The sequence below is a fragment of the Musa acuminata genome, chromosome BXJ1-1, assembly GCF_036884655.1.
Source record: "Musa acuminata AAA Group cultivar baxijiao chromosome BXJ1-1, Cavendish_Baxijiao_AAA, whole genome shotgun sequence".
Classification (NCBI taxonomy): domain Eukaryota; kingdom Viridiplantae; phylum Streptophyta; class Magnoliopsida; order Zingiberales; family Musaceae; genus Musa; species Musa acuminata.
The window spans coordinates 40,352,045-40,496,223 of NC_088327.1; the positions used below are offsets into that span (position 1 = coordinate 40,352,045).

A 144,179-nucleotide genomic window follows, 5' to 3' on the forward strand; every position below is an offset into this window, starting at 1 on the left:
GAGCTCATGTTTCAGGAGTATGTACTGGATCTGATCTTAATATTGACGCAGCATGTTGATGGTTGTTCTGGCTATCTTCAGCAAGATAATCTTCTTCTATTGGAAACATTCTACTATATTTTTCTGGGCCGGGAACCAGAGCTGATAGCCAAAGTTTCTAAAAGAAGCTCTAAGGTCTATTCTGATCCTTCTCCTACTTGTATGTGATAATAAATTTATCTTAATGTAGATTTTTCAAAATTTTTCCACTTTATAGTTAGTTATACGTTGACCTTTATGATAAGAAAAGTCCTCTTATTTTCTTTGTCTTAGGCATTTTGAAAGCTTTGTCTCCTTTAAATATTTCTGTATACTCTGTTTTCTGTGACTGGAGGCATTACCTTTTACTGTTAGTTTCTGAGATGGATAATATGGAAGTCATATGTTGAAGTCTTCTTGTCCAAACAATTGTCTTGCTGAATTGTTTTCTGTTGATATTGCAAGTGTAGAACTTCTCCAGTTTTAGATGCTAAATATTTAGGAACAAATAATTTATTAAGCTGCTTTTTCCTTTCTATTTGAACTGGCAATTCCATGGTAAAGCTCATATGCGCAGGTCAAAGAAGATATCACAACTACTGTAGATTCTCTCAGGACAATTATGGATGAGGAAGAGGAAAAGAGAAGAATAATCCGGCTGAGGAACTTGGAACGACATTCACAATTCAGCGGAACATTTACTCGCCTTGGCGTGGTACAACTCTTTAACCAACTGCTGATACCATGAAATATTTTGGTAATATAGATTGATGGTTGATGAGTTTCTACTGCTGTTGTGATTATAGGATGGATCGAAAACCCTATTTAAACGTAACCCAACTTCTGCTTCTGAAAATGGCATGGTAAGAGTTCATAATGTTCAACGTGGTCCATTAAAGAGGATTGCTTGGGACCATGACAACTTGCCTCCAGCAAAGGAAAACATCACGGAATTGCTGTATGAATTCTTGAACCAGTTTTTGTCAGGAGGTTATAATGGTAGGCTTCATTAATAATTTAGATTCGTTGTTCCTTTTTCATGTTTTTCATCCTTTCCAAGTCTTGTTGGTCTGATATGGCACATACTATAATCTGGCCTACTGCTCAGTTTTGATGCAGTCCATTCACGATGATATCAGTAAGGAATGCCAGTCCATTCAAAAAACTGATGTTATGATGTTTTTTGGAGTTGCTAAATTTGTTCTAGCCTTCCAGCACCAGAAGATCCTAATCTCAAAGGTGAGAAAAAGAATTGAGGGTTGCAGTCATTCTTGTCCAAAATGTTCTGGGCATAACTTGGTTTATCTATTGTGGTGCTTATGTTCATGCATTGATACTTGGAGCTTCTTGCAATGTTTTCGATCTTGCACCATACCAGATACCATTTTTGAAGGTATTTAAATGAAACATACAATTTAATTTTGATTTTTGTAAAGGACAAAAGAAAAAAGCTAATTTAGGATAGTGTTTGTAGATGTCTTTTAAATGCATGTGTGATGGAAGAAGGTGCTCAAAGATGATTTGTTAGTTGGCTTCTGCATCCTGGTTCTTTTGGTATCATGATATTTAGTTTTTCTCATTTCAGATGCTTGTGGCTGAGCACAACTGAAAACATGTTATTATTAATCGGCTTAGATTAAAAGTGGTCTGAAGCCTTCATAGAAATGGAAAGAGGGTGACGGCTAATGTTTCTACTTCGGAGGTGGACTTGTATATGCATGCAGACTTGTATATGCATGCAAAATCCTCAGGAGGGTTTAGGGTTAACACATTAACATGTATCTTTCATATAAGTTAATGCTTTATGCCTTTTCCATAACCCTGTCCTATTTCAGTTTATTACACCCCAAACCCCAAGAAATATTGAATATTTTATTTCTGTTACCTTTATTCATTTGTACCACTTCATGTTTGTGAAAGTTGTGGAAGTGAATTGTAAGCTTTTCAGTAGAACTTTTCCAACTTTGGTGCAATTTTCATTTTATATTTTAATCTACAGTACTCTCCCATTATCACAACCTCCCAAAAATCTTCTGATTTTTTATTGGGTTATGCATTTTTGGTTCATAAATCATTACTATCATTCTAATTTGTTTAATCTTCTATAGACTTCTTAATTATTAAAGCCAAAGCCAGAATGAATAAGATGGTTTGGATAGATTATTGGAGGGAGCCAAAGGGGAAACCAATGATTTTTATGCATGGTGCCATCAGGGGAATGTCTGCTGATGTGGAGTGTATATAGTTTGCCAAAAAGGTACTGGCATACTCCCATCATAAAAATGGGAATCCTTGATTCTAACCATGTTTAAATATTTGCGTCCAAGCTTGACTGTGCTTTTGAGAAAGCATATTAAGTTGAAAAAAAAGGATGCCACTTTGCCAAATGGAGTCCTTTTTTTAGGATTCACAGTAAGAAGTGCAGTAATGTACTAATGTGAAACAAGATATGGAAGGAATATAAGACAGAAAGTTCTTTAAAGGAATCAAATTTTGATATAAAAAAAAAGTTTAGATGTTTCCTTCTCTTCTCTGTGGACATTTAAAGTGGATGTTTACATGAGAATCCATAGGGCCTAATATTGGTCAAAGATTTCCTCTTAAATCTAACATGCCTTTTTGGCATACTCATGTTGATCTTCACTCTGTATTCTCATTGTTTATTATCATAGAGTAAAACTGACTGCAGGTAGTACCCAATTATTCATGGACCATCAAAGTTTTTCTGAGTGTGTTCTCACTGTTACAAGTTGTAGGATTGATCAGCACTTATGAACCTTTCTTCCTTAAGTAGGCTTCGGAATGAATCTCTGATTGACAATGTTTTCAAGCACCACCTCTTAATTTTTCTAGTGGTCTTACGGCTCTTTGTTTATAGTAAGACTGTTTACTAGCATGATATGCAACAGGTACTAAGTCTAGATCAGTTATCTATATTTAATTTAGCAAGTGCTTTTGTTACTTTGATTTGACGTTCTCTTTTTGTCAGGAACCTAACATGGAGGAACCCATTTCTGATCCTTCACATGAAGATGAATTTGTCAATAACTTATCATTCCATGGGAATATATGTGGACCAGTTGCGGAGACCATAAATGAAGCCATGTTTAATTTAGTCATATCTAAATGGCTTCAGGCTTTTGATAGCTTGAAAGAAACTAATGACTACAAATCCCTATCAGCAGCTGGTTCTTTGTTTAAGAATATGGTCAGTGTACATGCTTTTTCTATGTTGGTAATTTGGTTGCATGTAATAGATCAATGAACTAGCACCATATTTCAGCATTGCATTTAAAGTTCTGCTCTGGCTTGTTTAAACCACAAGTAAAGAAGTTCAATCTTGTGGATAATGAACTGTGTCAACTGTTGTTTTCTAAGGTTGGAGTGGATTTACAATATCATAATCTGATAATAATTAGGTTGTTGAGTACATTACAGTAGTTAATACTTATTACTTGGTTATGTGCTATCCATCTATGTTTTGGAAAGTGGAATTAATCTTTTTATTAGCCTGTCATTAAAATAACATAGAAGTTGGCATATGTGCATTCATCCAGATATCATCATCAAGTTGACCTGTCTTGGATTTTCTGGACCAATACTTCAAATGTAGAGAACAAGAGTAGACCTATAGTAACTTGCAAATCTCTAGCAATATGCTATCAATAATCTCTTCATTTTTCTAAAACAATTTATAATCTTCCATTGAACAGATAACATATGCATTCAGCATAATTGTCCATTGAGGATTTATTGGAACACTAGTCAAATTTTGTTGTCTACAATTCATGATTGATAAATGGATTTCTATGGTCATATCCCTTTATTTTTTTGAAATTTCTTTCTACAAATCTTGTAGTCTTTTGAATTGTTTAACATCCAATGCATAAAACAAATTCTGAACATGATTTCACATCCTATCTTTTTCTTTTGGTATCAGACTGATATCTGTAAAATGTATTACAAACTGTCTTACATGTTTAAAATTGTTTCCAAACAAGAGTTCTTGAAAGAAAGAAGCACTTTCAAAGAGAACAAGAGTGGTGGAGATAAATCATCTAACATTGTTAATGCTAGAAATAAGAGAAAATGTCTTGTATCAAGGCCTCATTGAGCTACAGCGTATCATGTATATGTAGGCTAATGGTGCCAAGTGGCCAACTCTAGCATTGAATATTGTCAATTGTAACTGATCTATCCTTTAAAATCCTGTAGTATACCTTGCTGCAAAGCCTGACCAAACACATCTTTTGAGGGTTTTGGGTGCCCAACCGCCCTACGGGCTTGCTGGCCTCTAGTCCGAGCTGGACAGGGTTCAACTTGAAATAGGATTAATTTCTCTATAACTTGATGTAGGAAACCAATTCAATCGCCAAGATCTTCTTCCTAGTTGCCCTTCCTAGTCTATTATGATACTTTATACAGTGTCACATGAATATCATATAACTGCTCGAGGCCTCTCAAGTGGCTGCCCTTCTTGGGCTGGCCTTAAAATGCCATTAACATGGCAGGTGAACTTCATGCTTGCCTGCCTAGTACATGCTGATGTTGGGTCCAATGTCTGAGTTCATGAGTGAGTGTAAGCATTGGCCACAACTTGTCCATGTCCACCTTTTTATGAACTGTCTTCTTTCTAGATGCAGTAATCATTAACAATAACTTCTAATGCTTATTTGAATTATTATATAACTAAAATGCAGTAATTATGCCATTCGTTATGTTTGACTTGTTCATTACAATCTGATATAGAACATAGAAGATATAGTCTTGGTTGTTTGCATCAGATAAGCTTTTGAACCACAATGTACTTGTAGTGTATCAATTGATGCTTGAAAGTTGGAGATCTATATAACAATAACAACAATCCGTAATGTCTCAACTATCTAGGGGTGGCTACATTGATCTTTTGTTGTCATTGAGGAGTTGGAGTTATCACTTAATTTAATGCTCATTATTTCTTCTAAAATCCAAATAAAATATTTTGGCATTAGATATTCATTTTTGCAGTTTGAGTAAACCATAAAGTGCCTTTTATTTTTGCAAATGATGATTTAGACCATTTAATTCTGAGTGTTGTATATCAATTGCATGTGTTAGTAAGCCTATCAAGTGCTTTATTGACTTCACCATGCAATGTATTTGATTGTCTATAATGGATTTGCTCTTTACTGCATGCCAAAAGTGTGACTTGCAAAGTTTTTTTATGTTTTCTGTTTAATTTTTTGTTCTTTATGCAGATTCGCATGTTAGATTTGGTGCTAAGAATGTTGCCTGAAGATTCAAAGGAAACTCAAACTGCTCGTGTTCTACTATATAAGCTGTTCTATGATCAGACAGATCAGGGGCTGACTCATTTTCTCCAAAATATGTTCAGATCTTTCAACACCCATAAACAACCTAAAAGGTTCATGTTATATAAGCTTCATGATTTTTGAAGGTTTAGTTTATGATGTCTGTTTCTTATGTATGTTATATAAGCTTCATGCTTAATGGAAATACCATGTATCAGGTTCATAGTAGGATATGTAAATTATAGATGGCCAAGATGATTTTATTTTTATAACTATACTAATTGTTTGTGCTTTTGTGTTACACAAGCCTATGCTTTTATCATGACCAGAAATAAGATCTGAAGGAGAATTGAATGCTTCACATGCAGTGTTATGTTCTGGCATGCTAGAGTCGTATCTATATGTTTATCAATGGAAAACAGTTTCAAATATGAGCTGCTTTGGACTAAAACTCTTACAGATGCTAGAGTCTTAATATATACTATTTTGTCAATTTATTGTCTTTATATTTATATGCTTATTGTTAGTAGCATAATGTGGTACTTATGTTTTCAACTGCTGCGGATTCTGTCTGTATCAATTGGTGCAAAAAGCACATGTGTGTTTTCTTGTTCTTGTGGTTTATTGTGTGAAAGAGTCATGTTGGCCTAGTTAGCAGTGCTATAACAAGCCTACTTATCTTACTGAATCCTGTTGAACTACAAGATAATCTTCCTCTTTTGTAGTTGTCTCCAATATCTTGTCTTTCCTATTGCACACTCTTAGGTCATAAACTTATTGCTACAACAAGTCTACAATGAACTGACTTGAGTAGACCCTAAGCCCAAACTAAAACCCAAGTTACCTCTCCTATTTTCACTGTAAAATTTCCTCTGTGCATTGTGTATATTCTTTCTTATTTGAAGCACTATTAAATATACTGGTTAGAATTCATTGTTGAAATTTACAGTTTCTTCATCAGTGATCTTGCAGATTTGTTGGAAATAATGCATGTAGTGTTACGACTTATGGAAAAGCTTCAAGCACGTGGTACACTAAGGGTATGTTCTATTCATACCTGGAAGTTTTGAAATTGGGCTTTGCCTATAGGCATTTCAATGATTCCTTGCGCATGGTACTGGTCTCATGCATTCCATACAAAAGCTAGATCCTGATGCTTATACTTGGATTTTATTTGCATCCCAAGCTACCAGAGTTTGTTTCAGTCGTTGTTAATTTGTTAACAAAGTCTAAGTTATCTTTTCAATTTGTCCTTACAAGTTATATCAGGTTACAGATCATAGAGTAACCTTTTTAATAAAATGAAAGACATAGAGTTGCCCTGGTAAATTACTTGCTAAATCTTGTTTGTTACTATGTGAGCTTTAGGTTGCTAGAAAATCAAGGAAAGGCAGAAAAAAGAAGACAAATACAGAGGCCAATAATTTGGGAGAACATGTGAATCCCAAACATATTGTTGCTCAAACAGAGGAGACTGGTGGGCATTCAAATAATCTGTCAAAAGAGCAATTAAGAGAGCTAAGTTTAGCTGATAAAGTAGGAGATAACCAAGAAAGCACTTTTATGTCTAATGATGCTGCAGTGCCTGATGCGTCTGTGCACAACATAAGACACAGTGGAGATGACATGGTAGCTTTAGGTGGTGATGTGGTGAATACTAATTTCATTGATCCAGTACATGAACCAACAGACTCTTCCAGCGATGATCAGCTGCCTGAGACAAATGAAGTGGACTTCAATATATCCAAATTGGTCGCTACTTTTGCAAACAATTATGTTGTGCACAATTTATGCTGGTTGCTGAAGTATTATAAAAGCAATTCTGTGAGTACAAACCACCACATCATCACCATGCTGCAACGAATTTGTGATGATCTGGATATTTCCCCAATGCTCTACCAGGTAGAATCTGAGTTGACACATGCCTATCTCATCCTAATATTGATGGTTTATTTGTTCGTTCTAAATAATCTGTCTACTCATGCAGTTATCGGTCCTCAGGGTATTCTATAACATACTAGCTGACCAAAAATCATCAGCATCCAAGGAATATGCTAGTATTGTAAATTTTCTCACTAAGTTTACAAGGAAAATGCTGAAGTTATTTAAAGACCGACCGTTGCTTTTTGTTGAAATGCTCTTCTGGAAGACACGGAAAGAATGTCATTGCATCAGTGCAGATGTTCTAATGTCTGGCCTAGCCAAAAGAGATTCACATACTGATGAAGTTGTTTTGACAAATGATATAGGATACAAACAGAAAAACATAGCAGATTCTCTTGGTGATGATGAATTCATGATACCGAATGATCTCAATAACCAGAGGCAAGTTACAAGTGAGGAATTTGTATCTCATCATATATGCTAACTATGTCTTACAAAGGATTATTCTCTTTTATTGTTCTAAATCAAATTCCAGTACTAGTTCTATTGCTAAGTTGATCAGCTCTGTGACTGTGCAGGGATGAAAATCCATTTGATGTGTTTCATGAAGATGATTTGTACAAAACTAAGCAACATGTTAGTGAAAAGAATGTCATGAGATCCATCTCTAATGATGATGATGAGATGGATGTAAGGTTAGCAATCATCAAAATATTCAATGAATTTTTTTTTCTTTTGAGCAGATTTTCATTTGACTTGTAAGTGATGCAGCAAAGGAACATCATCTAGATTTCAGAGGACAAAAGATTTCAAATGGCAGAAAAGTTATATATTTGACCAAAAACAAGAGACCATGATAAAACATTTATATGATAAGTAAGTGTTTTGAGTATTTTTATTGTTCTCAAAGTAGCAGGCTTATTTGGTTTGGGCATTTTAAATTTTCCAGATACAAGGATGATAAAAAGTGCAGTCGTCTTATAGCAGAAGCTTTAGACCCTGAAGGAAAAATAACTGCAGTTCAGATCTACTGTAAGCTTAAACAGCTTGGTCTACAAACCACGAGGAGTAAAAAGCTGGCATGTGTTGATGTGCCTTTGCCAGCTGGAGATGATCCCACTGAAGAAGCTGGTACTGCATTTACCATCACTCCAAAAGGACATGAGAATGACTCTTATCTGAAAACATCTATGTAAGCTCTGTTCAATTATATAGCAAGTCTTATGAATATCATCTCCAAGACATACTTTGAGTTTAGAGAAAACTAGATCTTGCGTGAAATGATGTGCTAACTTTTGTAGCAAACCCTAACCTGAAGTTTCATACTCATCTAAAACACCATTTTATGGTATGAAATAGCTATCAGCCAAAGTCTATTAGAGTTAGATAACTTATCTGTTTCCTAAGAGTTTGATTGAGATCTGCAACAGATTGCATGTATCCATCTGGAATACTCTCTGTCAACACTTGTGTAAGTAATCTTATTTATTTATTTCTTTGGATTTATCATGACCCCGTTCTAAAATGTTCACACTAAGGGTGCAGTCTGGATGATGTGTTGCAAAGGTCCAAAAGTATCACTAAATGCTCCAAACCATATTGTATTAGGACCTTTCTTTGGGGTGCACCATTACTGGGTCACTCTTCCAGTTTATATTTATTTTTGTGATTGTCACGGATGATTAGCAGTTTCAAATTTTGCCCTTTTTTTTTTTGTCCAGCCGCAGAGGAAAGAGAGTACAAGCATTCAGCAAAGATCAGGAGCTTGAGATCAAAATCCTCTTTGAGAGGTTGATGCTGATTATGTTCTGTCCATTTTGCTTACCATTGGCTAACTTTTCATTTACAATAATTCGTCAAATCTGTTGGATTGGTGTCTGGGCATGAAACAGCTGTTGAGCTTGGTAGATCCTGCAAGTGTACTTTACCATGGAATTTTCTTACAATAACCCTTTGTTCTTTGTTGATGTTTGCATGTGCTATACAGGTTTAAGGATCATAAGAATTGCAGTCATATGATAGCCAAAGCTTTGGATGCTGATAAGACTTACACTGCTGCCCAAGTTTCCTGGAAACTCAAGCAACTAGGTCTGCTTGCTCCTAAAAAATTGACCTCACCTGAAATTGAGAAGCACTCGAGAGATGATGAAAACAAAGAGAAAGGAGTGCAGTTAGAAGAGACATTGTTAGCAATGAAAAAAAGGTACATGCTTTTCTTTTCTGTCACTCAAGCGCACTTGGATGCCATGCTGGAGGTTCTTGGTTTTTGGTGATGTGGTAGCCTGATGGTTCTTTGTGTGATGATTAGTCCAAAATCCAAATATCATCTTAGTCATGCTACTAATGCTTCTGTAGGTTTTTATCAGATATCCTGACCATTGTCAGTTGATTCTTAAATCAGATCTGTTACCAAGTTCTTTATGTCAGGCTAAAGCTTTTTATTTGTTCATTCGTTCGAAAGCCACAGAAAGAGGAAATCCTTGACAAAGGAGGATGAATCAAGTAGCCCACCCCAGAATATAGAGCAGCCAGTGGAAGATGATTCTGGAGTTCTGAGAACCACGTCAAAGTGTGTATCTGATGTATCTAATAACAAAAATCTTGTACTTCTTGTAGACAGTTAGGACCCATCTACTTTCTTCGTCTGTCAGTTTAGTCTGGCTAATCTATGAACTTAAATGTTTATGTCAGAAATCGAAGAAAGAGGAGGAATAAGCCACCAGTAAAGGAGGCTACACAGGAGATAATTTCTCGGCATGATTCGGACGAGGAGGTTCTTGCAACTTTGTTCAAGTAAGTATTTTTGGTATTATTACCTACCAAGAAACACTTCAGCTATATACGAGCACCTGTCTCGTTAGGTGGTGTACTTTGTAGCCAATCCTTGCAAGAGCTACTAAATGCTTTGTTTCTTTTTTTCCTGGCGGAAGAAGAACGGAACGGCAACCTGACCAACAATCTGCGGATCATGAAACGGACGGTGTTGGTTTGGATAATGACATGGACGCGGAACAGCAATCCCACGAAGATGAAATTGGCGCCACCACGGCCACCTTCACCGCTGGTTTTGATGACAATATGGATGAGCCCAGCAAGGCGGGGGATGGAGCTACAGAAGCTGAGCTGATGGATTACTTCGACTCGGAGGGTGAAACGAATGCTACTGCGCCCCCAAGTAGGATAGGTCATAAAAGGAATCTTAAGCTGGTTATGGATGAAGACGAGGAGTAAAACAAAGATTGCCATGGTGCTTGCTACTTGTAAAGAGGGACGGGCTAGAAGAATCAGCTTAGTACCTTTCTTTTTAATACCTTCTCTTTTGGCATTGGATAGTTAAATTAAATTCTACAAGCATTCAATCAAAGAATGAAGCTTTGAATGAAGCCCCATTCGTGAGAAGATCGACCGTCTACCCGTTCCATCCATCACATCGGTTGAGTCGGTCCAATTCGTTATTAACTAAAGGTATTGGACGTTCAGTGGCACTGGATGCTCCGGATCAGGGTCGGGTGAATTAGAGAATAGACAGCTATCTTTAAAATCTCTTCATCCTTGAAAGATATTTACGGTAGTTAGTTCGTCGTATTCAGATATTCATGACCAAAAGGTACTGGATTCTCTTTCGGATAAGTCCTGAAAGGAGAAGGATGAAGAGATGTGTTTTACGTAGGGAGATCGTATATCTTTGAAATCTTGTAAATTTGTGGGAGAGGATGAAGGAGGTCAACTATCCTCCTCTTTAGCGGTGATCCACACGACAGTGGTTGCAAAGACGTTCCTTAAATCACTGTTTAAATCTTCATATGCTCCAAATATGGGTTGTTGGCTGAGGAGGAGAAGGGGAGAGGAGAATAGGAGGTGACAGTCAAAAGGGCATAGTTTATGGTTATTTGGTTTCCACCTATTTATAGAGGTTTTTTATCAACTTAACCATAATGGATCCTGCCCTATTGGGTATTAGATCTCCATCCAATTACTCAAGCCTCTTAGATTAGTGGGTCTCTATCCAATAATCTCTCATTGGCTCTTATTGGATCTCATCCATAGGATCCAATAATTCAAGGGCTTATTGGATATCTAATAAGATATAGGCTCTAGTGTATATCTCATATCCGAACCTCTACTCGTCGCAATACCTACCATATGTGTGTGACCCTCCAGGCCCAATATTAAGTTAGCCGTGAGTCATACTTATCAGAACTTATTCTGGTTGACTCATCGACTACAGATGTATTAGGCCACTAAGCCGCAGTCTCTAATCGATATAGGGGAATCTAATTCTTTGGACATATCTATCCTCAGTTACCGTATATCTATAGTCTGTCATCCATCTAATACCCAAGAGACTGTATATCGGGTATGGTGCTGTCAGACCCATATTATTTCTACCCGAGTCTCGTTCTAATCGAATTCTCCTAGAGAACTATTTCTCTCTCAATTCAAATTACCATGGCTAGGGATTTGCTTGAGCAAGAATATATGAGATATTTCTCTCGTGACACCGAGAGTAGATGATCCTTTATCTACACTCTATAGCTCTCGTAAGGTTGGCTGCCACTCCCGATGATCGATCGTGCTAGATCTGGAACTTCCAAGTTTATAAGTTCGATATCAAAGAATGAAGCACTCATACAGGACATCCTTAGCATATTAAGTCTGAGTAGATACACTATTGGGATGACGGAATCATTGTCTAACAATGAGGTATCATCAACCATCTAGCATTTCGTGAGTAAATTAATCACTAAACTAATTCTCCAATGAGCACTTGTATGATATCCCTAGTGTCCCCACATGAGCAGCTATGAGACTAGCCACCTCCATCATATAGATTTGTGTACAACACACCAGTTTACCCGGTCATCTCAAGTGACTTATGATTGTGATTATTTAGGGTCTGTATTTAAATGTGAATCAGTCTCAATCTCATCATGATTATATTCTCATTACGCAGATCTACAGACATCACAATATATGCAACATATAAAATTAAGTGATAAAATATTAAATAATATAATAAGAAAAAAAATGCATATCATGTCACACGTGCCATCACTCACATGATTGGCTTACAAAGCATCTATGATTGGCAATAACTACTATGAATCAATTCTGAACATTCATCATTGATTCATAGTTACATACACCTATTTGAGACATAAAATAAACATGCTTATGAACTTGAAGCGACTTGTTAAGAATATTCATAACTTATTCATCCATTCCACAATACTTGCTATCGCTCCACTTGCTATAATTTCCCGAATGAAATGATAGCATATATCTATATGCTTCGTTCTTTCATGAAATATTAAATTTTTCATCATTGAAATTATGACTTTATTATACAAAATATTTATGTTGCTTCTTCTTGTTCTTGATGAAGATCTTCAAGAAGTATTCTAAGTCATATTGCTTGACAGGCTACTGATGTTGTAACTACATATTTTACTTTTGGTATCGATAACATAGTTGTTGCTTACTTTTTTGAACTCTAAGATGTAACTCCTGATTCGAGGCTAAAAATATTGCTTAAAATACACTCTCTATCATTTAAAACTCCTACCCAATCAGTGAAATCATATAATTTATATTTAAAATTATGAGAGTACTAAATGCCATAATATGTAGTTTTAGCAATATAATATAGAATTATTGTAACAGCTCCGAGATGATGTTTGCTTGGGCTATGCATAAACTTGGATATTACACTAACAAAGAAGATAATATCTGGTCGAGTATGAGTTAGATAAATCAAACCTTCAACCAAACTTCTGTAGTATTTTATATTTGTCAAACATATACCATCTTCAAGTTTTAATTTCTTATTTACATTTATCGGTGTTGTTATAGTTTTACAATTAATCATATTAGATTTTTTGAATAGATACATTACATACTTTCTTTGTGAAATAAAAATTTTATCTAATCCTTACTTTACTTTCAACCTAAGAAAATAGTGTAGCAGACTTAGATATGACATTTCAAACTTATTTGTCATATATCTTTTAAATTCTATCATAAAAGAGTTAGATGAACCCATATATATAATATCATCAATATAAAGATAAACCATAAGAATATTATCTTCACATTCCTTCTTTAGATAAATAATAGGTTCATTATTGCTCCTCTTAAATCCATTTTGATGAAAATAATAATCAATTTTATTATACAATGCCCTTGGAGATTGTTTAAGCCCATAAAGAGTTTTTTTTAACTTATACACATTTTCTTCATGTCCTTTAACTAAAAAACCTTTAGGTTGAGTAACAAAAATCTCTTCTTATAAATCTTCATTTAAAAACATAGATTTCACATCAAATTGATAAATAAGCTAACTCAAGTGAGTAGTTAAAGCCAAAAAAATTCTCACGATTTCAAATCTAGCAACTAAAGAAAAAGTATCATCAAAATTAATACATTGTTGTTGTGATATCCTTTTGTTACAAGCCGAGCCTTATGTTTTTGGACACTTCTATCTATATTGTATTTTGTTTTGAATACTCATTTCAATCCAATAGCTTTCTTTTCTTTTGGTAAATCTACTAGTTTCCAAGTTTCATTTTTTTTAATTGACTTGATTTCCTTTTTCCTTCATTGCATTTCGCCATTCCTCTTTTTCAACTGTTTCCTCAAAACTTATAGGATCCGAAATAAACAAAGCAAATGTTGAATCATAAATTCCTGTTAGTGATTTGAATTTTCTTGAAGAGGTTTCATTTGAGGAATCATTTGATGAATTTGAACGGCTACTAGGTGAAGTTGAAGATGAACTTGTTGGAGCAAGATCTATCACTTGATTTTGTGGAGTGTCTAATTCTACTAGAATATGAATTTGTATTTCACTTTCATTGGTCTCCCAATTCCAACTTGTCCTTGTTGGGAAATCATGGGGGGCGACATCATATGCGCAGCGGAAGAACAAGAAAACAAAAATCCCCGATTCCCAAAAAGATGTTCATCGTCGTGCGAAGATTGGTGTGCAAAAATCCGCAAAACACAAAACTGCGTATAGAGATTGTGTTACCTAGGGAGATCGTATATCCCTGTTTCCTTGCAGATCCTTAGGAGAGAGTGAAGGAGGTCAAGCGTCCTCCTCTCTAGCGGTGATTCACACAGCAGGGTTGCGACGACGCTCCTCAAAACTCCAGGCCTACTCTGAGGTGGAGAGGGAGAGGAGAATAGGAAAGGCAAGCAAAGACTCTAGCCTATGAGGCTGTGAATCCCTCCTATTTATAGAGATCTCGTGTCAAACCCTAATGGGTCCTTCCCTAGTGGGTATTGGATCTGCATCCAATAAGACAAGGGCTCCGTCGGATATCTCATATCCGAACCTCTACTCATCGCAATGCCTACCATATGTGTGTGACCCTCTAGGCCCAATATCGAGCTGGCCGTGAGTCATACCTGTCAGAACTCCTTCTAACTCAGTGAATTATTATCTCTGTAATAATTCACTCGACTCATCGACTACGGACGTACTAGGCCACTACGCCGTAGTCCCCAAACGATACAGGGGAATCCAATCCATTGGACCTGTCTGTCCTCAGTTACCATGTACCTATAGTCCCTCATCCATCTAATATCCCAGAGACCGTATATCGAGCATGGTGTTGTCAGACCCATACGGTTTCTACTCGAGTCTCGCTCTAATCGGATTCTCCCGGAGAACTCTTTCTCTCTCAACCCGAATGACCCTGGCCAGGGATTTGTCTGAGCAAGAACACATGGGATATTCCTCTCATGACGCCGAGAGTGGATGATCCTCTATCGACACTCAATAGCCCTTGTAAGGTCGACTACCACTCCCAATGACCAGCTGTACTAGATCTGGGACAGCCAAACCTATAAGTCTGGTATCAAAGAGTGGAGCACTCATACAGGACATCCTTGGTGTCTCAAGTCTAAGGACCAGATACACCACTAGGACTACGGAATCGCTGTCTGACAATAAGGCATCATCAACCATCCAACATTCCGTAAGCGGATCAATCAGTGAACTCATTCTCCAATGAGCACCTGTACTGTATCCCTAGTGTCCCTACACGAGCAGCTATGAGACTAGCTGCATCCATCATATGGATAGGTATACAGCACACCAGTCTATCCGGTTATCACGATATCCCTCTCGAGTAACTTATGACCGGGATTATTTAGGATATGTGTTTAAAGGTGAATCGATCTCATTATCGTGATCTCATCACGATCTGATTCCCATTGCACAAATCCAAGGACATCACAATATATATATGCATTTATGCAATAGTTATAAAGTGATATACGCCAAAATATAATAAGCAAAAAGATTCTGTATCAAGTCACACGTGCCATCACTCACGTGATTGGCTTGTTGGGCACCTATGACTAGCAGTCCTTTCATCAAACATGATATTTTTATTAATAATAACTTTGCTACTAATAAGATTATATAATCGATATGTTTTGGATTGTAAGGAATAACCAATTAGGATACATTTTTCAGATTTTTCATCAAGCTTGTGATAGTTTTCTAAATTTACCAAGCATAAACAATACAAAAAAAAATTCTTAGATGGCTTACACTTGGCTTTATACCATACCAAGCTTTAAAAAGAGTTCAATTTATAACAATCTTTATTGGTGAAATATTCAATAAATAAACTACTAATATAACTACTTCTGCCTAAAACTAATTTGGAAGATTTTTTCCTTTAAGCAAACTTCTTGCCATTTCAACTACAATTCAATTTTTACATTCAGCTATACCATTTTGCTCTAGTGTATATAGTGCTGTCAATTTCTTATGAATACCATTTTCTTCACAAAAAGAATTAAACTCATAAGATAAAAATTCACTACCTCTATATATTCGAAGCGTCTTTATGTATATATCACTTTGCCTTTCTACAAGTGCATTGAATTTTTAAAAATTATTAAATTTTTAAAATTTCAGTTCTAGAAAATATATCGTAGTTATAATCATCAGTAAATAATAAAAAATATCGATTTTTACTAAATGATTTTGTATTTATATGTTCACATAAATCAACATGAATTAATTCAAGACAATTAGATGCTCTCCATGCTTTTTTAACAAGAAATTATTTTTTTTACTTTGTTTATCATAAATATGTATCATTTATATATATTAAGTATATTAATTTTAGGCAATCCAAAAATTAGTATTATTTATTTAACAATCTTAAATCCTTAATGTTAAAGTGTCTATATCTTAAATTTCATAAATTAGACTCATTCTTTTGAGTTACAATAAGAGCATGCTTTTTAATATTTAAAACATTAAGTGAAAATATATTGTTTTACGTTATGTAAATATTTACTGTAATTAAATTATATATTTTTATTTTTAATAGTGTATGAACTATTATCAAATATAATTGAATATTCATCATTTATTAATTATCTAATACTTAACAAGTTATTTGATAAATTAGGAATAAAGAAAACATTATCAAGGTGTTTTCCGTTCTCTTGACTTGCCTTCACCGCAATTGTTCTTTTTCTTTCCGGTTGGATTTGCTTATTATATCAAAATCTAACCTGTAACTTATGAGTTTCATCAATATTTTTAAATATTAATCTTATGCCTGACATATGATTAGAATATCCACTATTCGAAAACTAAATATTATTCGAGATATCATTAACTTATGAATGAGTCATAAACAACTTACTGCTTTCTTTTTTTTCTTTCACATAGCTTGTTTTCTTTTTTTCTTTCTAGTAATCTATCTTTATGTGACCAAACTTTTTACAATAGTGATATTGAATTTCACTTTTATAGTTTTTTTTTTTCATAATTTGATTGCTTTTGTTCATCATGCCCATTAAAGTGTCCTCTTCCTCTTCTATTTATTTACCATGAAATCCTTCATTGCCACGTCCTCTTCTTGTTGATTTTTGTCTTCCTTTGAAGCAGAAGACTCTCTCTTAACCTGAAATGCTTTTTCTTTACTTTTTTTCAAGTGACTTGTTCAACCTTACTTTATGTGTTTATACGGAACCTATTAGTTTATGAAATTAAAATATACATAAATATTTTGACTTCTCAATTATAACAATAAAATGATCAAATTTCGGAGTTAAACTTTTTAAAACTTTTGTAACAATTATATGATCATGAAGATATTAACTATAAGATTTCATTTGACTAATAATTTTAGTCACTCGAGAAAGAAAATCTTGCACTGATTCATTCTTGAGAAGATTATCTCATATATAATTTATTGAATGAAGAACAATACCTTTGAGTCATTCTTTCTATTCTCCCTCATCCTGGTTTCTTTATCTAGATTTGCATATCCATTCTTTATTAAGTTCCAAAGATCTTAAAACTTAAATAGAGTCTTCATCTTGATACTTCAAAATTCATAGCATTTGCTTGAAAAGATGAGAATAAGGGGTTGAGACATTGAATTATCATTGAAAGCCATAATGCTCAGTTCATATTGAAACTTAGCTTTGATACTATAAATGTTGGGATGGAGAAGAAAGGAAAAAAAAAGAAAAAAGAATACTACGATGCAATTAAAAGATAATGCTTTCAATCAAAAAAATCGATGTGGTATTAAATAAGAGGTAAGACATAGAACTCTTATAAGACATTCCCAAGTGTACACACTCTATCTCACTTCATGAACTATGGTTCTATTTATAGAACCTAGTGGTAACTATCTCACTCTATCATATCATTAATGATTGAGTTAGGTGTAGAAACTATCATATAACTTCTAGATCATAGGTCACTATTTAGAACATGCATATAACTACCTAGAATATGACAACTACCTAGAACATAACAATTACCTAGATAACTACTATGAATTAATTCTCAACATGATACCTTTCTCGTAGGATTATAATACGTTACCGTAGAAAATCATCTTATAACATATTTTCTCTATAGTTTTCTCTACAAGGCCACTAGTTATCGTTCAAATTAGCTTATTAAGTATGTACTGATGGACTTAAACATCATCCCTTCATCGGTCCAAAGATTTATTATCACATTAATGAGGTATAAGTCTTTATAGTAGCATTAATGAGAACTAACTTCAAAATATTTAAATACATATATAATGTTACCACATATCGCTATAAATATATGCATCTTCACATGCAATAATTTATTACTAAAATAAAAATTTTCTGCTTGACTTCTCATATAAGTATCAAATTAATGAAATTTATGGACCAAGAATGTTGATCGGGTTGGATCCGCTCCAAACTTCATGGATCGTAATAGGGAGCATCATTATGTATCTCATGAAAAGAATAGAAGATAAGAACAATTAAAGCTTTATTGAAGAAGTGAAGAAACTTTATTGAAGAAATAAAAATGCTTCAATACATTAACATGTTCCCTCTCCTATTTATACAGATTAGGAGAAATGATTTCCCTCAACAGAATAGAGGATTTTCCTCAATAGAGAGATTTCCTCATATAGCTGGGGAAATCTTATCTTCTATCATGCCACTGCAAGATGGTACTCCTGATAAGGATACCAATCTTGAATCGATGTAAAGAATGGTTTACAAGTGAGAGACTTTGTGAGTGGGGCAAGAGCAGATCGCTGCTATTGTTGCGATTGTTGTTGCTGTGAGGGCACAGGCGTTCCCTTCGTTATTCTTAAGTCCGCCTTTCGTTCTCCTTAAGTCCACTGGCTGTTGGCAGATCAGCAAAGGCAGCGAAGGCTACCGCGGTGAGGAAGATGAAGGTTGGCCGTGGAGCCTCTTAGGAATGTGGCTGTAGCGGCGTTGGTCGCTGGCCGAAGACAAGGGCGAAGCTTCGCTTTTCTCAACGACGTTGGTCGTTGGCCAAAGGCAAGAGCAGCAAAACTTCGCTTTTCTCACTGCTCTGATACCATGATGAAAATAATAGAAGATAAGATTTTTCCAACTAAGTAGGAACATATTAATGTATTGAAGCATTTTTTATTTCTTCAATAAAGCTTCTTCACTTCTTCAATAATTGTTCTTTATCTTCTATTCTTTTCATCATGGTATCAGAGCAGTGAGAAAAGCGAAGTTTTGCTGCTCTTGCCTTTGGCCAACGACCAACGTCGTTGAGAAAAGCGAAGCTTCGCCCTTGTCTTCGACCAGCGACCAACGCCGCTACAGCCACATTCCTAAGAGGCTCCATGGCCAATCCTCATCTTCCTCACCACGGTAGCCTTCGCTGCCTTTGCTGATCTGCCAACAGTCGGTGGATTTAAGGAGAACGAAGGGTAGACTTAAGGAGAACGAAGGGAATGCTTGTAAACCATTCTTTGTATCGATTCAAGATTGGTATCTTTATCAGGAGCACCATCTTGCGCTCTATTCTGTTAAGGAAAATCCCTGTTGAGGGAAATCCTTTCTCCTAATCGGTATAAATAGGAGAGGGAACATATTGAAGTATTTTTCATTTCTTCAGTAAAGCTTCTTCACTTCTTCAATAAAGTTTCTCTCGAAATCGACAACCCATCTTAGAAGGGAAGGAAGAGAAAAAGGGTGTGAACATCATAAAAGCACAAAGAAGAACAAAGAACATAACCTACGAAGGAGACCCATGCAACGGTGAGACTGCTTTAAACCAAGAGGTCAACTATCTCTCGATTGAGCAGAAGAGGAGAAAACAAGAGGCGCCCACTAGAGGAGAGATCTCTCTCGGTGGCAGAAGATGAGTAAAAGGAGAAGGGGGTTGCCACCCTTGTCACCATCGAGTGCTGCTATCCTCATCCTTTATTGTGATGGTTGTAAGTGTTCTTCCAAGACAAGATGCACGAGAGCAAAGGAGAGGAAGTAGTTGTGGAGAGATCTTGTAATCATATGTCTATTCTTTAATCTCAAAGGACATATACATCAAACTAAAAATTAATAATGTTTATAAATAATGATAATAAATTATTATCATTAGTATTCCTTGAGAAAAAAATCATGAGTCAACTGGGCTTAATTAGATGCTAATCGAATGAATCCTACATGATTGATTTAGTTAAACTTAGATAAGGTAAAGTAATATTAATCTTGATTTGAACAACTGAAACCATCTCAATTCACATTAATGCTACACTACCATATTAACACTCACTAAAACATTTTTTTTTTCTATTTATAGAGAATTTTAAGATTATTATTTCTTGAATTTGGCATGATTTTAGATGAATTATATAATTGAGTGCATTTAACATCATTTTTTTCTATAATGAGATTAAGCTTTTATCAAACCACATAAAACTTTCACATAAGTTGTCAAATAGGATACTAACACCTTTTCAATTATTCTTTCCATTTTTAGAGGATTATATGGAATTTGGCACATTTCCAAGTGGATCATGCTATTGAATGTGTTTCAATTCATTTTCCAACTATATAGGATTATTATTTCTCCATTTTGATAAACTTAAAGAAAAATCATGTTGTTGTTGATAAAAATGTGATAAGGAGTGACAAATGATGAAAAGAAAAATAAAAAGGAAAGAGAAAGAAGATGGTGCTAGTGTTACTAGGCATGATAGATTAATTGGCCCATCAATTTTATTTGACCATTGGTCAAAATATAAGCTAAAGTTAATAATAGTTATGAGTCACTTCATCCATTAGTAGCTCTTTTTTTTTTTCTTTTACTATACTCAAATACTATATTAATTTTAATACTAAATGTTATGACCCAACCCTAATGGGTTAATTGACTCATTAATTTTATTTGACCTAAACTATTGATCAAAATAACTAAATTAAAATTAATAATAATATACTCATTAGACTCTTAGAGGATCAATTTTAGTTTTATTATGTAGGATTAATTAGGGTGTTTTAGTTAGGTCGGAGAGTTAGGGCTGAAGGGGCACTAGAGGAGAAGGGGTGGTAGAGGAGGAAAAGGAGAAAGAAAAAGAGATTTAGAGGAGACCAAGAAAAAAAGAAATGTAACAAAGGAGAAGAAGAAAGAAAAAGGATGAGGGCTAGAGAAGGAGAAGAGAAGAAAAACAGAAGGGCCAAAGGAGAGACGGTGATGGAAGAAGAGGGATAGTATTATTTGCGATGGAGGAGAAGGGTGAAAGAAGAAAAAGGGACAAGATAGAATTAAACCAAACTGATTCAATTTGATTTAATTTATTCTTTCGATTTGATAGAATTTATGGTAATAAACCTTAAAGATCAAGACATATTTGTTTATTTATAAAAAAGGATGTCTTTAGGTAAATTCTCTATGTAATCCGAAAAAAATAAAACAGTAAAGGTTTTTCTTAGAGCATGAGCCTTCTAGAATGCTAAGATTGCTTTTTTGAGACTTAGATACATGAGTCACGAGAATAACTTATTAAAATAATTTTTTTAAATATTTGAAAACTTCACTTTATATAGTGATCCTCCCTAAATCTCATATTAGTGAGAGTCTTAAAGATTTTTATTTAATTTAATAAAAGTTCAAATGATGATAATAACTTTGAACTCCTCGTAATAAAATTTAAAACGAATATTCACAACCGAAGAAGATGTTTATACAAGACGAGGGACAAATCAAATGCTTGTGACTCACCCAAAATATCTATATTTTATAATAAATTACTTAATGCATTCAATGATTTGTATGATAAATTTAAATTAGTTAGTAAAAAATATAAATTACTAAAAAAATTATGTTTTTTTTTCTAGTAAATTTTAAAAAAATTACATTATAACAGTAAACTTTAAAAAATTTAAAATTGATAATAAATCATTAAACATGATTCTTAATAATAAAAAAAGGAAATCAACAGGATAACATTCAATAAAAGTCAACTACTTTTGTTAAAAGACGCACGTTACATGTTACCCCTAAGATTAAGTATATTTTTTAAGATTCCTAAAGGAATCATAAATAACTTAATATTAAAAGATAAGATAGATAAATTTAACCATAAGGAACCCAAAATCAATTAGATACCTAAGATAGATAATGAATGTTCAAAGCATATGATTGAAGATCCAAAACAAATTACAAAACTTACTAGCCAAAATAATTATAATAAAAAAATCATTAAAATTATAATTATTAATAAGTTTTTTAATTAAAAATAATTTATTACTTAACATGTAACCAAAAATAATATCTCGATAACGAATGCCTATGGTTGAAGTTCCAAATCACTTCACAAAACTTTTTAATTATAAATTTTATTCATAAATTTTTTAGTACTAATAAATATAATAAACTTTATGATTTTTATGAATAATTTATTACTAAGAATCATGTTTAATAATTATAAATTTTATTCATATATTTTTTAATACTAATAAATATCATAAACTTTATGATTTTTATGAATAATTTATTACTAAGAATGATGTTTAATAATTATAAATTTTATTCATAAAATTTTTAATTAAAAATATTTTATTAATAATATAATTATTAATAAAATTTTCAATCTTTATCTTATCGAGTTTTCATCGCAGAAATCCTTAACGACAAATCTATTTATATTATTTATGAATCTCTTAAACTACAAAAACGATTTTAATGATTTAACAAATTAAATTTGAATACATTTTATCTTTAAGATTTATTTGATACTTTAAATTTATTATTTGCAAAAAGACCGAAATTCATCTAAATTAGTTTGTGTTTTAGCGATTAACCGTTTTTTGGTTAAATAACATCAAGTCATCAAACAATTATTAAAAATTTACAACAAAAACAAGAACAATTTTATAATTTTAAAACAGTGAGGACACTCTTCAGACATTTGTGGTTTTTCTTCAGAAATCGATTAAAAATTTAAAAAAACTACTAATAACAAAACAAGAAAAGAGACACTACATGAGGTTTATTACAGGAGTCTGTTGAAGCGTGCAAATATCCAATGCTATGATTCTATATACACATACAACACAATCGGCCCTGAATAAAAACTGCTGATTATTGGATCGAAGCAGACGGATTGCAGTTTTAACGTCAGAGATCATCGCAGCCGCCTGAAGCAGTAATCACTGGTAGACTCTAGGGATGCTGGAGAACGTTTACATTTGTCGAGCGAGGAATTCGTGATAATAAAAAGAATGTTCCAATATGTGATTCAGATGACATCACAGAAATTTTCAAAAAGTCACACAGGTAAAATTCGATCATATAAAGCACCACGTATTTAATCAAAGATAAAATCCAAAAGATTACAGTTCATTGATGATTTACATCATTTTATAACTCAATAAGAACGGTCAATCCATTTAAACAACAAGAAGAAAAAAAGAAGTCAAGAGTAAAGATAAAAACTCTAATTTAAGGCAAAATATGTTTAGGTCATCAGATAGGAGCGAAAGACGTTCATACTAATCATACCCTCAAAGGGGTGATCATTTGAACTATGCAACCGATCATCGCGCGACCATTTCAGCCCATTAATCATATTACATCAAAACAAAAGAACCAACATTACTAAATCCAAAATCAAAAAGCATGCAGATGGAAGCCTCAGAAGGAAGGCAGTAGTAAAGATGTAATCACAGTATCTCAGACAAAATACAAGTATCACAATCCTCGTCATGGGCTCCATCAGAAAAAGCAACCACCATGAAACTTATCAAATCAAGAGAATTAAACGCCCCCCATTAATCTCCTGACGATAAATCCAGAAATTTCAAAAATAAAACGAAAAAATAAAAATAAATCGATAGGGTGGCCTCATAGAGAAGATTAGATCTATTCCACACAGATAAGCTTCAGACATATGCTTGTCATTATTATCAGCTTAATCATCGGCCAACAAGAGATCAAAAAAAAAAAAAAAACACAATACAAAGAGCAAACCTTTGTGGCTAAAAGATTGGATGTAAAAGAAAAAGCAGAGGGAGAGAGTGGGACTCAGAATATGGGTGGTGATATATCAGGATGGTCGGCAAGGCGGTGGTGCCGCCATTACGACGAACGAGACCTTTAATCAACGCATTCGTCATCGTCCCTCTTCCACGAACGATGCCATGTTTCATGGCGAGTAGCAATAGCAAAAACACGAAAACCCTAAAGGAAGCCAACCTGATCCAAGGAGAAGAGGCGGGCAGAAACTGAGAGGGGCGGAAGGCTGTTCTTGGAGATGCGGCAGACCTCGTGGCTTTAAATAGGTGAGGAAAGAAATTAGGGTTTCGGGACTCGATGAGGGTTTCGATGACAATCGCATTCCGACCGTCCGCTAGCGAGGAGGTTCGAGATCCAACGGACCTCAAGATTTGGCTTGTTACCTCACGTATTTAAACCGGCTCAGCCGTCGTCCCGGTCTAATCATCCAAACATGAGTCGACTTGTACGGTGTTATCTCATCTGTTCAAAGAAACCGGCTCGGACAGCGGTCCGGTCTAATTATCCAAGCATAAGAAGAGGACTACAGTGTTATCTGACCTAGTTGAACCGCCTCCACAATTGGCCCGGTCTAGTCATCCAAGATGACCATCACGAGTGAACAACATAAACTCTACTCCCACTTTTTAACGCGATTTGCTCGGTAATTATCTCCCGATGAGACAACCAACACATTTATTTGTTTATTCAAATCACTAACTCAAAATATTTAAATTTAAATTAAAGATTATAGATTAGCTATCGTTTTACAAGTTTATTAAGTCTTCTTCCACTTGCTAGTAACATGATCTCTTTCATTTAAGAGATTAATAATCTTGTTCATGATAAATGATAGGGCATATTTTGGCTCCAATCACCATCGACATCATATGCCACCAGCCACGAATCTGACGCCATACGCCATCAGAACCCCGGGGTGCACGCCATATTGGGTTCCGTACCGATATACTGTGCGACATGACTACCCCGAGAGCTCGGGACGGTGCCGTCTGACGCCATTTAGGCACCCCCAAAGATGCCAACTCATTAGAGAAGTCACTCTACCCCTATGAAAGTCAGTGGCCACGTCGAATCAAGGCGGAACCAATCCTCGCATAATGGTATAAAAACTCCTGTCCGACACTCGGCCAAGGGGAGAAAAAAGAGAGGTAAAAAAAATAACACTCGACCGAATTGCTCGTCGGAGGGGCCAAAGTCGGGAAGCACCCGACAAAGGCCATTTTTGCATGGAAGCGGCCACTCCGGAGCAACGAGCGTCTCCACCTGGGAAATACCATTTGGTGCGTAGAAGGAGGCCAGCCTGTCGGCCTGGATCCCGACCAATGCCAACTAGCACCTCTTCCCGAGGGCGCGGCCACGTCGCGAAGACGAGCTGTCAACCACCACGAGTACGGAGGACGTGACCCACATCCACTCACGAGGGCCCAACCGACCCCGCCGATCCGACTTTCACCCGAGACATTCAAGAGGCACAGCCACCTCATCATCCTATTCAATCCACTAGAAGTTCCTAACATCGGTGCTAGTCATAGGTGCCCAGGAAGCTAATCACGTGAGTGATGACACGTGTGACTTGATACAGAATCTTTTTGCTTATTATATTTTGGCATATATCACTTTATAACTATTGCATATATGCACATATATATTGTAATGTTCTTCGATTTGTGCAATGTGAATCGGATCGTGATGAGATCACGAAAATTAGATCGATTCACCTTTAAACACATATCCTAAATAATCCCGGTCATAGGTTACTCGAGAGGGACATCGTGATAACCGGACAAACTAATGTGTGGTATATCCGTCCATATGATGGATGCAGCTGGTCTCATAGCTGCTCGTGTAGGGACACTCGGGATACAGTATAGGTGCTCATTGGAGAATGAGTTCACTGATTGATTCACTTACGGAATGCTGAATGGTTGATGATGCCTTATTGTCAGATAACCATTCCGTAGTCCTAGTGGTATATCTGGTTCTTAGACTTGAGACACCAAGGATGTCTTGTATGAATGCTCCACTCTTTGATACCAGACTTATAGGTTTGGGTGTCCTAGATCTAGTACAACTAGTCATTGGGAGTGGTAGTTGACCTTACGAGGGCTATTGAGTGTCAATAGAGGATCATCCACTCTTGGCGTCATGAGAGGAATATCCCATGTGTTCTTGCTCAGACAAATCCCTGGCCATGGTCATTCGGGTTGAGAGAAAAAGAGTTCTCCGGGAGAATCCGATTAGAGCGAGACTCGAGTAGAAACCGTATGGGTCTGACAACACCATGCTCGATATACGATCTCTGGGATATTAGATGGATGAGGGACTATAAGTACACGGTAACTGAGGACAGACATGTCCAATGGATTGGATTTCCTTGTATCGTTTAGGGACTATGGCATAGTGGCCTAGTACGTTTGTAGTCGATAAGTCGAGTGAATTATTATAGAGATAATAATTTATTAAGTTAGAAGGAGTTCTGACAGGTATGACTCACGGCCAGCTCGATATTGGGCCTAGAGGATCACACACATATGGTAGGCATTGCGATGAGTAGAGGTTCAGATATGAGATATCCGATAGAGCCCTTGTTTTATTGGATATCCAATAAGCCCCTGAATTATTGGATCCCATGGACGAGATCCAATAAGAGCCCATGAGAGATTATTGGATAGAGATCCACTAATCTAAAAGGCTTGGGTTATTGGATGCATATCCAATACCCACTAGGGGAGGATCCATTAGGGTTTGACAGAGGATCTCTATAAATAGGAGAGATTTAGAGCCTCAAAGGCTATTGCCTTTGCTTGCCACTCTTATTCTCCTTCCCCTCTCCACCTCATAGTATGTTTTGAGTTTTGAGGAGCATCATCACAGCCCTGCTATGTGGATCACCGCTAGAGAGGAGGACGCTTGACCTCATTCACCCTCTCCTAAAAATCTGTAAGGAAATAGGGATATACGATCTCCCTAGGTAACATAATATACTCTATATGCTGTTTTTTAGTTTCGCGGATTATGCGCACCAATCTTCGCACGACGATGAACATCTCTTTGGGAATCGGAGATTTTGTTTTCTTATTCTTTCGCTGCGCATCTGATGTCACCCCCAAGATTTCCCAAAAGTGGTATCAGAGCCAGGTTGTTCATGCGAATTATTAGTTTTGAACTGCGTGTGTTGTGTTTAGGAAAAATTTTGACGTCAAAATCATTGACGTAAAAACAAGGAAGGGCAGCAACATTTGCTGCCCTCGATCTGCGTGCCTGCAACCACCTACAACGACAGCCATACCCAGGCAACACAGCGTCGGCGCATGCGCAAGCGCTGTGCCTGCAGCAGGCTTGCGACCGACGGGGCAGAGGTACCGCAGGGCAACGGGGCCTGCGGCCACTGCTCACGCGGGGTGACGCGCTGGAGGGCAGCGGCGCTTATGGCCGCTGCTCCTGCGGGCAAAAACCTCGGCGAGGCAGCACCGCCTACGGGCGCTGCCTCGTGGGCAGAACCGCCCACGGAAGGGGCGACGCCCACAGGGACGCCCGCCTGCGGGGGCAACGCTACCCATGGGGGCGCCCACTTATAGGGGCGGCGCCCCGGCCCCGTTGCACCTGCCGTCGCCGACAGGGTGGCGGCGGCAGCAGCAGCAACGAAAAGGCAGAGGGGGCTTAGGGTTTTTGGGCAAAAAAGATAGTTTTACCCCTGTGAATTTCAGAAATTCCAGTTTCTGTCTTTTGTCCAAATTACAAAAATACCCCTATGAATTTAGAAATTTCCTATATGTCCCTGATTTCATAAAATACTAATTAATTAAGTTTAGTTGATTATTATTTTTATCATTATCTAGTAGTCCTATATGATGATGATTATTTATACATGTGATATATGATGTGTGGACAGATGATCATGGATCGTGTGATGTATGTACTTGTTATTATTATTATTGGGGTCTGCGAGCCTTCATTATATTTCTCGTTTATTATAACGTTGGTTCTGAAAATTCTTCGTATGTTGAAAATTGATTCCAGAAATATGCTTAGATTGAAAGTGTACGGAAGAGCGTAGCAAGTAACGAGAAGGCAATTTGCAGTTTAAAGTAAATTGCTCAAAGTAAAGGCAAACCAGATTTTTATAGTGGTTCGGTCGTCGTGACCTACATCCACTCCATCGATTCCTCTTATGTCGAGGCTACCGGCATCCACTATCGATCTTCGTTCTCCTTTTACCGGGTTTAGGAGATAACCCTTACACCCCCACTTGCTCATCTCTTAACCTATTCTAATACTTAGAACTTTGATAGGAGTTTCACACACAATTACAATAGAGTTTTCTTTCCTTTTTTCTCTAAGTTATGTGTGGTTTAACTAGGGATGAGAGGGGTATTTATATGCCTCAAGTTGATTCAAACTTGGAGCCTAAAAATATCTCATCCCGGGTTTCCTAGGTTCGGGCGATACCACCGCTAGTGTCAGTCTGACACTAACATTGCACTGGGCAGTACCACCACCTAGTCTAGCGGTACCACCACCTGCCTCCCTACCACTGAGAGGTACCACCTTCCAGACTGGCTGTACCATCGCTTAGCACCCTACCAGGGGTGGTTCCACCACCCAGACTAGTGGTACCACCGCTTGACATAGTCTCGAAGATTGTGCCACGATGGTGCCACTTCTTGGGTCATTGTTTGGATCTTTCATTGGGCCCAACACAGTCCTTACATGGGCCCAACTGACCCTTAATTTGGTTGGCCCAATTCCAATCCCAATTACGTGCTAACTATGAAATTTAAGATATTTCCTAAGCTAAACAAGTCCATAAGTCTAGGTTTCTTCCAACAGCTTCCGACGATCTTCCGAAGATCTCTCGGCAATGTTCTAGCAGACTCCCGGCAAGCTCCTGGACTTCACGACAATCTTCTTGGCGAATTCCGATGAGCTTCTTTGGTAAGCTCCTAGACTTCTCGGTTGGTTCCGGTAGAACTTCCAATGAATGTCCGAACTTTTGACGAACTCTCAAACTCCCAACGAAATCACGTTCTTGACTCCGGGAATTCATTTTGCTTTATGTCTTACTATCATAATTAATCCTGCACATGTAAAAATACACTTCGATCTAGACAATTATTACTAAGCTTGAATCATATTGTTTGGCATGTCATTGGTCCATCGACGCTTCGTCCGATTTTTCGACGCATCGTCCTCTCTTGTAGCCTATTGCCCAATCGGTCAATTGACTCCGTAATTCCGATATCCTTAGTATAATATCCGCTCTTCTTGGTTCGATGCTCGAATCCATGTCCTGAAGCCTTCTATCGATACGTCGACCGATCTTCCAACTCGACGTCCAATCTTCTGACATGTTCCATCGGCCCAACATGATTCTTCCTGCTTTAATTGTCTTATCCTGATCGAAGTATCGTGCGTCACTAAAAACGCAGATCAAATCATAAATAATTATCAATTGGTTTTATCATCAAAATACGAGATTCAACAAATAGGAGATTAGAATGTTATATATATCAAGATGTATAGTTACCGTCTTTAGATAATTTGAAGGGGATCAGTACTGTAGCATTGATGGTGATAAGGCCTATAGATTAAGAAGTGATATGGTTTCCTGTAAGGACAATAACTGGGGTGTCAGTGATGAATTTGTTGTCATATTAGATTCACTAAGAAGTTGGCTATTGGAAGTTCTCCTGTTGTGACTATGGGAGTTCTCGGACCGTAAGATCGGGGATAGAGATAGTAGTGTCGAAGATGGAGGTAGCAACGAGAAGAAAGGTGGGAAGTGGTGCTGTCTAGACATGGGTTGCTATTGTAATGGGCAGCCGGACGGTGCGGATACGATGGCATCGTTCGATTGTGAAATCTGTTAGATATAGGTTATGATAATGGGGAAGAGGAAGGCACGATAGATGACACTAGGTAGCAAGTGCTGAAGCTGGGTGCTATAGAAAGAGCGAAAGACTATAGGTAGGAGCATCAATTACTAGAGTAGTGACACCTGGATGATGCACCTAAATGTGCTTTGGTGTGGCCTAGAGGAGTAGTTTCGGAAGACTTGACAACCCAAGCAATTCTCTAGAACTAGGTGAGGGAGTTGATAGAGAGGCTGAAATCTATGAACTCTTTCATCCTCTTCGTGTGTTGGGAAAAACCAGTTAAAAGCAAAATAATTTTTTTTACCTCTTTATGTATCAAAATGGGTTTCTCATCGAAATACCAACTTGATATCAAAATGAAAATATCAACTAGAAGAACATAAACAGTAGAGCAATAAATCAATCATATAGTGAGACCAAATCTTTTAACGTGGAAAACTCAATGTGGAAAAAACCACATGACCATAGTTCACCTCAAACTTCCACTATCAATAGTAATGATAACAGGTTTATAGTAAAACTTCTATAGAATAACCAGAGGATCATAATAACATCAAGAACATAAATCTTAGCTTAAGAATAACATATCATCATCATCACATAGGATGGATCTCATCAAAAGAGATTTCTAGGTCTCACAAAATAGGTATAGCAGAAAAGTACCTCGGAGAGAGTAAACTTCAAATCAACATCATTATGATTGTAGAGCTTGCTGCAAGGATTCTCTGCATAAAATTTGGGTCAAAACTGATAATGTTTGGCTACTGATCATCAAGTAGAAAACTCAAGATCCTAATCTTTCTCTCTCCTTTTCTCTGTTCTTTTCTCTTTCTCTACGCCATCGCTCGCTCCATGCGTTCACTACGTGCTCTGATCTCTCTCCCTCACCTTTGCTTCCCTATATCTCTTTTGTCTTTTCACTAATGATTTGAGCTCAATAGGCCCAATTGTCCAAGCTCACATATGGGCTGGACCCAACAATTCTCCTCCTCCAGCTTATATGGTGGGCTATACTAAGCCCGCTCTTTGCCTATATACTTCAAGCTTCCCCTTAGGAAAAAACTTTTGTTAACATATCTGAACCATTCTCATCGGTATGTACTTTTTCCAATTGTAATTCTTTCATCTCAAGCACATCATGAATCCAAGGATATCTCACATCAATACGCTTGGATGTAGAATGGTATGCTGAATTCTTAGAGAGGTGAATGACGCTCTGATTATCACAGTAAACAGTATATCCTTCATTTTTCAAGCTCAATTCCTGTAGAAACTTTTTGATCCATAATGGTATTATGCTTCTATGATTGATAGAGTAACAAAATTCTGTAACTTTGATTGCCAAGAGACTACTCCCCCTGCAAATGTCATCAAGAACCCTGAAATGGGCTTCCTGAAATCAGTATCACCTATCATGTTTGCATCTGTGTATCCTTCTAACGTGGGTTCATCACTGCCAAAACATAAACACAACCTGAAAATATATATTAGATATCTTAATATCCATTTCGCTATATCCCAATGTTCCTTTCTAGGATTAAAGAGAAATCGATTGACAACTCCAACTACATGAGCTATATCTGGCCTAGTACAAACCATAGCATACATCAAACTGCCTATTGTAGATGAGTAAGACACTATGGACATTTCTTAATTTTCTTTCTCGCTTGTAGGACATTGTTTCGAATTAAGTTTAAAATGACCTACAAGTGGAGAACAAACTGTTTTGGCTTTACTCATGTTGAATCTTTCAAGAACCTTTTCAATGTAAGTCTCCTGAGATAGTTAAATCATCCTTCTCTTTCTATCACGAAGAATCTTCATGCCAAGTATTTGTTTCACCGATCCTAAGTCTTTCATGGCAAAAGACTTACTTAGCTCTCTTTTAGGCTTTTCAATTTTACTAACATCATGACTAACAATTAGCATATCATCCATATATAGCAGGAGAATAATGAAATCATAATCTGAAAATTTCTTCATAAACATATAATGATCAGATGTGGTTCTATCAAACCCTTGGCTCATCATAAAGGAATCAAACTTCTTGTACCACTATCTAGGTGTCTATTTGAGTCCATATAAGATATTCTTTTCTCTTGATTTTGAAACCTTCTGGTTGCTTCATGTATATCTCTTCTTCTAAGTCACCATCAAGAAATGTTGTTTTCACATCAAGTTACTCAACTTCTAAATTCAAGCGGGCAGCCAAACCAAGAACAACTCGGATAGAGGACATTTTCACAACTAGAGAAAATATTTCTTCAAAGTCAATACCTTTCTTCTGACTGAATCCTTTCACAACTAGTCGTATCTTATATCTTAGTTGTGAGCTATTATTTTCGGTCTTCAATTTGTAAACCCATTTATTAATGAGAGCTTTCATCTCTTTAGGCAACTTTACTAAGTCATAGGTGTGGTTCTCAAGCAAGGATCTCATCTCTTCTTGCATGGCTTTAACCCACTCATTCTTATGCTCATGTAAAATAGCTTATTGGTAAGTTTCTAGCTCTCCCCTGTCAGTAAGCATAACATACTCATATAGAGGATATCTAGTAGATGGATGTCGCTCTCTAGTGGATCTTCTTAATGGAATCTCAACTGGTGGTGGAGGTGCTTGTTCAATTGGTTCAACGTCATCAACTGTAGGAGTATTATCACTGGCATTCTCACCATAATCTTCTTGTTCATCTCTCCCATGATCATCATGAAATACAGGTGAAGGAACTGGACCCAAACTCCAAGGAATATAAATAAAGGTTTCTGGCTTCTCAACATTATCACCAAAATCAAATAATTAGTCTTCTAGAAATACAATATCTCAACTTCTAATAATCTTCTTATTCACCGGATCCCATAATCTGTGCTCAAACTCTTCATGATCATATCCTAAGAAGATACATGCTTTTGTCTTATTATCAAGCTTGGACCTCTCATCTTTGGGAATATGAACAAATGCTTTACACCTAAAGACTCTCGAGTGATTATAAGATATATCTTTTCTTTTTCAAACCCTCTTTGGAACATCACCTTTTAGAGGAACTTATGGAGAAAGATTTATCAAGTCAACTGAAGTTCTCGTTGACTCCCCCAAAATGACTTCGGTAACTTAGCATGAGAAAGTATACACCTAATCCTTTCTTTAATGGTTCTGTTTATCCTTTCTGCCACACCGTTCTATTGAGGAGTTTTAGGAACTGTTTTCTCAAGCTTGATTCCATGGAACCTACAATAATTCTCAAAAGGACCTCTATACTCGCCACCATTATCTGATCAAACACACTTTAGCTTTCTGTCAGTTTCTCTTTCAACACTGAAATGAAACTCCTTGATAACATCGAGTACCTAGTCTTTAGATTTCAAAGCAAAAGCCCACACTTTTATAGAATGATCATCAATAAAAGAAACAAAATAAAAAGCATCTCCAAGAGTTCTAGTTTGCATAGTACAAACATCAATATAAAATAAATCAATAGCATCCGATCTTTTAGATGATGGATATGTATGAAATATAACTCTATGTGTTTTTCCAACTAAGCAATGATCATAAGATTTAAGAGATATACCTTGCAACTCTGGTAAGAACTGCTTTCTAGCAAGAGTTTGAAGTCCCTTCTCGCTGATATGACCAAGCCTCTTGTGTCAAAGATCTATATTTTTACCTTTTTGAATTGCATTAATCTCTCCTTTGTGTAGCTTAGCTTCCATGACATAAATAGAGTTAAGCTTCTTTCCTCTTGCTACAATTAGAGAACCTTTAGTGAGTTTCCATTTGCTTTTACCAAAATAATATGCAAAGCCCTCATCATCAAATCTGCCTATATTAATTTACTTCTAATATTAGTCTCTAAGCAAATATCTCCAATACCCACAATATTAGATGTGCCACTTTTTCCCATTCTGACATTACCAAAATCACCAGCTGTGTAAGATCTAAAGAAATCAACATGAGAAGTAACATGAAATGAAACACCAGAGTCAATTACCCGGTTACTGTCCTAAGTTACAAGACAGACATAATTGTTATTATAAACAATAGTGATATTACCTTCAATAACAACTATATTAGTCTCTTTCTCATTTTTCTTTATTTTATTATGTTCTCGCTTCCAAAACCTACACTCTTTCTTCATGTGACCTGATCTATTATAGTGGAAACATTTGATATCTCTTCTTGGATCTTCCTCTATAGCCACGTTGATTTCTACTATGATTTCTTTCACGTCTTTTTTGTTTTTCAGTAATAAATGTCTCGGAAGAAGATTCACCAAGCATCTTCATTTAACAAACTATCCTTGCATCTCATCATCTATATTCATTTTCGTAGCAACCAACTTATTTGTAAAACTCTGAAATAGGCTAATATGCTCAATAATATTATCACAATGTTTATACTTTAAATTTAAGTCTTTTGAGGAGAGAAATTCTATTTTTCTATCTTTTTCGCCGTTCATCTTCTAATATAGGCAATAGGCAATAGCTTTTCTATATTGAACTTCTCATTTTTCATCGTCCATAGTAGAAGGTTTATCTTTAACTTTGATGGACTTATATAAATTTTTATAATAAAGTAGATCTTCCATCATACGTCTTCAAGTAGAATAATTTGATGAATTCAATTTAATCATGTCATTTGATTGTTCCATTTCAATCACACAAGAAAAACTAGCAACAAATAACCTGTTGCTCTGATACCACTTGGGAAAAACCTGTTAAAGTGGAATAATTTTTTTCCCTCTTTATGTATCAAAATGGGTTCCTTGTCAAAATATCAACTTGATATCAAAATGAAAATATCAACCAGAACAACATAAACACATAGTAAAACTAAATCTTTTAACGTGAAAAACTCTTTGAAAAAAACTAATGATCGTAATCCAAACTTTCATCATCATAACATGTTTACAGTTAACCTTCTCCTTCTCTCTCTCTCTCCCTCGCCTGTAAAACTTCTCCTTCTCTCTCGTTGCTTTTTTCTCTCTCTCTCTCTCTCTCCCTCACGCTCGCCCTACAACTCTTTTACTTTTTAATTAATGATTTGAGTTTAATAGGTCAAATTGTCCGGTCCACGAGCTGAACGCAAGAGGAGTATACCCACATCATGGAGGAGTACAGCAGCAGGACAATGGATATACAAAACGGTAACACTAGATCCGATGCTCAGGCAATGGTAGCTTCTTCTTGGTCGGCCCAGCTAATCATGACAACTGTCGAAATGCACTATGTTGATGTCCAGCCTTTGTTTGTACCTTTTTTTTGTATCACGGAGTGATTGAGTCTCAATCGCCTGCTGGAGTGCTGCCACAATTGTGTTTGCTTGGCATGGATGTCTGTAGAGGGTAGCAGAGCGGTGAGGATGAGCATATTGTGGCCTACGACCAGAGAATTGCAGCCACTAGAGGAAGAGAAGCAATAATAGATCTCAACCGAGATCTGTTGACGAAGAGCTCTTCACTGGTGAGGAGGGGAGGCGATCAACCGCTTGTTGCAGATTAGGTGATGGCGGTCAGCGAGGGAGAAGGGGGAGCAGTGCCGGTGAGCACAGCACTAGAGGCATCGCAACGGGAGAGAACGAACGCTGGTGCAGAGCGACAGCGGGAGAGGACAATTATCGTTCGCCGAGGAAAGCTTTGATCTGATCAACATCACCAAAGGTGGCAGATCATCGTCTCCCAGGCAATTCTGACATAACAAGGAGGGTGATGCAACATCTTCTTGTAGTCGGTCACCACGAACTGCACCTCTCCGACGAATGGACGAGCGATCAAGAAGAGGAGAACGAGCAGGTCGCTGAAGTCATGGAGGAGGTTACCGGCTTGTTCGCCAGTGGAGAACACGATGGTCGGAGCATCATGGTTGATGGTGCATGGAGGGGCCTCACTGCCCTGTTCTCTCACACCTTTGAAGCAAGCCTCGTCCCCTTTTGCGAGGATAAGGATGAATCTGCCATAGTTCTTTTACCTTTGTTTTCGATGCTCCCACGAATGTGATAGATGAGGAGTTCACGGGTATGGCTAAGTTCGACTTCATAGATTTCTCATTGAATGACAGCAAAGTTGGTGAAGGTTTCGGAGACCACGCTACTAGTACGGGCCCTAGCAATGATCTGATCTGGAGACTACTCTGGAGAGAGAGCTGCAGCAGTGCGGTGTTGTTTGTAGTGGTGGAGAGAGTTGCTTTGCAGTGCTGAAGAGAGCTACAACAGTGTGGCACTGTTTGTAATGCAATAGAGAAGCTGTTTGCAATGATCTACAACAGTGAGAAAAAGAAAAGAGAGAGGGGTCTGTCGGGCTGATGGCCATATTCAGCCCACATTATTTCTTAATCTAACCCTAATTAAGATTAGGGGGTGTGGTGACTGTATTTTAGAGGCAGATTAAAGTTATAAAAAGGTAGCAACGAGGCATATCTTTGGAGCCACGAGATTCCAAAGAGAAAAAGGAGAACAAGACAGAAAAGGAAGAGAAAGAAAGGGAAGAAGACAAGGACAACACAGAGAGACTGTTCTCAATCATCTAGTAGTGTTCTCATCTCAGGTTAGATCAAATCTACAGTAGGCTCTTGCTGTGATTACTTGGGAGGTTTTAGTTATTGTGGGCAGTGACGTGATCCTTGTATCCCAGTTATTCTCTTGTGGTTGTTGCTAGGGTTTTGGGCAAGAGATTGAGATTTGTACATTCATTATTCTCATAGTGGATTATCTCTAGTTTGCCCCGTGGTTTTTACCCTTCACATAGAAGGGGTTTTCCACGTATATCTTGGTGTACTGTTTGATTGTGTTTCCATTTTATTCCGCTACGTATTTTGGTCTTATAGTATTTGTTCCTATACAAAGGTTATTCCTATTTATATCCCCATCAACTGGTATCAGAGCGGGGTTTTGGTGATTTAATTTTTGTATTTAAACATGGAGGCCAGTAATATTTCTCGCATGATTAGTTTGAATGGAAATAATTGGATGATATGGAAACCAAGAATGGAAGATCTCTTGTATTGCAAAGATTTGTATGAACCTTTGCAAGGGGATAGTGCAAAACCTACAACTATGACAGATGATGAGTGGAAGAGGTTAGATCGAAAAACAATTGGGTTTATTAGACAGTGGCTTGATGATAGTGTCTTTCACCATGTTTTTACTGAAATTTTTGCATATTCTCTTTGGAAAAAATTGGAAAGTCTTTATGAAAGAAAAATAGCTGGCAACAAAGCTTTTTTGATCAGAAAACTTGTGAACCTAAAATATAGAGAGGGTGCTTCTATTGCTGAGCATTTGAATGAAATGCAGAGTATTACTAACCAGTTATCCTCTATGAAAATGTCTCTTGATGATGAGTTGCAGGCATTGTTACTTCTCAGTTCATTACCAGAAAGTTGGGAGACACTGGTGGTTTCCCTCAGTAATTCTGCACCAGATGGTATTGTCACTATGAGTCAAGTAACAAGCAGTTTGTTGAATGAGGAGTTGAGAAGAAAGAGTTCAGCAACATCTCAGAATGATTCACAAGCACTTATCTCAGAGAATAGAGGAAGGTCAAAGTCTAGAAGCAGTTCACGTATGGGTATGAGCAAGTCAATATCAAGAAAAGATATTATTTGTTATAACTGTGGTGAGAAAGGACATTACAAGAACCAATATAAGCAACCTAAGAAGAACAAGAAAAATGGAAAAGAAGTGGAGTCTACAGAGTCAAAGGATAATACTACAACTATAGTCCAGGGTGGTGATTATTTGATTTTGTCTCCTTTTGATGATATTTTTTCTTGTGTGTGTTAGGATCTTGAGTGGGTGATTGACACAAGTGCTTCTTATCATGCTACACCTCGGAGAGAGTTTTTTGCTACATACAGGTCTGGAAACTTTGGTGTTGTCAAGATGGGCAACTATGGCACAGCAGACATCATTGGCATGGGTGATATCCATTTAAAGACCAACCTTGGCTGCAAGTTGGTACTTAAGGATGTGAGGCATGTGGTTGACTTGAGGCTGAATTTAATTTCAGTTAAAAGACTAGATGATGAAGAGTATGAAAGCAGATTTCACAAAGGGCAATGGAAGCTCAGTAAGGGTTCTCTTGTTATAGTTAATGGAAAGAAATGTCATACTTTGTACAGGTTGCAGGCTAAAGCTTATGGTGAGCAGTTAAATGCTACAGAGATAGACTTCAGTATGGAGTTGTGGCATAGGCGATTGGGACACATGAGCGAGAAGGGGCTGCAAGCTCTTTCCAAGAGAGAGGTATTACCAGATCTCAGAGGTATACATCTGAACCCTTGTATTGATTGTTTGGCTGGTAAACAACATAGAGTTTCATTTGCTAGTGTTGCTTTGTCTAGAAAAATGCATGCCTTAGACCGTGTTTATACAGATGTATGTGGTCCTTTGAGGACAAAAACTCCTAGTGGATCTGTTGATGTTCTTGGTATAAGTGGTGCATTTTATTTTGTCACTTTTATAGATGATTTTTTCAGGAAAGTTTGGGCATATGCTTTGAAGACCAAAGATCAGGTTATTAATGTCTTCAAAAAGTTTCATGCCAGGGTTGAAAGTGAGACAGAAAGGAAATTGAAATGCATAAGATCAGATAATGGTGGTGAGTATACGGGATTGTTTAATGACTATTGCAGGTCACATGAGATCCAACATGAGATGACAGTTCCTAGTACACCTCAGCATAATGCAATTGCAGAGAGGATGAACCGCACCATCATAGAAAAGATCAGATGTATGCTTTCACAGGCCAAGCTACCCAAAAGGTTTTGGGATGAGGCTTTGAGGACTGCAGTTGATGTGATCAACTTATCACCATGTACAGCCCTAGATGGTGATGTTGCAGAGCATGTATGGTCAGAGAAAGATGTTTCCTACAGGCATTTGAGAGTATTTGGTTGTCGTGCATTTGCACATGTTCCAGATAATGAGAGGTCCAAGCTGGATGGTAAGTCTAAAGAATGTATTTTTCTTGGTTACTCACATGATCAGTTTGGTTACAGGCTTTGGGATCCAGAAAAGCAGAAGGTGTTTAGGAGCAGAGATGTGGTCTTCTTTGAGGATCAAACCTTTGAGGATTTAAAGAAGAAGGCACCAGCCAAGACTTCTGCAGAAGGATTAGCAGATTGTGACCCAGTTATTCCTCCAGTATATCAGGGTGATGGGGGAGATGTGCAGGAAAATAGTGTAGAACCTGATGTTGATTTACCTGCAGACATGTTGACGAAGACCTTACCAAAAGAAAGACAGGAGATATGCCGACAGTTGGTCGGTATGGCTTCACATTAAGGAGTCATGGGACAGCCTCCCTTATGGGCTGAAGGGGGAGGTTGTTGGGCTGATGGCCCATATTCAGCCCATGTGGGCTTTATCAGCCCACACCCCCTCTTAACCTAACCCTAATTAAGATTAGGGGGGTGTGGTGGCTGCGTTTTAGAGGCAGATTAAAGCTATAAAAAGGCAGCAACGAGGCAGATCTTTGGAGCTACGAGATTCCAAAGAGAAGAAGGAGAACAAGGCAGAAAAGGAAGAGAAAGAAAGGGAAGAAGACAAGGACAACGCAGAGAGACTGTTCTCAATCATCTAGCAGTGTTCTCATCTCAGGTTAGATCAAATCTACAGTAGACTCTTGCTGTGATTACTTGGGAGGTTTTAGATATTGTGGGCAGTGACATGATCCTTGTATCCCAGTTATTCTCTTGTGGTTGTTGCTAGGGTTTTGGGCAAGAGATTGAGATTTGTACATTCATTATTCTCATAGTGGATTATCTCTAGTTTGCCCCGTGGTTTTTACCCTTCACATAGAAGGGGTTTTCCACGTATATCTTGGTGTTCTGTTTGATTGTGTTTCCATTTTATTCCGCTGCGTATTTTGGTCTTCTAGTATTTGTTCCTATACAAAGGTTATTCCTGTTTATATCCCCATCAGGGTCTAGACCAATTGATCGTAGCTGCTGGAAGAGAGGGTGCAGATCTGCTGGAGAGGGACTTTTCGTCGGTGAAGAAGCGGGGCAGCTGCTTATACGGATCAGACGACGATGAGAAGAAGAGAGCGTCATCTGCACTCGCACTTGGACTTTCGACAGGGAGTGCAATGCTAGCCATTGGAGCAACAGAGGATGCCGATTCGAAACCTTCTGAGCTCCGACCAGAGTGGTGGCGTTGTTGCTCGAGGATTTTGCAATTGTCGTGGTAGCAGCGGCATATTGCATCCGTGGGGAATGCTTGCAACAAAGAACATAGCTTCTCGTCGATGAAAAGAGACTAGAATAAAATGTAATTACAAAATACACTTGAATTAGTTAAGTATAATGGTTATTTATATATGTTGGAGGAGAGAATTTTCTTAATAGAATAAAATATAATTATAAAATACATTTAAATTAGTTAAGTATAATGGCTATTTATATATGTTGGAAGAGAGGATTTTTCTGAACTGATCATATGATTTTTTCGTATAGTTGAGAAAATCTTATCTATTATTACCGCACAATTTTGATGTGATGGAGATTGACCTTTTGGATATCGTATCCATCTTTATTTCAATATATTCTTACGTTCTTATAAAGTAAAGGAGTCTTGATCTTTTGAGATGTTCCCTATAACCTTACCTGCTTTGTAGTATCATTGCTAATTCACCGTGGTATATTTCGATAAATAGGAATGATTTGTGTTTTGCAACCTTCGTGCCAAAGCCTCAACTATTCGTATAAAGGTCGTTTATGCTATCAATGACTTATTCCTTCATGAAAATACTGTTAAGGGGACGACTAGTAATATTAATTCAAACTTTTTCTCACTGCCTCAAAACTTTAACTATAATATTCATTGTGATAGATCTTTAAAATGTAATTTGGGCTTGCAAATATGGCCTCACCCTCACAACAGAGTCATATGGAAGAATGATAGTTATTACTAGAGCTTGCTAGTCCTTTGCAACCATAGAGACTTTCATTCCCAAAGGCATTCTTAAAGTCTACTCCAAAATATTATGATATGCTCATAATAAAAAATATGTATAAATTATATCAATAGTAAAAACTTGATACCTTAAGTCACAATTCTTTTATATCTAGTAGTGTTGGGTTGGCAGTTCACAAATTCAATCTATAGTGGGTTTGGGCAGCTCATAGCCCATATCTCCTCTTAACTTAACCCTAATTAACATTAGGGGAGTGTGGTGCCTACGTTTTGAAGGCAGAAAAAGATATAAATAGGGCAGCAACGTGGAAAAGAAAAAGCCACAGGATTCCAAAGAAAATGAGGAAAACAAAGATAGAAAAGGAAGAGAAAAAAAGGGAAGAAGATAATGACAACACAGAGAGGTTGTTCTCAATCATTTAGCAGCGTTTTCATCTCAGGTTAGATCAAATCTACAGTAGACTCTTGTTGTGATTACTTAGGGAGGTTTTAGATATCGTGGACAGTGACGTGATCTTTGTATCCCAATTGTTCTCTTTTGATTGTTGCTAGGGTTTAGGGCAAGAGATTGAGATTTGTATATTCATTATTTTCATAGTGGATTATCTCTAATTTGCCCCGTGGTTTTTACCCTTTACATTGGAGGGGTTTTCCATGTATATCTTGGTGTTCTATTTGATTGTGATTTCATTTAATTCCGCTACATATTATGGCCTGCTAGTATTTGTTCATATACAAAAATTATTCCGCTTTATATCCCCATCATCTAGTACCTAATATGGTTCAAAATGAGACCATAGTATGGTGCATATAAGATTATACCTATTAATGGTTTTATATCTTTGTCAAAAACTTATATGATTCAAAATAAGACTCTAGTACGGTGCATACAAGATTGTAGCTAATGATCGCTTCATATCACAATGTGACAATGGCTCTATTCCTTATCTATCTAAATTGCTATCTATATAGTGTTAGGTCGACTTTAAATACATTTGAATCCATGGATAAGTCATTGTTATCGGAATTCCTATAATTAATCTTATTGATGTTCACTCACTATTCTAAAATGTTTGTCTACATTAATAACATGTCCCAATAAACTAATTGTTTTCATTAAACTTAATTGTGGTGATAGATAAAAAGGACCGGACCAACTTCTTCCGTGTTTCACTCAAATTTTTATTACTTATCTCTGTGACGTAATATATGAACACATCTTTTTCTCATTTTATATTACGTCACGTCATGTGATCATGAAACAATGCAGAACTAGATTCGATGAATTACATCGAATACGTTACATTGAATGTGAAACTCTTCTCATCAAACTTGAATTTGATTTGCGTTTTGCATGAGATATCACTTTTTCACATTTTAATGCAATTAATAGGCTCTTGGAATTCGGACAGATTTATGTACCAACACTTATTCCCCCGCACTCAATGGTGGAAATGCGACGCTTCGTATGCTGTGTTACATTTGCTTGAAGACAACCTTTTCTTTCTCTCTCTCTCCCTATAAAAAGGCCACGCTCCTACTCTCTCTCTCTCTCCATCTCTTGTTGGGGCTTCTTCTTCCGCTGCTCCACTGCGGTAGAACTATTAGTACAAGCAAGGAGAGGTACATTGTGTTTTGCGGTGGTGTGGATGAAGATGGGCGAGAGTGGTGATGCCAATCATTACAATCATGTAGCCTTGACACCAGCTGAGGCGTCCTTAGAATTTAGGCTGCAACATAAAGCCTCGGAATGCTTCGATGACGATGGCCGGCTCAAGAGAACTGGTAAAGGAAACCTGTTTGTGTTTCGTCTTGGTTTACCCTCTCTGTTATCCATGTGCTTCTCACGCTGTCTGCATGCAGGGAACGTATGGACTGCAAGCGCACACATCATAACAGCGGTGATCGGTTCCGGGGTGCTGTCCCTAGCTTGGGCGATGTGTCAGCTCGGATGGGTCGCCGGCCCTGCTGTCATGCTCCTCTTCTCCTTTGTGACATACTACACATCTGCGCTTCTCGCCGACTGCTACCGCTCTGGTGATCCCCTCACGGGCAAGCGTAACTACACCTACATGGACGCGGTCCAGGCTAATCTCAGTAAGTTCCCTCTCGCATTTTGTTCCTTCCTTCTTCCAAACAAGCGAACAGATCTAGCAACTTGTGTTTTCTTTTGATAAACAGATGGGATTAAGGTCAAGATATGTGGCTACCTCCAGTACCTCAATATTGTTGGAGTCGCCATTGGATACACAATCGCGGCTTCCATTAGCATGGTGTAAGTTGGGAAAGAACTTGCAGTCATGTTCTTCACTCGTTTAGTAGATTTCTTTTGTGTAGTTTGGTCATTTGGATTTCTTGGAGCAGGGCTATAAAGAGGTCGAATTGCTTCCACAAGATTGGGGACGACGGACTCTGCCCAGTAAACAGCAATCCTTACATGATCATGTTCGGCGTTGCGGAGGTTTTCTTGTCTCAGATCCCTGAGTTCGACCAGCTTTGGTGGCTCTCCATCGTGGCCGCCATCATGTCCTTTACGTACTCCTCCATCGGTCTGGCTCTTGGCATCGTCCAAGTGATCCGTAAGCCAATTTACCGTCGCTTTTGCACCGCCCGAGTTCAGCTCATGCCGACTCCGTTTTTTACTTTTGAGCTCCTGTTAACAGAGAATGGAGGATTTAGAGGCCGCCTCACGGGTATTAGCATCGGCACCGTGAGCCAGATGGACAAGATCTGGCGGATCTTGCAAGCTTTAGGCAACATCGCCTTCGCTTACTCTTATTCCATTATACTTATTGAGATCCAGGTATTAATTCCCTACTCTCGATTCAATCCAACAGTAAAGTTCAGCCGTATCCTTCACTCGCATCGTCGTGCTGGTGTGCGCTCAGGACACGATAAAGGCTCCGCCACCATCGGAAGCAAAGGTGATGAAGAAGGCGACCCTTGTTAGCGTGGCGGTGACCACCATCTTCTACATGCTCTGCGGGTTCATGGGCTACGCCGCGTTCGGAGACTTGGCTCCCGGCAACCTCCTCACCGGATTCGGATTCTACGAACCCTACTGGCTCCTCGACATCGCTAACACCGCCATCGTCATCCACCTCGTCGGCGCCTACCAGGTCTTCTGCCAGCCGCTCTTCGCATTCGTCGAGAAATGGGCTGCCCGGGCGTGGCCGAACTCGGAATTCGTCACCAAAGAGATCCAGGTGCCCATCGCCTCCGGCACATCTTACAAGCTTAACCTCTTCAGACTAACATGGCGCGCCGTGTTCGTGATCGTGACCACCGTCATCTCGATGCTCCTGCCTTTCTTCAACGACGTGGTCGGCTTCCTTGGCGCGATCGGCTTCTGGCCGCTGACCGTGTACTTCCCCATAGAGATGTACATTGTGCAGACGAAGGTCCCGAAGTGGAGCACGAGATGGGTGTGCCTACAACTGCTGAGCTTCGCGTGCCTTATCATCACTATCGCCTCAGCCGCCGGCTCCATCGCCGGAGTAGTAAGCGATCTCAAGGTTTACAGGCCATTCAATTAACGTCTCACGGTCCACACAGAATATGTTGGATTGTTATGATCTACCATTGTTGCTGTTGCTTCTGCTGTTCCGTTTGTGTTGTAATTTGATAGTGATACATACAAACTGTTGGGCTTCCTGCGTAACTGTTTAATATGTCGTCTTGTAGCCGTTACATACTCCGTCTCAGAATTTAGAGAGCAATATATTCTTATTTTTTAGTTGTCAATGAAATTGATGATAAGAATATAACTTAATATTTGTTATATTCAGTTGGTTGTTATAAGAATATAACCCATGATAAAAATATTTATTTTTTTAGTTGCTAAGGTTGAGCATAAATCCTTGTGTGTTCTATCATCTGTATAATTAATTCAATCCTATTAGTATAAAAATATAATTTAAAAAAATTTTATCTACTCATAACAAATGTCATAATTAAAAATTTCCTTGATATATCTAAGATCTCTTTTAATTGTTCCAAAATAATACTTGCTAAGGTCTATGAATAAACCTGGACAACAAAGTAATTATAAATTATAACATGAATATATGAGATAGTTTAGCTTTCCAATTTAGCATATGTTTTGCTTCTCGTCTATTTTTTCAATTTCATCATCTAATATAAATTTATTATTTGTATTCTTACAAATTTTTAATAAATCTCTTAACATATTTTTCTTGGCACAAAACAAATTCATTTGCATCTTGAATAATTTTTATTACTTGGACTTTTATATATATAATTAGTTTATTTAAATTTTTCTTTGTAAAATTATGTTTAAGAAAGTAATTGTCGATTCTACTATACCATAGCCTAATGGGGATATAAACAGGAATAACCTTTGTATATGAACAAATACTAGAAGACCATAATACGTAGCGGAATTAAATGGAACCACAATCAAATAGAACACCAAGATATACGTGGAAAACTCCTTCAATGTGAAGGATAAAAACCACGGGACAAACTAGAGATAATCCACTATGAGAATAATGAATATACAAATCTCAATCTCTTGCCATAAACCCTAGCAACAATCACAAGAGAATAACTGGGATATAAGGATCACGTTACTGCTTACAATATCTAAAACCTCCCCAAGTAATCACAGCAAGAGTCTACCGTAGATTTGATCTAACATGAGATGATAACACTGCTAGATGATTGAGAACAGTCTCTCTGCGTTGTCCTTGTCTTCTTCCCTTTTTTTATCTTCCTTTTCTGTCTTGTTTTCCTCATTTTCTTTAGAATTTCGTGGCTGTTTGCTTCTCCCACATTGCTATCATATTTATACCTTTTTCTGCCTCCAAAAAATACAACCATCACACCTTTCAATGTTAATTAGGGTTAGATTAAGAGGGGATGAGCTGTGGGATGCCTAAGCCCACTATAGGCTGAATATGTGGGCTACCAGCCCAACATAGCCTCAATACTTGTTTCAAGTACAATGCTTTCCCAGACCTTTTATCTTTCTACCTTTTGATTTCAACACCTTCTGCCTACTTGAAATAAACTTTCCCTTGCAACTTTTCATTCACTAAAATTGATTTAATATTAAATTGATAAACCTACTATCGTTTCTAGGTTGCCTAAGCTAAGACTATTTTAATTGTATCAATTCTAGCAATTGGAGTCAAGATTTTTGAAATATCATTATCTAAAATTTGAGCATACACCCTTTGATAACTAAATAAGCTTCATATTTTTACAGTGAGCCATCAATATAAAATTTTGACTTGTACACCCAATCGAGTTCAATTTCTTCTTTCTTTCTAAGGGCAATTTTACTAGCTTCCAAGTCTCTTTTTTTTTTTCAATAGCTTATAGTTTATCATTCATTGCTTATACTCATTTCTTTTTTTTAGCTACGACATCAAAATAAGTAGGTTCTAAAGCAACACTTGCAATCACTAAATTGATATATTTACAAAAAAACTATGAAATTTCCTTGGAGTTGTTTTATTATCACTAGAGCCACTATAATTAGAATCACTCAAAATACAAGATTTAATTAAGGTATTAATAATAGACAATGTATCATATGCCTTTTAGACTTCTTATTCTCCTACAACTATTGAAATTTTAATTATATTAGAATTTTAGACTTCTTCTTCATTAAAAATAACATTACATTTTTTTAGTTGTAGGATCATAAAGTCTACAGCCTTTTGTTTTATTACTATGGCCCCACAAATATATATTTAATACTTTATCATCAAGTTTACTTCTTTTTTAATAAGAATATGAGAGTAAACAACATAACTAAATATTTTTAATTTACTCACTTCAAGCTTATTATCAAACCATGTTTCATGGGTGTTTTACCTCGAAACTCCCCTGGTGGGAAAGCAATTCAATAAATTTGACTTTGCATGTAGCTTCTACCCAAAACACTTTTGGTACTACTCTATCTTTTGATCATACACCTAATTGTCTCGACTACTCTATTTTGTTAGGGGTGTAATTTATAGTCAATTCTCTATGAATGTTTATCTTTTTATAAAAAATAAAAAAAATAAAAAAGAATGAATTCACCTCCTCTATCATTATATAGAGTTTTAATAAAATAACCATGTTGCTTTTCAATATAAGTTTTGAAATTTTAAAAAACAAAAAAGGCTCAGCTTTTTATGTATAATATGCAATTATTCCTTGGCTCTCCAAGGATTTTTTGTACTATTTTTTAAAAATATAAAATTCACAAATAGCATGTTTATTATAATTTTTTAGTAAATCAACTATCGTATTCTTTTAATTTAACAGTTCTAATCCACTATAATTTAGATCTACATCAGACATTAGCAACCTAACTCTCAAGCCTTGAATCCAAAATCTCGGATTTGCCCACTAATCTATCACCTCAGTAAGATTGTGAGGAAATCAAAAAATTCTTTAAATTATGGTGTCTCTATTAGACCTCTTGCCAATTATGTCAAGAGGTCTAAATGTATTAGAACATGGAAACGGGGCATGCCATTCTCAATTGATATCCATTTTGAACCTTCACATGTAAGAAGCAACATAGTTTCTATTTATTAAAAAAAAATTCTCTTTTATGAATTTTAGCGGCTATCAGCTCATCATTTCTGCAACTACGGAATGTAAATCAAAGATATATAAGCCATTTAATGGATTTCTACATGCAGATTGAGAGCCCTTTTAATAAAGAAAACGAGGCAAATATATTTTTTTATTAAAAAAATTATATATGGACTATTTACAATATTTTTATTTTGACTCTCACAAGCATCATTTTTTCATGATGATTTATGCATTTTTTATTTTTCATACTATATATATATATATATATATATATATATTAGGGCTAATTACATATTAGTTAGTTATCTTTAGTATCTTAATCCTTATATTTTAAAAAATTATATTAATTTTTTTAAATTATGAAAGCGAAACATCTATATCCATTTATCTTAACGTTGTTGGTTTTACCAACAAAAATATGGAAATAAATGATAAAAACTAAAATTTAGCATTCTAATTGATGATGACGGATGATAATATCGTTGAAGGCCATGAATGGTTGTTGTGTATGAGGAGAGCAACAATGAGAGATGAGGGCCGCTTGACAACTGCATTAATATCGACGTAGTTGTTGAGCGATAAAATGGCTACCAATGTAAATGTCTAGTAATTCTTTCGTTGCTTGAAAACTATATCAATACCGACATAAATGTTAAGCGACGAAACGATTACTCGGCAACTACATCGATATCGATGCAGATGTAAAGTGATCATCACATCTCGTCGTCGCTCTTCTCATCCACAACAACCACCCATGGCTTACAACATCATCGTTGTCCCAACTACCAACGTCATCCGTTATCATTAACTATAATGTTAAAATTAATTTTTTATTTTTATTTTCCTATTTTCGTTGATAAAAATCGATAGCGTTACGATAAATAAACTTAGATATTTAATTTTTATAATTAAAAAAAATTAATATTTTTTTTTAAAAAATATATAGATCAAAATACTAAAAGTAATTAATAAGATAATCCGTAAATAATCCTATGCTTTATCACTTAATGTGGGGGGGAGAGTCCAAATATGATCGAATTTAAAATAAGGAGACGGCTTGAAACGACGGCGTATCTTTGTCCGATTAAGACCTTGACATTGGGACAATACCGCGCCTTCCCTCGCGAGCCAAAGCGATCGGTCCGATCGATCTCTCCCCCCATACTTCTAACCCTAAAAGGCTCTCATCTTCTTTGCATTAGGATCCCCACCCACCATGGACGACCAGAAAGGGGCCCACGTTAGGGCCTCCTTATCCCTCTCCTCTGTCTCAGCTTCGTCTTCCGCTGCCGCCGCGCCACCGAAGGAGGAGCTGCTGCCTCCCGCAGGCGGCGGCCAGAGGGTGCGGTTCTCGGTGGATCTCAAGCCCGGGGAGACCACCATCGTTTCCTGGAAGCGGCTGCTTAAGGAGTCCAGTAAAGGGTGCGGGGGTGGATTCCCTCCCAATGCTTCAGCGGCTGACCCACTTCTTGATTCCCTCGCCCAAGCTGGTGGTCCGGTAGGGTTTCCCTGCCTTCGAGAATTTATTATTATTATTGGCTTCTTGTTTGTTTGTTCCTGCAAATTCTAGGGTTTTGCTGATTTAAAAGTTGCTTCCTCCTCTGCCATTTGAGTGTGTAAAACATTTGTTGATTAGGTTATAGTCATGCTCAAAGTGTTTGTAATGTGCTACCTGACATCGATGGCATACACTTTATTTTCTGACTGGTCAATACGCTCAATTGCTATATGCATTTCTTTGTTCTTCAGCTTCTAGATGCTCAATTACTAGTGAATGTCACATTGTTAACATATTAATTAGTTGTTATCGGCTCTTGAATATGACAATGATTGCACTAGTTCACTGCTAAAAGAAGAATGGCCGAATAGATGACTATACCGATAGTAATTAAGTTTCAGCAAAACACCAATACCTGTAGTTGAATGTTTGATGCTGTTATTATGAGCATTCCAGTGTTGACACTCATATTGCAATTAACTAATGTATCTGAATTATCTAAAGTCATCTGTTACCTATTCGGTTTAGTTCTTGTTTTCAGTTTTTTAATATGTAAATCTTGTGTCCATGCACATTGAAGAATTTAATTGTCTTAGGAGAGTTATGGTTTTTTTTTTTTGCGGGCAGAACTACTTATGTGCAACCATGCAAAAGCCATGTTTCTTCATTGAGCTTTTTATATCTCCCTATTACATTTCCTCTTATCTATATGCATGAACATAGACATAGCAATGTACCAAATGTGAGAAAATTGATGACCCATGTTTTATAATGTTATTGTGTATTTGCTATCATCCTTGAGAATTCTTTTTAAATTTGTCTAATTGTTGAGTTCAGCCTGCAGCAAAAGAATTAGAAGATGCAGTTCCACCTACAAATCGTTTTAGTGCAGTTATTGAGAAGATTGAACGCCTGTACGTGGTATGAACTATGAAGTGCTTTTTTGGTCAAATGGTTTATGAAAAGATTATTGTTATTTTGAATATAAATCTTGTTGGCTTGTGATTTGGTGATTTAGCTAATCTTGAAAGTTCTTTGATACAGGAGCTAATCTTGAAAGTTCTTTGATTCAGGGCAAACAAAGCAGTGATGAAGAACTTGATGATATCCCATGTGACGATCAATATGACACCGAGGATTCTTTTATAGATGATACTGAGTTGGTTAGTGCTGTTTACCTACGTATAAATATTATTGGCATATGGTCAGATTCTATAAGCTATTGATTGCTGAAACTCCTGACTTATTTTTTAAATCCAATGATCTTTGAACCATTGCTATATTACACTAATGAACTTTTTTATTTGCTGTTTTCTAATGAAAGTGCTTGCTAAATTTTTGGAAAAAAAGCAGTATCTTATGAATGCTTTGAATAATTAATCTTTTTCAAGTTTAACTTAAATGCTATTGAAGCTGGGACTGTGAGGAGTGACAAGGATAAAGAGGCTTCAAATTACCTGGATAGGTTTCTTTTTGTGGCTATGATCTCTCTACACTAGAGTAGCTGGAAAGTCAAATATATCAGATTTGTTCTTCACTATGCTGAATCTGTCCTATCAAGAAGCACCTCTACTCTGGACATAGAAAAGAGAAATTTGCTTCTCCAATGTTTCTAAAATTTTCTTGAGTAACTTGAAAATTAAAAAAATGTTGTGAAAATTCTGATTCTTCTGGTAAGTTATGTACATTTTCATTGTTTAGCAGGTTAGTTCTGTTTGGAGGTTGTATGTTTTAAGAGATTCTGAGATCAGTTCCACATGTATCTTCATGGAAACACTTTCTCTTGTGGCCTGATCTCTCTATTCCAATTTTGGTAGTTTAGAGCTGAGTTTCAAAGTTTTCTTTCGATAGTGTGAGAAACTGCAATGAAGGAGGGGAAGAGGGAGGAGGGAAGAGAAGGGAGAATGCAATGGTGAAGGAAGTGCTCGCTGGAGAAAGATGCTGCCGCTGCTACCGCCATTCACAACCATGGTTCGCCGAAGAAAACACTGGATTTCCTGGATAAGAAGACATGCTGCGATTAGGGCTCGGGTGCGTTGGAGGGGGGGGGGGGGGAGGGGGGCATGGTGTTGACACTATTTCATATAGTTCAATCGAACCAGATGACTCACAATTGACTCGACCTAGCTTGATTTGAATCAAGAGGGTGCCTGGCCCGCCCATCACTTGGGCCTAGGCGAGCACCTAGGTTGTGCTCAGTCAAAGTCGCTTGCCTGACCCATCTATCGGGCGCTCGGGCCTCACCTTGCATCGCTTGGGCACCTAGACAAGCGTCCAGGTGATTGGTGACTTCACCAAATGGATCTAATATAGCAAAACAACTGTGAATGAACAATTTATTGTTTATTATGGATCACATGACTTAATTTTTTATTTTTGCCACCTTTACTTGTTTAACATTTAATTTTATGGGTAATACTATTTTGCAGGATGAATATTTTCAAGTGGACAAAATGTCAACCAAGCACAATGGGTATTTTGTCAACAAAGGAAAGTTAGAGCAGATGTAAGTTTTCTCCACATGGTTCAGTTTTACGATCGCCTTCATATTTCTCTAAGCCAATCACTCTTTTGGTTAGTTGATTAATGCAAAGCTTTTTATTTGTTTTCTACTTTTAGATCAATCTTTCTATTGGTAGGTTTTCTTGTGTTTGTATATGCTTTTTTTTTCCTTTTTTTCACTAGAATGTTGTCTTCATATTTTCATAGCCATTTTTCTCAACTCTGTTTTATAGCAAGGATAACAATGCTGATTGACAAAGTTAGAATGTGCCATGCTAAAAATTATGGAATTTGCCACGTTGACTAGTTTCATTCATTGTTTCATTTTATTTCTTTTTTCATTGACATTGACATTGTCTTTGACGATAATTTAAGGATAATGTATAATCCATAACAACACTTAGAGTTTGATGAGGGGAATGGTATGATTTACTCCTTTTTTATGGGTTCTTTTTTTCCAAAGTAGTTCCTAACCAAAAGTCTCTTGCTAAAGCTTTATGTCTTTCATTTCTTAATTGATTTGCTATTGACATAGACATGAGCTAACTGAATTTGGGTATTGGAGGTGCCTATTAACACAGCCTTGGTTTTTGGTAAGTTTGGCCTTTTATGATTTAGGTAAGCTAGGTTCCAGTTAAAAAAATGTGCCTTTTTCTTGCAAGGGCTGTTGGATTGTGCACATCATAATATTTAATTTTAGCCTACCTCTGTTGGATTGGTATGTAGTTCCATACTTGGTGATATGTTGATTTGCACCAGCTGATATATTTGAAATTATAATAAAAACTGAATACCCAAGCCATATGATCCAATGTTGATACATGATCAAACAGGTAAACCAGTCAGTACATAACAGTCTGAACTCTGCTTGAACCTTGCATTGGCAACAGCCTTGTTCATTGAGCTATTCTTTCTAGAGAATGAATTTAAGTAGCATGCAATAGTTTTGCATATTGGGAGTGCTCCATTGATGGTGGTTGCGGATATTCCAAAATGTGATCTATGATGTTATATCACCATATTTCTTTGGGTTATGTAGCTTGACTGACTGCAGTGATTGCATATATGGTCTACCTAGACATGTATATGTAGCTATGTTCACAACCATGAATAGTCATGTGGTTGCATGTGCAGTTCTCATAAGCAAGAAATATGTTATTGTCTACTGTTATATTGTTTTGATAACATTTAATAATTTGATTATATACGCCTTTGCACATATATTATATCTTTTCACTTGATCTCTTTGCAGTGTTTTTCTTACATTTGATTGTATATATAACTTTTTGATATTTTAATATTTACTTCATGTGTACCAATTGCCCACATATACATCTGTATTATGTATGTTTTGCCTTGATCTTCTGCATATTGAGGACATTTTAGTAAATTGGTGGTTTGGTTTAAAACAATTTGTAGATGGTAAATTTTATCTAATATGGAAACATCAATTACTGGAGCAGAGTTTCTCTTCTATTTTCTTTGTCTTCTCTTGGAATTACTTTTTCTTGGTAGTACACGACTAGTGATTGTGCTGGGAGAAGCATCAATTATACTTCATTCTGTTGGTACCATTGGTTGGATATCATGTGCAAACATGTGAGGGAGGCTGCCCTAAGAAAGTGTGGTACTTGGACATCAAGAAAGTCCAATGTATTTAATATAGTTGTATTCTTGCCAAGATATTCTGGTTTGTTTGATTTTTTCTAGCTTCAGTGGCCATTAGCTTTTTTGTTTTATCTCTCTGTATTGTTTTAAAATAGAAATTCACGTTAACCATGTGTTTAGTTGTGGTCTCACCTATGAGTTTTTTTTTTTTTTCCTTCAGACAAGATTTTAGAACTGCATGTACTTTTTGACCGTTCACTCTGTCCCTGTGACAGTATCATATAGTGCAATTTTGTTTGTAAACAATCAAACAACAATTCTAAGTGTTCTATTTGATCTTCCTTGTAATAGTGAGCCTAGCACGTCACTTAAGGAGGCACCAAGCAAAAGAAGAAGAAACGACTCCACAAAACTGCATGGTGATGGTAATGTCCTTGTTCCCAGTGGCCCTGTAAATGTTGACAATATGCACATCAAGGATGCTGCTAGGAATGCACCAGAGGTAGGAAGGAAACCAAAGCCTGGAAAAATTTATGCAACATATGGTGTTGGTGAACATTACAGTGAAGAAGGCAGACATATAAAATATAAATCAAAAGGCACTACAACAGCCTACAAAAGTAAATCTTCTGATTTCACCATCAAATCAGAAAAACAATCAACCAAGGTATCTGATTCCTTGCAATCAATCATGAGAGTGCCGTATAAGGATGGTTTTTTGCAACCTTTGGAACTAAAGTGTCTTGATAAGCATAAAGATGTAGTACTTGCTTTAAAAAATACTGGCCACAGGTCAAGAGCAAGTGAGTCATTTGGTCCGTTGTACCAAGTATCCTGCAATGAAGGTCACATGGAATTTCAGTCAAAAAAATTGCTACATAGTGATGCTGGAGAAGTATATGCTACAATTCGAAGTAAGGAGAGATATGGCTCCAGTGATTTTCTTGCTATGAATTCTCCTGGGAGTGCCCATCCTATGCATGAAGCAGTGAGTTTTCTTCTTTACAAGTACTTTTGAGTTGTTACGTATTATGTTTGTTATACACTTTATGTTAAGAAATTACTTCTTTTAAACTTGCTTTGTATTAGTTTTAAGTGTTTTAATTTTTTATTAGTTAAGGAACTCTATTCGGTGTCAATCTGAAATTTTAAATTCTAGTTAAACTGATCTGTTGTCTATAAAATACGTCATATGTGATAATATCTTTATAATATCAATTTTACAATCCTGTTAATTGCTGATAGCTGCAGATATTATAGATGTACATGAAGTAAATGACCTCACAGTAATTCTAAACTAGTAATATTATTATATGTTATGATTATCTTTCTACATATATATGGCTGTGAACAGATGTTTTGAGTCTTTTGACAACTAAAAAATTACTAAAATCAGTATCCGTAGTAATGGTACAAATCCACAATGGATGGTTTGAAATGAAAATTCCTATTTCTTCCTTTTGTTTGAAGTTGTTGATAGGATCATGAAATAAACTGAAACAAATAGATAAATTTGCAGCCTTTAGGTTACTCATCTGCCTTCACTGTGACCTGCTTCTTTGTATAAAGAGCTAATCCTCCTATCTACATTTTCTTCCATTTTCCTCTTTTCACAAAGAAAATAATAACTCTTGAATCTAATAATGTATGTATTTAAAGAGGCATGTTTTGGTACCTGCATATCTCCACTCAAGATCATGCACATGAAGAAAACTGCTCTTGGAAGGATTGCTGTGGTTCTTTGAATGCCATTTTCTTTCTTTACAAGACCAATGAAGTCCTATCTCTAGTCTTATACTTGTGTTATGTGCTCTTCTTAGCTTTGATCTGACTAGTCAACATTGACCGTGAAGTAGTTATAAATTGAATGACTATTTATTGTTCTCTTGTCAGAATATATTTATTACTGGAGCAAGAATTCTACAATGTGCCTGTTTGCTGTAACTTATAGTGAGTCAGTCAGTTAGGGGAAGAATTATGGATCTTATTAATATCTTAATGGGCTAAATCTATCATGTTTCCCCCCCAAAAGGGTAAGAATTTGAAAGGAACTAATATAAGATGTTGGCATGCTTGTAGCTGCTGCTAAAAGTTGACCCATATATTATTCTATGTCTTCAGGGACATTTATCTTTATCAACATGGGCAACCTGTAATGACAACCCCCTCCCCCCAATAGAATTCCTGAAAGATTAATATTTTGCACACACTAGCAACTGTGATAAATTATGATGCTCCTATTAGCTCTTTGGATCTGTCCTTTGGAACAAGTGAATTAGTTCTTACATGACTACCTATGTAGTTATCTTCTATCATTGTTTGGGTACAGTTTGGAACTTTGGATGGAGGCTGGAGCAATTTATTAATATGATAAATAGAAGCAAGTGGTTTCTTTTGTTTCTTGACCCTTCAGTTGGATATAGTTCCTGTTATTCATCATCTGAGAATGACAATGTTCTTCTCTATGTGCTATGTTCAACGATTTTATGTTGCTATTTGATCTTATCTACTGCAGCAGCATCTGTCCACAAGGGCGAAAGGAAGTTCCTCTGTCAGGCCTAAAGGGACCACACTTGAACGAGCCATCTGTGACCTTGAAAAGATAGTGGCTGAGTGTTATGTCTCTGAGAATATCATTTTGCTTTTTTGTTAACAAGAATCTTCCTTATTTGTAATTAGTTATTAATTTGAAATTATCTTTATAGGTAGACCACCAAGTCTTGATGTTCAGGAGGTGGATCTGGCATTTCAAGGCACTAAGAGGAGACTTCCGAAGGAAGTAAAGCAGAAGCTTGCTAAAGTTGCAAGATTATCGGTATTACTGAGTAACCCTTATTTTTTATTGCTGCTTAGTGATTGACCTAATGATCTGCACAGCTATCATCGGGCTGTGTACTCAAAACCTATGACTTTATGTTTCTTACTTTGATGCCTACACTTACTACTGAAATATTTTCCAACAGTTTGATATACTTCAGTCTTCTGCAAGGCACCTGGAGTTAGTAGCCTTTACTTTAGAATAACAGGACTTTCTAAGAAATCTTTGCGTTGAACTTGAAAAGCATAATTCATGTTATGACTTAAGAGTAGTTTATCAAATGGGAATGCAAAACCAGTCGTAGTAGTCGGTACGGTTCAATTGGTATCTATCATTCCGACTGCCAACCGAGATGCAGTCCGCCACCATTTCAGGCAGTCTGGTTCAAATTATGCTAGAACTCCTACCCAATCCTGGTGCACCAGTTGAAATGTGGTTATCACTATAGATGATTCGTTGGATTGACTCAATACGCTACCACTACTGCTACCACTGCCATACTGTGAGTCCCCCCGACTGATGTCTCATCGCTTCCTCATTTGTGTTGGTACTCCAAGGAAGCCTGTATGAGAGCTGTGAGGTCTGGGTCAACATCATTGTTGTGACCTTGTACTCATCATAGACTTGTGGCTTTGTAGAACACTTACCAAATTCCTCCAGTTGGCCTTCCCCTGCAGCTGCAATGCTTTTCAGGTATCAAAGTTCTTCTTGGAGGGCCCTTCTTATCTTTTGAGAAACTTATATGCATTTTGCAACATTGGGAGATCCATCGGCCACATGTTGCTTCAAATGGATTAATCCTCCACTCCTATTGATATAATTGTAATGGATGCATTGCCAATGATGGCATTTCCCCAAGTGACAAGCATGCTACCATGCCAGATTGTGAGATAATTGCTTTGGGGCTATTTTCCTATGAAGAAGTTGTCAAATTATAACCAGATCCCCAAATTCATAATCCTACCAAAATGAGGACTTGATCCACACAGATCCAGGCTTGATTCACAAAGATCGTACTGGCCATACTGTACCGAACTGGCCGAATTCGCATTCCATGGGTAAAAGTAGTCAAATAAGACTGGCTTACATTTGTTCATTGAGGTTCAGTTGAGTTATTAAAGTAGAAGCTTTCAACTATTATTGATCCATCTGAAGAAAAGCAATTCAAGTATAATAAAAAATGTTATATAGTTGATGGAGAAACTAAGAAGTGAAAATTAAGTTTATGAGGCTATGAAAATGGCACCAGAATGCTCTTGGATCTTACCCATAAATATATAAGAAATAAAGATTTAAGATGTAATTGCATCAATTTCTAGTTCTCACATTGCAAGATCTCCAAATCTGCTCTATACCACACTTTTGTTTCTCACTAGGTTTTTCCTGCTTTTTCGTCATTGTCCTTGACTTCCCTTATAATGAAATTGAGAATAATTTCAGGCATTCTTGCATAAATTTTTGAGAGATTTATAAGAAATAAATAGTCAAAATACGATTACAATCTTTGGCGATTTGATGATGGTTTTTAGGCACAACCGACCTAATTGCATCCTTCTATTTTTATGTTATGTTTTTTGCAAGGTCTGCATCTTCACTTGTGGCGGTCCCCAAGTCCATGTTCGGACTAGTATCGGGACATGTCGTGAACCTTTGGGGGAGGTTGAGGGAAGGAAGAAGAACTAGGAAAAGAGGAAGAAGGAAGAAGAGGAACGTGGAAGAAGGAAGAGGAGGATGGTTGAAGATGAGGATGAGGGGAAGGAAGAAGGAAAAAAAACAAGACAACGAGAGGAGGGATGGTGAGCCACGAGTGGCGAGCGTTTGCCATGCGAGCGATGGTTGTACGAGTAACGAGTTGCGGTTATGAGAGTGACAAGCAATGGCCATGCAACTCGTGTGGCTCATGAGCACGAGGAGTTGTGGAACTATAACTAAAAGGGGGTAAAACTGTTTATATATATATATATATATTTATTTATATATAAATAATATTTGAACCATTAGATTTCTCAGTTTGGGCTGGTTTGTGTACAGATTGGCGGTCAGATTGTTACTTTTGCGTGTTCGTCTGCAAAGGGTCAGACTCCCGAAAACCTCTTATGGTTCTTTAAGGACCTATAAAAGAGAAGACGAGTTAAAGAAAGCATTTAACTCGAGATTCACAAGTAACCATTTCATCAAACATTTGATAGACAATGCAAATTACAAACATAGACTTCGCAAGCTCTGAACGGTTGTGAGACAAAGGGTCTAAGGTGGTTCGCCAAAGCCTAAAGTCCCCGTAAGTTCTCACATGACACTATTGTAGAACAACACAGCGAACTAGCCCTAGACACTATCCCAAAGGCCCATCCAGTCATGTGCCACTTGAGTAGCTCTTGGGTGCTATATTGGCTAACACTCCGCACCACTTTACGGAGCTAGAAAACCCTCAAAATGACTGTCTAGATGGTTTGTTTCTAGGTAGTTTTACCTTTGCATGATGACTGCACACAACCTACGTTTACAAGCCTGAAACGACTATAAAAGCCAACCAAACATGAACAAAACCGAAAGATATGGGCATACATGAGTATTACATCAAACACTCTATTTATAATTTTATCCGTGACATTCTCCCCAACTTATTCCTTCGACATCCTCGTTAAAGCCTTTGCGGATGCTGCATCTTCTCGCTACACTCTACTGTTGTTGATGAGTAGTTGAACTTTGATCCGCTACACTGCTTAAACTTTCCAATGCTTTGACTCTGGTGTGGGGTCGGCTGAGTTGTGCTGATCCTTGTTGGTTCTTGCGGATCCTTTAGATAAAGTAAATGACTTTTCTTGTTATGCGTCAATATCTCAAACGTTTCATGTTGCTTGAACTAGGTGAATGCTTTTTAGAGCTCTAATGAGCATTGCCTCGCAAACTTTGGAGTTTTTGGGGTCTTTCCTCCATAAAATTTGCCCATCGAATCTTCTTCTGTTTAGTTATCGCCTCAAAGTAGGTTTGCACCACTTCTGCTTTCGATTGACATTCTGTTGGGAAATGAAGCGGACAATCTACTTTCGATAGAACCGATCACTATTGATGAGGATTTAACAACTGTTGTTTTCTATTAAGTTTTTTGAAGGGTTTTTGAACCTGTGTAGAGCTTCTCTACTGGGTAAATAAGAGAACTAGGTTACTCGGTTTCGCCCATTCTCTCAAGAGTTGAGAAGGCAAAGGTTACTCGACTTTGCTCGCCTCCTAGAGGGTTGTATTCTATGCATTGAGTTGGTTACTAGCCTTCGTCTACTTTTTTCTTGCACTTCTGAAGCACTCGAAGTGTTTGCACTCCTTGTGTTGAGTTAGCTACTACGATTTGCCTTCTCATTGCCATCGAACTTCTGGAATGCAAGAAGTTTTGCTCGAAAAGAGCAAAATTTCACCCCAACTTGGAGCAAGTCTCTAATAGTTTTGGTCGCATCTAGGATTATACCATCATCTTCATTATTTTTGTCGCCTACTCTTTTGAGTATAAAAGATACAACACCGTGTACTGCTTACTTCATCCTTTAGTCAAGCATTCCTGCGTCGACCTAAAGTCCTTCATTTTCGAGTATTTTGATGAGAAGCCTGTTGACATTGGTCTTACGAAGTTCCCAGGCCTCCATCCTTCAGCCTTGCTTCGGTGCTTGGAGTTTGCATCTACATTCTTTACCTCCTCGGTCCCTTTTGTGACCAAACACTCTCCCTTCATATGAGCAAGGGATCAATGACTCCACGAAAGTCCCACCTTTGTGGTACCATGGCACTATAATGCCCATGGCTCTACTATCCGTTGCCTCGCACCTGTGTTCTTTTCTTCGCGATTGGTAGATCTGCCTTTATGACATCGTGACACTCTTCCGAGTTCATCTCTATTCTAGCTAACGTTCAGTTTTGAGTAGCTGAGTCCCTCTGGACTCGTCGTCGCTTTCTCGCCCTTTTCAACCACTTGCTTCAACACATTTGTGTTCTTCCAGCAGTTTCTCTTGGTTGATGGAAAGATAGATTGCAACTCCTATCATCCTATGCATGGTTTCAGCCATTATGTTGCAGGGCTCGCGTCGATTCTGTTCTCCCTAGCTTTATTGGTAGCAATGTTTGTTTACTTGTCTTTGTCCTTTGACTTGCCGGGCTTCCTTAAGCGAATATGAGCCTTGGAGTAGTCTAACTCTCTAACCGCTTTAATCATACCTTTGTATGATTAAGCCCCCCCATGGGACTCACTAGAACTTGCACTCGAAATTCTCCCTCGATGGTGTATAGCCCCCATATGCTGATGACCAAGGTTTTCATCCGATGCAAAATTCGATCCACGCACGGAAGAACCGCCTCTACAGTATCATGACATTCACTCCTTGAATCCATAGCCCTTCTTGTCGTCATGTTGTTCACCGAAGTGGAGCTCCCAATAGCTTCCAATCATTCTTTCGTATGACCAAATCCCTCACGGGACTTCTCTTGTGTGTCTCGTATTGTCTCGAACTGTTCCACCACGATTCGCTACACTATGTGTTGCCTCTTGGTGACATCTCCATTATATATGATCTTTGTGGGATGAATTCAGACTGCAATCTCTCTATGTGTAGCCTCTGCCAGCACATTGTAGGGCCTCCGTCATCTCTGATTGTATTCGCTCCTTTAGCAACGAACCTTCGTCCACCCGCTCTTGGGTCACACTCGGACGAAGCATAGCTCTAGGATAGTCCGTCACCCAACAGCTCTCGAAGTCCACCGACTTCGTTGAAATTTGTGCGCTATTGTCTGGATCCTAGGCCTCTGTCCCCATAGCATACTCTCCGCTGTGCATTGTTTCCATCACGACAACTCGAATGGTAGCACTGTGGCATATTCTTCAAAAGTATCCGCCTTTGCGTCCTCTTGCCTCGTGCCAAGGCCTTCTGACCCCAACTTTGCCTCTGCAAGTTGAGCTGCCTTAGTTCCTTCGTCAAATGCTTTGTCGAGATGAGGTGCATGTGTCTCGAAGCTCCTTTCATCTTTGGCACCATGAAGGATGAGTCCACTCCATTAGAATGAGGGACCTATGGAACGACATGATCCTGCTCTTGCCTCTGTAAGAGTTGATGTCCTTGACCTTTGGCCAAGGAAAGCTTTGTGCCTATGTTCCATGTTCCGTCTTCTATGTCGACTCCCTTCGTGCGACTTTGGCACTTCACCAAGTGCCACCGAAGTTGCTCCGTCCCTTGGTTTGCATTGAGTTGATGGTGGCTCTCCCATGCATTATTATACGGGTTAGCTCTCCATTGAGTTCGATTTCCACATTGGCTCCAAGTGTGTCTTCGTTTGGTGTTGCCTTGGGTCGGTGCCCCACTTGATCTCATAATGCATCCACCAACGCATTACCTCATGCGAGATTATGCGATGACTCATTGTCACTTGCTCAATTCGTTAAGCTTTGTGGAGTTACTGTCTTGAGGTACTCCTCAACATGTGCGATCCGTTGCACATGATTCTCCCTCTGGAGAACCGAGATTTATCTCTCCTGGATATATGTCCCGTTGAAATAACTTTCCTCTTCGCATTATTTCCTCTAGAAGTTTCAAAGACCGCCATCCCCTTAAACTACTTCGTTTTGCTGAACAAGTTGTTTATTGTTCTACCCCTGTGAACGCACTTGCTAAATTACGACTCTCCGCCAATACAACCTCCGCTGCAACCCTCAATGCCTAGCAACATGCTGAACTTGTTGCACACTTCAGCCTCCTACGGACGTATCCTTCCCATGCCGAAGAGAGTTTCAATGCTCCATAGCGTCGAGTTTCGGTCGCCTTGGGATGGCTATGGATAATCTATTGTCCGCATACAAGCCCTTGCATGAGTACTAAAATTTTCAAGTTAGCAATTCCCTCACCTTTGTGAGTTTTGCACAATTCTTTCGGTCATTGATCAACCCATCCCACCTTACACAGTCTCATCCTTTGCCAAGCACCCCGCTTGCCTTGAGCACCGTCAAGTTTAGTTGCTAACGTCGAGCCATAGCTCGAACTCAGCCATCCCAACCTTTGTGTGCTACGCGCTCTTTCTAGCTTGATTGTCCTCGTGGTGTCTCTCACGCGAAAGGTTGGTCATTCCTCTGAATGCCAATCTCGAATGTCGGCTCCTCTGAGCGACTCCTTTTCTTACACCTCAACGCTCATTTCCCCTAAATGATCGCACATACTAGTTGCCCTTAATGTAGCCTCGTTAGGTCTCCCATGTTTGCATGCCAAGTGTTTCTAAGTGTGCTTGTCCTACTCTGATACCATCTATCATGAACTTAGCTAGTTTTACTTAAGTCGTGCAATAGTGATTTAAAAAGCGCTAGACACCATGGTCTCAAAATGCTCGAGGCGTTAGGTGCTTGCATAGACGCTTGCTCGAGCGAAGCGAGGCACTCTAAAATATTAAAATATAAAAAATATATAATATAATTAAAAATATAATTATTTAAATAAAAATTATTAAATTAAAAATATACTATTAACAGTATATTACTTAAGTTAGAGGGAAAAAAATTCTCTAAAATATTAAAATATAAAAATATATAATATAATTAAAAATATAATTATTTAAATTAAAATATGATATTAAATTAAAAATATACTGTTAACAGTATATTACTTAAAGTTAGAGGGGAAAAAAAAATAATAATAACAAAGGGAGATAGCAGCAACGGCGGGGGATTAGTTTAAGATAGTTACGATAGCGTTGTGAACAACAGCAACAGCGATAGCAACGATGGAAGCTGTGGACAGTAGCAGCGGCAGCGAGGGAAGCTGCAGACAGTAGCAGTGACAGCGTCGAAAGCTGTGGACAGTAGTAGCAACTACGGCGAAAGTTGCGGACAACAGCGACGGCAACAGCGGAAGTTGCAGACAATAGCAACGCAAGCGATAAAAGCTTCATACGACATCTGTTAGTGGTGGAGGAACCTGCGGTCCTCTCCCTCGACAGTGGAAGGAAGTGAAAGCGGAAGGAAGCTACTGGGGCCGTCAAACTCGTTCGTCGACAATAGAGGAAGGCTTGGTCCGCTATGTCTGCGGCGGAGGTAGAAGCAACGCTAGGGTTCCTCGGGGTCGCACGAGCATGATGCATGGCTTTTGAGGTAAGAAACTACGAATTGAACCAACCTTAAACCGATTTGGTTTGCTTAATTGAATTGGGTGCACTCAAAGTGCCCAATGCCTATGTGCGGGTGAGCGCCCAGGCGGCGCCTCATTTAAGCGCGTTGCCTGGTGCGCACATGAGGCGCTTGGGCCTCGCCTCGCCTCGCCCAAGCGCTTAGGCAAGCGCCCGCGCGTTAATTTAAATCACTGTCGTGTAGCATCTTTGCGTGTCCGTCCACAAGGGGTCAGCATCCTTGAAATCTCTTATGGTCCCTTGAGGATCTGCAAAAGGGAAGATGGGTTAGAGAAAGCATTTAACTCGGGATATACAAGCAACCATTTCAGCAAACACCTGATAGACAATGCAAATTACAAATATGGACTTCACAAGCTCTGAACGGTCGTGCGACAAAGGGTCCAAGGTGGTCCGCCGCGGCCCAAAGTCTGCGCAAGTGCCCACATGACACTGTTGCAGAACAACGCAGCGAACCAGCCCTATACACTACCCCAAAGGCTCATCCAGCCATGTGCCACCAGGATACCTATTGGGTGCTGTACTGACTGACACTCTGTACCACTCTACGGAGCTAGAAACCCAAAATGGCTTCCTGGATGTTTTGTTTCTGGGCAGTTTTGCCTTTGCACGATGATTGCACATAAGCTACATTTACAAACTTGAAACAACCATAAAAGCTAACCAAACTGGGGCTGCCAAGCCTACTGCAAGCCAACTACATGCTATGCAAAGTATGAACAAAACCGAAAGATACAGACATACATGAGCAGTACATCAAACACCTGTTTACAGCTTTGTCCGTGACAGAACGGGTAAATATAACTTATTAGTCAAACCTCTTACTTTTTAGTGTATCAATTATAATGCTGTAGAACACTGACCTGCATTCGAATACTTGATTTTTTTGCTCTTCCCTTGTGCACTCCCCATAAAGTATGTTTTGGATTGTACCTTCAATCTGTACAAAAATAGCTTCTACCAAATGTATTTTGGCCAGGATTTAGAGATTTCTTGTCTCCTAGTTATGATTTGACAAACACTTAGCTTTGCCTATTGAATTTTTGGCAACATAAAAGCAAATAACGCCCATTGTTATTGCAGGCAAGCCAAGGTAAAATTTCTGAAGATGAGCTGGTTGATCGGCTTATGGGTATTCTAGGTCACCTAGTACAGCGCAGGACATTAAAGGTAACATTTTAGAAAATCTAAGCCTTGTTTTTGACTGTTTATCAGGAGCTAAAGTTTGCTCATCTATTATATCTAGATTATGCTAGTCATGAAACTTCATCTTGCATTTTCTGTGCGATAATATGGCATCATTTAATAGGTTTCCCATACAGTGGACATACAAAGATCTATGCTGATAATATTATTGATATTTATTCAAACATTTGGGTAGTTATTCTTTCAAGAAGCAACTGAATTTTGTTTGGTTGTTTTATACTCACAATGATCTCTTTCCTCATTAATTCATAGCCAGATGAATGGGTTTGCCAATTAGGGGTGCCTCACATGGTACAGTTGAATTAGTAACTTCCGTAGCCCACTTTGCCCTCTTTTCCTTTAAGATCACTCGAGTAATGAAGGCTTACATTATTGCTGTCACTTTGGCCAATATAGAGATCATTTTTTTGAGAAAAGTTGGTCTTGATAGTTTGACAAGCAAATCCACTTCTGTCATTGAAGTTCTAATTCCTAAGGGATAAAATTGGTTGAAAAAAAATGCTATTTTTCATCTTCAAGAATTTTTTTAGACTCTTTTTACATGGATAAAATAAGTTACAAAATTGAAAATTGCTTTATCAAAATTTCCGTGTTGGACTAATTATCATTCCCTGAACTCAAAGGATAAGCTGGATGTTTACAAAGGATTTTTCTCCTTAACATAATGCTAGGCCTTTAGTGTACACATAAGAGAAGACACCTAACCTCAACACTAACATAGAAGAAACATATTTGTAGCCTTGATTAATATTACCTTAATATATATTGTCTTGGATGTGGGAAAAGTTCTGTTCTACAAATTACTTCTCTACTGTGTCATGTAGGTTCAAGTGAACTATCACAAATGACTAACGCATGCTTATTAGAAACATCTTGAAGATAGTAAAGCTTTCAGCATGGAACAATCATGAATTGACTGATGTGAAACATGAATGTGATCTAACAGTAGTCACTCATGATATTGGAATGTTTCTGTCATACTTGGATTAGGAAAAAGTCTCCTTACTGCATCTGAAAACAACATGTGCCAATAAAATTTTACTTGGAAGTCCTTTTGTTTGCTTTAAAAGCTAAAAAATTGAAAATGCTGCGATGATTTTCTACTGCAAGAAAAGATTTGCTAAGGGAATTATGACAGTGGTTGTATATGATATCATTTGAATACCATAGAATGTGTAAATTGGTACTCCAAATTTTCAACATTCCTTTGTTTACGAGCCTGTGGATAATTAGAATTACTGCCGCAAACTAATAGATACAAGGAACTAAATACTGTTGGATCGTTCTATACGACCGGTATTTTCTGGTCTGACCAAGGACCAGTACTGGTTGGTATTAAATTTTTTATTTTTATTTTTCTTGTGATACTGGATGACATCCTGTATTGTACTGGTCAGTTTCCCAAATCAGTATCCGAGATAGATTTAATTCTTTTAGCAAAAACTTCTGCATTTATCAATGAAATAGCAAAACATTTGTCACATGGGACAAACAAAAGCTAATAATGCATTGCTGTTGGCATGTCGTTGTACAATTATTAGAAATGAAATCTTAGTCAAAATAGAAATTAATAACTCAATGTTTTTGGTCACTTTACGTTTTATTTTATGATTTTACTGTTAGCAGTCCACTTTATTTAGTTAAAGGCTTCAAAATACTTCTAATATACATTGTGATCTTACAAAGTGCATAAAGAGTTTTGGTCAAAATCTATTTGGCAACTTATTTTGTAGATCTAGTTAATATGGTTGCAATGCTGTTGATAGTAATAATTGATAAAAGATAAAATAGGTACTTTTGTTTTTTAAAAAATAATCATGTTGATGAGATAATTTATGGAGTTTTTCTTTTATATTTTTGTTATGTGCCATCACAAAGATTTAGCTGGAGATGGTGCTGGCTTTTTCTTTGTTGTTGATGGATATTATATGGTTGTATGCATGGTCTGATGTATGGCCCGAAATGGTCCGAAGTGAGTGGAATGCTCTTGTTATTAGTGAAATATACTAATCATATATTGTTATTAGTATGTACAATAGCCTAGATAATTTTTCATCCTTATAACCTAAACTTCTTTTTCATTTATGTCTTAGATATACTTTTTTATTATCTAAATATACTTTATATATGGAGAATTTAGGAGAAAAAGACTCTTAAGGTGAATTTAGGAGAAAAGAACATCGGTGCATACTGTTCCACCTATATTTGCACGAGACAACATGCCTTGATTGTATGTAGTATTTTGGTTTACTTCTAAGGTTTCTGCCATTTCTGTTTCCTACAGTCTAATAGTTGATATTTCTTGCTGTAGAGAAATATGAGAGTGATGGTTGAATTAGGTCTTTCAGCAAAACAGCAGAAAGCTGATAGATTCCATCAAGTAAAAGGGGCAGCCACTGAGATGATCAGAGCACGTGTTTCTCAGTTGAAGTCCAAGGTATGCTTATCATGTTAATGGAACCATATTTCATTGACTGGTTGACAAGCTAATTGAATCTGGTTTATTTTTAGAAGTCCACTTCAGCTATTGCCTTTTCATTTCTTATGATGTCTTTCTGTGACAGTTACCTGAGCTACAAGATGGTTCAGCTGATAATTTTCAGAAAATTAATAACGATGAAAAAAGAGTTTTGAAAGGAAGATATAGTATGGATTCTGCTCTAGAAGACAAGATCTGTGATCTCTATGATCTTTATGTTGAGGTACCAAATGTAACTAATATCTCAAGGATATTTTGTATCAAGATGAAATCTGGAAACCTATTTTCCAATGGGAAGAGAGGATTTTGGTTGAGGAGAGCATTTTGAGATGATATATTCTCTAGAACTGGATCTTCTTAAGGCATTGTTAGAAACAATTGGCTTTTAATTTTGGAGTCTCGTCTTATACTTTATCATTTTCTTTTGCGGATCAGAAGTTAAATGCTGACAGTCCAATATAGTCTAGGCATCTTATGTTGATGTATTTGGTAAATGTCTTTATCTATGTTCTCTGTTTCAGGGAATGGATGAAGACAAAGGCCCTCAAAGCAGGAAGCTCTATGTAGAGGTAGTGTTACTAGTTCAAGGCTTCTCTTGATTTGATGTTTTATTATACTTTTTGTTTCTTGATATATTTTTAGTAAAAGTCTACTTTTAGAAACTTTGTAGCTTTCAATAAAATTTGTTTCGTATGTTTAAGAATTTTCTGTTTAATCAGAATTTTGATTTTACTGGAAAAGTTTCTCTTGATACAGATTATCAGTCTCTCTTTGTACTCAGGAGTTTGATTTTCTTCCTGTATGCATTTGTTTTCGGTTGGTTACTGTCAATGAGACCCAGCTAGTTTATCATTTATTTTGCCTATAGGTCAAATCATCAATTGAAAGTAAAGTTTAATAATGTCATTTTCTTTTTTGCTTATTTTCATCTTTAAGCTACTTTATTTTTATTTTTTTTATTTACATGTTTATTCCTACATTCCAGCTTGCAGAACTGTGGCCCAGTGGTTACATGGTTGATGTTGGAATTAAAGATGCCATTCAGAGATCAAAGGAAAGGAAAAGAGCAATTTATAGTCACAATAAGGTCTTGATATCCCTATTGTATCTATGTGACTTTATGCATCTAGTTCTTTTATTGAGCTAAACTTTGTGTTATTTAATTAGCATGTTCTCTGTGTAAGCTTCTTTATATGTAATGATTTGCACATCTCTCTCATCTAGATTCTGGATTCCATTTAATTTTCAATCTTTGACATTCTTATTTAGTTTTACTAAAATGTTGTCACAGTAAAATCTTAAATGTCAACATTTTTGTCTTGTGTAATTAGCATTTAACACTAACTCATGCTTTAAATTGTTATGGAAGTTGCGAGTGAGATCATATATCTGAAATTTTGGTCTTGATAAAATTAATGATATTTATGTTTTGAGAACGATAAATGTTGTCAGTAATGCCAACTAAAACTTGATTGATCATCTGATAGTCTTGAAACAGCCTGGGCTTCTTTTCACATGGATAATTTCTTCTTTTGGGTTCTATCCTTAAAGCCTTGATAAATACGATGGAATATGAAAATTGATATCTTTGGTATTTAGGTCCAGGTATATTGTAAACTTCTGGTTTCTCATTTTGCTTGTGTATTCCACTTGGTGCTCCCACTAGTGCCGGGCAATTCCATTCCCCGGGAAAGTGTTACATCACTTTCCTGATTCCTTTTGCTTGGAAACAGCAGCATGCACTAAATTGAACATATACCTTTTCTTGCTAAATACTGGTCAAAGTAATGGATAATAATCTTTTTGTCGAGCTATTATAGATGTGATTATAATTTCAGAAGGTGCTAGCAAATAGAGCTGCCAATCTCATTCTTGACTAGCGATTGTGTGATAAAGATTTTGTTAATTGCTAATGAATTTTACAACTTGTAGATTCCTTTCCATATGATTAGTTAATTGTGTAATCTGATACAAGAAATTGGGTTTTTTTTATGGTGTCAAACATATGTACCACGTTAATCACCAATTTTTTTGAACTAATCTGTGAACATTTTTGCTGGGGCGCTGCACAATTGTAATCTTATTTTCAGAAGTCACATTTAAAAATGAAAAGTTACAATTAGCAATGTAAAGTTACAAGTAATGAAAACTCTCTTTCCTAAGCCTGGGATATTATAGTAATTAGCAATGTTATTCTGACATCTAATTTATTTCAGTTCCAGAGGTTTCCAATTTGTTACGAGGATTGACACAAAGCAGGGTCTTTCTTGTAGCTCTACTTTCGTTGATGCTTATGTTTATCCTGATTTTGTTACAATTGTGGTTTCGATGCTTTGGAATATGCATGTAATATATCATTCTCATTTACTTTGCTTAGGTTCACAATGAAGAGAGGATCAAGAGGAGAAAGTTGGCTTCCACAGTGAGAGTGGCTGAGACTAATCCAGTTGCTCAATTACAAGCCAGACAAGAGAAGCCAGTTCCAATCGTTGATTCCACTGCTCAGTTTCTTGCTCCCTTGGAGAAGCTAGGTTGCAATCGAACTGCTGCTACAACAGGCCGATCAATGGATTGTATCCCACCTACCAATTCTGGACACCATGTAACAAAAAAGCCCAACAAGGTTAGAGCTGTTAAAGTGAGCACAAACTCTGAGGACACAAGCAAAGCTTCCATGAAGAAATTGAAAAAGTTAGAACCTGAGTTGGCTGAAACTCAGGTTCATTCCCAGAGAGTTCCTATTCAGCTTGTCACTGAGAAACAAAATTTCCCAAGCTTCTGGATGACACAAGCCTGAGTCACCAGCCTGAACTGGTGTTGAACTATTAAGTGCTTCAGGTTCTGACGAGCCAAGCTGATTTGTTGCAGCTTACACTTACAAAAGTAATATGCTAGTTTAGGTTTTAGTTGATTTCTTCTGTTTCTTTATTGTATGACCTTAAATCTGAATCCTAGTCTTCTTAATCTTTCCCACCAACCAATCCCTTTGTGTATTACAATTTGATCGTCTTTTGATAGATGCGCCATCCTTTTCCTCCATTTAACAGTTATTCAACAAGTAGCTACCCCCTCATAAGCATTTGCTTTCATGAGCTGCAACATGTACATGTTCTTATATCTCTCTATGGGAGCTGGTTTTCCTGTGTAACTGTCAGCAAATTGTCATATCTAACTTAAAAGGGGTCGTGGTGTTGTAATTAAAGTGTTGATATTTGGCATTGCAGTAATGAAAATTCCCTTTAGTTATCTACATCCGTTTTATTGTATTACTTTAAGTAATGTTTTATTGTATCTACATCCATTTTATTTGTATTTCTTTGTTTTGTAACATTTATTTTGCCAAGTCTCTTTGTTTTATTCTTTTATTGCGGTAAAAGGTCCTGATTTATATAAAATAAAATGAAAGATCATGATTTATTTGGATAATTTTTTTAGTAATTAATAAAAAAAGATTATATGAGAATAAATAGCAAAGGGTCTTTAATTATATATTATTAAAATTCATGAGTCATCTTTATACATTTAAGAGTAATTTGAGATATGAGTCATTTTGAAGAGTATCATATATTTAAGAGTAATTTGAGAAAAAAAAGGTAGTATTTGTGTAAATATATTTTAGTGAAAAATGAGTTTGAACACTTTTGAATTATCTACAATAATTAACTTTTAAGAATGTGCATTTATATATACTTCAATTCATTGGGTAAGGTTTTTTTGGAAGTAGATATATCCAAGTTGCTTTCGGAAAAAGAATCATCATTCAAATTTAATTTATTAAATTTAAAATAATTATTAAAATTATTCAATGATTAATAAAAAATAACATAAATAGATTATTCAATGATTATGGATCTATTATTGAAAACTTGATAAGCTTTAGAGATAAAGGAGTATTCAAGAAAAATAAATTTATCGGATTTTACATTAAATTTTTTAAGATATTCTTGTCATTTAAAATAAAATATTTATAACCAAAAATTTTAAAATATGAGATATTAGGTATGTTATTGTTGTTAGGATCGTAATGACACTAAGAGGGGGGGGGGGTGTGTTCAATTAGTGTTATAGTAATTTTATACGATTTTAAGGTTAGATCGATAAATCTGTATCAGAAATACATTTAATCAAAAGTGCGAGTGAGGGTAGTGAGTGAAATAAATCAATAAGCAATAATAAAACAAAGGAAAGAGAAGAGATGCAAATATATTTATAATGGTTTGGTCTTTCTGACCTATGTCTACTCCCGATCCATTTCCTTCGAGGCCATTGATTTTCACTATCGATCTTCTTTCCAATGGGTGAAGATCAACTATCAATGTTACAACTTTTTTGCTTTTAACTGGCTTAGGAGAGAACATTCACACTCTCTTTTTTATAAGATCTCTCACCTCCTATAACTTAGAATCATCTCTAAACTCAAGAAGGAGAAAGAGACTCAAACATTTCTCAAAGAGAGAGTTTAAAACAACACTTTAAACTCAAGAAGGAGAAAAAGACTCAAACATTTCTCAAAGAGAGAGTTTAAAACAACACTTTTGTACTCAAGAATTCATGCTCCATTAAGCAAGTATGAGTGGGGTATTTATAGACTCCAAAAAACTTCAAGAATAAAGCAAAAATTCAAATCCTCAAAATTTTGGGTATTGGCGGTACTACCATCGGCACTGGGTAGTACTACCACTGTAACGGGGCCATAAATCAACGCTCTCATGGTACTATCACTAGCTTAGGTGGTATTATCATCGCCTTGGGTGGTACTACCATCGCCCTGGGTGGTATTATCATCGAAATCGTCGAAAAAGCATAAATAGTACTTTTCGACTGACTTATGTAGTACTACCACTTGGGCCTAGCGGTACCACCGCCCAAGCTTACTTTAGGTCACAAATTTAGCCTTCTAATAGGCCTAATTCGGTCCTAGTTCAAGCCCAATAGGTTTCTCGATAAGTTGGTATGGTTTCGACCCAATACCAACTCAATTTGAGCCAAAAAGACCTTGATCACGACTTTAACAATCCAATTATATATCTGACACAATTATGAAGCTTTCAACACATTGTACGCCATTCCGGCATGTCATCTGATCTTTTGGTACTTCGTCCAAACCTCTGGCATATCATCATTTCCTTCGGCATATCGCTTGATCTATTGGCATATCGAATTTCTCATGACATCTGACCTTTTAGTGTAATACCCGATCTTTCTGGCACGATGCTCGAACTAATAGCACGAAGTCCAATCTTTGGCACATCAACTAATCCTCTGACTTGACGTCCAATTTCTAACATGACACTTTTCTCGGCACAACATCTAATTTTCTTACTTTGATAATTTACTCTTTGATGGTTCGAGTCCGTGATCGAAGTATTTCCTACATCACTTATCTCAAAATCATATTAATCCATAAACTCACTAATTGATTTCATTATCAAAATATGAGATTCAATAATTATTTCACAATTCATAAGGAGTTTTAGATAAATAAGATCCTATAAAAATCCTATTCTTGACAAAACATGTTGTGTTAACGGTTTCGGTCCAAAAGTATATATTAAGCATAGTCCTTGTCATCTCTTGTAAGTTCATATTCTTTCTCTCAACAACTCCATTTCGTTAGGGATTTCTTGGAGTGGAGAAATTATGGTCATACCTATTCAAATTATAAAATTATTAAAAAAATAATTTTTAAATTCACCACTATAAATAGAAGAAATCTTAAAATATTTTATTTTAAACTTGTTTATAAAATTTGATAAAATATTTGAAATAATCATTTTTATGTGCCGAGAAGTATGTTCAAGTATATCAATAATCATAAAAGTATATTTGCTACTTCATAGACTTATGATATCAATAGGTCCAAATAAATCCATATGAATTAGTTGTAATGGTCTAGAGATACTTCATTTTTGGGTTTGAAGCTACTCCTTATATATGTTCCTAGTTGGCATGCATCATAAATTTTATCTTTGATAAATTTAATTTTAAGTATTTCTCTTACAAGTTTTTTTAGTTCCAATTTATGAAATTAATTTCATTAGCATGTCTTAGTCTCTTATGCCCAAGCCATGCATCATCATTTAAAATCGAAAAATAAATTGCATTACAAAAATCATCCAGATCAATAATATAAACATTATCACTTGTTAAAGCTATCATGTATTTATTCTTATTTGGTATTTATATGATGTAAGCATGAAATTCAAATTTAACATTATATCTCTCATCACAAAGTTGGCTATTGCTTATTAATTTATATTTCTAACCATCTACCAAAAATACGTTCTTAATTAAAAGATTTAATTTGTTACTAATATTTCTAATACCAATGAATTTTCCTTTATTATTGTCTCCGTAGGTAACATATTTTTCATCTCCACTAATGAGCTTTGAGAAGTTTGTGGGATATCTAATCATGTGCCTTGAGTATCTACTATCAATATATCATCTTTTGCTCTTAGCTCTTGTTTAGAGACGTACCTTCAAGAATAAGAGGTTTGTTCTAGGTATTCATTTAACTTTGTTTCTTTTATGGTTAGATTTATCTTTTGGCTTCAAATTATTTATGGTTTCTTTATGAACCCAAACTAATTTGAGATGAGTATATTTCTTAAGAGAGCATGTGTAAGTATAATGATCAAACTTTTCATAAAAGTTGCATTTAACTTTAGGAGAAATATGTAGTGTAGGTCATTCTATAAATTTAGTTGGCTTTTGATATGTGCTATGACTTGTGAAATCAGTACATTCTTTTCTAAATACACATCCTTGTTTAGTAAGAATTATATCAAGTGACTTATATCCAATTTTAAAATTCTTTAATGTTTGTCGTAAAAATATGTTTTCCTTTTAAAATGATTCTAGTAGATCATTACTATTTTAATTTTTCAAAATTACTCCATTTAAAATATGCATCCTTTTAAAATGACTCCTTTAAGCAATATTTTAATTTTTCATTCATGACAAGTCATTCTTTATATTTTTCATAGCAGGCAATTCTAGTGATTTTTGAATTAACTTACTTTTAAGTTCAAGATTAGATAATTCTAAATTTTCACATTTAGTATAAGAAGTACAAGATATTGACATATAATTATCATATTTATTTTTTAATATATCAAATTCATTAGCGAGTGATACATGATCACTTTTTAAGAAACTATATTTTTTACTAATCTTTTTAAGTTTACCATATAATAGTGAAATGCTTTAAGTAATTCATCTTAGGATCTAAAAGTTTCTAGAGAGCCAAATACCTTATTGTTGAAAATTATTAAGGCATAATTTGCCACTTCTTCTTCATCATGTTCTTTGTATGTAATTTCATATATAATTAAAGATCCTATAAATTCTTCAAGAGGAAGATTATTCAATTCTTTAGCTTCTTGGATTGCCATTATCTTTGGATTCCAACATTTTGAAAGAGACCTTAAAATCTTACTCACCAATTCAAGATTAGTATAGTTTTTATTAAGAGCTTTTAATCCATTGACAACATATATAAAATGGGTTTAATGTCACTAATAGATTCGCTTAGCTTTATTTTAAATAACTCAAAACTATAAATAAGAAGATTGATTTTAGATTCTTTTACTCTATTGTTCTTTCATATGTGACTTCAAGGATATGTCATATAGCATATGCAGGTCACAAGTAGAAACTCGATTAAATTTATTTTTATCTAAAACATAAAATAAACTACTTATAGCTTTAGTATTTAAAGAAAATCAAACTTGACAATATTTCATAAATTAAAATCCATAGAAAATAAGAAAATCCTCATTTGTATTTTCCTAATCTGTCTTATTGAATATGGGAGGACACGTGATGAAGTGTCCCTCTTAATTGTTTAAAAATATCATTTATTTTTTCTTAGGTATTAAATCAAATGAGAGAATCTTACTTTAATACCAATTGTTAGGATCTTAATAGCACTAAGATGGGGGTAAATTAGTATAATAATATTTTTAACCAATTTTTAAACTTAATCATTAAATCAACATATTTTAAAATTTTGATTGATTAAGTTAAAATTGTAAGTAAATAAAATACAATAAAGGGAAGTAAAGAAAGACAAACCAATAGGCTATTGGCTTTCACTATCGATCTTCTTTCCAATGGATAAAGATTGAGTATCCTTTTTTTTCAAAATTGTAACTTTCTTTTTTTTCAAAATAACCTTCATGTTCTCTTTTTACACAAGATCTCTTACCTCCTACAATTTAGAACTATAACCAAATCAAAAGGAGAAGGAAACTTAAACTATACTCAAAATGAGAGTTTATAATACTTTTATTTCTTAGAAATAGATTCTTCATCAATCTAAGCCTAAGTAGGGTATTTATAGGCCCCAAAAGGCTTCAAGAATGGAGTTAAAAATTTAAATCTTTAAAATTTTTCGGGGTATGAGCGATATTATCACTAGCACTAGGTGGTGCTACCACTATAACTAGGTGGCTCTTGTGGTACGATTGATGGCCTAAGTGGTACTACTATCGAACTAGGTGGTACTTCCATCGGTATAGATAGTACCACAACATCAAAAAAAGCATAAATAGTGATTTTCAATTGGCTCAAGTGGTATTATGACTTGGGCTTGGTGGCACCACTACCTAGGCCTAATTTAGGTCAATGATTTGGCCTTTTAATAGGCCCAATTTAGAGCTGGTTCAAGCCCAATGCTTCCTCGACAAGTTGCATGATTTCGACCCGATACCAATTCAAATTGATTCATAATGACCTCAATCAAGACTTTCATAGATCAACCATACATATGACATATTAACAAAACTTTCGGCACATTGTATACTATTCTAGCATGTCATCCGTTCTTCTGGAACTTTGTTGAACCTTTGGTATATCATTCTTTTCATCGGCATATCGCCCATTCCATTGACATGTTGATTTTCCCACGGCATACAATCTTCTAGCACATTATTTGATCCTTCCGGCATGATACCCAAACCTATAGCACAAAGTCCAATCTTTGACACGTCAATCAATCCTTTGGCTCAACGTCTAATTTTTGGCACAATAATTTTTTAACATAACATCTGACTCTCTTTTTCGATAGTTAGCCCTTTAGTGATCCAAGTCCGTGATCGAAATATTTTCGACATCACTTATCTCAAAAATATATTTAGTCCAATAAACTCATCAATGAGTTTTATCATCAAAATCTAAAATTTAATATATACAACTTATCAACTTCCTTGGGAATAATGCCGAGATATTTGCCTAGTCATTGAGGGACATGCTAGGCAATGATTCGGATGTCGCCCAACATCACTTGAACATCTCCAGCAAAGCCTGACCTATGAAGTAGAGGCATCATAGGTTCGCTTTCGAGCACCAATATGCAATTAGTGATGAGGTTAACAGGCTTTTAGGAGTGAGATTCATTACTAAATTCTAGTACCCTAAGTAGCTTTCTAATGTTATATTAGTAAAAAAATCTAATGGAAACTAGAGAATATACATTGATTATATTGTGTTGAATCTCAGATTTTGATAATGAAGTCAATTATAATTTATTTGATCTAATCTATATGTTGAAAAAAGTGTGTAGGATTAACCATGATGGTAGTAAGACATAAAGCAGGTGTTGTGCTAGAGTCAAGATCGAGATTTCATTGGGAGTTCGAGAGTTCGACGGAAGTCCGGACGTTCGTCAGAAGTTCTACGAGAACCAACCGAGAAGTCCAGGAGCTTACCATAGAAGCTCGTCGGAACTCACCAAGAAGATCGTCGCAAAGTATAGGAGCTTACCGGGAGTCCGTCGGAACATTGCCGAGAGTTTGTCGGATGTTCGTCGGAAGTACGCCGAAAGCTCACTGGAAGAGCAATTGATGCACCGGAATATGAAGTGTAGTAATCATATCTTATTTATCATAGTTAGAGCATAAATTAAGTTAGGATTTGGAGGTAATCCCACTAACTTAATTTGGGGTCAATTGGGCCCTAAGTTGGGCTAGTTTGGGCCAGATTCAAGACCCAACCAGGACCTTGAATTCTCGGTCGACGGTGGCACTGCTTGGGAGACTCGGTCTCTCAAGAATTCTGGGCGATGGTACTGCCCCTGTCAGGTGGTGGCACCACCGGAAGTTATTGCTGCCAGCGGTGGTACCGCTAGAGCTCGGTCTCCGAGCTTTGTCAGATAGTGGTATCGCCCAAACTGAGTGATGGTACCACCCAGACTGAGTAGTGGTACCGTCCAGTGTCAGGTATCAAGCGGTAGTACCGCCCAGTAATGGTGGTGGTACCGCCAGGACCTCGAAAACCTAGGATTAGACACTTTTTGGCTCCATTTTTGAAGCCATTAGGGCTTATAAAAACCCCACCCTTTTTTGCATGAAAGGGCACAAAACCTATTGGCTTAATCTTGAATTCTTGAGTCTTAAATTATTGTAAAAGTTAGAGTTCTCCTCCTTTATCTCTTAGCCTTGTAACCATCCAAGAAAGAGGAGTGAGACTTGTAAGGGTTCATCTCCTAAACCCAGGAATAGGAGAAAGTGCTATAAAGAGGTGTTCGGTCTTCACCTATCGAAGGAAGGCCTTTAGTGGACGCCGGTGACCTCGTCGGAGGAGGAATCCGAAAGTGGATGTAGGTCACATTGATCGAACCATTCTAAAACTCGGTATACATTTACTTTGAGCAACTTTCTTTTATAGCAAACTGCCTCTCCCCCTTACTGTGCTTTAACTACATTTACATATGCTTTCAAGTAAACACCTTCTGAGATTAGCTTTAATCGTACGAAGACTTTGCGAAACCGACGCTTTTCATTTGTGCAATTTACATTACTACAAATCACCTTAATCTTCTCTTGCACTTTTACGAAGGCTTTCAAGTTTAAATTCTTTCCGAAATAGATTGAATCAAAACCATTCTTGTTGGAATTAGTTTTAATCGAAACAAGTTTTTTGAAATAATGAAAGTTTTCTGCTGCACTAATTCACCCCCCTCTTAGTGTCGCTCTTGATTCTAACAATTGGTATCAGAGTAAGGTTCACTCTCATTTGGTTTTAAACCCAAGAGAGATGACATTTGCCGACAATCTAGAGGGTCATTCAATTACACGTCCGCACATGTTCAATGGGATAGATTATGCATATTGGAAGACTAGACTAAGGATCTTCCTAATTTGAATGAGTTTTGAGCTTTGGAACATTATCGAAAATGGTCTTCAAAAGTCTTCTCTTCCAATGAACAATTGGAATGAGTTGGAGAAGAAGACTTTTACTTTAAATGCTAAGGCTATGAATGCTTTGTTTTGTGCATTAGATAAAAATGAGTTTAATCGAGTATCGATTTGTGAAACGACTTTTGACATTTGGCACATACTCGAAGTGACTCATGAAGGCATTAGTAGAGTGAAGGAGTTAAAAATTAATCTTTTAGTGTATTCTTATGAGTTATTTCGAATGAAACCGAGTGAGACCATTAGAGATATGTACACCCGATTTATAGATGTCGTCAATGGTCTAAAAGGACTTGGTAAAATTTTCTCCGATTTTGAACTCGTTAATAAGATTTTAAGACCCCTTCCAAAAAGTTGGGATCCTAAAGCAACGACCATTCAAGAGGCCAAAGATCTAAATAATTTTCATCTTGAAGAACTAATTAGGTCACTAATGACCTATGAAATGACTTGTAAAGCTCATGAAGAGCTTGAGGACACCCTTCCAAAGAATAGGAAGGACATAGCACTAAGAACACAAGAGACCACTTGAAAGAAAACTCAAGTAATGAGGACTTTGATGATAACTTGACACTCTTAACAAAGAAGTTCAAAAGATTCATAAAAGAAATAAATTTAAAAATGATACTAAAAATAAATTTGAACCTAAAAAAGAATAAGTGATATGTTATGAATGTAAGAAGCTAGGACACTTCAAGAGTGAATGCCTTCAAGCAAAGAGGAGGCAACCAAAGAAGAAGGCGCTCAAAGCTACATGGGATGACTCAAGTGCTTCCGAAGAAGAGGAGCCAACCAACACCGAGCAAGTTGCTCACTATGCTCTAATGGCTACTGGAGATAAGGTAACAAGTTCATTAGATGCAAATTTAACTTTCGATGAGCTTTCAAGTGCTTTTCATGAATTATTTGATGAATATAGAATTTTGAGTAAAAAGTATAATTTTTTTAAAAAGGAACATGCTTATCTTATTAGCAATTTTGATAGAGTCAAGATTGAGAATGAAAATAGTTTAGCTCCCTGCACAAAATGCCATGATTGAGAAATACTTCAAAAGGAAAACTTGCTACTCAAAGATACCTCGAAGAAATTTTAGGTTGGTAGCAAGTCCTTGAGTATGATCCTTTCCAACAAGGGTCACGTTCATAGGAAATGCGAAATCGGATTTGTAAGTAGTTCTCACCAAAATCCAACCACCTTTGTTAAAGGCCCTATCTTGCATATTTCACCCCAAAACAAATGCAACTTTTGTTACAAACTTGGACATATAACTTATCATTGTCCATTTAAGAAGTGCAGTCCACATAAGTTGATTTGGGTTCCTAAAGGAACTGTAAAGAATTCTATGCAAAATGTTAAATTAAGCTGATCGATTTTTGAGGCACCCAAGGTCAAATGGTTACCTAAACATTATCATCTTTTGTAAAAATGTGTGCCATCATAAGCTAGGAGCAAGAGATGATATTTTGATTTTGGATGTTCAAGACTTATGACCAAAGATCCAAAATAACTCATAAAACTCTCTAGCCAAAATAATAAAAAGGGGATCATAAGAATTAAAACTATTAGTTATAAAATAATACTTATAAGATCATGATGTAATAATTATTTGAAATCTTGTGTGATAAACACTTGATCTTGATCTCTTAAACTTGAAAAATCTTATGCATAAGTTCCCTTTCTAACTTCTTCCGGATTTCTAAATTTCTAGGATACAATCCTTCCTAATTTTTTTTTTTGGATCGAATTCTGTCTAACAAGATCATGAATGTGTTAAATTTTCACTTTCAGACTTTCTTGATCACTCACCTGAATCATAATCTTATAGTGTGCGGAATGAGCTATATGCATTTTTCCATACGAGTTTTTACAATATTTGGATACAAATGATGAATCATGAACTTATAGTATATATTTTTATGAGTTTTGATGAGTTGATATGAATCATATGTATTTATGAGTTCTATATGAGGTTTAGATATGAATCGTTATGATGAATCGTTGCTTCAATATGAATCGTGCATGTGTGGTATGCATTTGTGTGTTGACATGAATCCACTCTCCTTATGTTACATTTTGATATGAATGCGAATGAGTAAAATTTGTGAGCAGTACTCATTGCCTGTAGGCGGTGGCACCGCCCCACTTGGCGGTAGCATCGCCCAGCTGGAACTTGTTGTAGGCGGTGGCACCGCCCCACTTGGCGATAGCACCGCCCAGCTGGAACCTGTTGTAGGCGGTAGCACCGCCTAGCCAGCGGTGCCATCGCTCGCAACCTGCCTCTTTATAAATCCAAGCTAGGGCCGGTGGTAGAACTGACCCCAACTCATTCTCCACTCCCCCAAATAGCTCCAAACCCCCTTTGAACACCATTCTCTCCCTCTAGCTGCCCAAAAAAAAAAAAAATCATATTTCCTACTAGATCAAGGATCAATCTCCTACATCCTCTTGAAGATCACAACTAAGGTATTCTCTAAATGACATTGATTTCTCTTTTGTATTATCTACTTTTGCTTATTATCTATCTTCATATAGCAATCTTTATGGGTTCTAGAAGATCCTCTACAAAGGGAAGAGAAGATTAGAAGAAAATTAGGACTCCCTACTTTTCGATTCTAATCAACATGCCCTAAAATTTTCATCTATAGAATCTAGACATGTTCATAAGGGAAAATATGTTGATTTAGATGAATTAAGTGATTTAGAACCTATTCAATGGTTTATAAATCTAGACATTCTCTTAATTCTTCAAATAAGTGAACCTATCTACCATAGACTTGTTAAGTTATTTTACAACAATTTACATGTAGATGAAGAAGAAAGGGTATCTACCTATATATTAGGACATCATATATCCATTACGGATAGATTAATTTGTGACATCATAGGAATCCCGGTAAAAGAAAAGGGTGTTATTTTAGAGGACAATGGGATGATGAAACAGTTGGAACCACTTACGTTGATGCCTTAGGAACAATTTTTGACAATATTAACTTAATGATACTTCCAAAAAGTTATGAACATTTACTACATTTAAGCACCAAAATACCTTATCACATCCTAACAAGTATTGTTCTCCTAAAGCAATATCATCATGATGAAGTAAACCAAATGGAACTAGGTACCATGTATTGGATTATGAAGGGACATAACAATTATTTTGGTTACCTAATTCAACAAAACATGATTAAAATATCAAAAAGGGACATGATGCTTCCATATGATGGCTTAATCACAAAACTACTCCATGCCTATGATATTGTCATTCCACCCGACGAAGAAATTATAAAACTAGACAGATTTAGTATAATAAATAAAAATCTACTTTGATGGATGAGATGTACATTCAGAAATAGTACATGGACTAGAATGCCTAGAAGGACTGATCCCCTCCAACCAGAACCAGAACCCAAAATACCAATATTTAGGGGTAATCAATCTCCTCCAGCTGGTCTCTTTGAGGAATCACCACTAGTAGAGCAAGCACCTCCCTTATCTATCTACGACATAGGGACTCAGATGGATCGTTTTGAACAATAACAAGATTGACTTGAACAACGCCAAGATCAAATCTTAACTGAGTTGCAGTACATTCATCAACAGTTTAATACTTTGTTTAGACATTTTGACTTTCCACCACCTGAATAAGCTGTGTATGTATTTGGAGAGAAGTGGACACAATTCCTCTTTGTTATGTTGTAATCCTATGTTGTTTACCTTAATGTTGTAAACTTAAAATGCTACTTACTTTGATGATCGCAATGCTGTGCTTTGATGCTTAAAATGATACTTACTTTGATAGTAAAATTCTGCGCTAACTACCTTGATGGTTAAATTCTGAGCTTATTTTAATGAATATATCACTCTAAGAATTAGACTTGATATATCTTTTGAATGGATAAATTCCTTAATACATTTAACTGTTGGTATCTATGACTTGATGTATTATGATCATTTGCGGAGTTAGGAATGTTAATTTATCCGAATGCATGAATTTGATATATATCTTTTCTAGACTATCTTTCACTTAATGTATTTCTTGAATGAAACTTTCATGAACCTATTTCATTTTTATCTTCCTTAGTATCAAGTTTACTTCATACCCTTGCTCTATCACTTAATTATTTTTTATACATGGAATTAATTGACAAATGCATCTCTCACGGATTTATCTCTTGTGAATTTTTAATGAGAAATGGATTTGATGTGATGCTCCTCTCATTATAAAGGTTTATTCATGAAATTTCTTTTGTCCTTCATATGATGATTTTTTCACATGAATTCTTTCTTAATAAAGGAAGAATTTTTATAGTTTTTTTTTGTATGAGATGAACGCTTGCAAGCTTGCTATTTTATAATTGATATCTTGCCATAGAATGATGATATCTTTGTCATCTTTCATATTTAAAATATCAAAATGGATGTCATGCCTTGACATCATTTTGAGAATGTTAGATCATGATAGGAATCATGATGTGTGTATTGATAAGTTTAAATGAACTTAACTTATCAATATGTCTCTTGAATTTAAAGGCCTTGAATTCAAGAATGTCTTTTCTCAAGTATGACATATAGATATGGGGAGTTAAGGTTAACTCCGTCATCAATTGATTGTCATTATCAAAAAGGGAGAGATTGTTAAATCTTGGATTTTGATGATGAAGTCAATTATAATTTGTTTGATATAATCTATATGTTGAGAAAAATGCACAGGATTAACTACGATGGCAGGAAGACACAAAGTAGGTCGGAGTCAAGATCGAGATTTTATTGGGAGTTTGAGAGTTCGATGAAAGTCCGGATGTTCGTCGGAAGTTCTACGGGAACCAACCGAGAAGTCCAGGAGCTTACCATAGAAGTTCACGGAACTCGCCAAGAAGATCGTCATAAAGTTCAGGAGCTTGCCAGGAGTCCACCGGAGTATTGCCGAGAGTTCGTCGGATGTTCGTCGGATGTTCGTCGGAAGTACGCCAGAAGCTCACTGGAAGAGCAATTGACGCACTGGAACATGAAGTGCAGTAATCATGTCTTAATTATCGTAGTTAGAGCATAAATTAATTTAGGATTATGAGGTAATCCCACTAACTTAATTTGGGCCAACTGGTCCTAAGTTGTGCTGGTTTGGGCTGGATTCAAGGCCCAATCATGACTCTGAATTCTCGGTTGGCGGTGGCACCGCTTGGGAGACTCAATCTCCCAGGAATTCTGGGTGGTGGTACCGCCCCTGTCAGGCAGTGGTACTACCAATAGTTATTGCTGCCAGCGGTGGTATCGCCCTTGTCTAGCGGTGGTACCGCTAGAGCTCGGTCTCCGAGCTCTGTCAGGCGGTGGTACCACCCAGACTGAGCGGTAGTACCGCCCAGTGTTAGGTGTCGGGTGGTAGTACCGCCTAGTAATGCCAGTGGTACCGCTAGGACCCCGGAAATCCGGGATTAGACACTTTTTGGCTCCATTTTTGAAACCATTGGGGCCTATAAAAATCCCACCGTTTTCTGCATGAAAGGGCACAAAACCTATTGGCTTAATCTTGAATTCTTGAGTCTTAAAGTGTTGTAAAAATTAGAGTTCTCCTCCTTCATCTCTTAGCCTTGTAACTATCCAAGAAAGATGAGTGAGACATGTAAGGGTTCATCTTCTAAACTCGGGAAAAGGTGAAAGTGCTGTAAAGAGGTGTTCGGTCTTCACCTATTGAAGGAAGGCCTTTAGTGGACATCGGTGACCTCATCGAAGGAGGAATCCGAAAGTGGATGTAGGTCACATTGATTGAACCACTCTAAAACTCGGTTTATATTTACTTTGAGTAACTTTCTTTTATAGCAAACTGCCTCTCCTCTTTACTGTGCTTTAACTATGTTTACATATACTTTCAAGTAAACACCTTTCGAGATCGGCTTTAATCGTATGAAGACTTTATGAAATTGACACTTTTCATTTGTGTAATTTACATTACTGCAAATCACCTTAGTCTTCTCTTGCACTTTCATGAAAGCTTTCAAGTTTAAATTCTTTCTGAAACGGATTGAATCGAAACAATTTTCATCAGAATCAGTTTTAATCGAAATAAGTTTTTTGAAATAGTAAAAGTTTTTCACTGTACTAATTCACCCCCCCTCTTAGTGCCGCCCTTGATCCTAACATATTGATCTCAACAAAGCTTATCCAAAGGATACCTATTCTCTCTCTCGAATCAGTTAACTGGTGGATGCCACCTTTGGTCACAAACTCCTTACTTTTATGGATGTATTCTTGAGCCTCCGCCTTCGTTGTGTCTAGCGCCTCCTTTGCCGATTGGGCCTCCATCTTCACTGTGTCTAGTGCCTCCTTTACTTCCTGGGCCTTTGTCTTCGTCAAGTCTAGCTCCCAAGTAATTCACAACATCTCATCCTCCATCATCCGGTTGTTCTCCCGGACTTCCTTCAACTGCTTAGCAAAGCTAGCCATGTGTCATTCTGCATCTTCCAACTAACTTGCCAACTCTGTCACCAGAGCCTTCACCTTAGTGGCAGCAACATGGGTCAATCCCTTCTTCAAATTCTTAACCTTAGCCTAGAGGTCATCAATCATTAAAGACTGTTGGTCATCAATCGGTTGATGAAAGCCAGCACATAGTGATGATGCTACAAACTAAGAATGAGTTAGCATAAGGAGAAAGTTAAGGGAGCCAGGCATGAGATGACTCACCACCACTTCATTACTAAAGAATGTGTTAACCAAGACTTTTGAGGGAGAGCAGTAGATCTGCTTCGCCATCCTCGGGTATAGCGATCTACGACAATATTGTTTCGTAGCCATACCCTTGCCCCATACCTTCTACACACACTTGAGGCCCTCGTAATGGGGCTTTAATGAAGTGTTGAGAGGCATCAGAAAGATCACCCATTTGTAATGCCATGAATGACAAGGATTTCCCTCTGCATAAGTCTCGCATCGATCATAGTCTCCCCGACCACATATGGGCGCTGTTGGGGAGCCTCCCGGCCCTCGAGCTGAACTCTTAAATATAGGACCTCAGTCACCTATAGGTGCCATAGGAGAGTAGTCTGATCCCAAGCATAACCTTCAAACATATTCACTTTTTTAGAGTGTAGGATCTTTATGTGAGGGTCTTGTATTTCTTCTTGGGCCGCTTGGCCCTATCGTCGGGACCTAATCGAGATGGCTCAATAGCCTTGCCCGGTCACCTTTGGGACTGTGCAAGGCTCAGTAACACCTAACGTCAAAAGAACTATTTCTCTTGTGAATCAAGAGAATACCTTATGATTAAAAATCTTTATGGCTAAGTATAGGGTGGTTCAATCTTGGTTTAAAGATCAACTTGGACTCACGTAATCAAATCAAATCACTAAGTTAGATCATAGATGTACTTAGATCTGTGATAGATCTGCTAACATTTGGAAATCATAGATATACTATTATTTGGAAAGAAATCTGGATTGACAATATACTAACTTCTTACTTGGCCTACATACATTAACATGACTGAAATTAGGAATTTTGACATTGAGGCTGATTTAATTGGGGATCAACATTGGAACGTACATGTCATTAATATATTTTTTCACCCTGAATTAGTGCGCTAGATTTTAGAATCCACATTTCTCTGGAGCCCAACGAGGATAAATAGATTTGGAACCTTTCCCTGGCCAGTTCTAAGAATGCCTATAACATGATTAGTAGATAAAACTTTTCTAAGGAGGAATCTTGGACGGGTTGGAAGGCAGTGTGGAAGTTAAATATGATAACAGAGAGATTTTCACTATGTATGACAAAGAAATATCCTCTTTCACTATGTATAAATAGACTTTACATGATACTACTTGAAGTGTGCCTTTTTGCTTTATCCTTATAATTTCATTCTTCATTCTCTCATTCTATCATGGTATCAGTCTACTCTGATGGTGGAGGTGAATTTCAAGCCCTCACATCCTACCTCTCAACTTGTGGCATCCAACACCTTAAGTCACCCCCACACACTCCTCAACTAGTTGGCTCTGTTGAATGTAAACATCAACATATCGTAGAAACCGGTCTCACACTTCTACATCAAGCCTCCATGCCACCAACTTTTTGGTCTGCCGCCTTTCAAACTGTTGTCTACCTTATTAATCATTTGCTCACTCCAGTTCTTCAATACCAGTCTCCATTTAAAAAACTATTTTCCAAATTCCCAAACATTCAAAAACTCAGAATATTTGGTTGTTTATGTTATCCATGGCTACGTCCCTATGCCCCACACAAGTTAGCGCCAAGATCTAAAGCTTGCATCTTCATAGGATATTCTCTTGAGCATAATGCCTTTCGGTGCTACGAACCACAATCTCAAAAAGTCTTTATTTCACGGCATGTTGTTTTTGTTGAATTTGCCTTTCCATTTCAAAACCATGAATCTCCTACCATTCATACCACTCCGACAAATATTCATTCCTGGAGTTGATTTTACAGAGACTTTTAGTCCTGTAGTTAAACCCACAACAATTCGGCTTATTCTAAGTTTGGCCATCTCCAGAGGTTGGAACTTACGACAACTGGACGTTAACAATGCCTTTTTACAGGGGACTCTAACTGAAGATGTCTTTATGCAGCAACCCCCTGGCTTTGTTCATCACCGGTATCCGAGACATGTTTGCAAATTACAAAAAGCCATTTATGGTCTCCGTCAAGCTCCCAGAGCTTGGTATACTGAACTTGGATCGTTTCTGATATCAATTGGCTTCATCAACTCCAAGTCTGACACCTCTTTATTCCTCCGACAACATCATGGCAATATAATATATCTTCTAGTTTATGTAGATGATATTATTGTTACAGGCAATGATCCCTTGGAGGTTCAGACATTTTTAAATCAATTGGCTGATCGATTCTCCCTCAAAGACTTAGGACCATTGAGCTACTTTCTGGGAATGGAAGCAACATTTACATCCTCCGGTCTCTTCCTCTCTCAAAGAAAGTATATTCAAGATTTATTATCAAAGACAAATATGCAGGATGCGAAAGTAGTTGCTACTCCTCTCTCTACTAGTGAATCACTCAAATTATGTGATGGCAGCCCTACCACGGACTCAACTCAATACCGGCAAGTACTTGGCTCCTTACAATATTTGGCTCTCACCCGTCCAGATATCTCATTTGCAGTCAATAAATTGTCTCAATACATGCACCAACCTTCTGCTATACATTGGTCTACGGTTAAACGAATTTTGCGATATCTTAAAGGGACCCTTAATCATGGTCTCTTTCTCCATAAAACCACTCAGCTTCATCTCCATGCCTTTGCTGATGCTGATTGGGCAGGAAACTTTGATGATAAAACCTCCACGTCAGCGTATGTCATCTTTCTTGGGTCTAATCCAATCAGCTGGAGTTCTAAGAAGCAAAAGACAGTGGCCCGGTCTACAACTGAAGCTGAATATCGTGCTATTGCTACCACTGCTGCTGAACTCAACTGGATCACAAATCTCCTCAAGGAACTCAAAGTTAGCTTTACTCATACTCCCACAATATATTGTGACAATGTTGGAGCTACCTACTTATGTGTCAATCCAGTGTTCCACTCGCGCATGAAACACATCGCCATCGACTTTCACTTCGTGCGAGATCAAGTTGTCAGACATCAACTTCGTGTCTCTCATGTCCATACGGCTGATCAACTTGCAGACTCACTTACGAAGCCTCTAGCCCGCAAACTATTTTTGTTTCATCGATCCAAGATCGGTATCCTTGATAGGAGCTCGATCTTGCGGGGGCATGATAACAGAGAGATTTTCTCTGATAAAATAGAGATATTCTCAACTGCATAGCAGATGAGATTTCCTCGACTGCACGAGGAAATCTCTCTGCTCAGTTAAAGAAATATCCTCTTTCACTATGTATAAATAGACTTCACATGATACTACTTGAAGTGTGTCTTTTTGCTTTATCCTTATAATTTCATTCTTCATTCTTTCGTTCTATCAAAATACCCCTAAATTTAAAATATTTCTTTGAAAATTGATATGGAGAAGGCTTCCCACCTGATTGGTTTGCTAAGTTTAATCATGCTCAACCTATTATTCTTTGTCCAGTTTGTCACCTCCATAATGACTCTTTAAAATATGTCTTTTCTGAATGCTATTTTGCAATGGATTTTTTTTAAACAATCAGTTGTACTTAACTTGCTTTTTTTATTTTTTAATACTTGTTGAGAAGGAGATTGATTGGCTTGTCAATTAAGGTGTCTTGTTGCTCAATCTTCAGAACAACTCCCATTTTCGTAACCACTATCAAGATTTTCTTATTTAGATTAAAGTTATGATTGTGAGGAGCAATTTGGATGTTCTGCTATTGACAGAATTAAAGGATTAGTCCTTTAATGTGATGGGTCTTTTACTCGACATATATTATAAGAGGGATGAAAGAGGGAAAATTATAGCTGCGGTGCCCTCTCTCCGCAGAGCTACTGAAGCAAAGCAAGCTGCACTAGTGCTACCATAGAAGGCCAGAAGAGAGTGCATCATGAGCGATTGGAGGATGTGAAGAATCCTCTTTGATGCCAAGGAGGCTTTGGACTTTGTCACTAGATTTAGGACATTAGAACACTACCTGCAAGGGTTAATGCGATTTAGGACATTAGAACACTACTATAGTAGGAGATATCGATCAGTTTTTGCTGAAGCTCTTAATATTTTGTATTCGAGTTATTTAGATCCTATTTAATGGATCTTCCATGAAGTTTGGGACGATTTCCTAGAAAGGTCCTTATTAAAATAACAAAAGTACATAAAACAATTCTTTAAGATATATATATATATATATTTTTACCTATATGAATCATTAAATTATATAAATTTAACCTTTTAAGGACTAAAATCAGTAAAAAACTATTTAAAAAGCTAAAAGTAAAAATTGATGGTCATATAAACATTTCAAATTTATTTTGAAGATTTTTAAATATTTAAAAATATTAGAATTTTAATATTATTTTAAATATATAAATATTATTATTATTATATTGTTTTAGGTTATGTTTAATAAAGGATTTTTTGGAAAATTCGTCCTTTATCTTATATATATATATATATATATATATATATACCACCGAAAGGCTCGAGTATTTTGATCCGCTCCATTCGGGGAAGAGAAGAGTCATGGAGTCGCCGGAGTGCCCGGTTTGTCTGGAGCCGTACGACGAGAGGTCCACGGTGCCCCGTGTCCTCGCCTGCGGCCACTCCGTCTGTGAGCAGTGCATCGCCGCCCTACCCACGCCGCTCTCCGCTCTCCCCGACGCCGTCCGCTGCCCCGCCTGCAACCAGGTCGTCCCCTTCCCCCGTTCCCTCGGCTACGATGCCCTTCCCAAAAACATCGACCTTCTCCGCCTCATCTCTTCCTCCTCTTCTCACCCTCTGTTCCCTTCTTCCGCGTCCGATGCCAAATCCAAACCGTCTCCTGCTCTGGAGTTTTCCCCCCTGTCCGGGGACCAACGCCTCCTCTACTCTACCTGGAAATATACAATCTTGCCTCCGGACGCCATCTCTCCCGTTCCCGCTGAAGGTACAACGGCCGAGCTTTTGGTGGCAACCATGTCCTCGCCTCTCGGCGGTCCCTGGTTCTCGTCCACGAATCAGCTCGTGAGTCTTCTGCCAATCGTTACGGCCTCGTCTTCGTCTAAAGAACCTGGATGGTTTCGTCTCAGTTACACGGCGAGCGTGGTGGAGGCTATGCACGAATTGGGAGATCGGGTGAGAGACGAACTGCGTTTTCTTGCGGAGGCCACCTGGAAGGAAAGACGGGGCCTTTGTAGGGTTTACGGGTTCTGGATGAACCCGGAAAAAGAAAGATCTAATCTTTACTTGGTTTCTGAAAGCTTTGATCGAACCCTTTTAGATGTTTTGAAAAAGAAGAGGAAGCTTATTTTATCTGGAGGGAGTGTTGAGAACTTTCTTGCATTTGGGAAGACGAGTTTGGACCTATGTGAAGCAGTGATGGGTTTGCACTCGCAGGGCATCATCTGTGGTTGCTTGATGCCTTCCTGCATCTGTTTCGATGAGTCTGGACATTGCCTTATTGATTTAAACAAAGTTTTGCTAACAGGAAGGCAAATTTGGCAAGCTGTCAGTTCTTGTGCACCCAATGGAGGAGGGGATAACTATGGCGAGGCCGAGAACCAAGCGTTTATAAGCCCTGAAGTACTTCTTCAGGTGTATGATGAGGATGCCAGCAATTGTGGATTTAAAGGTGCTCTTGGATATGGCTCGGATGTGTGGTCATTGGCCTGCATCTTAGTCATACTTGTTACTGGTGATGAGTTGCCTGCAACACAGGTACTCAACGGTTGGTTTTGTGTCTTTGATAAAGGGAAACACGAGAATTTTGTTGAATCATATGATGCATGGAAGGTGATAGTGGTCTCTAAGTTGGAAATGTTTTTGCTGGGCACTCAATTCGAACCGTTGCTTCATATTCTCACATCATGTTTGAGTTATGAGGTGCAAAACCGACCTCAAGTATATGATATTTGGCACTGCATTCAGCATCCTTTTGTAGAAAATTTTCTTTATGATCTTCATCCTTGGGATGGACTTGTAGCAAAAGATACTTTCTTATGCTGCTTAGTTCTTGGGAATTTGTTTTCCTTACATAAAAATTCCCCAAATGTTTCCCCAAGGGAAGTGAACTCAAGTGTTTCTAAGAATGTTTCAGATGTTGCAATGATAGGGAGCAATGTTTCCAATGGGGAGCATTTGCAGCAGGAGAAAATTGATGGAGACTTTGTCAAAGGGCTGTATGGAGGTCACTTGAAATCTGTGTCTCTTCAGGGCCACAAGGATTGTGTAACTGGGTTGGCTATTGGAGGTACAAACAAAATTTTCTACTGTTAAAAGTTCGATATTGTACTGGTTTTATGTTTGTTTTCTTTTGTTACACCATATGCTTCTTACTCAGTATATATAATGTACCCTCTTCTTGTTATAAACTCTATTTTTCTGCTTGAGATTTGAGGTAATCTTTTTCTAGTCATGTTTTGCTAGTTTTCTATGATACTGAAGCTTAAAATTTATCTAATACATATCTTCCTTTTGAAGGGGGCTTTCTGTTTAGTTCTTCATTTGACAAGACAATCAATGTGTTGTCCTTGCAGGTAACTCCTTGCATGGCACATTTTCTACAGGCTGCTCAACCTATGATAGCATTATTGTATATTTACGTGATAGTCAATTGTTATCTGATAGAAATGCATTATTCCTTTATTGGAAGCCACGATTAGCTTCTCTATAATCTGTGCTAAATTCTTGTTGTTGTTCCTCTGATGCAATTATTAGTTGACAAATAACAGCATAATCATTCCACTGTAGAATGAGTTTAAAATGAATGCTGATCCTACTGCTAAACTTTCTCTCTTCTATATTTTTCTGATTTTTTCATTGAATTTTAGCAGCTTAGGAAATATACTTTGTTTCATCAGATCTAGGTTTTCAGTCAGATATCTCACAAAAATATGTTTTGGTTAGGATTTATTGCCAGGTTTAAGGATTGACATCAGGCTGATAGTCAATTGCGGAATTTCTCATCTTAGAAGAAACCTTCTTGATCTCCATAGTTCTTAGAACTGACCCTATGATGATTTTTTTGATATGAAAAATAGTTGGAAGCAACTCTGAATTTGAAAATCCGTTAGTTTGCTCCTTGTCTAGAAAAGAAATAGTGAAATTGTTCTCGATAAAGTGGAAGAAAGCATGCTAATTTGCTTATTCTTTTTTACCTTTTCTATTTTTTATATTAATAAACAATATGGAAGCACATTGTAGACCTTAGTTCAGACTAAGGAAACATAATTTAAAGCACTAACTAAAGGAATTGCGTTTCATTGAGTCCTTGTACCATTCTGAATTTATTGTTGGCTTTGAACTTTTAAAGACCCACAAGGATTTTAAATATGAGGCAAAAAAGTTAAATTGTCTTCTTATTGGAAGGGTCACTAAGTTATGATAAATGAGTATATGTAGCTTGTATGAACGAAAAAAGTTTCCTCAAGGGAACGAGTGAATATTTAGGTAATTTAGGACCTTTGATGAATTAAAAGATCTCATTCTTGATTCTGGTAGGATCTGGATGCTTAGAATCATGAAGAGATGTAGGTAAATAATTAAAATATGTTAATGTGTTAATAAATAAATATATGCCTAATTGAAAATCCAGCACAAATTTGTTAAGGTTTGACATTAAAGATGAGGAGAGGAACATCAAAGGTTGTGTGAATATAGTGTGTTTCCTAGATTTAAGGAAAATAAATAAAGAATTTCAATCTCACCCATGCTATATAGATCGATCAGTTGAGCATTTAGGAAATATGTATAAATAGTTATTATAGTTGAGATGAATTTTTGTGGTTACTAAAAAATATAGTAAAAAATATTTTTCTTTTAAGAACAATTAATTGTAGTTTTGGACCTTTTGGTAGGGGATAAAAGAAGGAAATTTTTTAATATGGTATGAAAGCTACAAAAGACATATCGATGCCCTCATTAGACGATGGAGTCAATTAGGGTTAGTGGTGCAAGGGGAGAGAGGAAGATCTAAGATAACCTTTTTAGAAATAATAAAAGAGACTGCTCTTATTTTAACTAGCAATGTCCTTTATAAAGCTCAATTGCAGGAACACATCAATGTAGCTTACCCCAATAGTTGGGACATTATAACATGTTCTTCTTAATACCATGATTATATACTTGATTTTCTGGGATCCTGGATAATCCATGTACAGATATCAGGGAATACGAGCTCAAGTATACATGTTATAAATGGAATATTTCTCTACAAATATTTGTTATATATTCAAATGTAACATGTTAAATCTTAACATCATATTATCTATTTCCCCATTCTTGGTTTTAGGTCTATTTTCCAAGTCTTACAGGTCTTTCAACAATATGTTTTTCAACTTATTGACATATATATAGTATGGACATCATATGCATTGTTTGTTTCTTGTTCAATCAATTAATAACTCTGATGCTGAAGAAAATGGACACCCTTGTAATTCTTCTCTCCTTTATCTGTTATACTTTGTTGGTATTGTCAATTTTCCTTAAGGAGAATATGTTATCAATCTTCTTTATTTAAAATTTTTTGTTTGTGTCATGTAGGACTTTTCTCATTTTCAATCTTTAAAAGGCCACGAACACAGAGTGATGGCTTTACTTGTTTCGGATGATGGAAACAAGCCATTTTGCATAAGTGGTGACAGTGGAAGTGGTATTTTCCTTTGGAGCATTGGTCCATCTCTCGGTCAAGAGCCATGGAAGAAATGGTATGAGCATAATGATTGGCGTTATAGTGGCATTCACTGTTTGGCTGTTTCAGGAACAGGATACCTCTATAGTGGTAGTGGAGACAAGTCTATAAAAGCTTGGTCCATGCAGGTTTTATGCTTAGATCTACATTCTGATAAAGTTAATGTTAATCTTCATTTAGAACTTTAGTTATCTTCATCTTCTTCCAAAAAGCAACCTTTTGCATGCTAGATGTGTACCACTATAATTGGAAAGTAACCTTTGTATCTTACCCCTCTTCTTTCCAGGATTACTCCCTTTCATTCACCATGGTTGGCCATAAATCAACGGTATCTTCTTTGGCAGTTGCTAATGGTTTTCTTTATAGTGGAAGTTGGGATGGTACCATCAGATTATGGTGGCTCCATGACCACAGCCCCCTGGCAGTTTTAGGGGATGAGGCACCAGGAAATTCAACCCCTATTTTATCGCTTTCAGTCAAGAGCAATTTGCTTATTTCATCCCATGAAAATGGAGTTCTAAAGGTCAGTGCTGCTTACGTGTTCATTTAATTTTCCATTTCCTTTTAGTGAAAAATTGATACTATAATTTGGAACTTCTACTGTTCTAGTATATTCTAATAAAGTTGAACAGTGAATACTGTGATGTTGCCAAAACTCTGCCTTCATATAACTGTAACAATTGGAAAATTATTATTGCTTCACGTGATGATTTCTGCTGTGACTCCAATTGACTCTTGGAAAATCGACTATTTCACTTGTTATGGGAGTTCATGATACATTTACACCTATATTATCATTTCCTAAACGAACAAAAAAGATTACTTCTGAAATGAATAGATTGTGGATTTCCATGTGCTAAGCACAATCATTTGCAGTGGGCTGTCCTGCATTTATTGTCAACTCTCCTAGTTCAGATCTTAAGATTAAAATGGTTCACAAGACATCATTTTTGCTGTTTCATTTTTCAATTTCATGAATCTGCATGTTAAAAATTTATGTCCTTATGGCATATATGAGAAATCTGAGGAGAAATAGTGTGCTTGAAGAACAACAAACTTCCAACTCAAGCAAAAAATTAAACAAATCTGTTTAGCTATAAAGTTTGAGGTGGTTCACTCAATTTACAATGAACACAATTAGAAAATAAGCCTGCCTCATGTTGGTTGTTAGGATTTTGCAGTTAATTTGTAGATAGACAGTGGACAATGACAGTTTTGTTTAATTTTTTTCTTGAGTTGGAAGTCTGTTGTTCTTCAAGTACACTATTGCTTTTCAGATTTCTCATACATGTCATAAGGACACAAATTTTTAGCATGCAGGTTCATGAAATTGACAAATGGAACAGCAAAAATGATGTATTGTGAACCATTTTAATTTTAAGATCGGAACTAGTAGAACTTTTATGTTTCCTTTATGTGCTTTGTCATCACATTGTCATATGGCCATACCATTTTGGTCATTCTTCCTTATCGTCTGTGTGAAGGTAAATGAAAAGATTGTGTTGACTCATGAGGTATTTAGTTCTCATGAAAGTTTTGCTTGTTTCTTATTCATCTTGTACTTCTTAGGAGTTACTGATATTTTCTCTGCTCCTTATTGGAAACTGGACTGCTGCTCTTTAACATTGTCCACCATAGAATTATGCTTTTTGTCCATGCACTTGCATGCCTGTCTTTGTGCTTATTTATAGTTCTTTGTGCTCATTTTCAATTGGTCGTAATCATTAAGGATTAGGCATTCTAGTAACTTATGTCATCAGGTGTGGAGTAATGATGTGCTTGTAAAATCGGAGCAAATTCAGGGTGGTGCAATTTTTGCACTTTACATTGACAGAGGTTCAATTTTCGCTGGAGGATGGGATAAAACCATCCACATACAGGTCTGTGTTTTGTCACTTGATGTTACTTGTATAGAAATTTTGGATAAAATCTCTCTTTTAACTAATGAATTAATGAGTATATGCAATAGTTATGAATTTGTGTATTAAAAGTTCTATAGCAGTAAAATCTCTGTTTTAAACTGAGAATGAATCAATCAGTGTATGTCATAGTTCCTGAATTTGTTTATTGAAAGTATTGTTGCAATACATACAGGAGTTGTCAGAAAATGAACTAGAAGCAGACATTGGTACTATTGCTTCCATCAATTGTGATTCAGTTATAACTTCTCTTTTGTACTGGCACGGGAGACTTTTTGCAGGATTCTCCAATAAGGAAATCAAGGTATATATCATTTTTTATTTAGTTTTATTTTCTTGCTGTTTGTGTTTCTTCTTTTGAACATTTCACAAACTGATTTATCTTATCACCTGAAAATTGATTAATCAATTTGCTTTCTTTAATTTCTCTAGAATTCACAAATCGTTTCTTTGTAAAGTTTAGAAGAGTGAAAATATGAGAAAGAGAATATGAGAAAAAATGAGTTTGAGGTAGTTTAATAGAGTGTGAGAGTGAAATGAAGTGAAATAAGGGGGAGGATGATTTTAAAAACCCATGAGAAAGGGCTCCAACGGTCAATTTGATCGTTGGAGCACTGTTGCAGGTCGGTAACGATCGAAATTTTGACCATCACTATCCGATACAACCCCGTATTGTCTGATATGGGGCTATATCAAGCGTTCCGCCCGATAGGAGTGGTCTGCATACCGGTCTGCTGGCGGACCGGTGCGTACCGTCTGGTACAGGCAGTATCATTCGAAATTTAGAACCTTGGTTTAATGTATTATGCTGATGATCCCACCAATAGGAACTAATGATGCATAGTCCTGCATCAAAGATGTCCAATGAGATGAATTGTTATATATGACCATGGATACTTTTAATGTTTTGAGTTTAAATAATTTTGGTTTATAGAACATTGTGGGTTATTGAATCAGCAGCTACTTGGTGAAAACCAATGGTGTTAGAGTAACCATGCTGCCATTTAAGTTAGCTAACATTGTCCAAGATGCAGGTTATCTCAATTCACTGAGATGGAACCAACATAGGAAGGATACAACTGGATTTTGAATTATTAGACAAAGACATTATACCTTTTGTGAAGAAGATTGCAACACACGATAAATCCACATATGTCAATGTTAGGTTGAATTGGTATTAGGAAAAGAAAAAGCATGTGTGATGCAAAAAAATAATAATATAACTTTGGATATAAATAAAACATAAATCATCAGTAAAGAGGCAATTAATAATAATAAGGTTTTTAATTTCGGGTACTGGACCCATGCTTGTCTATGGTTGAATCGATATGGGTCTAGTCCATTCTGTTGTACTGATACATGGTATGATAGAATATACCAAGGTATTGTTGGAGGAGGTCGAGGGGGGACAAGGAAGAGGGAGGAGATTTATTAGCGCAAGCTTTCACAAACCTAGTTGGTTTTACCAAGCCCCGTACTAACTTATGTGGTATCCGGTTATCTACCCTCAAATGGTTAACCTTCCTATAACCTTGTGCAGTCCATAGAGACTTACAAGGAAAAGATGATTTAGTGGGGCCAATTTTTAAATAAACACCTTATAGGCACTATAAAATATAAAGATGGACTTCGTCATACAAATATGGACTTCGTAAACTTTGAACGGTTGGGTGACAACGGTCCAAAGAAGTCTACCATGCACAAAGTTCAAGGCATTTAAGGCTTGCCTCCATAGTTCAAGTTTATAATTTACTCCACTTAAGCTCTTATCAACTAAAGACAATATCATCACCAAATAATATACACTATGAAGGTCTATCATATAAGTGACTAGTAAATTGATCCATTATCAATGTAAAAAGATAGAGACTTAATGTAGATCCTTAATGTAATTCTATGCTAATAGGAAACTCACTAGACACTCCCTATAAGCTTAACACTCGTAGCTACATTATTATATATTTCTTTAATAGCATTAATATAATTAATGGATACACCTTTATTTTCTAAAACCTACCATGATAAATATCTGGGAACCCTATCATAGGTTTTCTCTAAGTCAATAAAAATCGTATGCAAATCTTTATTTTTCTTCCTATGCTTTTTCATTAATTATATTAATAAATAAATAGCTTTTATGGTTGATCTTCCGGGCATAAAATCAAATTGATTTTCAACGATATTTGTTTCAAGCCTTATTTTATTTTCGATAACTTTTCCTCAAAATTTCATAGTATGACTAATGATTTTAATTCCTCTATAATTTGAATAATTTTATATGTTACCCTTATTTTTGTAAATTGGCACCAAATTTTTTTTCTCCCACTATTTTAAAAAATATGATTATTAAATCTACCACTAATATTAAATCTATGATTTAATATAATATCATAGATTTATTAAATCTATTAAATCTACCACTAATATCAATTGGAGGGGCCCTTTAAATCTATGATTATTAAATCTACCACTAATATTTATCATTAAATATAATAACTATGTGGAATATTTATTAAATAATTTATAAAAATAACTTTTTCATCTTTCTTTAATCTTGTTATCATTAAAAAGTATTCTTTGATCTTTGCCTTTAATGCATCTAATATTACCTAAATCTTTACACTTTCTTTCTCTAGCTTTAACACGATCCACAAATATCTAAAAACTTGATTTTCCAAACTTTCGCTAGGTATAACTTTACAATTCTTACATATAACTTTATCCAACTTTTTAGTGAAAAAAGTCTATTTCACTATAGTTGTGACCACTATTATAGGTACTTAAATATTTATCTCTTTTCTTGAAGTAAGTATTTACATTCTAAGATTATATAAGGTGGCAAAATCCAAAATTATACGACCCTCTTTATCTCTCTCCATAACCAATGCCCCATGCACCCCTTTAAATTTATCATAGGTTTTTCCTGTATGACCATTCAAATCTCCTCTACTCGTAAGTTTTTGTTTATAGGTATTCCTTAAATGATATCATCAAAATTTTCTTAAAGTTCTCTTTTGGTTTGGTTATCTAGTCCAACTTGAGAGGCAAAAATACTTATAACATTCAAAACCTCTTCTCCTAAGACAAATTTTATAATTATAATTATATCTCTAACGTTGTTCTTAAGATCCTTAAGAATATCAATTCTTATACCATTTTTGTGTAACTTTTCCTCTATACCAAATTTTAAATATGCACTATCAATATAGCTAGATTTTCTCCTACCCACTTAGTTTCTTCTTAATAAATAATATTTATTTTCTTTTAGTCATAGTTTCTAACAAGTCTAGTTCGTTAAAGTGTTAAAGTGTTTCTGTATTCGAAGTTGTTAACCTAATCCTTTGTTCGTGGATAAACTTCTTTACTTGCATTGGTTCAAAAGAATGAGAGAATTCTTACTTTGCATATTTGGATGCTGATATGATGTTTTGCTTTTGGGCATCCTAGCCCACCGTTTGCAATTCAGGACACCTAGGTGGTGAAGATACATCACGTCACATATAAGTGACCACATAGTCCTATATTGAAATCGATTAAGATCATATTCCTGAAATTTGACTTTTACGCATGCTCTCAGTGACTTCATGCAATCCTCCAACTTTTTCATCTGTTCTTAGGAGTGACATTGATGGTGTTGAAAACCAATGTAGAATAATCAAAAAAATAATTAAATATTTGCTGAAAATAATATTAAGATAGATGTCAAAACCACTGTTTTCTCTGTCCTGCTGCTTTGCACCTCTCTCTAGCCTTTGCTGAACCACATGGTGGGTCCTATAGGGTTGACAATTCCTGTGTTGGCTGGATAAAGCTGTCTTTGGATCTGGCTGAAACTGAGCAAGTTGGACTGGATTGTTAATGCCCAAATAAAGTCCGCAGACCCCAATCCTAACCTGTTTAGGACTTGACAGTCCCCAATTCAGATGTTCCAGCCCTTTTTACCATCTCGACTAAAGGAATTGATTTTGTAGTTGACTGAGTCCTCAATCCATTACAATTTAGAGCGGCTGCTAGTGTTTAACACCTATTGTACGTTAGATTTCGTTTTGTAACAGGGAGTTACCTCCAATCCCTTCCAAAACATCACAGCTGCTGTCCCATCCATATTCAACCTGATTATGTGCATCCTGAGGTGTTGTCTTCACTCGCTTGGGCCCCAGATCGGACCAAATTATCTTGTGACAATACTGAGGCTGCCATTACATCCAGATAGGGTCCTATCAGCTATTTATTGAGGCTGAATATGGCCAGAGGTCGGTGGCCTAACATTGAGTCTGTTTTGGGCCTGTAGCAGCTCGGTATTGCTTTGAGTTTAGCTGAAAGTGACCATTGAACAATCCCATTTTGTTGATATTATTCTACCTTGCTAGGATAGATGACAAGCTCCTAGAGGTGATGAAAACTATCTTTGAAATACAGTAACCAAAAGAACTAGGTCTAGTATCCCTTTTATTTATGCATTATTGATAAGATCGTTGGGCAATTTACCGAAAAAAGCCCCTAGTGATGGGCTTTTACCAGATGATGCCCCCATATCTGGCTTTTACCAAGGGCATCTCTTTTTTGTGCTTTGACCAAAATACCCTCAATGAAATTATAAAAAGATAGTGATTGTCCTTTGACTAGGTTTGACTTGGTTTGACTTGGTTTTTTAGGACTGAACCAGTTTTATTGAGATGAACCAAACCATACTAGTTCAACTAAACTCTAACTATTCAATTTGATTTAATTAAGCCCTAGATTATCTCTTGATTTTCCCAAACTACCCCCCACCTCCGCCACCTCCTCCTTCTCCCACTCCACCTCCTCACCCTCTCCCCCTTGGCTTCCTCCTCCCCCGCCTCCCACTCCACCAATGCCTCCTCCTACCCCACCTCTACTGTCACCTTCTCCCACTCCGTCACCTTCTCCCCATCCCCCCTAGATTCCTCCACCTTTGCCGCCTTTCACTCCCCCTCCCTTATCCACCTCCCTCACCCCCCTCCTCTTTTTCCTTTTACTCCTCTTCCACTACTCCCTCCCCTCCTCTTCACAATTTATCTAGAAAAATCATTATGCTCGAGTTATACTCATTTACAGAACATATTAAAAAAAAATATTTTTTATATAAAATCATCCTAAATTTATCGTAAAACTAAAAAACTCGAGTTATTCTAAAAATATATTAATTTTTATATAAATTATTCTAAACGACCAAGAAAAGCCATTATGCTCTTAAGTTACACTCATTCAGAGAACATACTAAAAAATATATTAGTTTCTATATAAAATTACTCTAAATTAATCATAAAACTAAAAACTCAAGTTATCCTCAAAATATATTAATTTTTATATACAATTGTCCTAAATTATCGAAAAAAGCCATTACACTCATTCACATAGCATGTTAAAAAAGATGTTAATTTCTATATAAAATCATCCTAAATCCATCGTAAAACTAGTCATAAAATCCTACATTTCCTATTTCCTATATTGATTTAGTTACACTCGAAATTGAAATAGTTAAACTCGATTACCTAACCTATTTTAAAATTAATAATTTTTTATTTTTGGAAAATTTTAGGATAATTAATTATTAAAACTTTAAGAACTCTACTAGAATATGATTCTAACAAAAAATATAATATATATTTTTATTTATGATTAATTTAAAATAAGTTTGTATAAAAATTAATATATTTTTAATAGGTTCTATGAACGAGTGTAACTTGATTGTAACATGAGTGCAACTTGAATATAAGGGATCCGACCTGACTCGATCCGAAGTGATCCAACCTGAATCAATCTAATCCGGACTGAGCTGGCTTGTGGATTTGTTAGGCTTGAAATAACTTGGTTCAAGGGCATTATTGGGATTTTTGAAAAAGGGGCACCCCCTTGTTAAAACCAAATATGGGAGCACCATCTGGTAAAAGCCCATTACTAGAGACCTTTTTCAGAAAATTGCCCAAGATCTTTTACTTCAGATATTATTCTATCAATCGATAAAAGCTGACTTTCTTGCCATTATAGTGAAGCAAATTTATTGATGGCAGAAACATATGGTTTATAAATATGATAGGAAAATACCTTCTACAAGATCAAGAATATTTCTAGGACCATTATGATTTGGTAGCCTTGTCGCATTTCTTAAATCTTCTATAAAAGGTGACTATAGGTTGTTCACCTGGTAGGTTTATTCTTTCATTTGCAAAATCATATTCTTGTCTCTTTTGAACGTAAATATATTTTTATATATTTAATGATTCTGTACTTCTAAATTCCTAACCTGTTTATGTCCTTATCTGATGATTTGGTTGGATTTTTGGGACTTGCATAAACATTTTAGAGCATTTTTGAATGAAATTGTAGCATATATTAATTAGGGGGCATGGATATGTAGTTTATCTTAGTTAGCCTATCTGAAGTTAATTGAGTTTACTTCACTGATCAATGTATAGACTGTGCATTTAAATATCCATCTTATGGCATATTAAAATATTTGTTTGCCAACTGATAGATATGGATTACAACTTCATGTTCTCCATAAAATGTGAGACAATAATTCTTGAAGAAGAATTAATTCAGAAGTAAACCTCTGTTGATATCCAAAAAATATGATGTCAAAAATCTAGTTTGTACTCCCTGCAGTGTGCCATTTCAGTCTTTTAACGATTCCTAGTATTGTCCTGGGAACCATCTATTCATTAGGATTCCATTCTTTGGTTGTATCATGGACACTTTGGTAGGTGGTAGTACTGATGCTTAACCTTCTAAAGATTAAGATAAACTAGATTTTACCATCATTTTGGCCAATTTTTCTTGGACACGGAAAATAGTTGCATTTTATTTGATCTTGATTTATTAAGATGATAAAAATGTGCTTGTTTTACATCTAAAATGCTTTATTAAACTGGTTGCATCAACAAAGATTTCTACTTATAATTGTCCTCTTTTCTATGTGAACAATTTGTGAATTTTTTTCCATATATGAAAATGAATACACAAGCAACTAGATTCTGATTCTGAATCTTTCTTAATGAAGCTCTTTTCTTCTAAGTATTATACTCGAGTCTGCTGAGATAATAACACTGCAGAGTCTTCTTGATTTCACCAGGTGTACTACAATCCTATATGATGATCGAATTATCTGATCTGCCTCAACAATTTTGTTAAGTGCATGCTTGCTAAGACATGAACACACAAAAAAGTATATCACATACTAGTGTACATTTTGTATACCAGAAGGTTTATACCTCCTATTGGTGGCGAACCATTAAATGGTTTGTTTTCTCTCTTGTAAATAATAATAGAGTTTACTCTAAATATTCGATGCTCCTGGAAAGCAGATGTTTGTCGAAATGTTACACTTCAGGGTATCAAGTGCATGGCTTACATAAGATCATACTGGTTCTGTCCAATTTCTGCTGCTGTTGGTGTTATCACAACATACAACCATTGATAGGTTTCAGGAGTCCATTTCATCCGTGGAATTCATATATCAGATGACCAAGTGCTGATTTACTTGGACACCACAGATCTGGTTGATTCTGAATTTGGTAATGCTTGTGAAAGACAAGGATTGTGACTATCAGCAGTCATTTAGGGATCAGATATGATTTCTTGATTGTTGTATGATCAGGTGGAAGCTTCTTAATTGAAAATTTAGACTTAAAGACCTTTTCGACAGGGAAACATGAATGGAACTGAACCATTCAAATCATCTGGTATCATGATTGCTGCCGTCACCGTGAGGGAAAATTGACCTTGAGATCTTTGAAACGAATAAGTTTGTATATGGTTTGCATTTTGCAGAATGCTGTAGCATTTACTGGATATGAAGGAGACCCTGCATGGGATGTCATGACAAAGCTAAAGGAAGGACATCAAGAGCACCAAGTTTATGCGAGGAATGCAAATTAATGGAAGATAACTTAGAACCTCATTTTAAGGTGTGTAAGGAACTGCCTTCGGTGACAATAATCAGGTACAAAATCCATTTCGACTGGAGTGGCCTGTGTTACTTAAGCAACTCTTTGAGAATGTATGGACCTCTTTTGTCGTTTGAATCTTACACTAGGTGGTTAATGACTTGAGCCTGATAGACTAATTGACCATTAATTTTGTTTGACTTGGATCACTAATCAAAATATAAAGTTGATAGTAATATATTCATTAGATTATTATATTTTTTTTCACTGAAGAGTTTTATGTCCGTTTAGTATTGATCATATTAAATCTTAGCATGATGTATATGAGGTCAGTCTAGTGGTGATTTTATGTCGTGAACTCAAGCTTTACAACATGCTCAAATATTAGGTTGATTTTGATACTAAATGTTACAATTCGAGTCCATGGAGCTAATTGATCTATCAATTTCATTTGATTTAGTTAAAATGTTTAAGCTAAAGTTAATAGTAATACAATCATCAAACTCTCATAAGTTAATATTATTCTTGTCTATTTTCGATTTGTGACTAATTGAGGGTGTTATAATCTCTCACTTAAGAGTTTGACATTCTCGTCAAGGTCTAGCATAAAGCCATATCAAACCTTAGCTTGATGCATATGAGGTATAATTCAGTGGTGGTTTTATCTCGTAACGAATCCTCTAATAAGTTTTTTGATATCAAATGTCATGATTCAAGTTTGTTGAGCTAATTGACTTATTAACTTTGTTTAACTTAAATCATTAACTAAAATACTTAAGTTAAAGTTAATGGCTCTATCTCGTAACGAATCTTCTAACGAGTTCTTTGATATTAAATGTCATGATCCAAGTTTGATGAGCTAATTGACTTATTAACTCTGTTTAACTTAAATTATTAATAAAAATATTTAAGTCAAAGTTAATAATAATACACTCATTAGATTCTTATAAGTCATTCTTAGTTTTGCATACTTTTGATGTATGTGAGACATAGCCCAGTGGTGGCTCTACATTGTGACGAGTTCTTTGACGCTATCCACGTATTGTTCTTTTTTACTTGAGCTCCTTTATCATGCCCAATTACTAGGTTGGTGTTAGGATCATTTTATTTTCTGAGCTTTTGAATAATGTTTATTGAATCTGTTTAGTTCAATTAGAGTCGGATAAAGGTTTATTTAATATTTATTTATTATTAAGAGTCCAAGTCCTGGTAGACTCTAGGTGGAACTCTATAAATAGTGATGTAACTATTTCTTTTTGACAGATAATGAAATATTATTAAGTCTTTTGATAAACACTAGAAGGTCGATCCCCTCGAAGTGATCATATCCTTTTCTCCCTTTTATTCCATGATAAAACCCTAGGATCTTATTGTTAGGATTGAGAGCACTAAGAGGGGGGGTGAATTAGTGCAGCGGAAATCTTTTAGCGATTTAAAAACGAAAGCTGCGTTCGTCCGATAGAAACGATTTCGATGTAAAAGTCGATTCTAAGATTACTTAAGATTAAGCGCAGTTTACGTCTAAGCACAGTTTATGTCTAAACTTAGTTTGCGTCTAAATACAGTTTGCGTCTAAACACAGTTTTACGTCTAAACGCAGTTTTGCGTCTAAACTCAGTTTACGTCTTAAACGCAGTTTTACGTCTAAACGCAGTTTGCGTCTAAAAGTAGTTTACGTCTAAAACACAGTTTTATGTCTAAACACAGTTTGCGTCTAAACACAGTTTTGCGTCTAAACTCAGTTTACGTCTAAACGCAGTTTTACGTCTAAACGCAGTTTGCGTCTAAACGCAGTTTTACGTCTAAACGTAGTTTTACGTTTAAAAGAAGTTTACGTCTAAAACACAGTTTTATGTTTAAACACAGTTTGCGCAGTTTACGTTTAAACGCAGTTTTACGTCTAAACGCAGTTTGCGTCTAAACGTAGTTTTACGTCTAAACGTAGTTTTACGTCTAAACGTAGTTTGCGTCTAAAACAGTTTCAAAGGGATCTAAACTCAGAAGCTAGTTCATAAAAGCGCAGAAGACAGTTTTGCAGAATCAAAACACAAACGTAAGCTGATCGTACGAAAAACACAGATTTACGTCCGAATGCAGATTCGAAAAGATCAGCACTTAGAACTTGTTCGTAAAGGCGCAGAGAGCAGTAGTTATGTAGGAGGTTTGCAGTAATGATAAGGTACTCGAAATAAAAGCAAACCAGAGATTTAGAGTGGTTCGGTCAGTCTTGACCTACTCCACTTTTGGCTTCCTCCTCCGACGAGGTCACCGACGTCAACTAGCTGCCTTCCTTCAATGGGCGAAGGCCAACTGCCCTTTTACAGTTTCACTCCTTTTGATGGGCTCAAGAGACAACCCTTACAGATCCTTTCTCTCCTCTCTTTACAACTCAAGACTTAAGAACAGAAAGAGGAGAACTTTTGGACTTTACACAAATTTGAGCTCTTAGAATCACAGAAAAGATCAAGAATTCGGTGTGGATCTCTATCCCTTCAGTGCTGAATGGGTGGGGTATTTATAGGCCCCAACCCAATTCAAATTTGGAGCTCAAAACGATCAAATCCCGGAATTTCGGGATCAGGCGGTTGCACCTCTTGACTGGAGAGGTTGCACCGCCTGGCAGAGCTCGAAGACTGAGCCTCTGGGCGGTGCCACCTCTGTCAGAGGCGGTTGCACCTCTCTACTAGAGCTCGAAGACCGAGCTCAGGCGGTGCTACCTCTCTGTCAGGGAGGTTGCACCGCCCAGTCTAGCTCGAAGACTGAGCTCTGGGCGGTTGCACCTCTTGGCTGGGGCGGTTGCACCGCCCAGTCTCGCTGGAAGACATAGCCTGGGCGGTGCTACCTCCAACCCTGGCGGTGCCACCTCTTTCACTATTCCAGCTCACTTGGTTTGGCTCCAAACTTGGTCCAAACCAGTCCGAACTTGGGCCTAATTGGCCCCTACTTGGGTTATAGGATTAACACCTAATCCTAACCCTAATTAACGTGCTAACTATGAATTTAAAGACATTTTCTAAGCTATTACAAAGTCCGCAAGTCAAGACTTCTTCTGGCAAGCTTCCGGCAAACTTCCGGCGGTCTTCCGATGAACTCTCGGAAACCATTCTGCGGACTCCCGACAAGCTCCTAGACTTCACGATTTGATCTTAGCGAGTTTCAACGAGCTTCGTCGGCAAGCTCCGATCTTTCTCGGCGAGCTCCGCGAACTTCCAACGAACCTTCCGGCGAGCTTCCGAAGAACCCTTCGGCAAGCTCCCAACTCATTCTCGGCTAGTTCCGGTAGCATTCCTGACGAACCTTCGGACTTCCGTCGAACTCTCGAACTCGCAACAAATCCTTCGCGCTTGACTCCGACACTTTGTTTCGCTTTATGTCTTCATCGTTATCATAGTTAATCCTGCACAACAAAAACAAAACTTCGATCGAGACAATTAATCCTAAGCAATTAACCAAGTTGTCCGACATGTCATTGGTCCCTCGACGCTTCGTCCGATTCTTCGGCGCATCGTCCTCTTCTGCAGCCTATTGCCCAATCGGCCAGTTGACTCCGCAACTCCGATATCCTTGGCACAATACCCGTTCTTCTTGGCCCGATGCCCGATTCCACGGCCCGAAGCCTTCTGTCGATACGTCGACCGATCCATCGGCCCGACGTCCAATCTTCTGACATGTTCCTTTGGCACAACATGATTTTCCTGCTTTAATTGTCTCATCCTGATCGAAGCATCCTGCGTCACTCAAAACGCATATTAAATCAGAAACATATATCAAGTAGTTTCATCATCAAAATACGAGATTCAACAATCTCCCCCTTTTTGATAATGACAACCACTTGATGACGGAGTTAAACTTAACTCCCGGAGTTTAAACAAACTCCCCCTATCAATATGCCATATTGATAGAACCTTGAATTCAAACTGAATTCAAGTCATTGCAATATTCATCATGAATACTTGCAACACGTCAACATGAACATATGCATAAACTTATGCATCACATGTCATGTCATCAACATACTTCTCCCCCTTTGTCATCAACAAAAAGGAGAAGTATCACAATTAATCGTTTGTGTGTGATATTGGTTCAACTCATTGCATGAAAATCATAATATCAAGTTTTATCATCATGCAATCTTGGAGCTAGAAGATTTAGCAAGTGTTACATCATGCTTAGAACATTCATGCTATCAAGTTTTAGATATGCAAGTTTTATAGCATATAAGATAGCACTTTTGGTAATGTTCAAGATAGCAAGTTCTACATCATGCAAGCTAGCAAATTAGAGATGTTCAAGAAGGCAACTCTTGCTTCTTGAAAATTTTGCTCACTTTGCTAAATGCGCAAGTTAGCATTTTTGCCTCTTGAGATAGGCAAGATAGCACATTTGCTTCTTTTGAGATAGCAACTTTTTGCTTCTCTTTAGACCAACAAGCTAGCAATTTTTACGATATACAAGTTTCACAATATATAAGCTAGCAAAAATTTCGAAAGCAAATGCAAGATAGCTTCTTGTGTAAGCTCATGATTCTTGCTTCCTATTGCAATGTGCAAATTGCAAGTTTTGCTTCTTGAGATATTCAAGATAGTGATGTTCAAGAAGACAATTTTTCTTCTTGAAATAAGCAAGTTAGCAATCTTTGCTACTTAAAATAGGCAAGCTAGCAATCAAGTTTTTGCATCTTCTTGACTTGTACAAGCTAGCTATCTCCCCCTTTGTCATTGTAAAAAAGAAAGAGAGAATATAGTTTTGTAGTTCTCTTTTCCTTTTACAACGATTTCAAAATCATGACAAATGATGAATAATCAAGTTATGAATGTCAAGACAATTTTTCATCATGAATATTTTATCATTGCATGCATCATTATCATAAATTGAAGTATTACATGCATGATATCATATCACCATTCATAATTACATTAATGTTTCAATATAACAATTTCTTCTCAAAATGTGTAACTCGGCACTCATAGCATTTTAAATCATGATTTACATTATATGCAATACATCACATCATAATTAGAAAGCACAAGTATTGCATGCATAATTGCACATCATAAATATATCATGATGGTATCAATTTTGTCAAATTATATCCTACCATACATGATTGAAACTTCTTATTTGTATATATCAAAACAAATTAATGAATATTTCATGTATTCTTCTCTTCACATAAGGAATATCAAGAAGAATTATTAGGTGATGAGATAAACATTTCATGAATACAAGGAATTGCATAAAAATCATATCATAAGTGTTTCATGTATTCATATTATCACATGAAGCATACAGGACAACAATGCAAAGAAATCATGTCATGAAGAATATCAATGTGAAAATTCAGCAACGATCACATGATACAATCGCAAGGCATGATATAATTATGCGACATATCATGAGATGATAATTTATCATATCAATGAAAGATATCAATGAGGATCAATTCGTGAATACCAAAGATATGATTCATGGTTTATTACAATTCTTCTTAACAAGTTCACGATCAAGATTCATATAATTCTTAATAAAGCAAATTGATGTACAATCATCACATAAGACATACAAGGCGAAGAAATCTTGTTATTTCTGTATTATGAAATATATGATATCAAGGCTCATGATTCATTTGAAAAGATATAGTACAAAGAGCATCTTGAAACATTCTTATCAAGATCACATTTTAAAATATTCCAAGTTTCAAGATATCAATATGACACTTCATTGAATTGCATTTCATTTGAAGAACTCCTTTTTGATAAATGTAGGGAGCATAATGAACGATCTTGATTTATAAAGAGTTTCATGTTATAATTATCAAGATCATGATTATGATTATTCTCTTTAGCAAAGAATCACAAAAGCACTTTATTTTTGCATAAGAAATCTTATTGTATTATGATTTATAAATTCTTTTTCTGCACATGAATCATAGGAGATATGAATGTGAAACAAATCTTCGCAAGCAAAAACACTATCATTCATATTTCAAGATGGAATTTATAAGCAGGAATCATTTCATCAAATCCATTTTAGAAAAATATTTTTCATAAGTGTATGAGAGAATCTGATTGTTAGGATACCAATTGTTAAGTGAATCCGAAAATGAAATTAACACTTTCATATATTCAGACATGATTTTTGCTATAGATCTTGAAATTAAATCAAGAAGATTAAACAAGCTCATGATCATGGATAACTTAAAATCTCATGCATAAAATTGTTAATAACCATTTAATATTACATCTTTATGCATTACTTTAAATCAAACGTGATTTCATTCAACAATGTTAATCAAACATGATACACATTATTACTTCTTAACCATGATCAAAATCATTTTATTTGTTTATCATGCAATATTATCATTTTCGAAATTATCAGCATGATCATAATTTTTTGTATTTTTATTTTTAAACATGTAATTTTCTAAAAGAAAATATATCATGAAAGCATCAAGTAATTTTAAAATAAACCAAAGGCATTTTAATTACCTCAATGTCGTAGGCTAGTAAGGCGTAGTTTGCCGCCTTGCTTTTGTTGACTTTCTCGTCTTCAGAGGAGCTCGATTCATCCCAATTTTTGTTCTTCTTCTTGCGTTTAAAGCAAGTAGTTCCATTCTTTTTGCTTTTTAATTTTCGTTTCATTTGTAGTTTAAGTTCACCATCACTTGAGCTTACGCTCGAGTGGTCTTCAAATGTTCTATGTCTCAAATCCTTCCTGTTCTTTGGAAGGTTGGTTTGTTCATCATTGTCCTCATCACTTGAGTCATCGCTCAAGTGGCATTCATTTGTCCAGAGTTCCAAATCCTTCCTATTCTTTGGAAGGAGATTGTGTTCAACATGTTCATCATGTGCATTGTGCACCATTTCATATGTCATCAATGAACCAATTAGTTCTTCAAGTGGTAAGTTGTTTAGATTTTTAGCTTCTTGTATTGCTGTTACTTTTGAATCCCACTTTTTAGAAAGAGAACGCAAAATCTTGTTTACGAGTTCAAAATCCGAAAAACATTTTCCAAGAGCTCTTAAACTATTGACGACATCCGTGAAACGGGTGTACATGTCGCCTATAGTCTCGCTTGGTTGCATTTGAAAAAAACTCAAAATCATGCAATAAAAAGTTAACTATCGAGTTTTTGACTCTACTAGTTCCCTCGTGCGTGATTTCAAGAATTCGCCAAATGTCAAAAGCCGTTTCACACGTAGAAATCCGATTGAACTCATTTTTGTCTAATGCGCAAAATAAGGCATTCATAGCCTTTGCGTTTAAAGAAAAATACTTCTTCTCCAAATCCGACTATTCGTTCATCGGTTTGGAGGGAAGTTGAAAACCGTTTTCAATGATACTCCATAAGTCTAAATTCGTAGAAATCAAGAAAACTCTCATTCGAGTTTTCCAATAAGTGTAGTCCAATCCGTTAAACAACGGTGGACGAAAGACCGAAAAGCCCTCTTGAAGAGCCATTTCTCTCAGGTGTAAATCCGAAATGAGAAATACCCCGCTCTGATACCAATTGTTAGGATCGAGAGCACTAAGAGGGGGGGGGGGGGGTGAATTAGTGCAGCGGAAATCTTTTAGCGATTTAAAAACGAAAGCTGCGTTCGTCCGATAGAAACGATTTCGATGTAAAAGCCGATTCTAAGATTACTTAAGATTAAGCGCAGTTTACGTCTAAGCACAGTTTATGTCTAAACTCAGTTTGCGTCTAAATACAGTTTGCGTCTAAACGCAGTTTTGCGTCTAAACACAGTTTTACGTCTAAACGCAGTTTTGCGTCTAAACTCAGGTTACGTCTTAAACGCAGTTTTACGTCTAAACGCAGTTTGCGTCTAAAAGTAGTTTACGTCTAAAACACAGTTTTATGTCTAAACACAGTTTGCGTCTAAACACAGTTTTGCGTCTAAACTCAGTTTACGTCTAAACGCAGTTTTACGTCTAAACGCAGTTTGCGTCTAAACGCAGTTTTACGTCTAAACGTAGTTTTACGTTTAAAAGAAGTTTACGTCTAAAACACAGTTTTATGTTTAAACACAGTTTGCGCAGTTTACGTTTAAACGCAGTTTTACGTCTAAACGCAGTTTGCGTCTAAACGCAGTTTTACGTCTAAACGCAGTTTTACGTCTAAACGTAGTTTGCGTCTAAAACAGTTTCAAAGGGATCTAAACTCAGAAGCTAGTTCATAAAAGCGCAGAAGACAGTTTTGCAGAATCAAAACACAAACGTAAGCTGATCGTACGAAAAACACAGATTTACGTCCGAATGCAGATTCGAAAAGATCAGCACTTAGAACTTGTTCGTAAAGGCGCAGAGAGCAGTAGTTATGTAGGAGGTTTGCAGTAATGATAAGGTACTTGAAATAAAAGCAAACCAGAGATTTAGAGTGGTTCGGTCAGTCTTGACCTACTCCACTTTTGGCTTCCTCCTCCGACGAGGTAACCGACGTCAACTAGCTGCCTTCCTTCAATGGGCGAAGGCCAACTGCCCTTTTACAGTTTCACTCCTTTTGATGGGCTCAGGAGACAACCCTTACAGATCCTTTCTCTCCTCTCTTTACAACTCAAGACTTGAAGAACAGAAAGAGAAGAACTTTTGGACTTTACACAAATTTGAGCTCTTAGAATCACAGAAAAGATCAAGAATTCGGTGTGGATCTTTATCCCTTCAGTGCTGAATGGGTGGGGTATTTATAGGCCCCAACCCAATTCAAATTTGGAGCTCAAAACGATCAAATCCCGGAATTTCGGGATCAGGCGGTTGCACCTCTTGACTGGAGAGGTTGCACCGCCTGGCAGAGCTCGAAGACTGAGCCTCTGGGCGGTGCCACCTCTGTCAGAGGCGGTTGCACCTCTCTGCCAGAGCTCGAAGACCGAGCTCAGGCAGTGCTACCTCTCTGTCAGGGAGGTTGCACCGCCCAGTCTAGCTCGAAGACTGAGCTCTGGGCGGTTGCACCTCTTGGCTGGGGCGGTTGCACCGCCTAGTCTCGCTGGAAGACATAGCCTGGGCGGTGCTACCTCCAACCCTGGCGGTGCCACCTCTTTCACTATTCCAGCTCACTTGGTTTGGCTCCAAACTTGGTCCAAACCAGTCCGAACTTGGGCCTAATTGGCCCCTACTTGGGTTATAGGATTAACACCTAATCCTAACCCTAATTAACGTGCTAACTATGAATTTAAAGACATTTTCTAAGCTATTACAAAGTCCGCAAGTCAAGACTTCTTCTGGCGAGCTTCCGGCAAACTTCCGGCGGTCTTCCGATGAACTCTCGGAAACCATTCTGCGGACTCCCGGCAAGCTCCTAGACTTCACGATTTGATCTTAGCGAGTTTCAACAAGCTTCGTCGGCAAGCTCCGATCTTTCTCGGCGAGCTCCGCGAACTTCCAACGAACCTTCCGGCGAGTTTCCGAAGAACCCTTCGGCAAGCTCCCAACTCATTCTCGGCTAGTTCCGGTAGCATTCCTGACGAACCTTCGGACTTCCGTCGAACTCTCGAACTCGCAACAAATCCTTCGCGCTTGACTCCGACACTTTGTTTCGCTTTATGTCTTCATCGTTATCATAGTTAATCCTGCACAACAAAAACAAAACTTCGATCGAGATAATTAATCCTAAGCAATTAACCAAGTTGTCCGACATGTCATTGGTCCCTCGACGCTTCGTCCGATTCTTCGGCGCATCGTCCTCTTCTGCAGCCTATTGCCCAATCGGCCAATTGACTCCGCAACTCCGATATCCTTGGCACAATACCCGCTCTTCTTGGCCCGATGCCCGATTCCACGGCCCGAAGCCTTCTGTCGATACGTCGACCGATCCACCGGCTCGACGTCCAATCTTCTGACATGTTCCTTCGGCACAACATGATTTTCCTGCTTTAATTGTCTCATCCTGATCGAAGCATCCTGCGTCACTCAAAACGCATATTAAATCAGAAACATATATCAAGTAGTTTCATCATCAAAATACGAGATTCAACACTTATCATTTGGTACTAGAGCAGCAATCTTCAGCGTTTTCGCTACAGTTATCATCATCTCAAAAGAGAGAGAGAGAGAGAGAGAGAAATAAAGAAAGAATGAAAAGGTCGGCAGCCACGCACGACCGAGAACCCCTGCTCCCTTCTCCACCACCACCACCATCGTCGGTTGAAATGGCCCCTGCTTTCGGCCAGCCCCACTACCGTCGTTGCTTTTCGGCTAACGACCACCACCGTCGCTGTTTGCCAGCCAACGCCCCTCCCCCCTTCATTACGCTGCAGCCACTCACGCCCCCATCCCGCTCAAGCGAGAAAAGGGCGCCTCATCCCACCTTCCACCGTAGTCATCCTTCCGAACCTTCGTCGGAGATAACACTGCCAGCATCCCATTCCGCCGCAGCCCCGCGATCGTCTTCCCTTTAGCTCCTAGCCTCGGCGACCACCACTTCCTCTCCTCCACCGACATCAACAACAGAGCATCCTCTAATGTCGCAATCGTTGGACCCTTTGCTGCCTCTCGACCTTGTCAACACCGCCGTAGCCACCCAGCATTCAACTGGCACACAGCCTCCTAGCCCTCAGCTAGTAACCTCCCCTCCTCGTTGTGCCATAACCGCCACAACCACATCTCCCATTTGAAGCCCATCTAGCCGAAAGGGTCCACGCACGACCGAGAACTCCTGCTCCCCTCTCCACCACCACCACTGCCAGTCAAAAGGGCCCCTACTTCCAGCCAGCGACCACCACCGCAGTGACCACCACTGCCGTTGTTTCCCAACCAGCGCCCCTCCCCCCTTCGTTGCGTTGCAGCCGCTCACGCCCCCATCCTGCTCGATCGAGAAAAGGGTAACTCATCCCACTTTCCACCACAATCATCCTTGCGAGCCTTCGCCGGAGATGACGCTGCCAGCATCCCATTCTACCGCAGCCCTGCGACCGTCTTCCCTTTCGCTCTTATCCTCAACGACCACCACTTCCTCTCCTCTACCGGCATCAACAATAGAGCATCCTTTGCTGCCACAACCGTCGAACCCTCCGCTGCCTCTCGACCTTGTCAACGCTGTTGCAGCCACCCAGCCTTCAACCGACATGCAGCCTCCCAGCCCTCAGCCAGCAACCTCCCCTCATCGTTGTGCCATAACCGCCACAACCACATCTTCTCCCATCTGGCCGAAAGGGGCCAATGCACGACCGAGAACCCCTGCTCCCCTCTCCACCACCACTATCGCTGGTTGAAAGGGCCCCTGCTTCTAGCCAGCCCTACCATCGTTGTTGCTTTCCAGCCAGCGACCACCACCGTTGTTGTTTCTCGGCCAGCGCCCCTCCCCCCTTCGTTGCACTACAGCCGCTCACGCCCCCATCCCGCTTGAGCGAGAAAAGGGCGCCTTATCCCAACTTCCACCGCAATCATCCTTCCAAGCCTTCGCCGGAGATGACACTACCAACATTCGGTTCTATTGCAACCCCGCGACCGTCTTCCCTTTCGCTCCTATCCTCGGCGACCACCACTTCCTCTCCTCCACTGGCATCAACAATAGAGGATCCTCTACAGCCGTAGCTGCCGGACCCTCCGTTGCCTCTCGACCTTATCAATGCCGCCGTAGCCACCCAGCCTTCAAACGGCATGCAACCTCCTAGCCCTCAGCCATGCAACCTCTATAACCGCCATAACCACATCATCTCCCATCTGAAATCCATCTGGTCGAAAGGGGCCCTTGCTTCCCCTCCTTTTGGCTAGCCCCACTACCGCCCTTGCTTTCCGGTCAATGACCACCATCGTCGTTGCTCCCCGGCCAACAACCTTCCCTCCTTGCTGATCCACCTCGCTCGAGCGAGAAGGACCATGACCGCTACTTCCCGGCCAGCGGACCAACCCCCTCGTCGCTTCTACCGTTGGTGATGCTGCCTCCAACCGTGCCACCATCGCTGCCTCCCCTTGGGTCGTAGTTGTAGTTGCTCGACCATCCCTCCTTGTGGCAATCAAAACAAGGCAACCACGGCTGCCATAGCCACCATCGTTTCCTCAATTGCACGCGATCCCTCGGCATCACTAGTGCCTCCTTCCATAGTGCGATAGAGACAGAGCAATGCTGCCTTCCATCCATGCTGTCACAGCCACTATAGCGGCGAGCCCTTGGCGGCATTGCCCCTAGCCGAACCACCATCACTGCCTCCCAGCCCTTAGTAGTAGCGATCCCTCCACACAGCGACCGTAACAAGCATTGCTACCTCCCACGCAGTGACCGTAGCTACATCCTCGCATCCTCGTAGCAACCCTTCATTCCCACAATGTTGGCTCCGACTGCGTCACAACAGCAGCACCGAATAGGGCAATGATTGATGCCTTAGTCCCGACACCAGAAATAGGAGTTGAGATTACATATTTGCAGTCTTACGCAATGACCACCGATAACTCAGTGAAAGTACAAAATGGAAACATTGGAAACTAGAATTGAGAACCGTCTGTAAGAAACACTTAATGATTTCAAAAAGAGCCTACTGGAGAGCCTCAGCAAATTTCAACAAGATGAGGACTCAACTTATACATTGCACAGATATGAAAATACAAGAAAAAGGCCCCAAGACTATGACACAAACTACTCACACATGAAGGTGGAATTTCCGAAATGGGAAGATGGAGATCCGACCAGTTGGATCTCTGGGGTAGAAAATTTTTTTCGTTTTCACATAACTCTAAAAGAATCCAAGGTGGAAATAGCCTTAATCCAACTAGAGGGAGATGCAATCCAGTGGTATGATTGGTATGAAACTTGCCACGGAGTCCCCTCGTGGGAGCAATTTAAGAGAGGACTTTTTATTCGCTTTAGACTATTTGAATACGAGAATGTTGATGGGCAGCTCGCTAAAATTTATCACACTTCTGTTAGGATCGGAGCGACACTAAGAGGGGGGGTGAATTAGTGCAGCGGATTAAAACTTCGGTTTTAGAAAAATCTTTCGTACGATAAGAACGGAACTTGAAAAGCTTAACTTGAAAGTGTATTCTTAAAGTTGCACAGCAAAGGTAATAAGGAACTAAAGCAAGTAAGAAGGTTTACAGTAATGTAAATAGCAATAATGAAATGCAAACCAGAGATTACGCCGATTTTAGAGTGGTTCGGTCAAATGACCTACATCCACTTGCGAGGCCCCTCTTCGATGAGGCTCCCACCTTCCACTAGCAAATCTCTTGAAATGGAAGGGTAAATACCCCTCTTACAACCTTTTACAAGCAGTTCAACCTCTTACAAATTTTCAACAAGAAAGAAGGAGGAGAACTCTATAGCAAATTGAAAACAAGACTTGCTAAGACTTTTCTCTCAATCAAATGCTTCTCAAAAGTTGTAATCTCAGCTGAGATTTGAGGGGTATTTATAGGCCTCAAGAGGATTCAAATTTGGGCTCCAAAATTTGAATTCTCTTTGGGTTCCCGATGCTAGCGGTGCCACCGCCCAGCGCTCGGGTGCTGGACAGTGCAACCGCCCAGCCCAAGAGGTGTCACCGCCCAGCTCTCGGGTGCTAGGCGGTGCCACCGCCTGGCTCTCAGGTTCGCTGGTTTTCCTTAATTTTAGCCTAAACCAAATCTGACTTTGGGCCCAGTTGGTCTCTAACCAGGATATAGGATTATCTCTTAATCCTAATCCTAATTACAAGTGAACTACATAACCAAAACACATCCTAAGCAAGTTTTCAACAGCGAACGTCGAGTCTTGTTCCGGCGAGCTTTCCGACGAACTTTCTTCCGACGGGCTCCCAGCAAGCTCCCGAACTTGTGATGACTTTAATGAGTAGCCGAGCCTTCTCGGTGATCTCCGTGAACCTCCGACGATCTCTTCGGCGAACTTCCGAAAATTCTGACAGGTTCCCGATTTCTTCTCGGTTGGTTCTGGCAGCATCTCCGACGATTCTTCGGACTCTTAAACGTCCATCGAACTTGACTCCGGTATTCTTGCTTTGTGTTTTCTGGTTATCGTAGTTAATCCTGCATACTTAACTCAATATTATGGATTAGATCAAATAACCCATCAATTGATTTTATCATCAAAATTCAAGATTCAACAATCTCCCCCTTTTTGATGATGACAATCAATTGATGACGGAGTTAAACATAACTCCCCCTATCTATATGCCATATTATGAGAAGATAAAGCACTTGAATTCCATCCCATTGAATTCAAGCATAAACCGATAAGTTCTAACCGTAGAACTTATCGTTGTTCTCATTAAGTATAATGTAGATTCGAAACTTCGATGAAAATATTTTTCAAGTCGAAAGATACGAGACAAATTTTACTATGACAAAAGATTTTCAACATGAATTTCATGATTATACATTTTAGACATGCATTCAATATGATCAATCAATCTTGTGATATTTTCAAGGATTTTGCAAGGCATATAAGTCATTCATATCACACAAGTTTTTGTAATCCATATAAGTCATGCTATCATTATATTGTAAGTCATCGCTTAGTCTTTGTAATCCATATAAGTCATGCTATTATTATGGTGTTAGTCATAACTTCTCCCCCTTTGTCATCAACAAAAAGAGACAAGCCAGCTAATTGATGATCATAAAAAAAGGTTTAGCATTTAATAGTAAACAAAGTTCATCATTCAAATTTGCCAGAAATAGTTTATCCAAAAGAAATCATCATTTATGCAGATCAAAACAGTAGTTATCTAAAAGGAAGGATCAGTTATCGTTCAATCGATGACAAACTTTGAACTTGTTGTTGAAAGCAAACAGAACAGAATAAAAAGATACATCAATTTAATCCTTAGGAGGTAATCTACAGTGCTGATACATGATATCTATTTTTTCATTCATTTGTCGTAGTGTCTTCAAAATTTCAACTTGTTGATTTTGAATTTGTTCTTGCTGTAATTTTATCTGAGATAGTTCCGCCATAATGCGATCTTCAAAGGAGGAAATAGGAGCTGCAGGTGCTGCGCCAAAAGGACTAGGAGGAGGAGATTCATTTCCCATAAGAATTGTGTTTCGGGGTGTTCTATTGGTAGAGGAATTGGATCCGTCCTTTTAGGCTGCCTAACCCATATGCCATTGCTAAAAGTGCACCTAAGTCTTTTCAGTAGGTTTTTATTTATTATGTTATATCTATCATTTTGAATAGATTCTTCGTCGGGTGGGATGCAAATGTCATAGGCATGAAGAAATCTAGTGATCAACCTCCCATATGACAACATAGTATCTTTAGCCATAATATCCTGCATGTGATACCGAATTGAGTACCCAAAACAATTATGCTGGCCGGTCATGATCCAATACATGGTACTTATCTCTATTTGACTTATTTCGTCAAGATGAAATTGTTTGGGGAATATGATGCTTGTGATAATGTGATGAAGAATTTTAGAGTTGAAAGGCAGTAAGTGTTCACAGCTCTTGGGTAGGAAGTCAAGGTTTGGATTTGCAAAAATTGTTTCTACGGCTTCGGTATAGGTTGCTCCTATTGTGTTGACGTCCCATTTACCTTTAAAATAGCATCCCCTATCTTTTTCAGTTATGCCAATTAGTTCACAAATAGTACTATCAAGTATTCTAATGGGTGTTCCTAGAAGGTAAGTGCTTAGGCTATCATTGTCCTCATATAGGTTGGCATAGAACAATCTAACTAATCGCGGATAGATTGGTTCATCTATTTGTAGTAGAGGTAGAGCTTCTAGGTGTGCAAACCACCTAATGGGATCTAAGTCCTCTAGTTCATCCAGATCAACGTATTTTCCCTTATGGATACATCGTCTTTCAAATTTTGGAAAACTAAGGGCTACCTATTTTGATCTAAAAAGATCATGGTCAAATGAATCTCCTTCAATCATTTTTCCTTTTGATCTCTTAGGAGCCATTATCTAGATGATGATGAAATTGTAAAAAAAAATAAGCAAGGGAAAGAGAAAAGTAAAGAGGGAATGGGATACCAAAAAGAGGGATTTCAAGTGTTACCTTATGGAGATTATGTTGAGAGATGGAAAGCTTGGACCATCAAGAATCCTTCTCCAATGCTTCTAAGAGGTAGACTGAGGGTTAGAGGAAATGAGAGAGGGTTTTAAGAGCTCTTTCTTCAGGTTGGGGGCGGTGTCACCGCCGGCCCTAACCCCTCGGGTTAATAAGGGTCACTCGGTCGGTGCCACCGCCAAACCGAGCGGTGTCACCGCCTGGCGCCCGAGCGCTCAGGAGGTGCAATCGTCGGATCTGGCAGTGCCACCGCTGGCATCCCGCGGAGGAAAGAAAAAAAAAATTTCTTCCTCCCTTTTGTTTAGCTTCTTCCCTCAAGATAATAAGTTATACTTTAATGGATCATTTTGAATTGAAGAAGAAGGAAGAAATCAAATCCACAAAAGAAAGGAAAAGGACGAGTTATTTTTCGTGAAGCTCATTTTCGGGACAATTTAACATGCCTAATTCCCTTCTAATGAATTCAAATTGATCTTCGTTCAAAGCTTTTGTAAATATATCTACTAATTGATGCTTTGTGTCAATGAATTCTAGAACAACATCATTGTTAAGGACATGATCGCGTATGAAATGATGCCTAACGTCGATGTGCTTAGTTCTAGAGTGCATAATTGGATTTTTAGTAAGACATATGACACTAGTATTATCACATTTTATGGGAATATTTTTAAAGTGAATTCCATAATCTTCCAATGTATTTTTCATCCAAACAACTTGTGCACAGCATGCACTTGCAGCAATGTACTCGGCTTCCGCCGTAGATAGTGCAACTGAATTTTGTTTCTTGGAAGTCCAAGAAACAAGTGCATGTCCTAAAAATTGGCATGTTCCGATGTACTTTTTCTATCTATCCTACATCCGCCAAAATCGGCATCCGCATAAGCCATTAAATCAAATTTTTCGGATTTTGGATACCATAAACCTAAATTTGGAGTTCCTTTAAGATACCTAAATATTATTTTAACACTTTTAAGATGAGATAATTTAGGATTTGATTGAAACCTAGCACAAAGTCGTACACTAAACATGATATCTGGTCTAGTCGCGGTAAGGTAGAGTAGACTACTTATCATACCCCTATATGTTTTTTGATCGAAATTTTCACTATTTTCATCCATATCTAACTTAGTCGCAGTACTCATAGGGGTGTTTATTGCTTTTGAATTATCCATGTTAAATCATTTTAACAATTCTAACATATATTTAGATTGGTTAAGAAATATACCATCCTTTGATTTGTAATCCTAAAAAGAAAGTTAATTCCCCCATTAAACTCATTTCGAATTCATGACTCGTAGATTTGACAAATGATTCACATAGTGATACATCCGAAGAGCCAAAAATAATATTGTCAACATAAATTTGCACAATAAGAAAATTATTTTCAAAATGTTTAATAAACAATGTAGTATTAACCTTGCCTTTGGTAAAATTATTTAAAGTAAGAAAGGAACTAAGCCTTTCATACCAAGCTCTAGGAGCTTGTTTCAAGCCATAGAGAGCCTTAGTCAACTTGAATACATGATTAGGAAAAAGAGTATTTTCAAATCCGGGAGGTTGTTCGACATATACTTCTTCGGAAATAAAACCATTCAAGAAGGTACTTTTGACATCCATTTGAAATAGTTTAAAATTATAACTACTAGCATAGGCAAGGAGCATCCTTATGGCTTCTAATCGAGCCACGGGAGCGAAGGTTTCTTCGTAATCGATACCTTCTTCTTGGTTGAAACCTTTGGCCACTAATCTAGCCTTGTTTCTAACCACGATACCATTTTCGTCTTGCTTGTTTTTAAAGACCCGCTTAGTACCAATGACTAAATGGTCACTAGGTCTAGGAACAAGCTCCCACACCTTATTCCTCTCAAATTGATTCAATTCCTCTTGCATTGCAATAACCCAAAAATCATCTTTTATGGCCTCGTCAATGCACTTAGGTTCGATTTGAGAGAGGAAGGCGGCATTAGCACAAAAATTCTTGAAAGAGGAACGAGTTTGAACCCCTTTAGATGTATCCCCTATAATTAGCTCCTTTGGATGAGCATCTATATACTTCCATTCCTTAGGCAAGGAAATTTCGGAAGAAGGTGCATCCAAGTTGCTATTTTGAGGAGGGGGTTCATTTAAATTCAAATTATCAAAACCAAGATCATCATCAAAATCATTTTTCTTAAAATTTGAGACTTCATTAAAAACTACATGAATAGACTCTTCAATTACTAAGGTTCTTTTATTAAAAACCCGAAAAGCTTTCGAAACGGAAGAGTAACCAAGAAAGATGCCTTCATCGGATTTTGCATCAAATTTTCCTAAGGCATTCCTTTCATTTAAAATAAAGCATTTACAATCGAAAACTTTAAAATAGGAAATATTTGGTTTTTTGTTATTCCATAATTCATAGGGAGTTTTTGATAAAGAAGGTCTTATTAGGACTCTATTCATGATGTAGCAAGCCGTATTTACGGCTTCGGCCCAAAAATACTTAGGTAAACTATGTTCATTTAACATAGTTCTTGTCATTTCTTGTAGGTTTCTATTTTTTCTTTCAACTACTCCATTTTGTTGGGGATTTCTCGGAGTGGAGAAGTTATGATTGTATCCATTAACTTCACAAAAATTTTGAAAGTCATGGTTTTGAAATTCGCCACCATGATCACTTCGTATTGATGAAATCATGAAACCTTTTTCGTTTTGAGTGAGTTTACAAAATTTAGAGAAACACTTGAAACAATCACTTTTGTGAGTTAAGAAATAGGTCCAAGTGTATCTAGAGTAGTTATCCACAATCACAAAAGCATATTTGCTTCCACCTAGACTTGTATCAATTGGTCCAAATAAGTCCAAATGGATCAATTATAACGGTCTAGTGGTGCTAATTTGATTTTTTGGTTTAAAGCTTGTTTTTATTTGTTTCCCTAGTTGACATACATCGCATACCTTATCCTTAATAAACTTTATATTCGGAATCCCTTGTACTAGTTCTTGAGATGAGATTTTAGATATTGTTTTCATGCTTGCATGGCCTAATCTCCTATGCCAAAGCCAAGCATCATCATTTATGGCAGAGAAACACATTTCATTACTTAGTTCATCAAGATTGATGATGTAGACATTATTTTGTTTTAAAGCAATCATAGTCATGTTATGATTTGGTTTTTCAATAATGCACATATTTGATTCAAATCTAACGATATAACTTTTATCGCATAATTGACTAATGCTCAATAGATTATGTTTTAATCCATCAACTAGTAACACATCATTAATGAAAAAACTTGATTTGTTACCTATGGTTCCCTTGCCAATGATTTTGCCTTTGTTGTTGTCTCCGAAGGTGATATAGCCTTCGTCCATGCTAGTGAGCTTGGTGAATTGGGATGGATCTCCGGTCATATGCCTTGAGCATCCACTATCAAGATACCATCTCTTGCTCCTAGCATGTGATTGTGTATGTTTCTACAAGAAGGAATTATTTTTAGGTACCCATTTGCTTTTGGGTGCCTCAAAAACTAATCTAACTTGTTTATCATGTTGCATAGACTTGATTATAGTTCCTTTAGGAACCCAAATCAATTTGTTCGGACTAATTTTCTTGAATGGACATTGGTAAGTTATATGTCCATATTTGCAACAAAAGTTACAATTGCTTTGGTATTGAACATGTAAGATAGGGCCTTTAATGAAGGTGGTTGGATTTTGGTGAGTACTTCTCACAAATCTGATTCCACTCCTTTTAGGAACGTGACCATTATTTGTAAGGATCATGTTTAAGGACTTGCTACCGACCTCGAATTTCTTCAAGGTGTCCTTAAGTACTAAGTTCTCATTTTGGAGAGTTTTTAAATCATGGCATTTAGTACATGGAGCTAGACTATCATGATATTCAGTTTTTAATTTATCAAAGACACAAGTAAGACTATCATGCTCCTTTTTTATCAATTTATATTTTCTACTAATTGTCTTACATTCATCAAATAACTCATGAAAGGCATTTAATAAATCATGATAAGGTAAATCTGCATTAATTAAATCCGTTACCTCTTCTTCAAAGGCCATTAGGGCGTAGTGAGCAACTTGCTCGGTGTTGGACTCCTCTTCTTCGGACGTGCTTGAATCATCCCATGTTGCCTTGAGCACCTTCTTCTTTCGTGTTCTCTTTTTGGCTTGAGGGCAATCGTTCTTATAGTGTCCCGATTTTTTGCATTAATAGCAAATCACTTGGTCCTTCTTTTGTTCAAATTTATTTTTTGTATTATTTTTAAATTTGTTCTTCCTTAAATATTTTTTGAATTTTTGAGTCAAAAGTGCAATGTCATTGTCACTGTCCTCATCACTTGATGTTCCTTTCAAGTGGTCTTCTTGTGATTTGAGTGCCATATCCTTCCTGTTCTTTGGAAGGGGGTTCTCGAGCTCGTCATGAGCTTGGCATGTCATTTCGTAGGTCATTAGAGACCCAATGAGTTCTTCAAGAGGGAATGTTTTAAGGTCTTTGACCTCTTGAATGGCTGTGACTTTTGGATCCCAACTTTTAGGGAGGGATCTTAAGATTTTAGTTACTAGTTCAAAGTTAGTAAAATCTTTACCAAGAGCTTTGAGTCCATTGATGACATCCGTAAACCGGGTGTACATGTCTCCGATGGACTCACTTGGTTTTATTCGGAAAAGTTCGTAACAGTGCACAAGAATGTTGATTTTGGATTCTTTCACTCGGCTAGTGCCTTCATGAGTGATCTCAAGAGTTCTCCAAATATCAAAAGCCGAATCACAAATTGAAACACAATTAAATTCATTTTTGTCTAGTGCACAAAACAAGGCATTCATAGCCTTTGCATTTAAAGCAAAAACCTTCTTCTCCGATTCATTCCATTCGCTCATCGGAAGAAAAGATTTTTGAAATCCATTTTCAACAATAGTCCGAAGCTCGAAATCCATAGAAATGAGGAAGATCCTCATCCGGGTCTTCCAATACGTGTAATATGACCCATTAAACATAGGTGGACGTGTAATAGAATGACCCTCTTGCATGCCGGAGTAAGCCATCTCTCTTGGGTATTAAACCAAATATGAGAGATAACCTTGCTCTGATACCACTTGTTAGGATCGGAGCGGCACTAAGAGGGGGGGGTGAATTAGTGCAGTGGATTAAAACTTCGGTTTTAGAAAAATCTTTCGTACGATAAGAACAGAACTTGAAAAGCTTAACTTGAAAGTGTATTCTTAAAGTTGCGCAACAAAGGTAATAAGGAACTAAAGCAATTAAGAAGGTTTGCAGTAATGTAAATAGCAATAATGAAATGCAAACCAGAGATTACGCCGATTTTAGAGTGGTTCGGTCAAATGACCTACATCCACTTGCGAGGCCTCTCTTCGATGAGGCTCCCACCTTCCACTAGCAAATCTCTTGAAATGGAAGGGTAAATACCCCTCTTACAACCTTTTACAAGCAGTTCAACCTCTTACAAATTTTCAACAAGAAAGAAGGAGGAGAACTCTCTAGCAAATTGAAAACAAGACTTGCTAAGACTTTCTAAGACTTTTCTCTCAATCAAATGCTTCTCAAAAGTTGTAATCTCAGCTGAGATTTGAGGGGTATTTATAGGCCTCAAAAGGATTCAAATTTGGGCTCCAAAATTTGAATTCTCTTTGGGTTCCCGATGCTAGCGGTGCCACCGCCCAGCGCTCGGGTGCTGGACGGTGCAACCACCCAGCCCAAGAGGTGTCACCGCCCAGCCAGGCGGTGCCACCGCCTGGCTCTCCGGTTTGCTGGTTTTCCTTAATTTTAGCCTAAACCAAATCTGACTTTGGGCCCAGTTGGTCCCTAACCAGGATATAGGATTATCTCTTAATCCTAATCCTAATTACAAGTGAACTACATAACCAAAACACATCCTAAGCAAGTTTTCAACCGCGAACGTCGAGTCTTGTTCCGGCGAGCTTTCCGACGAACTTTCTTTCGACGGGCTCCCAACAAGCTCCCGAACTTGTGATGACTTTAATGAGTAGCCGAGCCTTCTCGGTGATCTCCGTGAACCTCCGACGATCTCTTCGGCGAACTTCCGAAAATTCCAACAGGTTCCCGATTTCTTCTTGGTTGGTTCTGGCAGCATCTCCGACGATTCTTCGGACTCTTAAACGTCCATCGAACTTGACTCCGGTATTCTTGCTTTGTGTTTTCTGGTTATCATAGTGAATCCTGCATACTTAACTCAATAATATGGATTAGATCAAATAACCCATCAATTGATTTTATCATCAAAATCCGAGATTCAACAACTTCTACAGTGTTAGAATATCAGAACATATTTGAATAATTATCAAATCAAGCCAGAGATTGGTTTGAATGATAACTGGTGAGAACATTTATCGAAGGACTTAATCCAGATATCCATTGTGAAGTTAAGGCTCATCAACCCTGCACTATGATAGCTACGATCTCATTCACACATCTGCATGAGAAAATAATTAGCAGGAAAAATCATGGAAACAGAAGTGATAACAACTAGATGATCAGCAAGCCACCCGCCCCATCTATTCCCAACCGAAACCTTGACACTCGAAGACTAACCCAAGAAGAACTCAATGAAAGATCAACAAGGGGTTTATACTATGATGAAAAGTGGAGTATGGAACACCGATGTAAACAAGGGCAACTTCTGATGATTGAATCAATTAGAGAGGAACCAGAAGCTAAGAATGTGGACTTCGATCATAAAGGTATAGATTCTAATGAAGATGTTAGGTCTATCATATATACAATGCATGCATTAACCGGTTACTCTAACCCGCAAATTATGAAAGTTGGCAGAACTCTAGAACATCAATATGTTATAGTTTTGATTGATACTCGTAGCACTAACAAATTTATAGACAGTGAGATTGTTGACCAATTTGCTTACATTATCAAAAAGTGGAGACCATACTTACTTGATCAACGGGTTGTGATAAGAGATCGATTCCCACAAAGTGACCATCCCCTAGGGTCTTATCAGTTGAATACCAAATGTCATAACCCACCTATGCTTGATAGGTTAATTAGCCCATCAACTTCCCTCGAAGTGACCATCCCCTAGGGTCTTCGAAGTGACCATCCCCTAGTGCCTTATGTTTACCAACTTAATATTGTTGAGAGAGTGAATTTTAATTTGGTCTCTTAATATACATGTCAGACATATTCATATTTAATATATATCTATATTACATGCAAATATATATACATATCTAGTAGGTGTACAAGTAATCATACATCAAATGAGCAATCACACCGGATGATCATATACCACAACCTAATGTATCAAGCCCAAGCCAATAGGCCTAATAATTAACATCAAGATCTATGTGTGTAATGATGCATCTCTATGCCCTATGATCGTCCATCTCGCCCTCATCGGTACTATCGGCATCCCAATGCATCTTCATGCATCGTGATCGTCCGTCTCGGCCTTATGGTTCTCGCTATCGCTTCCATACACTTGCTATAACTTCTCATATGATTACAATTTAATCATAGGCACGTAGGCCCGACAATAAACGAGAAATAAAATGGAGGCTCGTCGTTCCCAATAATAATAAGCACAAGTACACACATCACACGGTCTATGATCATCCATCCACATATCATACATCAAATGTATAAATCATCATCATGTAGGGCTACTAGATAATAATAATAATAATAATCAATTAAAATTTTAATTAATTATTTTTTTTGAAATTAAGGATATGTAATGAATTTTTAAATTTTGAGGGGTGTTTTGGTAATTTGGACAAAAGGACATAATTGAAATTTCTCAAATTTATAGGGGAAAAATTATCTTTTTATCCAAATGCTTCTCTTCATCCTGCTGCATTGCCGCCGCCATCCTACCGACGGTGGCCTATGTGGCAGGGGGGCAATGGTGCCACCAAGCGGGCACCCCCAAGCGGTGCTGCCCCATCGGGTGGGCACCCCTGTGGACCCTATCGCCCTTGCGGGGGCAATGCCTGGCACCCGTAGGCTACCAACGACAGTGCCAACAGGCTGCTGGCCTTCGTAGGTTATCGGTCACTAGCCGCAAGCCTACTACGTGCAAACGACAACATTGCCATATTATTGCCCTTTCTTGCTTTTGCGTTAACAATTTTGATGTCAAAAGCTTCTCGAAAACATAACACACATTGTTTAAAACCAATCTTTCACATGAACACATTAGCTCTGATACCACTATAGGAAAATCTAGGGGGCGACATCACATGTGCACTAGCAGAACATAAAAACAAAATCCCTAAATTTCTCATTGCTGTGTTTGTTGTCATGTGAAGATTTATGCGTAAAATATGTAAAACTGAAAACCATCCATGAGATAGTTGTGTTAACTAGGGAGATCGTATATCCCTAAATCCTTGTAGATCTGTAGGAGGTGATGAAGGAGGTCAAGCGTCCTCCTCTCTAGTGGTGATCCACATGACAAGTTTATGACAATGCTGTTAGTTTGGCAAGTCCTATAGTCCCACATCGGAAAAATTAGACTTGTTGTCTCATATTGGAACTATAAATAAGGGTTTGGGCTTTGAAGTCAAATGCACCACAAGAAAACCTAAGTATTTACTTTGGTTTAAGTCCACACTCAGTTAAATAGTTTGGACTTATAGTTTGGGTTTTTCTTGTTTAGTATTTTCGGGTGTTTTATGGCCTAGGAATATCTTCCTAAGACATTTGTAATTGTCCCTTTTATAGTAGTGATTTGCTCCTCTTTCGTCCGTGGATGTAGGTCAAAGTCAATTGACCGAACCACGTAAATATGGTGTTCTTGTCGCTTTTATTCTTTCCGCTTTATTATCTTTGTTGTGTTGCCAAAATTACCTTATGGTAAATTTCCTAGGGCTAGCTTTAACAAACTGTTATTAGAGCCTGGTTTCGGGATCTTTTGGCAACGATGACAATAACAAAAATTGTTGTCGAGAAATTCGACAAAAATGTCAACTTCGGCTTGTGAACTCAAGATGGAGGTCATTCTAGTTCAAGACGGAGTTGATTTGGTACTACAAGGAGCCGAGAGCATTCCAGATGATATGTCAAAAGAAGAGCTTGCGGGTATGGATAAGAAGGCCCGATCAAGCATCATTCTAAATCTCTCTAACGAGGTTTTACGGGAGGTAGCTACGGAGACTATGGCTAAGAGCATGTGAGACAAGCTTAAAGCCTTGTACATGAAGAGGACAGTGGAGAATCGTCTCTACTTGAAGCAGAGTCTATATATGCTTCGGATGATTGAAGGTACATCTATACTCTCACATCTTGATAAGTTTGATTCTTTGGTTACGGATTTAGAGAATATAGATGCAAAAATTAATGATGAGGATAAGGCTTTGATACTCTTGTGTTCTCTTCCCCAATCTTTTAAGCATTTCCGTGATACTTTGATTTATGGAAAAGAAATAGTTTCGTATCAAGAAATTAAATCTGCACTGAAATCTAAGGAGTAGATAGACAGGAATATCACTAGGGAAAGTAGAGAGAATCAAGCTGAGGGTCTGGTTATTAGGGGGAGAATGGATAAAAGAGAATTTGACAGTAGTAGATCTAAATCTAGATCTAAATCTAGACATAGAAATTTGGAATGCAGATATTGTCATAAAATGTGGCACATTAAATCTGATTGCTTTAAATTGAAAAATAAATTAAAGCAAAAAGAAAATTTTGTTAAGAAAACTATTGAATCCGCTGAAGTTAGCGTAGCAACTGATGAGAATGTTGGAAATATTTTCTCTACTATTAATGACAGGACGAGGTCTAAAAATAAATGGATTTTAGATTCGAGTTGTTCTTATCACATGTGTCCCAATAGGGATTTGTTTTCCACATATGAATCTTGTAATGGTGGAATTATTTTGATGGGCAATAATGCCGCATGTGATGTTGTTAGTAGAGGCACAATCCGAATTAAAATGCATGATGGTATTGTGAGGACGCTCACTAATGTTAGACATGTTCCTGATTTAAAAAAGAATCTCATCTCTTTAGGCACCCTAGAGGTCCTTGGGTGTAAATACACAGCTGAAGGTGGAGTTATGAAAGTTTCTAGAAGTGCTCTTGTTGTTATGAAAGCTTGTAGGTCTAGTAGCTTGTATATTCTACAGGGAACTACTATCACAGGTTCGGTTGCAGTTTCGTCATCATCATTGTCTGATTCTGATATCACCAAATTATGGCATATGCGTTTGGGTCATATGAGTGAAAAATGTTTGAGCATATTAAGAAAAAGAGGTCTACTTTGCGAACAGAGTACTAGGCCACTGGACTTTTGTGAATATTGCATTTTTGGAAAGCAAAAAAGAGTCAACTTCACTTCTCCGACAGTTCACAAAACGAAAGGTACTCTTGACTATATTCATTCAGACCTTTGGGGTACAGCTCATATTTAGTCTAAGGGTGGTGCTAGGTATATGTTGACTTTCATTTATGATTATTCCAGTAAAGTTTGGGTTTATTTTTTGAAGCATAAAAATGATGTTTTTCTAACTTTTAAACAATGGAAGGCTTTGATTGAGAAGCAAACATGTAAACAGATTAAGTGGCTTCGAACAAATAATAGCATGGAATTTTATGAAGGTGACTTTGAAGAATTCTGCAAAAATGAAGGAATCATTCGGCATCGCACTATTAGGATGATGCCTCAGCAAAATGGTGTGGCCGAACGTATGAACAGAACACTCTTAGAGAGAGCGAGGTGTATGATCTCAAATGCAGGGTTGACAAAAAACTTTTGGGCAGAGGCGATTAATATGGCTTGTTACGTTGTCAACTATGCTCCTTCTGCAGCACTTAACTTTAAAACTCCGGAGGAAGTTTGGTCAGGTACTCCTGCTTATTACTCTGATTTAAAAATTTTTGGGTGTCCAGCATACATGCATGTAAATGAAGGAAAATTAGAGCCTTGAGCTAAAAAATACATTTTCATTGGGTATGCTTCTGGGGTGAAAGGATACAGATTATGGTGTTCTGATCTCAAATCCCCAAAATTTGTAATCAGTAGAGATGTTACTTTTGATGAATTATCTATGTTATCTTCTAAAGAGGATACTACTAGTTGTATAAATGATAGTGCGCAGAAGCAGGTGGAGCTTGAGATTGGTAGGTCTGATTCTTTTTAGTCGAACTCTTCTACTCAAAGAATACCAGTAAATGGTCCTGAGTCTACTGACGAAGTTGCTCCAGAGGAAGAGCAATATTCCATAGCCAAGGATAGACCACGGAGAGATATTCGACCACCACAAAGATATGCAAATTTGGTTGCATATGCTTTGTCTGTTGCAGAATAGACAAGTGAAGTTAGTGAACCTACTTTCTACTCAGATGTAGTTTCTTGTAATAATTCCGCTAAGTGGTTGATTGCGATAAATAAAAAAATAGAATCTCTCCATTAGAATAGAACTTTGGATCTTGTGAAGCCGCCTTCGGGTAAGAAAATTGTTGGATGCAAATGAGATACCATTGTTGAGGGGAAATTCCTTGTTCAGAAAATTCATATGAAGGGCAATCTAGCAGATATGTTTACGAAGCCTCTTCCAGTTTACATGTTCAAGCAATGCTTAAACTTGGTTGGTGTTCATTATTGGTGATTGCCCGTTGGGGCTTTTATGAAGAAGGTGGAGCAAGTTTTGTTGGGACATGCCAAGGTGGAGATTTGTTAGTTTGGCAAGTCCCATAGTCCCACATTAGGAAAATCAGACTTGTTGTTTCGTATTAGAACTATAAATAAGGGTCTGGGCTTTGAAGTCAGATGCACCACAAGAAAACCTAAGTATTTACTTTGGTTTAAGTCCACACTCAGTTAAATAGTTTGGACTTATAGTTTGGGTTTTTCTTGTTTAGTATTTTCAGGTGTTTTATGGCCTAGGAACATCTTCCTAAGGCATTTGTAATTATCCCTTTTATAGTAGTGATTTGCTCCTCTTTCGTCTGTGGATATAGGTCAAAGTCAATTTACCGAACCACGTAAATCTGGTGTTCTTGTCGCTTTTATTCTTTCTACTTTATTGTCTTTGTTGAGTTGCCAAAATTACCTTGTGGTAAATTTCTTGGGGCTAGCTCTAACAAATGCTCCTCAAATCTCCAGGCTTGCTATTTGAGGAGAAGAAGGGGACAGGAGAATAGGAGGTAGCAACCAAGAGAGGCTCTAGCCTATGAACCATTGGTTCCCTCCTTTTTATAGAGGTCCCTTGTCAACTTAACCTAATGGATCTTACTCTATTGGGTATTAGATCTCTATCCAACTACTTAAGCATCTTAGATTAGTGAATCTCTATCCAATAATTCTCATTGGCTCTTATTCGATCTCATCCATAAGATCTTATAATTCAGGGGCTTATTGGATATCCAATAAGATAAGAGCTCTGACGGAGATCATATCTGAGCATCTACTCATCGTAACGCCTACAATATGTGTGTGACCCTCTAGTCTCAATATCGAGTTGATCGTAAGTCATACATATCAGAACTCCTTCTAGCCCAGTGAATTATTATCTCTAAAATAATTCACTCAACTTATCGATTGCGAACATACTAGGTCACTACGCTGCAGTCCCTAGACGGTATAGGGGAATCCAATCCATTGGACCTGTTTGTCCTTAGTTACCATATATCTATAGTCCCTCATCCATCTAATATCCCAGAGATCATATACCAGACATGATACTATTAGACCCATATAGTTTCTACTTGAGTCTCGCTTTAATCGGATTTCCCCGGAGAACTCTTTCTCTTTCAATTCGAATGACCTTGGCTAGGGATTTGTCTAAGCAAGAACACATGGGATATTCCTCTCATAACACCAAGAATGAATAATCCTTTATCGACACTCAACAATCCTCGTAAGGTTCGCTACCACTCTCAATGACCAGATGTGCTAGATATAAAACCCCTAGACCTATAAGTTTGATATCAAAGAGTGGAGTACTCATATAGGACATCCTTGGTATCTCAAGTTTAAGGACCAAATACATCACTAGGACTACGGAATCGTTGTCTAACAATAAGGCATCATCAACCATCCAACATTCCATAAGCGGATCAATCAGTAAACTCATTCTTTAATGAGCACTTGTATTGTATCCCTAATATCCCCACATGAGCAGCTATGAGGCTAGCTGCATCCATCATATAGATGAGTATACAGCACACAAGTTTGTACGGTTATCTTGATGTCCCTCTCAAGCAACTTGTAACCAGGATTATTTAGGATTGTTTAAAGGCAAATCATCATGAACTAATTCTCATTGCACAGATCTATGGACATCACAATATATTCAAGTAACAAGCAATATAAAGTGATAAAATATCAAATAATAATAATAAACAAGATGACTGCATGTCAAGTCATACGTGCCATCACTCACGTGATTGGCTTATAGGGCACATATGATTAGCAATACCTCCAAGACCTAGAAAACTCGAGATGAGATCTTTTTTTACTCCATTTTTGAAGCCATTTGAGGTCTATAAATACCCCAGTTATTCTTACATGAATAAGCAAGAAAATAGAACAGAAAGGGGTTGTTATTTTGAGTTAAAAAAGTGCTAACTATCCTTCTTCTCTTTATTTTTCATGCTTAATCTACGAGAGGTATAAGGCTTATAAAGGTTATCTCCAAAACCCATGAAAGGAGAAAGAATTGTAAGAGGGTAGTTGATCTTCATCCATTGAAGGAAGACTATTAGTGGGCGTTAGTGGCCTCAATATAGGAGGAATCGGGAGTGGACATAAGTCAAGACGATCGAACCACTCTAAATCCGATGTACTCAGTTTACATTTCTATTCTGCTTTTCATTCTTATATTATAAACTGATTTACTTGCTTACTACTCTCACTATGCATATGAACACGCTTTCAAGTTAAACTCTTTTCTGATATCAGTTTTCATCAAACGAGAATTTTTAAATCATCATTTTTATAAAAGCACTAATTTACCCCCCCCCTCTTAGTGTTTACTTAATCCTAACACAGTCTTCTAAACTATGTCAAGCTATAGTACTGCCCAGTGTTAGACTGATAGGTGGTGGCACTATTAGTTGTCAGTTTGGCAAGTAATGGTACCTCATAGTACTGGTGATGGTACCACCAGTACCCCAAAAACCTAAGATAAGATCATTTTGGCTCCAAATTTGAATCCATTTAGGGCTTATAAATACCTTACTCATCCCTACTCGGTAAACACATCAATTGAGAACAAAAATTGGGGAAAACACTATTATAATCTTGTGAGAATTTCCCTCCTCTAGCTCTAAGTGTTGATTTTAGTTTAAAAGGGGGGTGAGTGGCTTGTAAAGGTTGTCTCCTAAACCTGTGAAAAGGAAAAAGAGTTGTAAGAGGGTAGTTGGTATTCGTCCATTGAAGAAAGACCATTAGCGAACGCCGATGGCCTCAATAGAGGAGGAATCGGGAGTGGACGTAGGTCATGACGATCGAACCACTATAAAACTCGATTTGCATTTATGTTCTTTTTTTCATTATCATTGATATTGCTTTAATTACTTATTATACTTATTCTAAGTCAAGCACACCTTCAATATTTCCCATATGATTTTTTATCGAACGAAAGTTTTTGAATCGTCGAGGTTTTTATTGAAGCACTAATTTACCCTCCTCTCTTAGTATCAATTTCGGAACTAATACTACCGCTTGCTAGATTAACAACTAGTAGTACTACTGCTCAGTTTGGGTGGTACTACCACCTAACAATCCTACACTAGCAGTACTACTACCAATATGAGTGGTACGACTGCTTGCTATAGCCTAGAAGACTGTATCTAGGTAGTATCGTCACCTAGTCAATTCCTAGGAGATTAAGCTTTTGGGGGTTCCACCACCAGACCTAGCGATGCCACCACCAGTCCATGCTATAGGTCACTGAATAGGCCAAATAACAGGCCTAATTCAGCCTTGATTGAGTTAGTGGGGTTCTACCCAAAATAAACTTAATTTTTGACCTAACTTCGACAATTAAGACCTAAACAATTATAAGATAAGAAAAGTAGGTTGTCCAGCATGTTATTGGTTCATCCAAACTCCAACAAACTTTTGGTGTGTCATCCGAACCTTTAGCGTGTTGCTGGATCCTTCAGCATGTTGACTCCCGCTGTAACATCCCCCATTTTTGAAAATTTTATAGATGCTTGTTTATAAATATGAGGATTAGCTAATAATTCTTTTGTATTAAATAATTTTATATTAGAAGTTTATGGCTAGGGATCTAAATATGAATATTAAAAATTTGATATAATTTATGAAAGATTTAGATTTAAATTAAGAAAAAAATGGTGGACATGTGTCACTAGCTAACCTAAGGTTGGTGCCACTTATGTTTGTTCTAAGGATGACACATATGCTTCTTTCATACATGCTTACAATCTCACAAGTCTTGTATTAGCAAAACCTAATGCAATTAGAGAAGAAACTAAAGGAAAGATAAACTAAAGGAGGAAAATTTAAGAGCTGCAACCAGCGAGGTTTGAGAAGAAAAAGGAAGAAGAAGAAGAAGAAGCTTTGATTGAGGTTTTGCATCAACTCCCCACATTTGGGAATCAAACTTTTCTTAGGCAAGTATTCAAACCCCATCCCACAGAAATCCTAATATATATTTTTATCTTAATTTTTACATAATTCGAAAGATTTTAGCTTAAAACCAAACATTTCTTTCGTTTTGATACAAAGCCATGAATCTATAATTTTTTGGTAATTTGACCTCTGTGTACTATTTTGGATCTAACTTTTAGCACTAAACTCTGATTTAGGCAAAACTAATCCATTTGAAAGTAGACTCAAAGATCTTTATTTTAATATCAAGAATGAATGATTTAAGTTTAAATGCCTACTAATACTTTTATTTCAATTAATCATACAGATTCTGCAAAATAGGGACTGTAATTTCTAACCTCTTATTGCTTAATTGCTTATAACTTTCTGCTAGGAACTCAGATTCATGCAAAGTATAATTTCTTGAAACTAGACTCAAAATTATTTATGTGCTTCCCTGATTGAAAATTTTGAAATACAATTGCAAACTGAAACATTTGTTTTCGTCGACCTTGTGGATTTAGTAAAATAGAGCTGATGTTTTCAGACCTTTCATTACAAAATTATTTGTATATCCCTATTGTGAACTTTAATTCATGCAAAACATTACTTACTAAAACTAGATTGACACAGCCTTCGAATGACACTTATTTTTTTTATAAATTGGAGCATAATTGGTTATCTAAATAATTCATACAAAGTGCCTCTTAAATTCTACCAAATTAAGTTTTGGTCAATTTTGCCTCTTCTTATTTCTTCTCTTCAGAAATCAATTTCGGCAAAAACCCTTACTTCAGTTGAGCTTTACATTATTATTTTAAATTTCTGTATACTTTTCTCCTTTAATTATTTATATACCAGATTTTATTTTATAAAGTTAATGTTTGTATTGTAATGTTTCGTATAGGCACATGCATTCTATTGTTCCGCATGTGTTTTTCGATATGTCCCAGTTTTATTGTTCACTATCCTTTTATACTTCGGTGTTTGTAGAATAAATATAAACCTTTACTAGAAATGGTAAAGGGAGTTATGCATAGAGCCCGCGATGCTTTGCCGGCCCCCTATGACTTCAGTCAAACATGGGTGGATGGAGCTCCCAAACGTGGGAGACTTATGTTTGGTGATCATTCATAAATGGACTATATTATGTTATGATCTCACTTCACCTTCTATGTGTTTGACATGATATCCAAAGCTTTGGCTGTATTTCTATGCATGCTTTGCATAAGAATGAAATGAATGCAACGTCATGTGACATTTGAACTTCTGTTCATGTTTTGTTCTTTGATATGTTCTGAAATGTTTGTATGTCTTTGTTATGCCTTGAAAAATATCATATGCCATGGATATGCTCCTTATGCTAATGATATGCTCCAATTACCTTTCCTTAATTGTATGAACAAAACATGCTATAAACGAAATGACATTGCAATTCTGCATTTAAACAAAACATGCCTAGGTTTCATCTTGTATCTCTACTTTGTATTTTGATACCTTATTTGTTTGAAAACTATCCTTAGGATAGCTTATGTTTTAGGATAGCTTATTGCTTGCTAAAATGTGTAAATTGAGTTAAGGCAGTGGAAAACTAGAATATTTTAGGGCAAATCTTTCGTACTTGATAAGTTGATGTTGTATAAGTTCCTTTTGTATGTATCACCGACAAATCTAGATTAATGTATCTTGTAAATATTTGAAAAGTACCCATCATATCGGGATTTTGGGAATGTTAAGTTTAAATTATGTAATAATATAAACATATGGTACATGTTGGTTTTTGTGATTTTATAGAGTCCCATGCTTATGGATTTATGATTGTTAGGATCGAGAGTCGGTTCTAAGAGGGGGGGTGAATTAGTACAGTGGTAAAAATTATGTCTTAAAAAAACCTTCGTATGATAAAAAGTTGATTTCGACGTAGAAAATAGATTTCGGAAACTTAACTTTGAAATACGTTCGTAAATGAATTGAAGGCAGTAAGCAATTGAAGAGGTTTGTAGTTAAAGTAAATTGCTCAAGACATAAACGCATACTAGATTTTAGAGTGGTTCGATCAACGTGACCTACATCCACTTTCGGCTTCCTCCTTCGATGAGGTCACTGGCATCCACTAGAGGCCTTCCTTCAATAGGCAAAGGTCAATCACCTTTTAGACCCCTCTTCTCCTTTTACCGGGTTTAGGAGACAACCCTTATAAGCACTCAGGTACTCCTCTCTCAAACTAGTCTAACACTTAGAAGAGGGAGAGGAGATCACACAAGATTTTAACAACGTTTCTTTCTTTTTAAACTCTTTGTGCTTGTGTGCTTTAACTAGGGATGAGAGGGGTATTTATAGGCTTCAAGTTGATTCAAACTTGGAGCCTAAAACTTTCCCATCTCGAGTTCCCCAAGCACAGGCGGTACTATCGCCTACATTGTGTCACGGACTTAGCTGGCTTTGCCTAAGTCGTGTGGCACCCTTGCATGTCCGTCCGCAAAGGTCAGCCTCCCCGAAGCCTCCCATGGTCCCTTAGGACCTACGAAAGATAAAATGGGTTAGAGAGAATGGGTTACTCGGGATCCACAAGCAAACATTCTAGGAAACACTTCATAGACAATGCAAATTACAAACATACTTTACAAGCTCTGAATAGTTGCACAATAAAGGGTCAAAATGGTCCATTACAAATTGAAAATCTTACACGTGTCCACATGGCACAACTTTTTATTTACAAGCCTAAAGTGGCCACCAACTTAACTAAAATAGGACTATTAAGCCTTCGGTTGTCCCTCTAAATGCTGTGCAGAGTATGAACATACCAAAAGACATGGACATACATAAGCATTACATCAAACATCCTGTTTAGAAGTTTATCTATGACATTCTCCCCCACTTATTCCTTCGACGTCCTCGTCGAAGCCTTTGTCGACACTGTAACTCCTCGTCTTTGCTGAGTCTTTAATCTTCTACTCCAACTGCAATGCGCCTCTTGGCTCCCAACTGCTCTCCGCTGCTGTTTTTGAGTAGTCGTACCTTTGATCTGCCATGCTGCTTCAACTCGCCAATGACTCTGACTCTAGTGTGGGGTTGGCTAAGTTATGTTGATCCCTGTTGGTTCATGTGGATCCTCCAGATAAAGAAAAAGACCATCCTTACTATGCACTAGTCTCTCAAATGCTCATGCTGCTTGAACTGGGTGGATGCTTGTTGGAGCTTTAATGAGCATTGTCTTGTAAACTTATGAAGTTTTTGGGTCCTTCCTCCACAAAATTTGCCCATTGACTCTTCTTTCACTTAGTTGTAACTTCCAAGTAGGTTCGCATCACTTCCACTTTTGATTGGCAGTTCATTGGGAAATAAAGCGGACAATCTACTCTTAGTAGCACTGATAACCGTTGGTGAGGATTTGACAACTATTGTCTTCTATTATCTTCGAAGGGTCTTTGAACATGTGCAGAGCTCCTCTACTAGATAGATAAGAGAATTGGGGTACTCAGTTTCGCCCATTCTCTTAAGAGTTGAGAAGGCAAAAGTTACTTGACTTCGCTTACCTCCTTGAGGTTATACTCCATGCATCGAGCTAGTTACTAGCCTTCGCTTGCTCTTTGCTTACACTTCTGAAGCATTTGAAGTGTTTGCACTCCTTGCGTTGAGTTAGTTACTATGATTCACCTTCTCAATGCCATCGAACTTCTAGAATGCAAGAAGTTTTCACCCCAACTTGGAGTGATTCTCTTATAGGTTTGGTCGCCTATGGGATTGTACCATCTTCTCCATCAAACCTACTATCTACTCCACTGAGTAGCAAAGGTATAGCACCGCATACTATCTGCTTCGTTCCTTGGTCATGCACTCTTGCCTGACCCGAAGTTCTTCACTTTCGACTATCTTGATGAGAAGCTTGTTGACACCACTAGTCTTACGAAGGTCCTTGGCCTCTGCCCTTCAGCCTTGTCTCGGTACTTGGAGTTTGCCTCTGCATGCTCCACCTCCTCGGCCCCTTTCATGACCAAGCGCTCTCCCTCCATGAGAGCAAGGGATCAATGACTTTCACGGAAGTCCCACCTCTACGGTACCATAGCGCTGCCATGCCCATGGCACTACTATCCATCGCCTCGCATCTGTATCCATTTTCTTCACAATCAGTAGATATGTCTCTGTGGCACTCCGAGTCCACCTCCATTCTAACTAATGCTTGATTTTGGGTAGCTAAGTCCCTCTAGACTTGTCGTCGCTTCCTCGCCCCTTTCGACCCCCTACTTCCACACCTCTGTGTTCTCCAAGTAGCTCCCTTTGGTCGATGGAAAGACAGACTACAACTCCCATGCATGATCTCTGCCATCGCATTATAGGGTTTGCACCGATTTTGTTCTCCTTAGCTTCCTTGGTAGCAACATTCGCTTACTCGACCTTATCCTCTGACTTGTCGGGCTCCCTTAAGCGAATATGGGCTCTAGAGCAGTCCAACTCTCCAACTGCTTCGATCATACCTCGGCATGATCAAGTCCCTCCCATGGGACTTACTGTTATTTGCATTCGAACTTTTTCCATTGGTGGAACACAACCCCTATATGCCGATGACCAAGGCTTTCATTCGATGCACACACGAAAGACCCGCCTCTACGGTACCATGGCCTTCACTCCTTGAATCCATAGTCCTTCTTACCATCATGTTGTTCACCAAAGTGGAGCTTCTAGTAAATCCCGATCATACCTCCGTATGATCTAGTCCCTCACGGGACTCATTCATGTGTATCGCATTGCCACAAACTGTTCCACCATGATCTGCTACACCATGTTGCCTCCTGGTGACATCTCTATTGCATTCTGATCCTTGTGGGATGAACTCGAATTGTGATCCCGCCATATGTGGCCTCTGCCCATACATCACAAGGTCTCTTCCACCTTCGATTTTGTTCACTCCTTTGGCAATCTACCTTCATCCACCCACTCTTGGGTCATACCTAGATGAAGCACCGCTCTAGGACAGTCCGTCACCTAGTAGCTCCCGAAGTCCCCCGACTTCGCTGTAATTAGTGCACCATTGTCTGGATCCTGGGCCTCTGCCCTTACCAGCACAATCTTCGTTGGACACCGCTTTCTTCATGGAAATTTGAATGGTAACACTGTGGCATATTTTTCAAGAGTACCTGCCTTCGCGTCCTCTTGCCCTATACTAAGGTCTTCTGAACCTAACTTCGCCTCTACATGTTGAGTCGCCTTAGTTCCTCCATCAAATGCTTCTCTGAGATAAGGTGCATGTGCCCAGAAGCTCCCTTCATCTTTAGCACCATGCAAGATGAGTCCGCTCCGTCAGAATGAAGGACCCATAGAACAACATGATCCTGCTCTTGCCTCTACAATAGTTCATATCCTTGACCTCTGTCCAAGGAAAGCACTATGCCTCTGCTCCATGTTCCATCTTCTATGCTGGCTCCCTTCATGCGGCTTGGGTACTTTACCAAGTTACACCCAAGTTACTCCACTCCTCGTTTTTGCATTGAGTTGATGGTGGCCCTCGCGCCCACCATTCCACGGATCAGCCCTCCCTTGAGTCTGATCTCTATATCGACTCCAAGTGTGCCTTCATTTATGTTGCTTTGGGTCGCTCCCCCACTTGATCTCATAATGCATCCACCAAAGCATTCTCTCAAGCGAGATCATGCGATGACTCCTCGCCGCTTACTCGGTCCATTGCGCTTCGTGGAGTTATTGTTTATTGAGGTACTCCTCCTCAACATATGAGGTCCATCCCACATGATTCCCCTCTGGAGAGCCAGGACTTATCTCTCTTGGATAACTGTCCCTTTGGAGTAACATCTCTCTTCGTTTCGGAGACCACTATTCCCTTGGACTACTCCGATTTACTGAACAAATTATGCATTGGTTTGCCTCCTACAAATGCACTCGCTAGATTGCGACTCTATGTCAATACAGCCCCCACTGCACCACTCAAGGCCTAGCAACATGCTGAACTCGTTGCACACTTCAGCCTCCTACGAAAGTATCCTTCACATGTCGAAGAGAAAGTTTCAATGCTCCATGGAGTCGAGTTTCGGTCGCCTTGGGATGGCTGCGAACATTCCATCATCCGCATACAAACCCATGTATGAGTATCGAATTCTTTGAGTTAGCAATTCCTCTCACCTCTGTGAGCTTTGCACAACTCTTTCGATCGCTGAGTAACTTATTCCACCTTGCATGGTCTTATCCTTTTCCAAGCACCATCAAGTATAGTTGTCAACGTTGAGCCGTAGCTCAAACTCATGCTAGTCATAGGTGCCCAACAAGCCAATCACGTGAGTGATGGCACGCGTGACTTGATACAGAATCTTTTTGCTTATTATATTTTGGCGTATATCACTTTATAACTATTGCATAAATGCATATATATACATTGTGATGTCCTTGGATTTGTGCAATGGGAATCGGATCATGATAAGATCACGATAATGAGATCGATTCACCTTTAAACATATATCCTAAATAATCCCGGTCATAGGTTACTCAAGAAAGGCATCGTGATAACCGGACAGACTTGTGTGCTATATACCCGTCCCTATGATGGATGCAGCTGGTCTCATAGCTGCTCGTGTAGGGACACTAGGGATACAGTACAGGTGATCATTGGAGAATGAGTTCACTGGTTGATCCGCTTATGGAATGTTGGATGGTTGATGATGCCTTATTGTCAAATAGCGATTCCGTAGTCTTAGTGGTATATCTGGTCCTTAGACTTGAGACACCAAGGATGTCCTGTATGAGTGCTCCACTCTTTGATACCAGACTTATAGGTTTGGCTGTCCCAGATCTAGTACAGTTGGTCATTGGGAGTAGTAGTCGACCTTACGAGGGTTATTGAGTGTCGATAGAGGATCATCCACTCTCGGCGTCATGAGAGGAATATCCCATGTGTTCTTGCTCAGACAAATCCCTGGCCAAGGTCATTCGGGTTGAGAGAGAAAGAGTTCTATAGGAGAATCCGATTAGAGCGAGACTCAAGTAGAAATCATATGGGTCTGACAATACTATGCTCGATATACGGTCTCTGGGATATTAGATGGATGAGGGACTATAGGTACACGGTAATTGAGGATAAACATGTCCAATGGATTGGATTCCCCTATATCGTCTGGGGACTATGGCGTAGTGGCCTAGTATGTTCGTAGTCGATGAGTCAAGTGAATTATTACAGAGATAATAATTCACTGAGTTAGAAGGAGTTCTGACGGGTATGACTCATGACCAGCTCGATATTGGGCCTAGAGGGTCACACACATATGGTAGGCATTGCGATGAGTAGAGGTTCGGATATGAGATATCCGACGGAGCCCTTGTCTTATTGGATGCAGATCCAATACCCACTAGGGGAGGACCCATTAGGGTTTGATAAGGGACCTCTATAAATAGTGGGGATTCAGATTCTCATAGGCTAGAGCCTTTGCTTGCCTTTCCTATTCTCCTCTCCCTCTCCACCTCAGAGCAGGCCTGGAGTTTTGAGGAGCGTCGTCGCAACCCTGCTGTGTGAATCACCACTAGAGAGGAGGACGCTTGACCTCCTTAACCCTCTCCTAAGGATTTGTAAGGAAACAGGGATATACGATCTCCTTATGTAACATAATCTACTGTATACGCAGTTTTAAGTTTCGCGGATTTTGCGCACCAATCTTCACACGACGACGAACATCTCTTTGGGAATTGGGGATTTTATTTTCTTGTTCTTCCGCTGCACATATGATGTCGCCCCCAAGATTTCCCTATAGTGGTATCAGAGCCAGGTTATTCGTGCGAATGATTGGTTTTGAACTGCGTGTGTTGTGTTTAGGAAGAATTTTGACGTCAAAATCGTTTACGCAAAAACAAGGAAGGGCAGCAACAGTTGCTGCCCTCGATCTGCGTGCCTATAGCGTAGCCGAAGGCGGACAACATAGGGGCTATGTCTGTAGCAACCGGTCGGCGGCCTGCTTGCAGCAGGCTTGTGTCCAGCGGGGCTGGCAGCCTACGGGCAGAGGCGCCTGTGGCCGCTTCTCCTGTGGGGTGAGGCGTCGCACTACTCCTGCGGGCGAAACCCCCCCCCACCCCCCATAGGGGCGACCGCCCGGCGGGATAGCACCGCCTGTGGGCGTTGCCCCACCGGTAGAACCGCCCGCAGGGGCGCCCACCTACAGCGGCAGCGTCGCCATCGGGCGTGCCACCTGCAGGCGAGGGCAGCACCCTCGCCCCGTCGCACAAGCCGCCGCCAGCAAGGTGGCGGCAGCGGCAGTAGTAAGAGGAAATTAGGGTTTTGGGCAAAAAGACCGTTTTGCCTCTGTGAATTTGAGAAATTTCAGTTTCTGTCTTTTATCTAAATTACGAAAATACCCTTAGGAATTGAGAAATTCCCTACATGTCCCTGATTTAAAAAAATATTAATTAATTAAAAAGTTTAGTTCATTATTATTTTTATTATTATCTAGTAGTCCTACATGATGATGATTATTTATACATGTGATGTATGATGTGTGGACGGATGATCATGGACCGTGTGATGTGTGTACTTGTGATTATTATTATTAAGGTCTGCGTGCCTTCATTATATTTCTCGTTTATTGTCGGGCCTACGTGCCTATGATTAAGTTGTAATCATATGAGGAGGCACAGCGGGAGCGTGGATGCGATAGCGGGACCCACGAGACGGACGATCGTGATGCATGAAGATGCATCAAGATGTCGACGGAACCGACGAGGACAAGATGGACGATCACAGGGCATGGAGATGCACCGTTGCACACATAGATCTTGATGTGAGTGATTAGGCCTATTGGCTCGGGCCTAATAACATTAGGTTGTGGTCCATGATCATATGGTATGATTGCTTATACATATACTAGATATGTATATATATTTACATGCGATATAGATATATATTAAATATGTATATGTGTGACATGTCATATTAGGAGACCAAATCATAGAAACATCTCTCGATAATATTAAGTCAGTAAACGTGAGGCAATTAGATTGACCCACGTGACCTTCCATCGTTATAAGTAGGAACCGATTCCCGGTGTAGGTTGAGGTGGTCGAGTCTCTCGAGACTCACCTATATCGCGATTCGCTATCTTGCTTACGACATAGAGATGTCACCGGTGACCTGAGGGCATGATATGCTTGGTCGAGTCCCTCGAGGGTATATAATCAAATCAGACTCATCTTGTAATGAAGGTGTTGACTTAACCGAGCATCATGGTTGGTTGAGTCCCTCGAGGCCATGGTGATTCGGAGGCCGAACAGGACGGGAATCACAAGGAGTTGTGATCGGCAAGAGTTGCCTACCTTTTAGGCTTAGTGTGATTGGTCGAGTCCCTCGGGGTTACACTAAGACGCTGATTGGATCCTGATCCCCACTAGAAGTCTGCCGAAGACTTCCGTTTCACGTGTTAAGGATGTCGCGTGACTCATTAGTAAAATAGTGGGAGCATATTAAGATAGAAGTCCATATCTTGATAGTTTATTTCTTGCAAAATCTATATGTTATTCATTTATGCTATATCTTTGTTTTCAGAAAATGTCGCTTTCAAATCCCTTACGTGGCATACTTGATGTCAACCGCCTCACTGGTCCAAATTATACGGATTGGCTCCATAACTTAAGAATTATTCTCATGGCGGAGAAAATCGTGTACGTCCTTGATACAGTGATGCTTGCGCCTGAAGAAGGGGCAAGCGAGGATGAGATCACTCGCTACGTGAAGTACATTGTTGACTCCACTCTTGCTCAGTTCTATATGTTGGGCTCTATGACTC

General features: G+C 37.7%; 4 protein-coding genes and 3 non-coding genes across 17 annotated transcripts in view; 4 read left to right on the top strand and 3 right to left on the bottom strand.

Annotated features, from left to right (window-relative positions):
- The window catches only part of LOC103974877 (uncharacterized), a 13,121-nt gene extending 2,564 nt beyond the window's left edge, over nucleotides 1–10,557 (top strand). The window contains exons 4-20 of the mRNA XM_009389777.3: nucleotides 1–174; nucleotides 596–733; nucleotides 825–1,017; nucleotides 1,127–1,257; nucleotides 3,008–3,226; nucleotides 5,256–5,422; nucleotides 6,271–6,349; nucleotides 6,678–7,211; nucleotides 7,297–7,634; nucleotides 7,772–7,888; nucleotides 7,965–8,069; nucleotides 8,143–8,385; nucleotides 8,915–8,983; nucleotides 9,181–9,396; nucleotides 9,655–9,762; nucleotides 9,885–9,986; nucleotides 10,124–10,557. The exon at nucleotides 1–174 is cut by the window's left edge and continues 145 nt beyond it. Coding sequence (XP_009388052.2) covers nucleotides 1–174; nucleotides 596–733; nucleotides 825–1,017; nucleotides 1,127–1,257; nucleotides 3,008–3,226; nucleotides 5,256–5,422; nucleotides 6,271–6,349; nucleotides 6,678–7,211; nucleotides 7,297–7,634; nucleotides 7,772–7,888; nucleotides 7,965–8,069; nucleotides 8,143–8,385; nucleotides 8,915–8,983; nucleotides 9,181–9,396; nucleotides 9,655–9,762; nucleotides 9,885–9,986; nucleotides 10,124–10,424 — 3,234 coding nt within the window. The 3' untranslated portion in view covers nucleotides 10,425–10,557. The remainder of the gene's footprint in view (nucleotides 175–595; nucleotides 734–824; nucleotides 1,018–1,126; nucleotides 1,258–3,007; nucleotides 3,227–5,255; nucleotides 5,423–6,270; nucleotides 6,350–6,677; nucleotides 7,212–7,296; nucleotides 7,635–7,771; nucleotides 7,889–7,964; nucleotides 8,070–8,142; nucleotides 8,386–8,914; nucleotides 8,984–9,180; nucleotides 9,397–9,654; nucleotides 9,763–9,884; nucleotides 9,987–10,123) is intronic.
- Nucleotides 10,558–23,455: 12,898 nt separating this feature from the next.
- Nucleotides 23,456–23,550, bottom strand: LOC135592686 (small nucleolar RNA snR60/Z15/Z230/Z193/J17). Its single transcript, XR_010479190.1, has one exon. It is a non-coding gene; the product is annotated as a small nucleolar RNA snR60/Z15/Z230/Z193/J17 (small nucleolar RNA).
- Nucleotides 23,551–23,627: 77 nt separating this feature from the next.
- Nucleotides 23,628–23,709, bottom strand: LOC135592712 (small nucleolar RNA U83). Its single transcript, XR_010479203.1, has one exon. It is a non-coding gene; the product is annotated as a small nucleolar RNA U83 (small nucleolar RNA).
- Nucleotides 23,710–24,017: 308 nt separating this feature from the next.
- On the bottom strand, nucleotides 24,018–24,118 carry LOC135592694 (small nucleolar RNA Z43). Its single transcript, XR_010479194.1, has one exon. It is a non-coding gene; the product is annotated as a small nucleolar RNA Z43 (small nucleolar RNA).
- Nucleotides 24,119–42,452: 18,334 nt separating this feature from the next.
- On the top strand, nucleotides 42,453–44,333 carry LOC135679681 (amino acid permease 3-like). Its single transcript, XM_065193667.1, has 6 exons — nucleotides 42,453–42,582; nucleotides 42,661–42,894; nucleotides 42,979–43,072; nucleotides 43,162–43,376; nucleotides 43,461–43,600; nucleotides 43,686–44,333. Exons 1-6 carry the CDS (start codon nucleotides 42,453–42,455, stop codon nucleotides 44,331–44,333), a joined length of 1,461 nt encoding a protein of 486 aa, XP_065049739.1.
- A 4,106-nt stretch (nucleotides 44,334–48,439) lies between these two features.
- Nucleotides 48,440–69,704, top strand: LOC104000627 (ubinuclein-1). 5 transcript variants are annotated; one of them, XM_009422715.3, is made up of 14 exons: nucleotides 48,440–48,856; nucleotides 49,694–49,777; nucleotides 49,930–50,019; nucleotides 51,286–51,362; nucleotides 53,318–53,954; nucleotides 55,482–55,581; nucleotides 55,672–55,781; nucleotides 64,014–64,100; nucleotides 66,277–66,366; nucleotides 66,448–66,573; nucleotides 66,701–66,838; nucleotides 67,137–67,184; nucleotides 67,601–67,702; nucleotides 68,993–69,704. In XM_009422715.3, the coding sequence occupies exons 1-14, from the start codon at nucleotides 48,575–48,577 to the stop codon at nucleotides 69,410–69,412; spliced, it is 2,391 nt and encodes a 796-aa protein (XP_009420990.2). In that variant the 5' UTR covers nucleotides 48,440–48,574; the 3' UTR covers nucleotides 69,413–69,704. The 5 variants fall into 5 exon arrangements, with proteins under 5 accessions (XP_009420990.2, XP_018673554.2, XP_009421005.2 ...); XM_018818009.2 differs by having other exon boundaries at nucleotides 55,485–55,581; XM_009422730.3 differs by lacking the exon at nucleotides 66,701–66,838.
- Nucleotides 69,705–88,906: 19,202 nt separating this feature from the next.
- On the top strand, nucleotides 88,907–103,177 carry LOC104000613 (uncharacterized). Of its 7 annotated transcripts, none has more exons than XM_065192285.1 (7): nucleotides 88,907–90,642; nucleotides 90,873–90,928; nucleotides 92,934–93,239; nucleotides 93,368–93,604; nucleotides 94,842–94,961; nucleotides 95,176–95,304; nucleotides 102,097–103,177. In XM_065192285.1, exons 1-7 carry the CDS (start codon nucleotides 88,938–88,940, stop codon nucleotides 102,115–102,117), a joined length of 2,574 nt encoding a protein of 857 aa, XP_065048357.1. In that variant the 5' UTR covers nucleotides 88,907–88,937; the 3' UTR covers nucleotides 102,118–103,177. The 7 variants fall into 7 exon arrangements, 4 of the variants coding, with proteins under 4 accessions (XP_065048357.1, XP_009420975.2, XP_065048374.1 ...); XM_009422700.3 differs by having other exon boundaries at nucleotides 92,934–93,209; XM_065192302.1 differs by lacking the exon at nucleotides 94,842–94,961.
- Nucleotides 103,178–144,179: the final 41,002 nt, after the last annotated feature.

Coding starts and splice junctions, on each gene's coding strand:
- LOC135679681 (XM_065193667.1), top strand. CDS start 42,453: ATGGGCGAGAGTGGTGATGCCAATCATTACAATCATGTAGCCTTGACA. Junction 43,073..43,161: donor GCGGCTTCCATTAGCATGGT/GTAAGTTGGGAA, acceptor TTCTTGGAGCAG/GGCTATAAAGAGGTCGAATT. Junction 43,377..43,460: donor TGGCATCGTCCAAGTGATCC/GTAAGCCAATTT, acceptor TCCTGTTAACAG/AGAATGGAGGATTTAGAGGC.
- LOC104000627 (XM_009422715.3), top strand. CDS start 48,575: ATGGACGACCAGAAAGGGGCCCACGTTAGGGCCTCCTTATCCCTCTCC. Junction 53,955..55,481: donor CCCATCCTATGCATGAAGCA/GTGAGTTTTCTT, acceptor TATCTACTGCAG/CAGCATCTGTCCACAAGGGC. Junction 64,101..66,276: donor TACAGCGCAGGACATTAAAG/GTAACATTTTAG, acceptor TGGAGAATTTAG/GAGAAAAAGACTCTTAAGGT.
- LOC104000613 (XM_065192285.1), top strand. CDS start 88,938: ATGGAGTCGCCGGAGTGCCCGGTTTGTCTGGAGCCGTACGACGAGAGG. Junction 93,605..94,841: donor ATGAAAATGGAGTTCTAAAG/GTCAGTGCTGCT, acceptor TTATGTCATCAG/GTGTGGAGTAATGATGTGCT. Junction 95,305..102,096: donor TCTCCAATAAGGAAATCAAG/GTATATATCATT, acceptor TGATTTCACCAG/GTGTACTACAATCCTATATG.